Below are 144179 nucleotides of genomic sequence, written 5' to 3' on the forward strand. Positions count from 1 at the left end.
GGCACACAATGAGAGGGCAAATGGTTATAAACATGTCTGGAAGCCCTCGTATCTTCAAAATGAATGTTCACCCAAAACTCCGAGCACACAATTTCAGCTGTCTGGCTTCAAAAGGAATATTTATGAGAGCTAAATTCAGCTGACATAGCAAAGGGTGTTTAAAATAATACTATTTGTGTTTATTCTCTGGATTGTACGATGCTGTGGAATGTTTGATGCACCATAAACCTTGGCCCAGTGTCAATAAAGCTAACAAACACACACATCGATATTGGGTAACATTATACTATAATCAGTAAGAACTTGTTTGCGATATCTACTATTTTCAGGTTTTATTTTATCTATCGTTTGAGTCAATTGACAAGCATTCATCCGAGAAAAAATAAAACCATGATTTTTAAACACACTGCCAAACTGTCTCAAAGCTTCACGATTTTTTGTCCGAAAGCTATTTATGGAACCAACGCTTAAGCTACACACACACACAGACGACATTGCCTGGGACTTGACACCTGTCAAGCACGCCGATTATTCACCGGCGTTTTATATCTTTAACCCGTCGATGCCATGCGTTTCAATAAACTCTACTTCCCTGGTGTCTACTTCCTGAACTCGGATAACCCTGTAGGGCAGTGGCTCTTCACAACCTGAGGGTGCGAGATTCCCTTTCTGGGGGGGTGCGAGACACGGCCAGATTTGTTTTCTTTAGAAGGTGAAAAAACAAAACGCAAATTTAGCGCGGATACGTTAGTACAACTACTTTGTTTCATCAACCCCTGTGTATTTATTGTGGCCTTACGTCCCACAGCGGGTGCAGAGGAGTTGCTGTGTACAGTAAAACCTTGGATTGCGAGTAACTTGGCCTGCGAGTGTTTGGCGAGACGGGCTACATTTGTAAATAAATATTAACTTGATAAACGAGCGAGGTTCTCGCAATACGCGCAGCGCACGTGTAGACACGCTTTGTACTGCCGGGCGTCACGTGATCACAACTGATGTACCGAGTGCTCTGATTATACGCGAGTGCTTTGGATTACAAAACACGTTTCCGGAACGAATCGTGCTCGCGATCCCACGGTTTCTACCGTATCGACGTCGTACGACGTTGTTAACGGCTGAGAGCCACAGGGGGTGGCAGGCTGCGGTCAAGGTGAAGAGACACCGCTCTCGGGGGAAGGACGGCCGGGGGTCGAAACGATAAAAGGGAGAGAGGGCGAAGGGGGAGGAGGAGGGGAACGCCTAAATGCGCCCGAATGAGCGAGCTGAAAAATAACGCTCCAACATTTACCTCTCCTGAGACAGCTCTGATTCCAGGACGTTCGCCGCGTTCAAGGCGTCTCTGAGGTCATTCTCCAAGACGCGCTCTTTTGCTTTCGCTCCGTTGAGCTCGCTCTGGAAGTTAAACGACGCCCCAAGATGCGGCGCCGGGCGACGCGAATTGCCACATTTGTGCGCGCAAAAAAGAGCATCCGCAGCGACGACAATTGACGCAAATCTACACGCGTTTGCAAACGATAACGCTCACAGGGAAGTGTTGCGCGGGTTATTATTTTACCCGTAGATTTAAGAAACGTTCGAAATACCTTGCTTTCGTTTTTCAGCGTTTCCATGGCGGCTATCCGCTGTTCCATTTGACAGACGGCTTCTTGGAGTGAAGCTCTCTCTCGTTTGAACGCGTCTAAGGATTCCTTCACGCAAGACACGACACGAGACCAACACCTCCTACGATACCCCAAGATGTGTTTATTGCACCACGGTGGGCGTAAGCTCTCGGATGCCGTAGCAATAGGTTTTACCCTTTTAACTGGCACCAAAAACTGACACCTTTATTCAAGGCATCATGTCTGCAATAACCGCAACACAAGCAGTCAAAATGCAAACAAAAAGACAACTCTGATAATGATATTGGCACTGTCCTTGAATTTGATTGGTCCACACCCGAGACGGCTTTTCTTAGAGCCTAGTCTCCACTGGTGTTGGACCAGAAGACGCCAAAAGGCGTACAACTCAAAAACAACGCACTATCAGAGTATTGAAGGCTCGGGGTGAGCATTTACATTATGAGACCTCCTTTGCCAGTAACAAGATATAGTAATAGGTTTTTACCCTTTTAACTGGCACAAAAAACTCAAATTCAAGGACAGTGCCAATATTATTATCAGAGTTGTCTCTTTTGTTTGCATTTTGACTGCTTGTGTTGTGGTTATTGCAGACATGATGCCTTGAATAAAGGTGTCAGTTTTTCGTGCCAGTTTGAAAGGGTAGAACCTATTACTATATCTTGTTACTGGCAAAGGAGGTCTCATAATGTAAATGCTCTCGGATGCCGTCTGAACGTTCCCTTTTCCCCCCCCCTCCCCCCCCCACGTGCTCCCCGAGCCTCTCGGGAGCCCAACGTGAAACGCCTTGCCAAGCAAAACAAAAAATATTGGGACGCGACCCAAAGGCCGTTGTGAGCACAGCGACGGAGACCGACGCAGTGGCCGGCGTTCCGTGTTTGATAAAATCGAAAAGCATCGTTAGACCTCCTTTGCCAGTGCCAAAATATAATAATATAATAGGGGTTTTCCCCCTTTTTTCTGGCAACGAAACTGAAACCTTTTTTTACAAGGATTCATGTCGCTGCATCGACCACAATACCTGCAGTCAAAACGCAAACAAAAAAACCTACTATGATAATATATATGTGGCATTGTCCTTGAAACTGATTGGTCCACACCTAGGGATGGCTTTCTTTTGAGCCTCGACCCAATTGGTGCTAGACCACATGACACCAAAAGGCGTCACACAGCTCAAAGACAATGCACTATCAAGGTAATGAGGGCTCGGGGTGAGCATCTACATCATTGGACCTCCTTTGCCAGTGCCAAAATATAATAATATAGGGGTTTTCCCCCTTTTTTCTGGCAACAAAACTGAAACCTTTTTTTACGAGGAGTCACGTCGCTGCATTGACCACAATATACCTGCAGTCAAAATTCAAACAAAAAACCTACTATGATAATATATGTGGCATTGTCCTTGAAACTGATTGGTCCACGCCAAAAGGCGTCACACAGCTCAAAAACAATGTACGCCTTTTGGCGTCATCTTGTCGAGCACCAATTGGGTCGAGGCTCAAAAGAAAGCCGTCCCTTGGTGTGGACCAATCAGTTTCAAGGACAATGCCACATATATATTATCATAGTAGGTTTTTTGTTTGCATTTTGACTGCAGGTGTTGTGGTTAATGCAGTGACGTGAATCCTCGTAAAAAGATTTCAGTTTTATTGCCAGAAAAAAGGGAAAAAACCCTATTATTATTATAAATCGAAAAGCGATTGTGTTTTTTTTTGGGTAACAAAGTGCGAGCCCCAATACGGCAACGCTGCATAGCTTGCTCAAGCAGGTGACTTCGCTGGCGGAAAACAATCCCAACGAAATTGAACCATTTCAGAGAAGTGGGGCGGGTGGGAAGATAAATCTAAATCATTTAATGTAGCTGCTACAAAGCTTTGGAACCATCTAGCATCGTCTCTTAGCACCTTCACTCTGTCATCTCTGTCCTCACCTAAACCGACTGTTAAGATCACAAAAGTTTCAAATGTGAATGTAAATAGTACAATCTAATTGATTTATTTTAAAAATGTAAACCTGTGTAATTGTTCAAATAGAATGATTTGCTGAGCCACCATTGACAAAGGAGCTTTTTTGGCTCATTGGGCTTTACTTGGCTAATGAACTTGTGAACTACAATCGCGACGTTGAACGTCGTCCGCTCTTCTGGCTGATATTGCGATAGACGACATTGAAATGTGCTCACCAGCGTTTCGCGATGTTTCACGTCGTTATTGTCGCTTGCAATCTTCAAATTATCTAAAAATAATAATCGAGTGATAATATTAATTAAGGATTACCAATAAACGTTGGACAACGATGAAAATATATTAAACAGACGTTAACAATGTACACTCCTGATAGAGGTCAAATGTCGCACGTGCGATAAATAATTAACACTCGCAATGGTCACTGACACTCTCAAAACGTTGCCTACCTATTTCTGTATTTTTTTCACGAATATTTCTTTCAAGCCTGCTACGAATCTTAGCTTCTTCGCTGCGCCTGATAAAAAAAAACATAACAAGACATCTGCCTCATTTAATTGTTTAAAAAAATGTCATACGCAACGCAGCACACAATCAATGCAAGACGAAAATCGTCCCCGTGTAGCCTTAACAGACTGTTGGGTCAAGTGCTGCTCGCGAGCATCATTGAAGGCCGGCACGGTACACGAGGGGGTGGGTGGCCAGCACCACGCCCGGCCGCCTTTGTCTCCCCAGTGGCGATGTTCACACACCGCACCAGGGTACTCATTTGAGGCCGAGTTGAGTGGAGGCCCGGGACCGGTTCGGATAATCGTCACGCGGACGTTGTGTTCGTGATGTGCGGCAGAAGCCAGATTAAACGATGCAGAAAACTGCATCGGTGAACAAACTGTACTCTATTATTGGTTCTTTTGGTAAAGTCACCACGTAGAAGGGAAACAATAAAATAATAAAAATATAAAACGATAAAATTCTCACGTGTGAAAACCACATATCAAGAAAATTTTCTTGCAGTGGTTTTCACACCTGAAGACGACCGTTTGAGTAATGGTCGAAACGTCGTGAGAATTTTTAATTGTTTTATATATATTTTATTATTTTGTTGTTTCCCTTCAACGTGACTTTACCGAAAAAACTAAGAATATGTACTGTATTTGTTTTGCTTTACAGATACAACAACAGTCAGAGATGTTCTACGCAATGCAGCGCCTTCCCCTTAGTAGCTCCCAACGTCTGAAATTCACAAACTTGAAAACTCGCTAATAACTTAATTGGGAGAAACACGAAGCAACTGTCGCCCCCTACTGCAAAATAATTGCAGACCCAGCGCATCGTGGCTGCTTCTCCCTCTCCCCCCTCCTCCGTTCCGAACAATGATGGACTCGTCCGTCTGAACAAAGCTCGTCGCTTTCCGTGGTGCTAACGTTGAAACAAGGAAAAAATAAACCGGCATGCTAATCCCTCACACTAACATTCTGCCTTTAACATCCTGCTAATCCAACACATTAACACAGCTATTTCAATGCTAAATTGTTCTGTTGATATGTAAACTCGGACTTTAACACCCTGCTAATCCAACACATTAACACAGCTACTTCAATGCTAAATCCTTCTGTTGATATGTAAACTCTGATTTTAACATAGCTACTTCCGTGACCAGTCACATGCTGATCCCTCACACTAACATCATGCTAATCTCCCAGTTACATGCTAATTTCTGACTTTAACATCTTGCTAATCCAACACATTAACACAGCTACATCAATGCTAAATCCTTCTGTTGATATGTAAACTCGGACTTTAACATAGCTACTACCGTGACCAGTTACATGTTAATTCCTCACATTAACATCCTGCTAATCTCCCAGTTACATGCTAATTCCTCACATCAACATCATGCTAATCTCCCAGTTACATGCTAATTCCTCACATTAACATCCTGCTAATCTCCCAGTTACATGCTAATTCCTCACATTAACATCATGCTAATCCAACACATTAACTTAGCTACTTCAATGCTAAATCCTTCTGTTGATATGTAAACTCCTTCGTCAAGGGGCTCTGCTCCTCCCACCCAGCTTAAAAGACACTGCCAAGCTTAGCAGTGTTCACTCGAGCGCCGTCTTCCCGACAGTTCTGTTCCTTCACCTAAGGAAGGCTACTTGTGTTGTGGCCGAAACGTCATGAGAATTTTATTTTATGTTTTATTTTTATTATTTTATTTCCATTCTACATGGTGGTGACTTTACCGAAAGAACCAAGAAAATGAATCCCTGCAGTCACGAAAGCTTTAAATGGAAATTTAAACTGTACTGTATTTGTTTTGCTTTACAGATACCACAACAGTCAGAGATGTTCTACGCAATGCAGCGCCTTCTCCTTAGTAGCTCCCAACGTCTGCAATTCACAAACTTGAAAACTCGCTAATAACTTAATTGGGGGAAACACGAAGCAATTGTCGCCCCCTACTGCAAAACAATTGCAGACCCCCTTCTAAACGTGAACACTGCGGGGCAGTGGCCTCTTGTGCGGCCCCTGACAATACCCAGATCTGAAATCACCTCCCCATCGTCGTCGTCGTCGTCGTCCTCGTGTGCTGCTGTCAAACCCAGCGGTGTTAAAACGTGTGGCGGCCCTCACGCTGTACCGTGTCTTATCGGCGGACGTGCCCCACCCCCCCCGACCCGCCCTCGCCCTCCGCCACCTCTGAAAATGAGTGAAGAACACTGCCGTGGGGCTTTCCTGCATCAACCAGCGTAGTACGTGACAATAGCGACGCAACGATAATTAATGTCTTCTTTGGTTCTTTCGGTAAAGTCACCACCACGTAGAATGATAATAAAATAATAAATTGATAAAATGACACGATAAAATTCTCACGACGTTTCGGGCCACGACACAAGCGGCCTTCATCAGGTGAAGGGACGAGAATGTCTGGAGGACAGCGCTGAGGCAGTCTCGTCCCTTCACCTGATGAAGGCCGCTTGTGTTGTGGCCGAAACGTCGTGAGAATTTTATCGTGTTATTTTATTTTATTATTTAATACAATTAATCCTTGCAGTCACGAACGCTTTAAATCGATGAATAACGTCTCGGCACGCGACACGTGCCGTGTTGTAAAAGTTCACCACTTGCCTCTGGCTGGCTGCTGCTGTCAACTCTTCGTTTGCCTTCTCCAGGTTTTGCACAATCACGTTCAGGTCCCGACGTTCGTGCTGCAGCTTGTCGCACGACAGCCGCAGCTCCGCGGTGCTTGCGGTGAACTCTCGCTCCTTCTCCGCAAAACTTCTCTCCGCGTTTTGCATCCCAGCCTGCATTCAGACCGTACGATGATGAAATCGATGAGGCGGGTGACCCGCTGCATTTGTTCAGATACAGTGAAAAAAGCTTGAGACTTTTCCAAAAAGGCTAAGAGAAAACCATTCCTTATTCGTGGTTCTTTCGGTAAAGTCGCCACGTAGAAGGGAAACTATAAAATGATTAAAATATTAAACAATTAAATTCTCACGACGTTTCGACGGCAACACAAGCAATCATCATCAGGTGTGAAAACCACAGCAAGAACATTTGGAATAAGTGGCGGTGAAAATTTTTTCTTGCTGTGGTGTTCACACCTGATGATGATTGCTTGAGTTGCCGTCGAAACGTCGTGAGAATTTTATTGTTGCATATTTTTATTATTTTATTGTTTCCCTTCTACGTGGCGACTTTACCCGAAAGAACCAAGAATATGAATCCCTGCAGTGACCAAAGCTTTAAATCAAAAAGAAAACCATTCCGTTAAAAATATCCAGTTAAGGAATGCAGACAATATTAGCGATGTAATAAATATGAACGGATACATATTCTTAGCTTTTTCGGTAAAGTCACGTTGAAAGGAAACAATAAAAATAATAAAATATATAAAACAATAAAAATTCTCACGACGTTTCGACCATAACACAAACGGTCATCATCAGGTGTGTCGGTTTGCATTAATGTATTTATTTTTAAAACACCGTTTAAACACCGTTTAAAAATAAATTAATTAATGCAAACCGACACACCTGATAACGACCGTTTGTGTTATGGTTGAAACGTCGTGAGAATTTTTATTGTTTTAAATATATTTTATTATTTTGTTTCCCTTCAACGTGGTGACTTTACCGAAAGAGCTAAGAATATGAATCGCTGCAGTCACGAAAGCTTTAAATAAAAAAAATGAACGGATAGGTCACCTGCAGCGTGCTTTCAACTTCCCGACGGCGATTTACTTCGAGTTTCAGGGTACCACTTTCTTTCTGCGTTTGCTCAAGCCGTGCTTGAAAGTTGCCTGTTAATTCACGCAAAACAAACGAAATCGGGATCGACTTTCACGGTCGGGACGTGCAGACATTTGCCCACCGCGCACACGCACAAACACATCCGGGCTCGTTGGCAATAAAAAGCGGGCAACTTGAAGTGTGCTCTCACGCTCTGTTTCTTCGAGTCGAGCGCAGCTTTCAATGGAATCTTGCAGCTTTTGCGAGGCCGTTTTGAGCTCTTCATTTTTTAACTCCAACAGCTCGGACATTTCTTTGGCCTAAGAGCGATGAGACGGAACTCTCTGTTTGCTAACTACTGAACGACAATGATAATAATACGACTTTACGCACGGATCTATGAAATTACCTACTGCTGGGCAAGGCGAGTTTTCTGGTTTGCAAGTCATCATTGAAGTCAGATAAGTTGTGTTTACCAGACTGAAATGAACTTGAGAAATCAAGACAAAGAGGTAGAAATGTGCACATCCCATATATTTCGTTGAACAAATGCGTTTAGGGCACTGAATACGTTCTAAAGTGGAAATAATTCACATTTTAAGCATTATATTGTTATACAGACGTTTGTAAATTGTAAAAGCAATGTATGAACACTGTACACAATGGCAATAGTAGGCATTAAAGGCAATAGTTTGGGATAGGAACATTAATATATCAGTTTTTATTTGAAGGTGATCTTGATCTTCCAAGGATATTTTATGATTGAGACAGGCATGCCTTTAGGAGCTACATTTCTTACATTTGAAATCAACAAAAATGTATGAGCCTGAATTATAACAGACCCTTGGGGTTTGAGCTATATATACACACTGGTTTGTAAAAGGTAATGCGTGGTCGTTTAATCCAATATTTTTTTTATCCCAACGTGCATTTAAAATGTGAGCAAAAGCGATCAGCTCATGAATTCACACGAACCTGGCTTTCTTTAATCGTCAACTTGTTTACAAAGTCCCACCGCGCTCTTCCCATCGCGTCCACAGCTGCTTCCACTGCGTACGACACACGCGTCGTACGTTCAACAAAGTGGCTGAGCGCGTCAATATTCATCCAGTAAAAACCACAACGGTCATCGATCATCATCGACGGTGCTCTGCGTATCACTGAGCAGCCGTGCATTGCGTCACCCGGCACGAGACTCACCTTTGCCCAACGCAATATTCTTGTCATTTTGAGACTTTAAATTCAATTCGCTGAAAGTCACCGCAAACGTCTTTAAGAGAGGATGACAGCGGGGATCCAGCATCAATGTTAAATGTGCACGTGCGTACGTTTATACCGTTACACGTTTCTCAAGAAATACAATTAAATGAAAACAAAATTTAAAAAGCATCACACATTTTACCTTCAGTTCTGCTTTCAGCGACGAATGAACAGCTTCCACTTGTTCCTGTTCTGTTTCAGCTGCCATTATCACCGTGCGGACGTGACCCACGTGAGTCAACGACAAGCAAGTTTAATCACTAAACGTGTTACACCGTCAACGTCCATTATCACCGTACGCACGTGACCCACGTGAGTCAACGACAAGCAAGTTTAATCACTAAACGTGTTACACCGTCAATGTCATTATCACCGTACGCACGTGACCCACGTGAGTCAACGACAAGCAGGTTTAATCGCTAAACGTGTTACACCGTCAATGTCCATTATCACCGTACGCACGTGACCCACGTGAGTCAACAATAAGCAAGTTTAATCGCTAAACATGTCACACCGTTAATGTCATTATCACCGTGCGGACGTGACCCACGTGAGTCAACGACAATCAAGTTTAATCACTAAACGTGTTACACCGTCAATGTCATTATCACCGTACGCACGTGACCCACGTGAGTCAACGACAAGCAAGTTTAATCACTAAACGTGTAACACCGGCAACGTCCAATGGTCGGCGAATGTTGAGAATGTACCTCTGGTTAATGTTTGTTGCACTGAAGAGGACTGGCCCTTCAGATCGTCACACATCTGCCTGGTGGCACGGATCCTTACGGACACGGGCACATTGCAAGGACGGCGGGTCAGAAAACCTTCGTAGGAACGTATCCGCCATTTTAAGGCAAAGCGCATTGCAGATGAAGATATTCTTGGTTCTTTCGGTGAAGTCACGTAGAAGGGAAACAACAAAATAAAAACTCACCGTGATTTTGTTGTTTTCTGTGACTTTACCGAAAGAACCAAAGAACGTGAATTCCTGCAGTCGCGAAAGTTTTTAAAATGAAAATGCAGAGAGGATGTTGGTGTCATCAACAAGTCGCTCGTTTGTTCTGCCGGCGTGACCTCTGACCTCCACCCAGTAGTCCACTCAGGGGCGGAGCAACAGGGGGGAATGGGGGGGGGGGTCAGCCCCCCCCCTGAAAATTTGGGGAAGTCGGTAAATCGGGATAACCGGATATCCGGCTGCTGCAAAATGCCGCAGGCTGCCACCTTGTGATGCCACCTTGTGTGCTGCCCTGCAGGCTGTCACCTTGTGCTGCCCTGCAGGCTGTCACCTTGTGCTGCCCTGCAGGCTGCCACCTCGTGTGCTGCCCTGCAGGCTACCACCTTGTGTGCTGCCCTGCAGGCTACCACCTCGTGTGCTGCCCTGCAGGCTACCACCTTATGATGTCACCTTGTGCTGCCCTGCAGACTGCCACCTTGTGCTGCTGCCCTGCAGGCTGCCACCTTGTGATGTCACCTTGTGTGCTGCCACCTCGTGCTGCCCTACAGGCTGCCACCTTGTGCTGCCCTGCAGGCTGCCACCTTGTGTGCTGCCCTGCAGGCTGTCACCTTGTGCTGCCCTGCAGGCTACCACCTTGTGCTGCCACCTTGTGATGTCACCTTGTGATGTCACCTCGTGCTGCCCTGCAGGCTGCCACCTTGTGCTGCCCTGCAGGCTGCCACCTTGTGCTGCTGCCCTGCAGGCTGCCACCTTGTGTGCTGCCCTGCAGGCTGCCACCTTGTGTGCTGCCCTGCAGGCTGCTTGAGCGGCAGCCTTGCGAACTTATCGAACTTACTGGCCACGTCGGCGGCTCCGACCTATTAATAAACTCCGCAGCTCAAATCTAATAATAAGTTTTATACATTTGTGGTGCCCATTGGAAAACACAAACACACTGAGATATCTCAGAATGTTGAAGTCAGCAACCCCCCCAAAGTCAAAATCCTGGCTCCTCGCCCCTGAGTCCACCGGACATCTCTGAAATCTACCGGACATTTGTTACAAAAAAAAGAGCTTCATTGCTCTTCGGGTTTCTCCAGTAAGTTGAGGAACCTAAACAGAGGACAGAGATGAAATTCGAGGGAAATGAATAACTTCTTACTTCTCCATTAAATCTCCTTTGATGTCAATCACGTCTTGAAGTTGCGCGCTGAGGTGTACATTTTCAAGCTGAAAGGAAACACGACACACACACTTCGCTGAGGTGACGCATACCGCTTCAACACAGTTGTCTGATAATTGTTATCTGACACACAGCACTGATAATGATGTTCGGGTTTCATAAAGCATCGTCAATCATGCAGACAAAGCGATCGCTGAGGAACCACAGACACGAATCTTATTGCTGTCCAGTTGAAGCTACAAACAGATCAGAAGCACCTTTAAATCATTGTCTTGGCAAACCAAGTGTTTCTCTATTTTAGTTAACAATGACGAATGATGAGTGGACACAATTACCAATCATAATGATGACTATGGGGAATCCACAAAAACAACCTAATCGTGATTATAACCAGACGAAATTAATGAGTTTGAAACAATATGCAGACTAAGATAATGTAGCAACGTTATTTGAGATGCCACTGCATCTCCCATTGAGCACGGTTGGCTACGTACGGTGTGAAAGAAGTTCAACATACACACACGCAGCACGGTTGGCTACGTACGGTGTGAAAGAAGTTCAACAAACACACACGTAGCACGGTTGGCTACGTACGGTGTGAAAGAAGTTCAACATACACACACGTAGCACGGTTGGCTACGTACGGTGTGAAAGAAGTTCAACATACACACACGTAGCACGGTTGGCTACGTACGGTGTGAAAGAAGTTCAACATACACACACGTAGCACGGTTGGCTACGTACGGTGTGAAAGAAGTTCAACATACACACACGTAGCACGGTTGGCTACGTACGGTATGAAAGAAGTTCAACATACACACACGTAGCACGGTTGGCTACGTACGGTGTGAAAGAAGTTCAACATACACACACACATAGCACGGTTGGCTACGTACGGTGTGAAAGATGTTCAACAAACACACACATAGCACGGTTGGCTACGTACGGTGTGAAAGAAGTTCAACATACACACACGTAGCACGGTTGGCTACGTACGGTGTGAAAGATGTTAAACATACACACACGTAGCATGGTTGGCTACGTACGGTGTGAAAGAAGTTCAACATACACACACACATAGCACGGTTGGCTACGTACGGTGTGAAAGAAGTTCAACATACACACACATAGCACGGTTGGCTACGTACGGTGTGAAAGAAGTTCAACATACACACAGTGCACTGAGGAAAACCAAACCTGATCATTGGCTACGTGTCTACGTCAAAATATTGATGAAGTTTACCGATTAGCTGACAATAAATGTTTGGGTTTGGAGAAACGAGGATCCACTCACACCAACATTGAATGAAAGCGTTCCACTGCTTTAGTCGACAAGACTAAGAGATATATTTTTGGTTCTTTCGGTAAAGTCACCACGTAGAAGGGAAACAATAAAGTAATAAAAATATAAACAATAAAATTATCACGACGTTTCGACGGCAACACAAGCAATCATCGTCAGGTGTGAAAACCACAGCAAGAAAATTTTTAAAAAGTGGCGGTGACATTTTTTTCTTGCGGTGGTTTTCACACCTGATGATGATCGCTTGCGTTGCAGTCGAAACGTCGTGAGAATTTTATTGTTTTAAATTTTTATTATTTTATTTTTTCCCTTCTACGTGGCGACTTTACCGAAAGAATCAAGAAGAAGACGAAGAAGAGATTTGAAGTTTACGTCACTGCAGGAATCCATAATCGTTGGTTCATTCGGTAAAGTCACCACCACGTAGAAGGGAAACAATAAAATAATAAAAAATATAAAACAATAAAAGTCTCACGACGTTTCAACTGCAACACAAGCAATCATCATCAGGTGTGAAAACCACAGCAAGAATTTTTTTTTAAAGAGCGGCGGTGAAAATTGTTTTCTTGCTGTGGTTTTCACACCTGACGATGATCGCTTGCGTTGCAGTCGAAACGTCGTGATAATTTGATCGTTTTACATTTTTATTATTTTATTGTTTCCCTTCTACGTGGCGGTGACTTTACCGAAAGAACCAAGAATATGAATCCCTGCAGTCACGAAATATTTAAATAAAAATTTAATAAGACTAAGAGATTTGAAGTTTTTCGTCACCGCAGGAATCCACAGTCTTTGCTTTCATTCAAGTAAAGTCGCGTAGCGCGTATAAAAATACAACACAAAATAATGAATCAAATCACGACGTTTCCATCGCGACACCACAGGCGGCGGTCGTCCTCAGGCGAAAATAAAAAATAAAAATTAAACCTCTTGCTGCTGCTGCTGCTGTTGTTGTTGTTGTGACAGGACTCTCTCGCTGGTTCAGCAGTTCCACTGCAGGGATTACTTTTTTTACCGCCCGAGGACAAAGCGCTTGAGGTGTTGCGATCGAAACGTCGTGGACATTTTATCATCTTTATACCTACCACGTGACTTTACCGAAGTAACCAAAGATTAAAGGCCAAGAGAATGACCGCGCGCAATGCACAAATACTCCGCGGAAACTCGACAAGTCGTCGGCCCGCAAACCAACTCAGCCACCCCTAGCGACAAAATGCATTTGCTTGTTTCTCTAAATAGCAGTAACACTAAATCACTCATATTACGGGAATACAAACGCTTTATTTTTTTAAACGCAGCTACGAGGTTTTTTTTTAGGGGGGGCGCATTTAGACCCGAGGGTTAAGGTCGTTTTTCCTCACCTAATTTTTGAATATCACGAGTTTAATTTAATAATTATAATGACGTACATTGTAATTACTCTCCGGATCAGCCTGCATCACAACCCCGCGAACCACCCGGAGGAGCGTGGAGGACCACCGGTGGTACGGGGGAGGGAGGGAAGGTGACCACACTGTGAGAAGCACTGCTTTAGAGAAATGAGACCACTTACTGCTGCTGCTGTTGCCCACCTGTGTTACTCACAGCCCTGAGGACCACCCGGAGGAGCGTGGTGGACCACCGGCGATACCGGGGGTGAGTGACCACACTGAGAAGCACTGCTTTAGAGAAATGAGACCACTTACTGCTGCTGCTACCCACCTGTGTTTGTCGAGTTGATTTCTGCAGAGCGTCGGCCGTCTCCTGGGCCATTCTGACAGCTTCCTCCTTTTTGCTGAGCTCAGAGTGAACTCTGACCTTCCACATGTTCAACTTGTTCATTTCACAGCGCAAATAATTGTACGTCCTTGACACGTGATCTTTATTCTGCGAAGAAAAAAAACCAACCAAACACAACACACGGCATGAGGAGCGTGTGTCAGCAGCTTCCCAAGCCGTAGTGTCGTGAACACATCAAGATTTTCCGCTGCCCGATGACCGATTATTCGCGATAAACGTTCTTGGGTTGGCTCGCGTAAGTGTGTGTCGTTACCCTCCACCACCCGACCCAGCCAGTGAGGTTTGTCACGTAAACAAAACGCGCCAGTGAATTACTACTCCGGCCCACCGGTGTGTCGGAGAGTAAATCCACAACATTTACACATTCATACTTTACGCGATATAACCAAAAAAACATTTATTATACGAATATAATTGGTCACGAAAGCCTACGTGTTGAACTGATTATTATTACTCCATTTCAACCGAAAACTCGATCAAGTCATGTACAAGCACAAATACACGGTTTTTTATTTTTTAAATATACTTTCCCTCAAAACGTCTTTGCCAAGTGCTGTGAACGTAAAAAGGTTTAAGGCACAGATCTGAAATTGTTTGATCGTAATCACTGCTGGCAAAAGGGCCTCCACTAGAGGGCGCTCAGTAGAGGCTGAACTCTTCCACGCTGTTCAAGACGTCTTGGAAGAGAAACCCTCACTAGGGGCTGAACTCTTCCACGCTGGGGAGACGTCTTGGTAGAGAAACCCTCACTAGGGGCTGAACTCTTCCACGCTGTTCAAGACGTTTTGGAAGTGAAACCCTCACTAGGGGCTGAACTCTTCCACGCTGGGGAGACGTCTTGGTAGAGAAACCCTCACTAGGGGCTGAACTCTTCCACGCTGTTCAAGACGTCTTGGTAGAGGAACCCTCATTAGGGGCTGAACTCTTCCACGCTGTTCAAGACGTCTTGGTAGAGGAACCCTAACTAGGGGCTGAACTCTTCCACGCTGTTCAAGACGTCTTGGAAGTGAAACCCTCACTAGGGGCTGAACTCTTCCACGCTGTTCAAGACGTCTTGGAAGTGAAACCCTTACTAGGAGCTGAACTCTTCCACGCTGTTCAAGACGTCTTGGTAGAGAAACCCTCACTAGGGGCTGAACTCTTCCACGCTGTTCAAGACGTCTTGGAAGAGAAACCCTCACTAGGGGCTGAACTCTTCCACGCTGTTCAAGGCGCCTTGGTAGAGAAACCCTCACTAGGGGCTGAACTCTTCCACGCTGTTCAAGACGTCTTGGTAGAGGAACCCTCACTAGGGGCTGAACTCTTCCACGCTGTTCAAGACGTCTTGGTAGAGAAACCCTCACTAGGGGCTGAACTCTTCCACGCTGTTCAAGACGTCTTGGTAGAGAAACCCTCACTAGGGGCTGAACTCTTCCACGCTGTTCAAGACGTCTTGGAAGAGAAACCCTCACTAGGGGCTGAACTCTTCCACGCTGTTCAAGACGTCTTGGTAGAGAAACCCTCACTAGGGGCTGAACTCTTCCACGCTGGGGAGACGTCTTGGAAGAGAAACCCTCGCTAGGGGCTGAACTCTTCCACGCTGTTCAAGACGTCTTGGAAGAGAAACCCTCACTAGGGGCTGAACTCTTCAACGCTGTTCAAGACGTTTTGGTAGAGAAACCCTCACTAGGGGCTGAACTCTTCCACGCTGTTCAAGACGTCTTGGAAGTGAAACCCTCACTAGGGGCTGAACTCTTCCATGCTGTTCAAGACGCTTTGGTAGAGAAACCCTCACTATGGGCTGAACTCTTCCACGCTGGGGAGACGTCTTGGTAGAGAAACCCTCACTAGGGGCTGAACTCTTCCACGCTGTTCAAGACGTCTTGGTAGAGAAACCCTCACTAGGGGCTGAACTCTTCCACGCTGTTCAAGACGTCTTGGTAGAGGAACCCTCACTAGGGGCTGAACTCTTCCACGCTGTTCAAGACGTCTTGGTAGAGAAACCCTCACTAGGGGCTGAACTCTTCCACGCTGTTCAAGACGTCTTGGTAGAGAAACCCTCACTAGGGGCTGAACTCTTCCACGCTGTTCAAGACGTCTTGGAAGAGAAACCCTCCCTAGGGGCTGAACTCTTCCACGCTGGGGAGAAGTCTTGGTAGAGAAACCCTCACTAGGGGCTGAACTCTTCCACGCTGTTCAAGACGTCTTGGAAGTGAAACCCTCACTAGGGGCTGAACTCTTCCACGCTGGGGATACGTTTTGGTAGAGAAACCCTCACTAGGGGCTGAACTCTTCCACGCTGTTCAAGACGTCTTGGAAGAGAAACCCTCACTAGGGGCTGAACTCTTCCACGCTGTTCAAGACGTCTTGGAAGTGAAACCCTCACTAGGGGCTGAACTCTTCCACGCTGTTCAAGACGTCTTGGAAGTGAAACCCTCACTAGGGGCTGAACTCTTCCACGCTGTTCAAGACGTCTTGGAAGTGAAACCCTCACTAGGGGCTGAACTCTTCCACGCTGTTCAAGACGTCTTGGTAGAGAAACCCTCACTAGGGGCTGAACTCTTCCACGCTGTTCAAGACGTCTTGGTAGAGAAACCCTCACTAGGGGCTGAACTCTTCCACGCTGTTCAAGACGTCTTGGAAGAGAAACCCTCACTAGGGGCTGAACTCTTCCACGCTGTTCAAGACGTCTTGGTAGAGAAACCCTCACTAGGGGCTGAACTCTTCCACGCTGGGGAGACGTCTTGGAAGAGAAACCCTCACTAGGGGCTGAACTCTTCCACGCTGTTCAAGACGTCTTGGAAGAGAAACCCTCACTAGGGGCTGAACTCTTCCACGCTGTTCAAGACGTCTTGGTAGAGAAACCCTCACTAGGGGCTGAACTCTTCCACGCTGTTCAAGACGTCTTGGTAGAGAAACCCTCACTAGGGGCTGAACTCTTCCACGCTGTTCAAGACGTCTTGGAAGAGAAACCCTCCCTAGGGGCTGAACTCTTCCACGCTGGGGAGAAGTCTTGGTAGAGAAACCCTCACTAGGGGCTGAACTCTTCCACGCTGTTCAAGACGTCTTGGAAGTGAAACCCTCACTAGGGGCTGAACTCTTCCACGCTGGGGATACGTTTTGGTAGAGAAACCCTCACTAGGGGCTGAACTCTTCCACGCTGTTCAAGACGTCTTGGAAGAGAAACCCTCACTAGGGGCTGAACTCTTCCACGCTGTTCAAGACGTCTTGGAAGTGAAACCCTCACTAGGGGCTGAACTCTTCCACGCTGTTCAAGACGTCTTGGAAGTGAAACCCTCACTAGGGGCTGAACTCTTCCACGCTGTTCAAGACGTCTTGGAAGTGAAACCCTCACTAGGGGCTGAACTCTTCCACGCTGTTCAAGACGTCTTGGTAGAGAAACCCTCACTAGGGGCTGAACTCTTCCACGCTGTTCAAGACGTCTTGGAAGAGAAACCCTCACTAGGGGCTGAACTCTTCCACGCTGTTCAAGACGTCTTGGTAGAGAAACCCTCACTAGGGGCTGAACTCTTCCACGCTGGGGAGACGTCTTGGAAGAGAAACCCTCACTAGGGGCTGAACTCTTCCACGCTGTTCAAGACGTCTTGGAAGAGAAACCCTCACTAGGGGCTGAACTCTTCAACGCTGTTCAAGACGTTTTGGTAGAGAAACCCTCACTAGGGGCTGAACTCTTCCACGCTGTTCAAGACGTCTTGGAAGTGAAACCCTCACTAGGGGCTGAACTCTTCCATGCTGTTCAAGACGCTTTGGTAGAGAAACCCTCACTATGGGCTGAACTCTTCCACGCTGGGGAGACGTCTTGGTAGAGAAACCCTCACTAGGGGCTGAACTCTTCCACGCTGTTCAAGACGTCTTGGTAGAGAAACCCTCACTAGGGGCTGAACTCTTCCACGCTGTTCAAGACGTCTTGGTAGAGGAACCCTCACTAGGGGCTGAACTCTTCCACGCTGTTCAAGACGTCTTGGTAGAGAAACCCTCACTAGGGGCTGAACTCTTCCACGCTGTTCAAGACGTCTTGGTAGAGAAACCCTCACTAGGGGCTGAACTCTTCCACGCTGTTCAAGACGTCTTGGAAGAGAAACCCTCCCTAGGGGCTGAACTCTTCCACGCTGGGGAGAAGTCTTGGTAGAGAAACCCTCACTAGGGGCTGAACTCTTCCACGCTGTTCAAGACGTCTTGGAAGTGAAACCCTCACTAGGGGCTGAACTCTTCCACGCTGGGGATACGTTTTGGTAGAGAAACCCTCACTAGGGGCTGAACTCTTCCACGCTGTTCAAGACGTCTTGGAAGAGAAACCCTCACTAGGGGCTGAACTCTTCCACGCTGTTCAAGACGTCTTGGAAGTGAAACCCTCACTAGGGGCTGAACTCTTCCACGCTGTTCAAGACGTCTTGGAAGTGAAACCCTCACTAGGGGCTGAACTCTTCCACGCTGTTCAAGACGTCTTGGAAGTGAAACCCTCACTAGGGGCTGAACTCTTCCACGCTGTTCAAGACGTCTTGGTAGAGAAACCCTCACTAGGGGCTGAACTCTTCCACGCTGTTCAAGACGTCTTGGAAGAGAAACCCTCACTAGGGGCTGAACTCTTCCACGCTGTTCAAGACGTCTTGGTAGAGAAACCCTCACTAGGGGCTGAACTCTTCCACGCTGTTCAAGACGTCTTGGTAGAGAAACCCTCACTAGGGGCTGAACTGTTCCACGCTGTTCAAGACGTCTTGGAAGTGAAACCCTCACTAGGGGCTGAACTCTTCCACGCTGTTCAAGACGTCTTGGTAGAGGAACCCTCACTAGGGGCTGAACTCTTCCACGCTGTTCAAGACGTCTTGGAAGAGAAACCCTCACTAGGGGCTGAACTCTTCCACGCTGTTCAAGACGTCTTGGTAGAGAAACCCTCACTAGAGACTGAACTCTTTCACGCTGTTCAAGATGTCTTGGTAGAGAAGCCCTCACTAGGGGCTGAACTCTTCCACGCTGTTCAAGACGTCTTGGTAAAGACACCCTCACTAGGGGCTGAACTCTTCCACGCTGTTCAAGACGTCTTGGTAGAGAAACCCTCACTAGGGGCTGAACTCCTCCATGCTGGGGAGACGTCTTGGAAGTGATGGTAGTACCCACACTTTACCCCACCACATGCGGCCTGCCATTCAACTGCGGTGTACCAATATATACTGCAGAGTGGACAGAGGTGGGACATTGTAGACACGTGCCTATTAAACCTGGCACGCCTGGACATCACGACCGTGTGGACCGCAAGTCCAACGTGCTGAACCATTGCGCACCGTGGCAGCAGCCCCAAGCTTCGTGAAACTAAATAAATTTTCACTTGAAGCTTTCGTGACTGCAGTGATTCACATTCTCGGTTCTTTCGGTAAAGTCACCGCCACGTAGAAAGGGAAACAATAAAATAATAAAAATATAAAACAATTGAATTATCACGACGTTTCGACTGCAACACAAGCAGCGATCATCGTCAGGTGTGAAAACCACAGCAAGAAAATTTGAAAAAAGTTTTTTTTAAACGTCAGTACCACGGAGAGCGATTTGGCAGCTTGTTCAGATGTCTGAAACGTCGCGAGAATTTTATTGTTTTATATTTTTATTATTGTATTGTTTCCCTTCTACGTGGTGACTTTACCGAAAGAACCGAGAATATGAAACTAGATGAATCGGTATTTTCTTAGAATGACCGTATTATTAATGTGAAATAACGATGCACATCTGTGGGCACGTTTCAATGTGATCAGCGAGTCATCTTGCCTCTTGCCAATCAAGCGGCACCGGCGGCAGCGGCGGCGGCGGCGTGCTCTGCTGAGGTTGATGCTGCTCAGTGATGTTTGCTTGAGCTGCGAACAAAAATTGCGCACAATTAAGTTAAAGTACATCCTAGATTTAAAGTTTTCGTGACTGCTAGGATCCATACTCTTTGGTTCTATTGGTTCTATTGGGTTTATTTTCACCTACGTGACTTTACCCAATAGAACCAAAGAGTATTAAAGTACATCGTTCATAATAGCACCGCACGAGATGTACATTGGTACACGTTGACACACGTATCGCTTTTTAGAACTTTCCAACTGAGGTTTAGTGCTCAGCTCAGTCGGGGTGTCTGTCGGCAATGAGAGGTTATGATGAGCATCATAAATATGAATAAATCTTCAGTAAAATTGCGTTCTGATATAAAGTGCTTGCCCTGTAGAAAAATCGGCGAACTGACCAAAAGTTTTTTTCCAATGTATATCAGCCGTTTTTTTCCAAAAAAACTTTGGAGACAAAAGCCAGCGTTAAAGGAACCCATCAACTAAACGAAACTAAACTTGTTATTTTACCACGTAAGAGCCCGCTCGGATACGTAGCTCTTGTTCAGAAGCGACCTGGCCACAGTTGATAAGCTCAACAAAGTGGTTCCTCACCACGTGTCAATGTATATCAGCCGCATTACTCTTAAACGTCACGTTTTTCTAAATGCGCGGGGAAACAATGCAGGGCATGGAGCAACATCAACACCGCCGTGGGGAGAACGCGCAAACTTTCAAACGCACGGGCGTCAGGGGTCGGGATCGAACCCACGACCCTCCTGCGTACCAGGCGAGGTAGTTAACATCTCCTAGCCACCGTGATGATGATGATGATGAGAGAGAGACACGCAAACTCCAAATACACAGCAACAGGCGTCAGGGGTCGGGATCGAACCCACGACCCTCCTGCGTACCGGGCGAGGTAGTTAACATCTCCTAGCCACCGTGATGATGATGATGATGAGAGAGAGACACGCAAACTCCAAATACACAGCAACAGGCGTCAGGGTTGGGATCGAACCCACGACCTCCTGCGTACCGGGCGAGGTAGCTAACGTCTCCTAGCCACCGTGATGATGATGATGATGAGAGAGAGACACACAAACTCCAAATACACAGCAACAGGCGTCAGGGGTCGGGATCGAACCCCCGACCCTCCTGTGTACTAGGCGAGGTAGTTAACGTCTCCTAGCCAACGCGGTCCACCTGCCCTAGGCACGCACACCTAGGACGAGCCGCTTTTCATCGCGACGTGACGGACGTACCGCCTCTTGCGTTCCTGGGGCAAGCGCTGCCTAACCATCGTTATCGTCAATGACTAAGCAGAGCGCCGCACCGTACTTCTGACGTCAAACGCCGGTTGAAAAGCGCAAGCGGAATTCGTGCTCGGCGATCAATGTGGACATCGGAGGATTGAGATCGTTTTAAGTAAAATAAGCGGCGCGATTGGTTTACAGATCGGAGCCAGGCGATACACGGGGCCATGATCCACAGCTGAAACGAATACCTTGACCTTGGCGGTGTCACTTGACCATGACCAAGTTGACTGACCTTGCAATAGCATCCTCTGTGCTTGACCTTGTTGAACCTGTCCAGTTTCACCACGACCCACTTGACCTTGTCCAAGTTGACCCCAAGCGTGACCCAATGGCTCCTGGACTTGGCCCAGTGGACAGAGAGATTGCCTTGGCTGACTCAGGCCCTGATTAGGTTGACCTCGGCCTTGCCCCAGCAGACCATGGGCGTGCCCTGACAGTCCCTGGCCCTGCTCGGGTTGATGCTGACCCTGTTTTGGCTGAGTCTGACCTCGGCCCAATTGGGGTTTTTTTTTCCCGTCGTGATATTGGCTCTGCCCTGGCTGATTGTGGCCTTGAATTGCCACTCCGTCACCTTCCCCCGGCTGACCCTGCCCTTTATTACCCCAACCTTGAGTCGATGGCCCCTGCCCTGGCTGATTGTGGCCTTGAATTGCCACTCCGTCGCCTTCCCCCGGCTGACCCTGCCCTTTATTACCCCAACCTTGAACCGATGGCCCCTGGATTTGCCCCCCAGATTGACCTTCACCTTGTCCCATCTGACACCACCCGTGACCCAACATCACCTGGAATGGCCCCGTTTGACCGCGACCTTGCCCTGGCTGACTCTGGCCACGGCTCGATGGCTCCCGGACCTGCCTAGATTGACGGTGACCTCGTTCATTCTCTGAAACACTGCCCAAGATGCACCGTATTTTGAAGTCGGGGAGCGTGGAAAAACTGCTGCCCAAATTTCGGCCGAAGGTTTCATTGTCGTTCCCCTCCATGTTGTATTCTTTGCACACTCCTCAGATAGCCGTCTTCCTGCATGACGCACAGACACCGTGTACGTGCACGCAAGAAAAAAAACAAATGTGGAATTTATTAAGACAGCGCCACTGCTGCAGAGCAATCCAGATGGCACCAGCGAGATCTCTCGGCAAAGCAACTTACAAGTTTAAATGGGAATCATTTTTTTTTTAATTGCCACCGCCCGTCTGTTTACGCTGTAGCGTTAATGGAGGTGGGGGCAAACAGCGTTGTTGCTGCAATTTTTACATTTTTTAAAAATACGAATGCAACAAGTTTCCCAATACGTCAATCGGTAATTGTATTTTCATGGTGTTACTGTATTGATTTTGTGCTTTGCTGCACTGACAATGAGAATCTAGATTCATTTGTCGATTTAAAGCTTTCGTGACTGCAAGGATTCATCTTCTTTGGTTCTTTCGGTAAAGTCACCATCACGTAGAATGAGAAAATAATAAATTGATCAAATAAAATAACACAATAAAATTCTCACGACGTTTCGGCCACAACACAAGTGGCCTTCATCAGGTGAAGGGACGAGACTGTCTGGAGGACAGCGCTGCAGCGAGCGCTGTCCCTTCACCTGATGAAGGCCACTTGTGTTGTGGCCGAAACGTCGTGAGAATTTTATCGTGTTATTTTATTTTATTAATTTATTATTTTATTCTCATTCTACGTGGTGGTGACTTTACCGAAAGAACCAAAGAAGATGAATCTAGCTTAACATCAAAGTTCTTCAACTGGAGTTCCCTCAACGTAAGGCCTACCCCGTGCTCCTGATCATTGTGACCACACAATGCTATAATTAGCTGACACGTGCCTATTGATCCAAGAGCCACATCGAGTGAATTTTTTTTTTCTTAAGTGTCCTGCATTTAGTTTTTATTTTATTTTAAGATGTAATAACAGTTGTGCTTATTATTGTTATCATACACGTGTGGGAGGAAATCGCAGCACCGGGAGAAAACTCCACGTGGCGTGCGAGGGGGAAACACTCAATCCCCCCCCAAAGAGATGGAAAGTGATGGCGATTTGAATACTTGCTGCCACTGCCTTCACCTGGCGTGCCCAGGGTATGGCCATCCCCTCGACGCCCACGGGAATAGAATTTCACAACATGTTGACATGTTTACACCAAACAATAACACAAAGATCCCACACCGTGTAGCCTGTAACAGGCTGTAGGGGCAAGTGCTGTTAGCGAGCAGCAGCTATGAAGGCTACCGGCACTGTGGCACACGAGGGGGGTGGGTGGCCAGCACCACGCCCGGTCGCCTTTGTCTCCCCAGTGCTAGCGATGTTTTACTACTACACACCGCTACACCAGCTACTCGTTTGAGGCTGAGTCGACCTAGGGGAGTCCCAGAATCGGTTTAGATAATCGTCGCCGGCGGTGTTGGAAGGCCCGAAGTGAATCACTCAACAACAACAACACGGTGTGGTGATTAGACCACTAAGCTAGACACATTGTCAAGGCCCCAAGGGAATCACTCAACAACAACAACAAGGTGTGGTGATTAGACCACTAAGCTAGACGCATTGTCAAGGCCCCAAGTGAATCACTCAACAACAAGGTGTGGTGATTAGACCACTAAGCTAGACACATTGTCAAGGCCCCAAGTGAATCACTCAACAACAACAACACAGTGTGGTGATTAGACCACTAAGTTAGACACATTGTCAAGGCCCCAAGTGAATCACTCAACAACAACACGGAGTGGTGATTAGACCACTAAGCTAGACACATTGTCAAGGCCCCAAGTGAATCACTCAACAACAACAACACAGTGTGGTGATTAGACCACTAAGCTAGACACATTGTCAAGGCCCCAAGTGAATCACTCAACAACACGGAGTGGTGATTAGACCACTAAGCTAGACACATTGTCAAGGCCCCAAGTGAATCACTCAACAACACGGTGTGGTGATTAGACCACTAAGCTAGACACATTGTCAAGGCCCCAAGTGAATCACTCAACAACAACAACACCACGGTGTGGTGATTAGACCACTAAGCTAGACACATTGTCAAGGCCCCAAGTGAATCACTCAACAATCTCTCTCTGTAATGATGATGATGATGATCGTGAACAATGTCTCTCTGTAATGATGATGATGATTGTGAACAATCTCTCTCTGTAATGATGATGATCGTGAACAATGTCTCTCTGTAATGATGATGATGATCGTGAACAATCTCTCTCTGTAATGATGATGATCGTGAACAATGTCTCTCTGTAATGATGATCGTGAACAATCTCTCTCTGTAATAATGATGATCGTGAACAATCTCTCTCTGTAATGATGATCGTGAACAATCTCTCTCTGTAATGATGATCGTGAACAATCTCTCTCTGTAATGATGATGATCGTGAACAATCTCTCTCTGTAATGATGATGATCGTGAACAATGTCTCTCTGTAATGATGATGATCGTGAACAATCTCTCTCTGTAATGATGATGATCGTGAACAATGTCTCTCTGTAATGATGATGATCGTGAACAATCTCTCTCTGTAATGATGATCGTGAACAATCTCTCTCTGTAATGATGATGATCGTGAACAATCTCTCTCTGTAATGATGATGATCGTAAACAATCTCTCTCTCTAATGATGATGATCGTGAACAATCTCTCTCTGTAATGATGATCGTGAACAATCTCTCTCTCTGTAATGATGATGATGATCGTGACGTCTGGCACAGATGATGATAGAGTTAGGCCCAAATCAACCTTCGGCGATGCTTTGATCCGCCGGCGATTGTAAGCGCAGGAGTCGCCTCGATTGTTGCGGCCTGTACGCCTTGCGGTATACTTCGTACAACTACAGACTCCTAAAGCAACTTAACGAGACGTGAAAGTTAAAACTTTTAAAAATAAAACCAAGCCGCGCTGCGTGAGTAGAATAGTGACGCTCGCGCGCCAAGAATCGACTCTTTAAATCGAGAGCAAATGAATCGAAGGTTGTAGATTCCTTTAGAATCGGCCTATTCACGTTTAATCGATGCCACAGGCGCTCACCGGATATCGATTCTCGCCGGTCGTGCACCGTGCGATAAAGGTCCGTTACCCGAAACGTCGCCTATTAAATATTATTCCCCCCCTTTTTAAAGCCGGAGTTAACGACGACTGACGCCGTTGAGTTCGGGTTTGGCTAATTGTGTTGTGTGCCCGTTGCCCCACTGCCAAACGCAGCGCCACCAAATCACGTGGTTAAGTAATCGATTTCAAATGGATAATCGCAAATCGAAACGACGATTTTCCAGCAGCGGCTTGGGGGCCATCGACTGAGGCGAACGTCACCGGTGGCGTTCACGTTCGGTGTGTGTGTGTCTGTGTGTATGTATGTGTGTGTCTGTATGTGTGTGCGTATGTGTGTGTGTATGTGTGTGTCTGTGTGTCTGTGTGTGTGTCTCTGTGTGTGTCTGTCTCTGTGTGTGTCTGTGTGTGTGTCTCTGTGTGTGTGTGTCTCTGTGTGTGTGTCTCTGTGTTGTGTCTGTCTGTGTGTGTGTCTGTGTGTGTCTGTGTGTGTCTCTGTGTGTCTCTGTAAGCCTCACGCAGCCCGTCAGGGAGACTACACGGGGGAGACATTTGTGTTGTGTTTGTGTCTCTGTGTGTGTCTGTGTATCTGTGTGTGTGTCTGTGTGTATCTATGTGTGTCTCTGTGTGTTGTGTGTGTGTCTCTGTGTGTGTGTCTCTGTGTGTGTGTCTCTGTGTGTGTGTGTCTCTGTGTGTGATGTGTGTGTCTCTGTGTGTGTGTCTCTGTGTGTGTCTCTGTGTGTGTGTCTCTGTGTGTCTCTGTAAGCCTCATGCAGCCCGTCAGGGAGACTACACGGGGAGACATTTGTGTTGTGTCTGTGTGTCTGTGTGTGTCTGTGTGTGTGTCTCTGTGTGTGTCTGTCTCTGTGTGTGTGTCTGTGTGTGTGTCTGTGTGTGTGTCTGTGTGTGTCTCTGTGTGTCTCTGTAAGCCTCACGCAGCCCGTCAGGGAGACTACACGGGGGAGACATTTGTGTTGTGTTTGTGTCTCTGTGTGTGTCTCTGTCTGTGTATCTGTGTGTGTGTCTGTGTGTATCTGTGTGTGTCTCTGTGTGTTGTGTGTGTGTCTCTGTGTGTGTGTCTCTGTGTGTGATGTGTGTGTGTCTCTGTGTGTGTGTCTCTGTGTGTGTCTCTGTGTGTGTGTCTCTGTGTGTGTGTCTTTGTGTGTCTCTGTAAGCCTCATGCAGCCCGTCAGGGAGACTACACGGGGAGACATTTGTGTTGTGTCTGTGTGTCTGTGTGTGTCTGTGTGTGTGTCTTTGTGTGTGTCTGTCTCTGTGTGTGTGTCTGTGTGTGTGTCTGTGTGTGTGTCTGTGTGTGTCTGTGTGTGTCTCTGTGTGTCTCTGTAAGCCTCACGCAGCCCGTCAGGGAGACTACACGGGGGAGACATTTGTGTTGTGTTTGTGTCTCTGTGTGTGTCTCTGTCTGTGTATCTGTGTGTGTGTCTGTGTGTATCTGTGTGTGTCTCTGTGTGTTGTGTGTGTGTCTCTGTGTGTGTGTCTCTGTGTGTGTGTCTCTGTGTGTGATGTGTGTGTCTGTGTGTGTGTGTCTCTGTGTGTGTGTCTCTGTGTGTGTGTGGTCCCCCTTTTTAAGAAGGGGGACCGCACAGACTGTAACAACTACAGGGGCATCTCACTCCTCAGTGTGCCGGGAAAGGTCCTGGCAAGGATTATTCAGCATCGCCTTGCCAGGCACGCTAAGGAGAGGCTTGCGGAGCCCCAATGCGGTTTCAGGAAAGGGCGGTCCTGCACAGATGCCATATTTTCTCTCCGTCTGCTACAGCAGAGGTGTAGGGAATTCCAACAAGACCTACATCTCTGCTTTATTGACCTGGTCAAGGCCTATGATACCATCAGTAGGCCTGGGCTCTGGGTCGTTCTTCGTGCTTTTGGAGTACCTGACCCTCTGCTCACGATCATTAAGGACCTTCATGATGGTGAGCGGGCCCGGGTAAAACAACGTGGCCGGGAGTCAGAGCCATTCCCTGTACACCTTGGGGTGCGACAGGGATGTCCTCTGGCTCCCACATTATTTAACATCTATTTTGACCACGTAGTTCGTGAAGCCTTCAATAGCTGTACCGGGGGAATCTCCTGGAGCGTGCCACTAAGAGGTGGGGCCTTACCATCAGCCCCACCAAAACTAAGCACCTGCCTGGGTATTTTGTACCATCGGACACTCCACCCCCACAACTCCCAATCGGTGATGGGGCAGTTGTGGAGAGAGTGGAGAGTTTCCCATACCTGGGCAGTGTGCTTATGACTGGCTCCAGTTTAACAGCAGAGGTCTCACTCCGAATCAGTCGAGCGGCAATATCTTTTCATCGGTTGCGTAACGCTGTGTGGAAGCTACCTGGTCTGTCGCTCCACACTAAGCTTCAGGTCTTCTCGGCCACGGTCATTCCCTCCCTTCTCTACGCTTGCGAAATGTGGACCCCCCTAATGGAACATCTTCGCCGGTTAGAAACATTTAGGCTGGCCTGCCTACGATCCATCCTGGGTTTAACCAGACTGGATTGTGTGAGGAGCTCACAAATCCTTGAAAGATCTGGGCAGGGTCCCATCGGTGAGCTCCTCCGGCAGGCAAGGCTGCGATGGCTGGGTCATGTAGCCCGCATGCCCAGCCACCGCATGCCGAAACAGCTTTTGTTTGGCCGAATTGAGGGGGCTAAGCGGGCGCGGCACGGGCTAGAGAAGAGATGGAGTGATGTGATACAGGAGGACGTGGAGCTGAGTGGACTTGCCGATGACTGATACCAGCGGTGTCAAGATCGGCCTCTGTGGAGGAGGCTCGTGAAGGATGCTACTGGGCAGTTGGAGGCAGTCGCCCTCCAACAACAACGGAGGGCGGAGGAGCGACGCTCAGAACGAGCGGAGCGCCGGGTGGCTAAAGCACAGCAGGTTGGCACAGTAGGGGGCACAGGTGGTGCATCAGCCAGTCATCTCAGTCAGTCGACCCGTGGCACCTGGGTCTGCCCAGTGACCTCCTGCCAGCGGGCGTTCGACACTTCACGTGGCCTCAGGGTGCACATAGCCTGGCACAAGCGTCGTGGTGACGTCACCGCCACTTAGTGGCGAATGGCGGTTGTTGTTATTGTTGTGTCTGTGTGTCTGTGTGTGTGTCTGTGTGTTTGTGTCTGTGTGTCTGTGTGTGTGTCTGTGTGTGTGTCTGTGTGTGTGTGTCTGTGTGTCTGTGTGTGTGTGTGTCTGTGTGCTGGGAAAGGTCCTGGCAAGGATTATTCAGCATCGCCTTGCCAGGCACGCTGAGGAGAGGCTTGCGGAGCCCCAATGCGGTTTCAGGAAAGGGTGGTCCTGCATAGATGCCATATTTTCTGTCCGTCTGCTACAGCAGAGGTGTCGGGAACTCCAACAAGACCTACATCTCTGCTTTATTGACCTGGTCAAGGCCTATGATACCATCAGTAGGCCTGGGCTCTGGGTCATTCTTCGTGTTTTTGGCGTACCTGACCCTCTGCTCACGATCATTAAGGACCTTCATGATGGTGAGCGGGCGCGGGTAAAACTACGTGGCCGGGAGTCAGAGCCATTCTCTGTACACCTTGGGGTGCAACAGGGATGTCCTCTGGCTCCCACATTATTTAACATCTATTTTGACCACGTAGTTCGTGAAGCCTTCAATAGCTGTACCGGGGGAATCTCCATATGGTCCAGATATAATGGGAGGCTGATCGATGCCCGGGTGCGGTCAAGGGATGGCTCCCTATTGCTCAACCACGTTATGTATGCTGATGATTTGGTAATAGCTGCTCAGTCAGAGGAGGAGTTGGAGACGCTGCTGCTGGGACTGGAGCGTGACACTAAGAGGTGGGGCCTTAACATCAGCCCCACCAAAACTAAGCACCTGCCTGGGTATTTTGTACCATCGGACACTCCACCCTCACAACTCCCAATCGGTGATGGGGCAGTTGTGGAGAAAGTGGAGAGTTTCCCATACCTGGGCAGTGTGCTTATGACTGGCTCCAGTTTAACAGCAGAGGTCTCACTCTGAATCAGTCGAGCGGCAATATCTTTTCATCGGTTGCGTAACGCTGTGTGGAAGCTACCCTGTCTGTCGCTCCGCACTAAGCTTCAGGTCTTCTCGGCCACGGTCATTCCCTCCCTTCTCTATGCTTGCGAAACGTAGACCCCCCTAATGGAACATCTTCGCCGGTTAGAAACATTTAGGCTGGCCTGCCTACGATCCATCCTGGGTTTAACCAGACTGGATTGTGTGAGGAGCTCACACATCCTTGAAAGATCTGGGCAAGGTCCCATCGGTGAGCTCCTCCGGCGGGCAAGGCTGCGATGGCTGGGTCATGTAGCCCGCATGCCCAGCCACCGCATGCCGAAACAGCTTCTGTTCGGCCGGATTGAGGGGGCTAAGCGGGCGCGGCACGGGCTAGAGAAGAGATGGAGTGATGTGGTACAGGGGGACGTGGAGCTGAGTGGACTTGCCGATGACCGGTACCAGCGGTGTCAAGATCGGCCTCTGTTGTAGAGGCTCGTGAAGGAAGCTACTGGGCAGTTGGAGGTAGTCGCCCTCCAACAACAACGGAGGGTGGAGGAGCGACGCTCACAACAACGAGCGGAGCGCCGGGTGGCTAAAGCACAGCAGGTTGGCACAGTAGGGGGCACAGGTGGTGCATCAGCCAGTCATCTCAGTCAGTCGACCCGTGGCACCTGGGTCTGCCCCGTGACCTCCTGCCAGCGGGCGTTCGACACTTCACGTGGCCTCAGGGTGCACATAGCCTGGCACAAGCGTCGTGGTGACGTCACCGCCACTTAGTGGCGAATGGCGGTTGTTGTGTGCGTGCGTGTGTACTGTGCGTGTGTGTGTACTGTGTGTGCACTGTGCGTGTGTGTGTGTACTGTGCGTGTGTGTGTGTAACGTGTGTGGCGGTAGTCTAGCGGTTAGTGCGCTGCTCTACGAACATAACGACCCGAGTTTGATTCCCGCCCACAGCCAACACCCAGTGACGATTATTTGAACCGGTTCTGGGCCTCCCCTAGGTCGACTCAGCCTCAAGTGAGTACCCGGTGCGGTGTGCAAGCATCGCTACTGGGGAGACAAAGGCGGTCGGGCACGGTGCTGGCCACCCATTCCCTTCGCGTGCCGCGCCGGCCTTCATAGGTGGAGCTGATACTTGCTAACAGCACTTGCCCCAACAGTCTGTTAAGGCTACACGGGGGATCTTTGTCTTTGTATCACCACCCAGGAGTCACGGAGCTTTTGAGGCTCCGAGCCACGTGGGGATCCACAACAGCGTGAGGCGGTGCCACTCACAGGTGAGACTCGGGGATATGTGATTTCTAATCGATAGCCATCCGTCGGTTAACCCATCGCAACTGCTGAGTCTGTCACGCGACTTCCTCCTTCCAGCGAGCCTTTGATGCTTCACGTGGCCTCAAAGTGTACACAGTGTGTACGTATACACAATAATGTCCACGTTGTTGTTGCTGAGTTCACGCACTCATGGGAGGGGGCAATGGAAAATGAATCTGAATCAACTTAAACTCCATCCCCATGAGCTCATGAAGTGCCAGCGGGAGGTGTACCTCGCTAGTGACGTCATGTCACCAAGGTATTCACACTCCCCCAACCCCCGTCCACTGCGTCCTTGAGCGTGACGTCACCTCCGCTTGGGTCACTGCCGATATCAATCCAGTGCCAATCCTTATTTGGGCAAAGCTACACCCAGTGACTGGCGGTACATTAACATAATGTATTCGTTTAAACCGTCGAGAGTTTATTGCGACGGGTTCAGCAGCCACGCCCCATCCCTCGACATATGGGCCGGACTCATTAACATAATTTATTCAGTTACAGCCGCTCATTGTGGGAGGGGCGTGTTTCTTAACCCGGAAGTGACGTCATGTCACCAGCTTACCCACGTGACGTCGCGAGGTAACAGGAGGCTGCTGATCCGCGCTTGCACTGAAATCCGAGGTGAGAAATTCTCATGGTTGTGGTGGTGGTGGTTGTTGTTGTTGTTTACCAAGGTAGAGCCTCTCTCTTGTAGGGATGTCAGTTGAGTAGCAGCGAGCATGGGAATCGATGTCCAGGTTGGAACTTTACAACGTTGGGCCTAGCCACACGGGGCCTTGCCTCCTGCCCTCGCCTGATTGCATTCACTTTAATTATCTCGCTTAAGTTTAATTTGTCTTCACCCGGCTCGCCACTTTGTAACTTTGTTTTATTGTAAATATTCACGCAGTTTTTATTTTCATTTTTTTCACCAGGCCAAGCCCGCTTGAGCTGCTATACCGCTCTTGTTATCAGAAGCGACCTGCCCACAACAACACAAGGTGAGGCTTTGTCAACGTGTGTGAATGTTTTGACTTAAAACTTTGGTGACTGCAGGAATTAATATTCTTGGTTCTTTCGGTAAAGTCACGTAGATAGAAAATAAAATTAAAATAACAATAAAATAAAAAATTGAAAATAAAGCAAAAAACCCACGACGTTTCGATCGCAACACAAGTGGTCTTTATCTTATTGAATTTAATCTGTTATTTTTATTTTCTATCTATGTGACTTGACTGAAAGAACCAACAATACGTGTGTCAATGTATCTATCGGTCAAAGACGCTAAGCGCGTGCCGCTGTTTACTCTGAATGTGTGGAGGGGAACACCTTCACCACGGGGAGAGAGAGACAGAGACACGGATAGCCTCGGCTATGTTGATTATCCTCGATTCATTACTTGGTGGAGTGAGGAAGAATTAATGCTGAGCAGATGAAGGTGACCAGGCATGGTTCTGGTCACACCGCTACCTGTTTACCTATGGCAGTGTGTGACAGTGTCAAGTTTGTGTTTGAAGTAAAGTCTATTAACTCTGTTGAACACGGAGGTTATATCAAAACAATAGTTTATTTTTGTTTTCCTCTGGAACTCTTACTAAGAATGGAAACAGGAGGTGAACACAGCACACACATGCAGCTGAATTCGGAACTGTTCATCCCAGCATTCAAGGACATCTGAGCCTGGATTCACACCTCTAAGTTGCGATTGAACATTAATTCATGCATTTATGCAAACCACAAATAGTATTGTTTTCAACACCTTTTGCTATGTCAGCTGAATTTAGCTTTCATAAATATTCCTTTTGTAGTCAGACAGCCAAATTTGTGTGCTTAGAGTTTTGGGTTAACATTCATCTTGGAAGATATGAAGGCTTCCAGGCATATTAATGACATTTTCCCTCTCATTGTGTGCCATAACAGCCCGTGGAGAGAAACCCTTCAGGTGCACTCTGTGCGGGAAGGCGTTTGCACGTTCATCAAATCTGATGAATTTGTGAAACTTTTTCACTACATCATGAATATATTAATAAGTATAGACGTGTAAGTCACGTGTGCATTCCTCTGTGCCTGACGTGTAGATGGTGTGGATATTATTTTTTTCTGTCTGCAGCTGACGCTTCCTCTGCAGAATTGGTCTGATGGAGCAAAGGCACTCAGCGCAGCTCGGTACGACAAGTCAACAATGCGACCAGCGTGCATACAGCACGGACCGGACTGGAAATCTGACACGGCACCAGAGAAGTCACACAGGAGAGAAACCCTTCAAATGTACTGTGTGTAACAAGGCATTTGCATGGCCATCAGTTTTTCAGAACCACCAGAGAACACACAAGGGAGAGAAACCCTTCAGGTGCACGATGTGCGGGATGGCGTTTGCACAGTCATATAATCTTGTAACACACCAGAGAACACACACGGGAGAGAAACCCTTCAAGTGCAGTGTGTGTGGGAAGGCATTTTCACATTTATCTACTCTTAAAACACACCAGAGAACACACACGGGAGAGAAACCCTTCAGGTGCACGATGTGCGGGATGGCGTTTGCACAGTCATGTAATCTAGTAACACACCAGAGAACACACACAGGAGAGAAACCCTTCAATTGCAGTGTGTGTGGGAAGACATTTTCAGATTCATTTGCTCTTAAAACACACCACAGAACACACATGGGAGAGAAACCCTTCAAGTGCAGTGTGTGTGGAAAGGCATTTTCAGATTCATCTACTCTTAAAAAACACCAGAGAACACACACGGGAGAGAAACCCTTCAGGTGCAGTGTGTGTCGGAAGACATTTTCAGGTTCATCTGCTCTTAAAACACACCAGAGAACACACACGGGAGAGAAACCCTTCAAGTGCAGTGTGTGTGGGAAGGCATTTGCACAGTCATCTGCTCTTAAAAAACACCAGAGAACACACACGGGAGAGAAACCCTTCAAGTGCACTGTGTGTGGGAAGACATTTTCAGATTCATCTGCTCTTAAAACACACCAGAGAACACACACGGGAGAGAAACCCTTCAAGTGCACTGTATGTGGGAAGGCATTTGTACAGTCATTTGCTCTTAAAACACACCAGAGAACACACACGGGAGAGAAACCCTTCAGGTGCAGTGTGTGTGGGAAGACATTTTCACAGTCATCTGCTCTTAAAACACACCAGAGTACACACACGGGAGAGAAACCCTTCAAGTGCAGTGTGTGTGGGAAGGCATTTTCAGATGCATCTACTCTTAAAAAACACCAGAGAACACACACGGGAGAGAAACCCTTCAGGTGCAGTTTGTGTCGGAAGACATTTTCAGGTTCATCTGCTCTTAAAACACACCAGAGAACACACACGGGAGAGAAACCCTTCAAGTGCAGTGTGTGTGGGAAGGCATTTGCACAGTCATCTGCTCTTAAAAAACACCAGAGAACACACACGGGAGAGAAACCCTTCAAGTGCACTGTGTGTGGGAAGACATTTTCAGATTCATCTGCTCTTAAAACACACCAGAGAACACACACGGGAGAGAAACCCTTCAGGTGCAGTGTGTGTGGGAAGACATTTTCACAGTCATCTGCTCTTAAAACACACCAGAGTACACACACGGGAGAGAAACCCTTCAAGTGCAGTGTGTGTGGGAAGGCATTTTCACAGTCATCTGCTCTTAAAACACACCAGAGAACACAGAAGCATCAGAAGATCCACAAGGAGTGCAGTCTGAAATCAGCTTGTGAAAGTCAAAGTGCCGCAATTAGCCCACCCCTCATGAACCACGAACCGGAAGAAAATCCCAGCTTGGACACTTTTAAAGGTATTGAGGTGAAATGTGAAGATGTGATGGTGAAATGTGAAGAGGTAATGGTGAAATGTGAAGAGGTGATGGTGAAGAGGGAAGAGGTGATGGTGAAGAGGGAAGAAGTGATGGTGAAGAGCGAAGAAGTGAAGGTAAAATGTGAAGATGAAGATTCAACTCCAAAATGGGACCTTCACATCGATGGAGGCAACGTAAAGCAGGAGGAGAATTCTGACTGTGAGGCAGATCGAGGCAACTCCCAGAAGTTTGTGGAAGTGGAGGTGTGGGTGGACTTCCTCCGAGACAATACAAAGTCAAGTGGTGACCCGGTAGATGTGTAAGCCAGAGAAGATGTCGCTCCAATAGATGCACCTTTGTCATAGGCCTTTAATGACAAGACCGTGAAGTTGGACACTCAGTTCCTAGGTGCAACCTGCAGAGTAAGGGCGGCCAATCTTTGTGGACCTGTGGGTTGGGTAGATCTCTAGCCAGGAACAAGAGACAATAAGCTCCCAAGCATTCACTATGTTATCATAATTGCATTTACACGGTGCTTGCTTTATCGCCTCGGCAACTCGGAGTTTTGTGTCGTACCTCGTCTGAAGCACTCAAAGAGCATCCCCAAGTAGCAGCTGCCCCTGTGTGGCACAAGGTGGTGGCCCTGCACCGGCCTGCATGTGGACAAGAGCCTGTCAGTAGGGGGCGATGATTGATGCGTTATCTCAGTTGTGTAGTTTGTAGGTAATCTTGATTCGAAGCTTTCGTGACTGCAGGAATCCACACTCTTGAGTTCTTTCGGTAAAGTCACCACGTGGGTAGAAACATAACAGACCACGGCGTTTAGATCACAACACAAGCAATCGTCATCAGGTGGGACAACCACAGCAAGATAAACTGCTGAAGTAGTAGGCGCCTACTACTTCAGCAGTTTCTTCTTATTGCTGCTGTGCTTGTCCCACCTGATGACGATTGCTTGTGTTGCCATCGAAGTGCCGTGATCTATTATTTGTAGCGTAATGTTTAGAATTTGATACATTTTGACCCAGACGCCAGCATGCAACGGCCTACTCGTTTTGAATGACGCAACAATAGTACGTTGTACATACACTGTTAAGCAGACGGTGCGTATTTGTAAAATAACTTCTTGTTAATACGATGTAACGTGATGCAGTCAATTTCGCTGCAGTAATTCAATTTTGTTAATATGCCCGTCAATGATTTAGAATGAATGCTTGTCTGATTGTGCGCGTGCATGTAACATTTTGTCTGAGGGTCAAACATTGAATAAGTGATGTTAGGACAAAGTGTGTGTGTGTGTGTGTTTGGAAGTAACCTGTATAGAGAACTCGGGTGAGACCCGTTGTTCTTGTGATACAGGTCAAAGTGTACTTTTGTGTTTCACGAAGTGTCTGCCTCTGGAGCAACTCATTGTCTTTGAAATAGGGAGCACGCTCGGATCATTCATCAGTTACAAGGCATACCACTTGAAAGTTACACGTTTATGAGGAGGTACATTCTCTACAACACGAATTGTAGTTTTGTCTTATGTGTTGACGTAGATTTTGTCTAACTGGGACTAGAAATGCTCCTTGCTGATTCACGTCTGGATGTTAGTTACCTATCGGTTGAAGCAAACCCCACTGCTGTTGTTGAGACGCTGTGCACCAATAAGGGTCCAACACATTGACGGCCTTCAGGCCAGGAAAGTCACAACATTTGCACACGAAGGACGCATTCACGCAAGTACCCCATGCTCCGTTTTGAAGTTTTAAAATGAAACATCTTTGAATTGTGTTGTGTTTTGAATTAGATGATTTTATTTCTTCATTAAAAGCTTGTATCAATTTACATCTGGAAGACTTCATTGAAAAGGACATTTTTTGTGAATTTTCTCTCAACGTTAAGTAGATGGCCTTGCCGGGGGTTCGGTTCGATGCGGACTTTCACCTGTTTGGGATTGCGGGATCGAGATAAGGCGACACGGAGCTGCTGGCCGTGCGAGAAGACCGCCGTCTGCAGATCGATTCCAACGTAATCGAACGTCTGTCCCTGCGCCTCCGTCGTCCATGCAGGGAGTGCGTAGGTTTGCAGCGCCCCCTGCATGAAAACAACGGAAAGTGCAGCGCTCATCACAGATAGATAAAGTTGTGCTCTTATATTTAAAATGTTATTTTATAAAGTGATGTTGAAATCGAAAAGTGTTTGGCCAGTTCATGATTGCAATCAGATTGATTCATTTATTATGAACCACATATTTGGCTTTTGTGGTCCTGTTGAGCTAAAGTTGGAAAAAGTCCGTGACTATAACTTCGCTCAATATTGTAAACGTGTTTCTATTATTTAGTTATTGTTTAATACAAACTACTTCAGATAATGGGTTTCAAGATGTACTTGAATGGCACGTTCGTTGTTCCGGTGTTTAATGGCTTGGACGTCATGGCAAATGGTGTATGACGTCACAAAGCAGTCCTTAAAAGGGCCTCAATGCACGTTGGTGTGTGACGTCTCAAAGCAGTCCTTACAAGGGCCTCAATGCACGTTGGTGTATGACGTCACAAAGCAGTCCTTATAAGGGCCTCAATGCACGTTGGTGTATGACGTCACAAAGCAGTCCTTACAAGGGCCTCAATGCACGTTGGTGTATGATGTCGCAAAGCAGTCCTCATAAGGGCCTCAATGCACGTTAGTGTATGACGTCACAAAGCAGTCCTTATAAGGGCCTCAATGCACGTTGGTGTAGGACGTCACAAAGCAGTCCTTACAAGGGCCTCAATGCACGTTGGTGTATGACGTCACAAAGCAGTCCTTATAAGGGCCTCAATGCACGTTGATGTATGACGTCACAAAGCAGTCACGAGGCCGTCCCACAGCGCGACAAACGTGGTTTCCTCCTCCACCCCCCCTCCCCACCGAAATCTTTGGCCTTTCCGCGGTGAGAGCGTGGAGCGGTTTTGCAATTTTTGCAAAATTTGGGCACAAAGCGGCGGTAATACGACAAAGCTGCAAACGTCACCCACCGACGTGGGGGTTGGCCATGTTGCGCACGCACGCAGTTTTGTTGGGGTCCGTGGCTATCCCGGACTCGCTGACGATGTGCCCCAAGTAGCGAGATGACACTCCTGTGCTTTAAACGTAAGATTGGCCGCCAGAACGTTTAACAAACACCGATCGCGACCGCTGCAGCTGCTCCTGGAACATGCATCCGAAGACGATCACGTGGTCCAAATAAATAAGGCACGAGTCCCATTGGAGGCCTGCTAGGACCAGCTGCGTGAGTCGCTGGAACGTGACCGGAGCCGAGTGGAGTCCCATCGGGAGACAATTAAACTGGAACAGAGCCCGAGGTGTTCAGAACGCAGGATTTGGTTTAGAGCTCTCATCAAGAGGCAACTGCCAACACCCCGACGACAAGTCAAGTGTGGTAGAAAACCCACACGGCCGACAGGGCATCCAAAGAATCGTCCATCCGTGGGAGCGGGTGTGCATCTGCCACGGAGACCCTGTTCAATTTGTGGAAATCCACGCGAAGCCGCAGACTCCCATCGTGTTTCTTAACGGGAACAACGAGAGCTCCCCTCGTCGACCGCAGTGGCGAACGTGGTCCTCCTCCTGACGACTGAGCCCGTGTGAATTCTGGCGTACTGAAGCGGCGTTGCCTGTGTCAATGCGGTGCTGCCATCAGGGACGTGCGGCCAAAGTGTCATATTTACCCTGACTGAAAATGTTTTGAAAATTCGCCCCGCCGCTCGCCGGATAAAATCGGAATTCTTGCAGCGCAGCGCGTCCATCCATGATTCGCCCGGCTCGCTCCTCCGCTTCACCGTGGCCACGAGACATCTGTGGTCGCCTTGCCGGCCTCCCCACGACACGCGGCCACTGCGTGGGCCAGAACGGTGCCCGCCTGGACGACCGCAGCACCCAGGCCGACGTTGAACACTCTGAACGGCTACGTATGCATAGTCACACCGTTAGTGTCAGTAGCATAACTCTCAACCACTTATCAGTGCCCTACCTTATCACAGACCAACTCAGACCTTACTGATCACCCCGTGGCCCTTATAAATCTCAACGTTCATCCTATACATTATACTACACTATACACTACACAGCTGTCAACCCCTTATCGGCGCTCTGCCTTATTACAGACCAATTCAGACCTTGTCGATCACCCCGTGCCCCTTATAAATCTCAACGTTCATCCTATACATTATACTACACTATACACTACACAGCTGTCAACCCCTTATCAGTGCCCTACCTTATTACAGACCAATTCAGACCTTACTGATCACCCTGTGCCCCTTATAAATCTCAACGTTCATCCTATACATTATACTACACTATACACTACACAGCTGTCAACCCCTTATCAGTGCCCTACCTTATTACAGACCAATTCAGACCTTACTGATCACCCCGTGCCCCTTATAAATCTCAACGTTCATCCTATACATTATACTACACTATACACTACACAGCTGTCAACCCCTTATCAGTGCCCTACCTTATTACAGACCAATTCAGACCTTACTGATCACCCCGTGCCCCTTATAAATCTCAACGTTCATCCTATACATTATACTACACTATACACTACACAGCTGTCAACCCCTTATCAGTGCCCTACCTTATTACAGACCAATTCAGACCTTACTGATCACCCCGTGCCCCTTATAAATCTCAACGTTCATCCTATACATTATACTACACTATACACTACACAGCTGTCAACCCCTTATCAGTGCCCTACCTTATTACAGACCAATTCAGACCTTACTGATCACCCCGTGCCCCTTATAAATCTCAACGTTAATCCTACAAAGTCCCATCACAAAGAAGAAACACAAACAAATCGACACGGATTTGTATTGTTGTTTGCCCGTATTGAAACGGCTGTACGCCCCTACGGGCCTGAGAACTCACTTTGCCTGCGCAAAGACCACGACGGGGTAAAAGCGTGATGGGCTTCTACAGCTCCGCAATAGTCGAGTGTGAATAGTCGCCTAATAGTCGTTATTGGCTATCAGAGGTTCTCCCCAACAACCAGTCAAACAACGTGTGGGCGGTCACCTTGGGTAGGGGGGTGTGTGGTGGCTTCTCCCTTACCAAGATGGCAACCCCCCTCCCACCACGAGTCACGTAGTGTTGACATTTTGTGGGTGTTTTTTAATTGGTCAACTCCATTGTACGTGATATTGAACTTTATTTCATAGCCCGGATTAAGGCCCATGGTAAATAGCATAGACTAGATAAGGCGCTGCTGCGTTTCGGACTATACCAAACATAGCCCGGAAGAGGGGGAGGGGTATGAAAAGCATCAAAACTCAAGACGCGCTGAATAAATGTAGCGAATTTGTTTGATGTTTAATTATTTCATCCATAGCGACAAGAAGCAAGAGGGGCTCGCTAGCGTTAGTGAACGGTGGGGTTTGCTGTGTACCCCCCTAAATTAAAACAATTTAAGTTCGCCAGTTACATTCACCCCTTCCTCGCCCGCTGCTCGCGTTGGTTTCGCCCACGACCCTCTCCCTCCACCACCAAAGTGTCGCGTTTTGGCGGGAGAAGGCGGCTGTGTGTTCTGAGGAGACTAACAACCACCACCATCACAACATCTATAATCATAAGTATAACTACTACTATAATAACAACAACATCTACAATCATAACTATAACACTAATAATAACATCAACAACTTACAACAGCAATAATATAAACAATAATAACATCAACAACTTACAACAGCAATAATATAAACAATTACAATAGTAATAAAAACATGAACTGCTTTAATAACTAATACTGTAACATCAACAACTACTACGACTATAATAAAACAAAAACGTGAACGAGAGCGAGCGACACAACAACGAGGGCGGTGAGTGAGAGAGTGGAGCCGACCTCTCGCCCTCACAGCCTGAGGCCCACAAAGACGCGCGGGCTCTGTCAGCCTCACGCAGCCCGTCAGGGAGACTACACGGGGAGACATTTGTGTTGTGTCTCTGTGTGTGTTGTGTGTGTGTGTCTCTGTGTGTGTGTCTCTGTGTGTGTGTGTCTGTGTGTGTCTCTGTGTGTGTCTGTGTGTGTGTCTCTGTGTGTGTGTGTGTGTCTGTGTGTGTCTGTCAGCCTCACGCAGCCCGTCAGGGAGACTACACGGGGAGACATTTGTGTTGTGTCTGTGTGTGTATGTGTGTGTGTCTGTGTGTGTCTCTGTGTGTGTGTGTCTCTGTGTGTGTCTGTGTGTGTGTCTGTGTGTGTGTCTGTGTCTCTGTGTGTCTCTGTGTGTGTCTCTGTGTGTGTCTCTGTGTGTGCGTGTGTCTCTGTGTGTGCGTGTCTCTGTGTGTCTCTGTGCGAGTCTCTGTGCGAGTGTCTGTGTGCGTGTTTCTGTGCGTGTGTCTGTGTGTGTGTCTCTGTGTGTGTGTGTCTCTGTGTGCGTGTGTCTGTGTGTGTGTGTGTCTCTGTGTGCGCCTCTGTGTGTGTCTGCCTGTGTGTGCGTGTGTCTCTGTGTGTGCGTGTCTCTGTGTGCGTGTCTGCCTGTGTGTGTCTCTGTGTGCGTCTTTGTTGCCTGTGTGTGTCTGCCTCTGTGTGTGTCTCTGTGTGCGTGTCTGTGTGTGCGACTTTGTTGCCTTGTGGGGAGCGATAGTGTAGCGGTTAGCGCGCTGCGCTATGAACCTGGCGACCCGGGTTCGATTCCCGCTCACGGCCAACACCAGTGACGATTATCTGAACCGGTCCCGGGCCTCCCCTAGGTCGACTCAGCCTCAAATGAGTACCTGGTGCGGTGTGTAAACATTGCCACTAGGGAGACAAAGGCGGTCGGGCGTGGTGCTGGCCACCCACCCCCTCGTGTACCGTTCCGGCCTTCATAGTTGCTCGCTAACAGCACTTGCCCCTACAGTCTGTTAAGGCTACACAGGGGATCTTTGTCTTTGTTGCCTGTGTGTGTGTCTGTGCGAATGTCTCTGTTTGCGAGTGTCTCTGTGTGCGTGTCTCTGTGTGTGTGTCTCTGTTGCCTGTGTTGGTGTCTCTGTGTGCGTCTTTGTTGCCTGTGTGTGTCTCTGTGCGCGTGTCTCTGTGTGTGTTTCTGTGTGTGTTTCTGTGTGTGTGTCTGTGTGTGTGTGTCTCTGTGCGTGTCTCTGTGTGCGTGTCTCTGTGTGTGTGTCTCTGTGTGTGTGTGTGTCTGTGTGCGTGTCTCTGTGTGCGTGTCTCTGTGTGTGTGTCTCTGTTGCCTGTGTGCGTGTCTCTGTGTGTGTCTTTGTTGCCTGTGTGTGTGTCTCTGTGCGCGTGTCTCTGTGTGTGTCTCTGTGTGTGTGTTTCTGTGTGTGTGTTTCTGTGTGCGTGTCTCTGTGTGTGTGTTTCTGCGCGCCTGATGTCTGCGTGTGTGTCTCTGTGTGTGTCTCTGTGTATGTGTCTCTGTGTGCGTGTCTCTGTGTGTGTGTCTCTGTGTGTGTGTCTCTGTGTGTGTGTCTCTGTGTGCGCGCCTCTGTGCGAGTGTCTCTGTGTGCGTGTTTTTGCGCGCCTGATGTCTGCGTGTGTGTCTCTGTGTGTGTCTCTGTGTGTGTCTGTGTGTGTGTGTCTCTGTGTGTGTGTCTCTGTGTGTGTCTCTGTGTGCGTCTCTATGTGCGCGTCTCTGTGCGAGTGTCTCTCTGTGCGTGTTTCTGCGCGCCTGATGTCTGCTTGTGTGCAGTCTCGGCCCGAGTCATGATTCCCATCGGAGCCCTGACCTCCTCCTTCTCATTGGAGGGTCACCAGGACCTCAAGATCCTTCAGCCCTGGTGGGACGTGTTGTGCGACATGCTCTCCGTGCCCATGTTCATGATCGGCATCTTTGCCGGGATGCTGCAGGTGCGTCGTTCCAACAACGCTCCAGAGAGCCCCCCCACGCACATTCATCAATGTCGCCGCCTTGCTCATGGATATTGTATAACATCGCGCCACGGTGGCCGGGAGATATTGACGACCTCGCCTGGTATGTAGGAGGTCATAGGTTCCATCCCCGACCCCTGCTGCATATTCGGACTCTGCGTATGTCTCATCAGCACGGTGGCCGCGAGATGTTAACTACCTCGCCTGGCACGCAGGAGGTCGTGGGTTCCAACTCTGCGTGCGAGCTAACTCAAAGCGCTGGCTAGAGAGCGAATCTTGGGTCGATATGGGTTGCCCCCCCCCCCCGTACACACCGGGAATCGCGCAAAGTGAACCACCTGCGTGGAGCGGCGTCCTCCAGGAGACCACACAGCGTCACGTGACCATGACGACCGCTCCTCACGGTCACGCGGTACCCACTTCCCCCGCCTCCGCCCAGAACATGAACGAGCGCATCCTGTGTGTGCCGGTGCCGAGCGGCTTCGACGTGGATCTGAAGGAGTGGAACGAGACTGTGCTGAGGGACCTCGTGGCCAACCCCAGGGCCCACAGGGTGAGTGAGGGTCCCCCTCGGGCCGGCTCGGCACCACCGTGCAGGGGGGGAACCGCTGGTTGCCAGCGGAAAGGCCGGCTGCGCCACCGACAGTTGCCCGAGGAATAGTGTCATGTATAGTGTAGTGTATAGTGTAGTGTATAGTGTAATGTATAGTGTCTATAGTAGTGTAGTGTATAGTGTAGTGTATAGTGTAATGTATAGTTCATAATAAAGGTTTTTGGGTTAGATCGCGTTTATTTATAAATGTGTCGTAACCCTCCACCACCCGACACGGCCAATCAGCAAAAAAAAAAGTGTCACGTTGACAAAAGACAAATAATTCACTACTTTAGCCCACCGGTGTGTTGAAGAGTGAATCCACATTTACAGTTTGAGTACTGTGACGTTTCGCTGGTAGAGCTAATATTTACTTTTGGAACTTTGCTATTCCCAATTATTTTAGCAACCTCATGTCTAGTTATCTCTGCCTCATTATGTGGAAGGAGTCTAACTGCTGATTCTACCTCAGCAATTATCTCATCCACTGGAATTGTGCGTGGGGTAACGGCAAAAGCCTTAAGAGAGCTGCGTGTAAATAAGGATATCCAAATCCTAGCAGCTGATAAAGGCCGCACTACTGTAGTGATGTCACGAGCCGATTATGATAATAAAATTAGAAATTTACTAGAGGAAAGTACTTACATTAAAATTAAACGAGATCCAACTAATACTTTAGAACGTAAGACCACTGCAATAATTGCAAATTCATTAATCCCTAAAAATGAGCAATACCTAATTAAGCCAAGGGCCTCAAAACCACCTAGACTCTATGGGCTACCAAAGATTCATAAAATCGGCATCCCATTACGACCCATAGTCAGTACAATTGGCTCTGCCACATATCAATTAGCAAAATATATAACCAAACAAATACAGCCCTACATCGGTAAGACATCTTCATTCATAAAAAATTCAGAACATCTTGTGAATGTGATTAAAGATATTAAACTTACTCCTGATGATATTCTGGTAAGTTTTGATGTGATTTCTCTATTCACTAAGGTTCCAGTGGACGAATCGCTTAAATTACTTGATACACTAGTAAAGAAAACCGGTTTACCAAAAGATATTCCGAAACTTGCTGGCCATTGTTTAAATAACACTTACTTCTTATGGAGAGGGGATTTCTTTAAACAAAAAGAAGGAGCAGTAATGGGTTCTCCTTTATCTCCTGCTATAGCAAATTTGTACATGGAAAACTTTGAAATAAGAGCACTTGCCTCGAGCACATTAAAACCATCCTTTTGGTTTAGATATGTGGATGACACTTTGGTTGTCTGGCCACATGGTAAAGATACACTTAATGATTTTCTAAATCATCTCAATGCACAAAACCCGGCCATCCAGTTCACCATGGAAATGGAGGTGAATAACACACTCCCATTCCTAGATATTTTGCTTGGACATGGCCTAAACGGTAAAATAACACACAGCGTTTACAGAAAGCAAACGCACACTGATGCCTATCTGAATGCAGAATCACATCATCATCCAGCTCAGAAATCCTCTCTTATCAAGACGCTCATACATCGGGCTAAAACAGTGTCAGATGGTGAGAGTCTAGTGAGAGAGATTAAACACGTTAAAGACGCACTACGACAGAATGGCTACAATAATGCTCAAATTAACAGAGCATTGAATGCCAAATCACGATCGCAAAGCAATACTGCTGAAAGCGACCAGATTGTTAAAACAATAAAAATTCCATATATCTCAGGAGTAACTGACAAATTAGCCCGTGTTTTGCAAAAGCAAAACATTACAGTAAGATTTGGTACAGTACACAATATTCAAAAACTAGTATCTTGCACTAAAGACGCATTACCTAAACTATCAACAGAAGGTGTATATCGGATTAATTGTTCATGTGGCAGCTGCTACATTGGGCAGACGGGACGTAACATCAGCGTAAGACTAAAAGAACATCAGAGAAATATTAAATTATCTCAAACACAACTGTCGGCAGTGGCAGAACATGCTTGTCAACAAGGACACTCAATTGATTTTGACAATGTTGCAGTGGTGTGTAAAACTAATTATTACTGGCAAAGACTAATTAGAGAATCCATTGAAATTGAGAGGAACAAGAATAACTTTAATCGCTCTGACAGCTACCGGCTTAGTGCGGCCTGGAAGCGTATTATTAAATAATACACATTACATTTTGATTTAAAGAATTACTAATCTACAACTCATTACTAATCATAACCAATGACTGATTACTAATCGATTATATAATTACAATACCCCCCCCCTCCGCCTCTAATCACTGCACCTGATATGAGTTAAGTGATGACGTCATCCTGCTGCTCTATATAAAACCGGGAGCAAGCGAGGGCTTTACCATTCTGGCGAATTGCCCGATGATGCTGGATGTATTTACCAGCGAAACGTCGTACTCAATCTGTAAATGTGGATTCACTCTTCAACACACCGGTGGGCTAAAGTAGTGAATTATTTGTCTTTTGTCAACGTGACACTTTTTTTTGCTGATTGGCCGTGTCGGGTGGTGGAGGGTTACGACACATTAAAATAAACGCGATCTAACCCAAAAACCTTTATTAAGAATAATATTGGTCGCGAAAGCCTACGTGTTAAACTGTAATGTATAGTGTCTATAGTAGTGTAGTGTATAGTGTAATGTATAGTGCAGTGTATATTGTAATGTACATTATAGTGTAATGTATAGTGTAGTGTAATGTATAACGTGTGGTGTAATGTATAGTGTAGTGTAATGTATAGTGTAGTGTAATGTATAGTGTAATGTATAGTGTAGTGAATACTATAATGTGGTGTGTAGTGTATAGTGTAATGTATAGTGTATTGTAATATATAGTGTAGTGTATAGTGTAATGTATAGTGTAGTGTATAGTATAACGTGTGGTGTGTAGTGTATAGTGTAATGTATAGTGTAGTGTATAGTAGTGTAGTGTATAGTGTAATTTATAGTGTAGTGTATATTGTAATGTACGTGATAGTGTAATGTATAGTGTAATATATAGTGTAGTGTATAGTGTAATATCCTAGTACAGCACACCAGTGTGTTGGAGAGCAAAGCCACAACATTGACGATCTTGAGTACGGTGACGTTTTGCCAGTAATTACAACCGGCATCATCAGGCGAAAGCCAGATTTGAGCCAGCTCTGTCACCCTGCAAGGGAGGGGCATGCGATATCACCGCCACGCCAGTTCACTTTGCCCTTCTGCGTGCGTTCCCACACTCGCCCAGACCGGCTTCGACCAGTACCAGTACCGGTTGATCAACCAGTTCTGCTACGACAACGCGGTGCTGTGGATCAGCAAGTACTTCCCGCACCTCGTGGTGCTGCACACGCTCGTCCTGACGGCCACCAGAAACTTCTGGTTCAGGTTCCCGGAGACGAGCTCCAAGATTGAGCACTTTGTGTCCGTGCTGGGCAAGTGCATGGATTCGCAGTGGACCACGCACGCCGTCCACGAGGCCGCGCTTGATGGGGTGGCAACAACGGCGGCGGCGTTGCGGCCGTCGCTGCCCGCCACGGCGGGGAGCTGCAGGTCAGAAGGGGGCTGACGGAGAGACGGCCCACGGCTCCTTCCTGGTTATTATTATCCCCTCTCTTGCCTTTGTCATTCCTTCCCCCCTTAAGTAAAAAAAACCTAAAAAGTTCCCCTTTCTCCCTGCAGGGGGACCCCGCGTGGGTTTGGGGCAGCGAGCCCGTTCACACATATCTCTATCCCCCTGCGTTTCATAACCGGTTTGGCTTACGGTTGGCGGTGTGCGTGTGTGTGTACGTGTGTGTGACGTGTGTGTGGGGAGCGGTAGTATAGCGGTTAGCGCGCTGCTGTGGTATGAACCTGGCGACCCGGGTTCGATTCCCGCTCACGGCTAACACCAGTGACGATTATCTGAACCGGTCCTGGGCCTCCCCTAGGTCGACTCAGCCTCAAATGAGTACCTGGTGTGGTGAATAAAAACATTGCCACTGCGGAGACAAAGGCGGTCGGGCGTCGTGCTGGCTGCCCACCCCCTCGTATACCGTTCCAGCCTTCATAGGTGCTCGCTAACAGCACTTGCCCCTACAGTCTGTTAAGGCTATACGGGGGATCTTTGTTTTGTTTTTGTGGGGAGCGGTAGTGAAGCGGTTAGCGACCTGCGCTATGAACCCGGCGACCCAGGTTCGATTCCCGCTCACGGCCAAGACCAGCGACGATTATCTGAACCAGTTCTGGGCCTCCCCTAGGTCGACTCGGTCTCAAATGAGTACCTGGTAAACATCGCCACTGGGGAGACAAAGGCGACCAGGCGTGGTGCTGGCCACCCACCCCCTCTTGTACAATTCCAGCCTTCATAAGTGCTCGCTAACAGCACTTGCCCCTACCGTCTGTTAAGGCTATACAGGGGATCTTTGTGTGCGTGTGTGATGTGGGTGTCTGTGAGTCTGTATGGGTCTTTGTGGGTCTCTACGGGTCTCTGTGAGTCTCGATGGGTCTCTGCGGGTATCTGTGAGTCTCTATGGGTCTCTGTGGGTCTCTATGGGTCTCTGTGGGTCTCTGTGGGTCTCTGTGAGTCTCTATGGGTCTCTGAGTCTCTAAGGATCTCTGTGAGTCTCCATGGGTCTCTGTGAGTCTCTATGGGTCTCATTGAGTCTCTATGGGTCGCTGAGTCTCTATGGGTCTCTGTGAGTCTCTATGGGTCTCTGTGGGTCTCTGCGGGTCTCTGTGAGTCTCTATGGGTCTCTGAGTCTCTAAGGGTCTCTGTGAGTCTCTATGGGTCTCTGTGCTTCTCTGCGTCATGACGCGTTGCCCGATGTCCACGCAATCCCACGTACGCAGCGACCCGAGATCCGGCGAAATCCCCATGGAGAAGCTGCCTCCTGAGTCTCCGCCGGGACCGCCCCGGCCCTCCGTCCAGTTTGTCGACCCCGGCGAGGCCGCACCACCCGACCGGTCCCCCCCGGGGCAGAGCGAGGACCGGCGGACGCCATCGGATGATCGCATCCTGGACAAGAAGGAGGGCGAGCAGGCCAAGGCTCTCTTCGAGAAGGTGAAGAAACTCCGCGCTCACACGGAGGCGGGCGGCGGGCTCCACAGGATATACGTGTTGCAGACGGCGGCCCGCTTGCTGCAGGCGCTGGTGGTGCTCGCGTACACCGGCTACGCCTGCCCCAATATGCGCTACCACATCCACTGCGTGGAAGGCGAGTACATCACGGGCTACGGGAACTTCTACTGCGTCCACGGGCTGTGGCGCATCTTCCGCATGATGTGGATGGCCTACGCGACCACGATGTGTGTTTACGCGCTCACCTGTGCCTACGTCGTCTACTGGGTGGTGACCTGCAGGTGAGAGGGGGGGGGGCGGCGGTGCTGCCGCAGAGCGGTTGTGTGGCACCGGATCGCCGTCTGGCAGCCTTCTGGCTTTGGCCTACGGGCTTTTCGGCGATCGTGGAGACGCGGTTAGCGCGGACGGCGACACTGCAACAAAGATCTAAATGTAACGTTTTACTATTGGCTTCGTGGGAGATCTTCCGCGTCGGGACAAGGGTCGACGGGCACTGAGTTCTCTGTGCTGGGGGGTGGGGGGGGCGCTGACACTGCAGGCTCAAGGAGTACAGCTTCGCGGAGACGCGCCAGGAGACGGGGGTGGACGACATTCCGGATGTGCGCAACGACTTCGCCTTCCTCCTGCACCTAGTGGACAAGTACGACCCCTGCTACGCATCCAAGTTCTCCGTCTTCCTGTCCGAGGTGAGGAGAAGCCGCTCGCAGAGCACGCTGTGCGCTGCACGCACGCCGTACACTGGACGGAGCCGACCGCGCTGATCTGAGATGCGGGGTTAGGACAACAAACTGTGGGTCTCTGTGTGGTGAGCGTGGTGCTGGCCACCCACCCCCTCGTGTGCCGTTCTGGCCTGGCCTGCATCGGTGCTCGCTAACAGCACTTGCCCCAACAGTCCATCGAGGCTATACGGGGGGATGTTGAGTCTTTGGGTCTCTGTCTGAGTCTATGGGCCGTGTTAGTCTATGTGTAATGACAGGGTGCCACCTGTCGGCCTGGAGGGGTAATTATAGTTATGGGCAAGTTATGTAATGACTAATTATAAGGGGGGGGGCGTATCGGTAGTAAAGGTCAAAGGCTGAGTCAGACCGCAAGCTCCGGGAACCTGCTTGAAGATTCTGGAAGGGGACGTGGCCGGAGGCGGGGCTTGGCCGCACCGGGGTGTACATGAGGGGGTCCTGAGTCCTGGCTGCGCTAAGTCAAGTAACTGTGTAGTTGGACGCCGACGATGGGGTTGTGTAGCTACGTAGAGATGTTTACATATACGTATCGTCCAGTGTGAGAATAAATAAGAAGGCCTCTACGCGATGTGTCTCGGAAGCTGCTCACTACATATGTATAACATGGGGCGGTACGGCTCATTGGGCCCTCGCTGCTGAAACAAATAAAATCCATCCACGCTTGGCTGCTGGTGCTGTTGCTGCTGCTGCAGGTGAGCGAAAATAAGCTGAGGCAGGTCAACGTGGATCAAGCGTGGACCCTGTCGCATCTGACGGGGCTACTGGAGATCAACGCGCAGGGCGAGAGCGAGCTACGCCTCTGCAAGCTGGCAGCGGTGCCAGTGGACACATACCGCCTCACTCAGATACAGGTGCCCGTGGACACACCCATGCACCCACCCACCCACCCACCTGCTCACTCACCCACCAATTCACTCACCTAGACACCCACTTACCCACCAACTCGCCCACACACCCACCCAACCACTCTCGCACACACCCACCCACTTGCTCACTCACCCACTCGCTTGCCAACACACCCACTCATGCACACACCCACCCACACACCCACTCACTCACTCACCAACCCACTCACCCACACACCCACCCACTCACCCATACACCCACCAACTCACACACCCACTGACCCACTAACTCACCCACACACCCACCCACTCATCCAGACACCCACTTACCCACCAACTCACCCACACACCCACCCAACCACTCGCGCACACACCCACCCACTTGCTCACTCACCCACTCACTCGCCAACACACCCACCCACGCACACACCCACCCACACACCCACTCACTCACTAACCCACTCACCCACACACCCATCCACTCACCCATACACCCACCAACTCACACACCCACTCACCCACCAACTCACTCACCCACACATCCACTCGTCTACCAACTCACCCACTCGCCCAACCAACTCACCCACATACCCACTGACCCACACACCCACTCACCCACCAACTCACTCACCCTCATACCCAATCCCCCACCGAAGGTGCTGACGCTGGACTCGATGCACGGGGTGGCGCTGGGGGCGGCGGTGGTGCAGTTGGTGAACCTGCACCAACTCCGGCTGCTGAACTGCACCGTGAGCGTTGACAATCGCGCACTCGCCTTCCTCAGCGAGGAGCTGCACCAGTTGGAGGTGCGTGGGTGGGTGGATGGGCGGGCGGGCGCGAGGGTGGGTCGGTCGGAGCGGTCCATTCGGCTCCACTGACCCGGCCATGACATCACCAAAAAGTCACCTCCCCCACCAAATGTATTTAAGTCGCAGTGTCGGGGACCGATATTCACCGTTGCCGTTCGCGGCGTCCGCCCCCCCCGCGCCCTCTTGCAGGTGAAGTTTGCGGTCAAGGCGGAGGTCCCGGGCTGGCTGCGTGAAATGCGCCACCTGGAGGAGCTGTCCCTGGAGGGGCCCCTGACGCCCGCGCTCCTTAAGCCGCTGGGCGGCCTCAGGCGCCTGCGGGGCCTGCGCCTGACGACAAGCGTCGCCCGCCTCCCGCCCGGCCTGGCCGCCGTCGCTGGCGGCGGCCTGCGCTCGTTCGCCCTCGACAACGGCGGCGTGCGCCTCGAGTCGCCGGCGCCCCTGAGCAAGCTGCGCGGCTTGGAGACGCTGCGGCTGACGCGCTGCGGCCTGGAGCCCGCCGAGCTTCCGCGGCCCCTGCTGGCGCTGGGACGCTTGAGCGACCTCGACCTGTCCCGCAACGGCCTCCGCTCGCTGGGCGACGGCGATGACGCGTCGCTGCCGGCGGCCGCCTGGGAGCGCCTCGCCGTCCTGCGCCTTTCGGACAACGCCCTCGTGAGCGTCCCACGGTTCGCGGCGGGGGCGGGGTCGCCGGCCCTGCGCTCGCTCTTCCTCGACGGGAATCTCATCGAGGGCGAGCTGCCCGCGGGGCTGCTCCGCCTGCACGACCTGCGCGTCCTCGACCTGAGCCGCAACGCCATCGCTGCCCTGCCGCCCGACGTGTGGCTGCTGACTCAGCTGAGCACCCTCCTTCTGTCGGGCAACGCCCTGCGGCGTCTGCCCGATGAGTTGTTCCGGTGCGAGGGATTGCGGACGCTGGCGCTCGCCAACAACGAGCTGTGCGAACTCAGCGGCCTGGTGGGGAGGCTGAGGAGGCTGCGCAGGTTGGAGCTGGTGGGGAACCGGCTGACGGAGCTGCCGGCCGAGCTGGGGGAGTGCGCGGAGCTGAGGCGCGGGGGGCTGGTGGTGGAGGAAGAGCTCTTCGAGTCGCTGCCCGCGCGGGTGAAGGAGGCGATGCGGGGCGAGCCCAGCAGAACGACGCAGAGCCCCTCTGGAAGCCGGGAGAGAAACGCAAGAAACTGGGAGGGAACCCCAAGACACTGAGATGCTTTTACCAGTAATTACAACCACGACCTCCTGTATATCAGATAAGGTAGTTAACGTCTCAATTACCAAGGCGTAGACACCAATGAAGGTCCAGACGACCAGCGGACTGAGTTTGGGCCGAGTGGGTCGCACACGTCCAGTAAGTCTAGGGTGGGCCTAATAATACACGGTCTTGTGTCTGTGTTTTATTGATCGAACAGTTGGTTCATGTAGCCGCAAACTACAGTTATGCGCATTGAATAATCCGTGGCTGAAAGTCACGTGAAGTAGCTTGTCTGATAATTTGTATAATCTCCCCCTGTTCTATCTCCCCCTATTCTACAGTGAGAGTGAGTGGAGTTTGTATGATTAGGGGTTGACAGGTCTGGGTGTAGGCACTGAATAGGGATTGACAGGTCTGGGTGTAGGCACTGATAAGGGGTTGACAGGTCAGGGTTTAGGCATTGATTAGAGATTGACAGATCTGGGTGTAGGCATTGATTAGAGATTGACAGTCTGGGTGTAGGCATTGATTATAGATTGACAGGTCTGGGTGTAGGCACTGATAAGGGGTTGACAGGTCTGGGTGTAGGCATTGATTAGAGATTGACAGGTCTGGGTGTAGGCATTGATTAGAGATTTACAGGTCTGGGTGTAGGCACTGATAAGGGGTTGACAGGTCTGGGTGTAGGCATTGATTAGAGATTGACAGGTCTGGGTGTAGGCATTGATTAGAGATTGACAGGTCTGGGTGTAGGCACTGATAAGGGGTTGACAGGTCTGGGTGTAGCCATTGATTAGAGATTGTTAGGTCTGGGTGTAGGCATTGATAGGGGGTTGACAGGTCTGAGTGTAGTCACTGATAAGGGGTTGACAGGTCTGAGTGTAGTCACTGATAAGGGATCTAACACCAAAATAAATACAAAACCTGTATTAGGGGAAGCCACCGTTGACCAATTTGGACCCCCGGTTTTTTGTTTTTCTCCGTTGGCTCCAAGCGCTTGATCATAACCCCCAGCTTTTAAGGGCGGTCCGTGAATCGCTTCTTCTCGCCGCTTCCGCCGGGATGCTCGAGAGCGTGAATGCAAACATTAAAACGCTTCCCCATCTTGACCAGGCTGTCTTTGTTTGCTGCGTCCTGTTGATTTCGTTGCCTTGGGTGTTCTGATTGTCTCTGCGAGGCCATGCCGCCAGGACCCTCCTTGAAGAGACGCGCGGCCAAAGGAGATGCTGATACACATGGACCCAGAGCTGGAAACCCAGCATCTCGATGTCTCCGTCTTAACCATTGCAAATCCCCAGAGAGACACAGCCATTATGAATCCATTGAGAAAGAGAGAGAGCGCTATTATGAATCCCCTGAGAGAGAGAGAGACAACCATTATAAATCCTCTGTGTGTGTCAGTGTGTGTCAGTTTGTGTGTGTGATTTAATCCCATCTGTAAAGGATGTGATTCCTGACATGCAATAGCCTGTTGTCTAGAAACGGAGTTATGGTTGCGGCAGCAGTTACATTGGGGAAACGAAATGACATGTCTCGGACCGTGTTCGTGAACACAAGGCAGATCTGAAACACGGTAGGACCAATACCTCTGCCATTGCCGATCATTGTTTTAACGCTGTGGGCTCACACGAAATATATTTTTCCAATACGGAGTTACTCTGCAAACCTACCGGCTACCTTCAGAGATTTGCTCATGAAGCCATCCAGATATATAAACACAAACAACTTCAACCGAGAAGATGGGTACAAACTGAGCAATCATTGGAAGGACTTTATTAACCAAGTAAATTCTTAACTGACTGTGATCTTTCCCTCCTACCAGCCTATGTCAGCTGTTATTCCGACTCTCTGTGTGTCTCTCATCATGTGTACCTCTTGCTCTTAGGGGTTTTTGTTCCTGTTGCCCGGCTCTCTGACATTGGGCCATCTCACGTTGACATGCTAATCTCCCACATTTACATTTAGGTACAAATTCCTTCTCTAGCTCCACCCACTTATCAGTGGGTTGGGCCCACCAATATCCTATATAACCTCTTGTTGCAGCGGCTCTTTCTCCTACGTCAGCAGTCCGCCTGTGTTTGTTTCACACCTGAAGATGGTCGCTTGTGTTGCGATCGAAACGTCGTGATCTATTATATTTTTTCTACCTACGTGACTTTACCGAAAGAACCAAAGAATATGAATTCCTGCAGTCACGAAAGCTATAATACATGGACATGGCCGATATATAAACATAATATATAGATGATGGTTCTGTTGTTGGCGGCGTTTTAGACAATATAATACATGGACGTGGCCGATATATAGTAATAATAGATATATGATGGTTTTATTGTTGGCGGCGTTTTAGACAATATAATACATGGAAGTAGCCGATATATAGTAATAATAGATAGATGATCGTTCTGTTGTTAGCGGCGTTTTAGACAGATTTAATACATGGACATGGCCGATATATAGTAATATATATGATGGTTCCGTTGTTGGCGGCGTTTTAGACAATTTAATACATGGACATGGCCGATATATAGTAATAATGGATATATGATGGTTCTGTTGTTGGCGGCGTTTTAGACAGACAATACATGACATGGCCAATATATAGTAATAATAGATATATGATGGATCTGTTGTTGGCGGCGTTTTAGACAGATAATGGTTCTGTTGTTGGCGGCGTTTTAGACATATAATACATGGAGGATGCTGAAATATAGTAATAATAGACAGATGATGGGCGGCGTTTTAGACAGATATGATACATGGACATGGCCGATATATAGTAATAATAGAAAGATGATGGTTCTGTTGTTGGCGGCGTTTTAGACAGATATAATACATGGATATGGCCGATATATAGTAATATTAGATATATGATGGTTCTGTTGTTGGCGGCGTTTTAGACAATATAATACATGAAAGTGGCCGAAATATAGTAATAATAGATAGATGATGGTTATGTTGTTGGCGGCGTTTTAGACAGATATATTACATGGATATGGCCGATATATAGTAATATTAGATATATGATGGTTCTGTTGTTGGCGGCGTTTTAGACAATATAATACATGAAAGTGGCCGAAATATAGTAATAATAGATAGATGATGGTTATGTTGTTGGCGGCGTTTTAGACAATATAATACATGGACGTGGCCGATATATAGTACTAATAGATAGATGATGGTTCTGTTGTTGGCGGCGTTTTAGACAGATATAATACTTGTACATGGCCGATATATAGACATAATATATAGATGATGGTTCCGTTGTTGGCGGCGTTTTAGACAGCTATAATACATGGAAGTGGCCGATATATAGTAATAATAGATAGGTGATGGTTCTGTTGTTGGCGGCGTTTTTGACAGATATAATGTATGAACATGGCCGATATATAGTAATAATAGATATATGATGGTTCTGTTGTTGGGGGCGTTTTGAACAGATATAATGCATGGACGTGGCCGATATATAGTAATAATAGATATATAATGGTTCTGTTGTTGGCGGCGTTTTAGACAGATATAATACATGGACATGGCCGATATATAGTAATAATAGATAGATGATGGTTGTGTTGTTAGTGGCGTTTTAGACAGATATAATACTTGTACATGGCCGATATATAGACATAATATATAGATGATGGTTCTGTTGTTGGCGGCGTTTTAGACAGACATAATACATGGACATGGCCGATATATAGTAAAAATAGATATATGATGGATCTGTTGTTGGCGGCGTTTTAGACAGATGTAATACATGGACATGGTCGATATATAGTTATAATATATAGATGATGGTTCCGTTGTTGGCGGCGTTTTAGACAGCTATAATACATGGACATGGCCGATGTATAGACGTAATATTTAGATTATGGTTCTGTTGTTTGCGGCGGTTTAGACAGATATAATACATGGACGATGCCGATATATAGTAATATATAGATGATGGTTCTGTTGTTGGCGGCGTTTTAGACAATATAATACATGAAAGTGGCCGAAATATAGTAATAATAGATAGATGATGGTTATGTTGTTGGCGGCGTTTTAGACAGATATATTACATGGATATGGCCGATATATAGTAATATTAGATATATGATGGTTCTGTTGTTGGCGGCGTTTTAGACAATATAATACATGAAAGTGGCCGAAATATAGTAATAATAGATAGATGATGGTTATGTTGTTGGCGGCGTTTTAGACAATATAATACATGGACGTGGCCGATATATAGTACTAATAGATAGATGATGGTTCTGTTGTTGGCGGCGTTTTAGACAGATATAATACTTGTACATGGCCGATATATAGACATAATATATAGATGATGGTTCCGTTGTTGGCGGCGTTTTAGACAGCTATAATACATGGAAGTGGCCGATATATAGTAATAATAGATAGGTGATGGTTCTGTTGTTGGCGGCGTTTTTGACAGATATAATGTATGAACATGGCCGATATATAGTAATAATAGATATATGATGGTTCTGTTGTTGGGGGCGTTTTGAACAGATATAATGCATGGACGTGGCCGATATATAGTAATAATAGATATATAATGGTTCTGTTGTTGGCGGCGTTTTAGACAGATATAATACATGGACATGGCCGATATATAGTAATAATAGATAGATGATGGTTGTGTTGTTAGTGGCGTTTTAGACAGATATAATACTTGTACATGGCCGATATATAGACATAATATATAGATGATGGTTCTGTTGTTGGCGGCGTTTTAGACAGACATAATACATGGACATGGCCGATATATAGTAAAAATAGATATATGATGGATCTGTTGTTGGCGGCGTTTTAGACAGATGTAATACATGGACATGGTCGATATATAGTTATAATATATAGATGATGGTTCCGTTGTTGGCGGCGTTTTAGACAGCTATAATACATGGACATGGCCGATGTATAGACGTAATATTTAGATTATGGTTCTGTTGTTTGCGGCGGTTTAGACAGATATAATACATGGACGATGCCGATATATAGTAATATATAGATGATGGTTCTGTTGTTGGCGGCGTTTTAGACAATATAATACATGGACGTGGCCGAAATAAAGTAACAATAGATAGATGATGGTTCTGTTGTTGGCAGCGTTTTAGACAATATAATACATGGACGTGGCCGATATATGGTAATAATAGTTATATGATGGTTCTGTTGTTGGCGGCGTTTTAGACAATATAAGACATGGAACTGGCCGATTATATAGTAATAATAGATAGATGATGGTTCTGTTGTTGGCGGCATTTTAGACATATAATATATGGACATGGCTGATATATAGTAATAATAGATATATGATGGTTCTGTTGTTGGGGGAGTTTTAGACAGATATAATGCATGGACGTGGCCGATATACAGTAATATTAGATATATAATGGTTCTGTTGTTGGCAGCGTTTTAGACAGATATAATACATGGACATGGCCGATATATAGTAATAATAGATATATGATGGTTCTGTTGTTGGCGGCGTTTTAGAAAATATAATACGTGGACGTGGCCGATATATAGTACTAATAGATAGATGATGGTTCTGTTGTTGGCGGCGTTTTAGACAGATATAATACTTGTACATGGCCGATATATAGACATAATATATAGATGATGGTTCCGTTGTTGGCGGCGTTTTAGACAGCTATAATACATGGAAGTGGCCGATATATAGTAATAATAGATAGGTGATGGTTCTGTTGTTGGCGGCGTTTTTGACAGATATAATGTATGAACATGGCCGATATATAGTAATAATAGATATATGATGGTTCTGTTGTTGGGGGCGTTTTGAACAGATATAATGCATGGACGTGGCCGATATATAGTAATAATAGATAAATGATGGTTCTGTTGTTGGCGGCGTTTTAGACAGATATAATATATGGACATGGCCGATATATAGTAATAATAGATAGATGATGGTTGTGTTGTTGGCGGCGTTTTAGACATAATACTTGTACATGGCTGATATATAGACATAATATATAGATGATGGTTCTGTTGTTGGCGGCGTTTTAGACAGATATAATACATGGACATGGTCGATATATAGTTATAATATATAGATGATGGTCCCGTTTCGGCGGCGTTTTAGACAGATATAATACATGGACATGGCCGATATATAGTAAAAATAGATATATGATGGATCTGTTGTTGGCGGCGTTTTAGACAGATATAATACATGGACATGGCCGATATATAGTAAAAATAGATATATGATGGATCTGTTGTTGGCGGCGTTTTAGACAGATGAAATACATGGACATGGTCGATATATAGTTATAATATATAGATGATGGTTCCGTTGTTGGCGGCGTTTTAGACAGATATAATACATGGACATGGCCGTTATATAGTAAAAATAGATATATGATGGATCTGTTGTTGGCGGCGTTTTAGACAGATGTAATACATGGACATGGCCGATATATAGTAAAAATAGATATATGATGGATCTGTTGTTGGCGGCGTTTTAGACAGATGAAATACATGGACATGGGCGATATATAGTTATAATATATAGATGATGGTTCCGTTGTTGGCGGCGTTTTAGACAGCTATAATACATGGACATGGCCGATGTATAGACATAATATTTAGATTATGGTTCTGTTGTTTGCGGCGGTTTAGACAGATATAATACATGGACGATGCCGATATATAGTAATAATAGATAGATGATGGTTCTGTTGTTGGCGGCGTTTTAGACAATATAATACATGGACGTGGCCGAAATAAAGTAATAATAGATAGATGATGGTTCAGTTGTTGGCAGCGTTTTAGACAATATAATACATGGACGTGGCCGATATATGGTAATAATAGTTATATGATGGTTCTGTTGTTGGCGGCGTTTTAGACAATATAAGACATGGAACTGGCCGATTATATAGTAATAATAGATAGATGATGGTTCTGTTGTTGGCGGCATTTTAGACATATAATATATGGACATGGCTGATATATAGTAATAATAGATATATGATGGTTCTGTTGTTGGGGGAGTTTTAGACAGATATAATGCATGGACGTGGCCGATATATAGTAATATTAGATATGTAATGGTTCTGTTGTTGGCAGCGTTTTAGACAGATATAATACATGGACATGGCCGATATATAGTAATAATAGATAGATGATGGTTCTGTTGTTGGTGGCGTTTTAGACAGAATACTATACTATATATCGGCCATGTCCATGAATTATATCTGTCTAAAACGCCGCCAACAACAGAACCATCATATATCTATTATAATTATTATATATCGGCCATGTCCTTGTATTATATCTGTCTAAAACGCCACCAACAACAGAACAATCATCTCTCTATTATTACTATATATCGGCCAAGTCCATGTATTATATCTGGTGTTTGCTGCGTCTTAGACAGATATAATACATGGGCATGGCCAAAATATAGTAATAATAGAGAGATGAAGGTTCTGTTGTTTGCGGCGTTTAAGACAGATATAATACATGGACATGGACGATATATAGTAATAATAGATATATGATGGTTCTGTTATTGACGGCGTTTTAGACAGATATAATGCTATATTTCTAGATATCGGCCATGTCCATGTATTATATCTGTCTAAAACGCCGCCAACAATAGAACCATCATCCATCTATTATACTATATATCGGCCATGTCCATATATTATGTCTGTCTAAAACGCCGCCACCAACAGAACCATCATCTCTCTATTATTACTATATATCGGCCAAGTCCATGTATTATATCTGTTGTTTACGGCGTTTTAGACAGATATAATCCATGGATATTGCCGATATATAGTAATAATAGAGAGATGATGGTTATGTTGTTGGCAGCGTGTTAGACAGATATAATACTATATTACTATATATCGGCCATGTCCATGTATTATATCTGTCTAAAACGCAGCCAACAATAGAACCATCATCTCTCCATTATTACGATATATCGGCCATGTCCTTGTATTATATGTCTAAAACGCCACCAACAACAGAACCATATATCTATTATTACTATATATCGGCCATGTCCATATATTATATCTGTCTAAAACGCCGCCAACAACAGAACCATCATTTATCTATTATTACTATATATCGGCCATGTCCAAATATTATATCTGTCTAAAACGCCACCAACAACAGAACCATCATATATCTATTATTACTATATATCGGCCATGTCCATGTATTAAGTCTCATAGTTGTGATATTCCACCTTACTTTGAAAGCTAATCACACAGTGAGCAAAGCTTAATGAACTGAGAGATGTAATGCAATAAAGTCTTGTCAACTGATGATAATGACGATAATGATGATGGCAGCATTCCTCCCCCCCAAAACAAGCTCATATTATGTTGGAAGCTCTGAAATAGTGGTCACACATTCCACATTCTTATGGATGGAGCAAGCATTTTTATTACATAACCACTGCTGATTTCCCATGAAATCAAACTCATTTTACCGATGAAGGATGGTTAATGGGCTGAGTTGAACCTCAGCTTAGGCTCGAACTCGCAACATTCCCATGCTTAGCTCAACGCTCCAACCTTCAGCACCACCCAGCTGGATAGGCAGTTGCTTTCACCCCAATGAATTAGGATGTACATCGCCCTGCATGATTCAGTGCTTCGTGTTAATTTGCTAATATTCACCCGGCAATGTCCTAGAAACTGCTGCAAGTTTAGAGGATTTAACAGCGACATACAGTCGGAAGTATAAAAATTGGTGATCTTGAGTTTGATTTGGACTAAAAGGTGCAAGTTTCGACTGTACTGACTTTGTTTTATTTAACCTATAAAACTCATTTTTTTGTCTGTCTGTGTACGCTCGCTTGCGAGGGATTTGGCTCTCGGACCGCGGGGTTCGCGTGGAAATTTTTTTGCCAGGCGGCACGCCCTGGGCCCCCCGCTTGGTATAGGCTATTTCGTTTTCCCGTCCGTCGCCTTTAAAGTGTTTTAATTAACGTTTTGGTGCGATTTATCTTTATTTATTTACTTTTGCCGACCGGCTCACTGCTGCGCATGCGCGAAACGCCGTTGCCCCTGGCAATGCACAGACGCCGTCGCCGCAGGGGGGACGCCATTTCTCATTCAAAATGCAAAAAATTTACACGTGACGCTGAGGTAAATTCATCAAAGTGTCACGTCCTCTTCTGTCCCCCTCCACCCCAATGTGTGCACTTACTATTATAGGGTCGTAGATACTAAAAATATAGCGATTAAATAGGATTATTGTGGGGTGGGGGGGGGGTAGCGGCCCAGCCCACAGCCACGGCCGGCCGGGCAATCTAGGCGAGGCCGGAGGCTTTGCACGGGACTAGGCCTCGTCACGGCAATCTGTCAGGTGAGTACTTTGTGCTATAGAGTCGATATATACTGCTACTAGCGGGGAAACATTTTAAAACGTCTGAAAACTTAAAAACTTAACATACAAATGAAAAGATAACTCATTAATTTAAAATAAAATCCGTTTAAAATAAAATCCGAGCGCGCCAAGAATCGATTATTTCAATCGCGCAAAGGAATCAAAGGTTGTAGATTCCTTTAGAATCGTCTTGAAGCGACGACGCTCGCTTGCGAGGGATTTGGCTTTCTAACCGCGGGGTTCGCGTAGAAAAATAACATTGCTGGGCGGCAAGCCCTAAGCCCCCTGCTTGGCATAGGCTATTCCGTTTTCCCATCCCTAAACTTTAAGGTAGTTTAATTCACGATTTAGTGAGATTTTTACTTATTATTTTACCGCTCAGCGTGCGACAGCACACATTTGCACATGCGCAAAACGCTTATATATTCACAGCTCCATTAAAACATAAATTTAATGTTTACTAATTTGATTACTCTTAATTATTAGGTCAGATGATAGAGGTTGAGCAATGTTTTTTGTTTGTTGTGGTTGCACCCGATTCAAGAGCCGAATGGCTCACAGGGCTATACCAAAATAAAAAAAAAACTGAAATAAATAAACCACGACAAGGCAAATGTCCATGGGCCCAAAAAGGGACCAACGACAAAACCCAGCAAACGGATCCTGGGACACATTGCCCGGGGCCCCGGGAGGGGGGAACCGGGGGATGACGTAACCTTCCAGAATGTTCCAGAAGGAAGGCGTGGCTAGGGCGGAGCAAGCCACGAACCAGTATATAAGCCGGACCTCTCAGAGGTCTGGCTCAGTCATCTGCAAGCTGAAGAACGAAGACCTGGGCTGAAGAGAGGACCCTGGACCCCAAGCTCTGATGTCCTTCTAAGGGCCGGAGCTCAGTGAGGCCAGTGGTCAGAACCCACGGACCGGGACGGTGGGGTCAGATAGCCTCCCCTAGGTCCCAGCCGGAGGACGATAGGGAGCGAGTTGCCCAGTGTTAGAGAGCGAGTTGCCCAGTGATAGAGAGCGAGTTGCCCAGTGATAAGGAGCGAGTTGCCCAGTGATAGGGAGCGAGTTGCCCAGTGATAGAGAGCGAGTTGCCCAGTGATAGAGAGCGAGTTGCCCAGTGATAGAGAGCGAGTTGCCCAGTGATAAGGAGCGAGTTGCCCAGTGATAGAGAGCGAGTTGCCCAGTGATAGGGAGCGGGTTGCCCAGTGATAGAGAGCGAGTTGCCCAGTGATAGGGAGCGAGTTGCTCAGTGATAGGGTGCGAGTTGCTCAGTGATAGGGAGCGAGTTGCCCAGTGATAGAGAGCGAGTTGCCCAGTGATAGAGAGCGAGTTGCCCAGTGATAAGGAGCGAGTTGCCCAGTGATAGAGAGCGAGTTGCCCAGTGATAGGGAGCGGGTTGCCCAGTGATAGAGAGCGAGTTGCCCAGTGATAGGGAGCGAGTTGCCCAGTGATAGGGAGCGAGTTGCCCAGTGATAGGGAGCGGGTTGCCCAGTGATAGGGAGCGAGTTGCCCAGTGATAGGGAGCGAGTTGCCCAGTGATAGAGAGCGAGTTGCCCACTGATAGAGAGCTAGTTGCCCAGTGATAGGGAGCGAGTTGCCCAGTGATAGGGAGCGAGTTGCCCTGTGATAGGGAGCGAGTTGCTCAGTGATAGGGAGCAAGTTGCCCAGTGATAGAGAGCGAGTTGCCCAGTGACAGGGCTCATAGAGGCCATACCTCCCCAGGCATCGGGTTAAGGGACTGATACACACACTCAACACCGATAAACCCTTTGTGTTAGGGACCTTGTATAAAAGATGATACATGTGTTGCCTGATCAGAAGTTTTATTCGTAAATTTATAACCACCACAAATGTAACGGGATAATTTACCAACGTGCTGTATTGAAGTGTCATGTTTTTTTGCGTGTTTTACATATTTTTGGCATCACTTCGTTTGTTTTTTTTTATTAACTTTTAATACACCGCTAGTAGTTTATTTTTTTGCAGCAACTTTTGGGTGCAAATGCCACCCATCGGGTAAAAGGGGGTGCATTGCTTTGCCAAATGCGGCACGTCAATATATAGGCACCGAGATGCTGTCGCTTAAAGTCTAAAAACGCAACCTTGGGGGGGGGAGGGGGGGGGGTGACTCAAGGCGCGTGCGTGCGACGATGGATTTGATTGGCTGACGCCATTCGTCGTCACAATGGACCACGTCACAACGGGCCACGTCACAACGGACACGGGCGCGCTTGAGGTCGGGGTGCGGCACGCGCATGTTGGGAGAGGGCGCGCGTCGCTGGCCCAACAAACAACCAACAAACAACCAACAAACAAACAACAACCGCTGCTCGTTGTCGAGGTGGCGGCGACGTCCGCCACGGCGTTGTGCGCCAGACGAGGTGGCGGCCCTCCTGAGGCCGTGACGAAGGGGACAGACCCAGGTGCCGCGTGCGTGGGTCGACTCACCCAGAGCACCCAGGACGGCCATAGAGAGAGTTACCTTCGCCAACCTCCACATTAAAACCCAGACATCGATATGGGCGTTGGGGGGGGGCTAAAGTCTCTTGCAAAAAAGGATACCTGGGGGTAAGAATACAATCAAAGGCCATTTTCTCCCCGCAGCGAGAGCATTTGAACAAAATGCGTGCGTCTGGAAATCGTCACGTGTTGTTATCCTGTCTTTGACGGTTGAGCATCGTCGTCATCCTCATTAATATTCCAAACGCAAGTGTGGTTATAAAATCGTTTGGGGGTCATTTTAAAGTTATCACCATTTAACGTGGGCATACAAACAGTAGCTCCCTAGGGTCGCTAAATCTACTGTACACTTTTATAAAATCTGCTAAGAATGCCGATACAACTTTCCCTCTCCCTTCTACGAGAATCGAACACTTGAAGAAACTCTTTGTGAGCGGAGAAGGGGCACCGCCCACACCACCTGCACCGCCCGCACCGCCACTTCTTCATCCGGTAACGACGCCGCTCGTCATTGGGGCTCTGTAACGATCGTCGGGATGACGACGGCGACAGACGCACGGCCGTTCGCGGCGGCGTCCTGCATTCTCCCCCCGCCCCCTCCTCCCCGTGCGGCCGCGTTCTCGCGGACACCTCTTCTTGTTCCCTTAATCGTCGTCGTCCTCTTCCTTCACCTCTTCCGCCAGGTGTATGACACCTGGGGGTGGGGGGGGGGGGGTAGGGGATTTCAAGAGCAACGGTGAAACTGAGGGTACCACCGGCAACACGAGTACTCATGCCGAGATGTCAACCACAGCGGTGGCCGTGAGCCCGAGATTGTTCCGAGTGGGTGAGCGAGTGAGTGAGCGAGTGCCTGAGCAAGCGAGCGAGTGGGTGAGAAAGTCCATGAGCGAGCAGGTTGAGCGATTGGGTGAGCGTGCAAGCGGGTTATCGAGTGGGTGAGTGAGCAAGCGAACGAGCGGGTGAGCGAGCAGATGAGCCAGTGGGTGAGCGAGCGGATGAGCCAGTGGGTGAGCGAGTGAGTCTCTCACCGCTGAGCTGAGCGGAAACCTTGGCGTTTTAAACAAGCGTAGAATGGCTGCCGTCGCCGGGCGCCGATGCATCCTGGGAAGGGGACGCCTCCTTCGTCGGGGAAGCGACTTTGTCTGTCGGGCGGGCGGCAGGAAACAAAACCAGAGAGCGGAGCGACGGGCGTGAGGAACGCGGAGACTCGCTTCGGCCGGGTTGGTCACCCGGAAAATATATCCCCGCTCCGGCACACCGCGTCCGGTATACCACGGAGTCGAGCGCCACCTACCGCAGTTTACCGGCGACCCGGTGAACAAATGGCGAGGCGCCAAACCCCGTGAGGGGGACCCCTGGAATACCGCGTGCCAGGTGCCGCCGACGCGCGGCCGAGCCGCCCACGGCGGTGGCGCCGTACCGGCCTTGCTGCGCTGGCACGCCTCCTCGGCGAGGGCGCACGACATGCTGACGATGCGCTCCAGCTCCTGCACGTGCACCTCCGCCTTGCCCCGCGTCGCCTCGCAGCTCGCCGGCGACGGCGGCGGCGCCGCGTTCTGCACGCTGGCAACGCGGAGGGGGCGGGGAAATGTGACGGCGGGCGGTCGCGGCGGTGCGAAACCGGAAGGCGGCCCCGGTTAATACCGCGACGCACCGTGACGCGTGCGTGACGACGCGAGCGTGACGACGCTGTACCTGGACTTGGCGAGCATCGCCTTGATCCACTCCGTGTTCTTCTGCCACGCCTCCATTCCCAGGGGGATCGGCGGCTCCTCGGGGTCCTCGTCCACGTGGAGCTCGGGCACCGTCACGTGGCGACGAGGGGGGGGCACCTGCGGGCCGGGGGGAGGGGGCATAACCGTGACCGGCTCGTCATCAACATCATCGCTCCCGTTATCATCGGTAAACATCGTCGTCATCGCTCGCTGTCATCGTCACCATCAAATGCCGTTGCAAACATCGTAACCATGGTCATGAATACTGACATCGTCATGGCTCTCTTTACCACTGTCATCGTCATGACAATCGTCGTCGTAACTACGGTTATCATTGCTGCCTTTGCCATCATCATATACATAATTAGCATTGCTATCATCAAAATCATTTTCTACATCACAACGCTACCATTGCCTTTATGGCTGTGATCACCAGCACCTAACAACAGACACAGAACAATGCTCAGATTTGGATCTCTCTCTCCGTGACCTCCTGCCCGGGTCCAGCTGTTTTCGCTCCTGACCTCCGACTCCTGATTGGAACCCAGGCCTCGTAAGCCCAAAATCCCAGAACTCTCAGCAGCATTTGAAACATCACCGCCAAGCGCCACATCTCTCACCATCCCAACACCCCCCCCACCTCTCACTCATCAACCGGATATAGCTCTCAATCCAGACCCGGATCTCTACCCACTGATCTCTAACCCTGGATCACCTCTGACCTTGGCTGTGTCTCACCTCTGACCTTGGCCGTCTCTCACCCCTGGCCCTAGTGTGTCTCACTCCTGACCCCGGCTGTGTCTCAACTCTGACCCAGGCTGTGTCCCACCCCTATGACCCTGCCATCTCACCTCCCACTTTCACCCAGGATTTGGCTGTCTCTCACCTCTGACCCTCACCGTCTCTCACCCCGAACCCCCGGCTGCATCTCACCTCTGACCCCGGATCGTAGCTGCCGTCGAGCTCCGTGAATGCGGTGCGGAGCCGCGCGATCTCCTGCGCCGGCGTCTCGGGCGCCGGCGCGTCCTGCACAGCGCGCTCCATCTCGGCGATGTCCAGGTCGTCTTGGCGCTGCCTCAACTTCGTGAGCTGCAATGACGCGGCGGCGGTGTTGGATAAGGCAGGCGGACACCACACCACCACGGCCTCATGGCCCATGGCCTCGTGGCCCAAAACCTCATGGCCCAAGGCATCGCCCACAGTCTCGCCACGGTGTCTCCCCCGCGATAAAATGCGCCACATCGGTTGACGCCAGGCCCACCGAGTGGTAATGACGCGGAAATGGCGGCACCTCAACGTAGCAACGGCGCGAAAAGCCACGGCTCGTGGAACGTGTCGACTGACTGGGATGGCCGTCCTCTCTGTGCTACTTTGTACGTGCCATGGGTTGACTGACTGAGATAGACTGGCAAATGCACCACCTGTGCCCCCCTACTGGTGCCAACAAACAAACCGTCGGGGCAAACGCTGCTAGCGAGTAGCAGCACCTATGAAGGCCGGCACGGCACACGAGGGGGTGGGCTGGCCAGCACCATGGTCGTGCCAACACACACACAGGGCACGTGCCATCTTCAACCCACACATACAGGGCACGTGCCAACCCCAACACACTCACACACCCGCGAGACGTCCACGGACGCGGGCCGTGTGGGCGACCGCGCCGCCAGGACGGTCCGGCGATCGAGCGTCATCGCGTGGCCGCATCGGCCCGATCCCCCCGGGGTCACCGTCGTCGCCGCGTCCCCCCCGACGCCGCTCCCGGCCGCCGCCGCCGCCTTTTGATTAAGCTTGAGCCGCTCCAGTTGCTCCTCCGCGGTCATCTTGCCCCGGGCGGCACCGCCCGCGGGACCGCCCGCCGGGTACAGCGCGTCCATCGCGCTCTTGGGCCGCTCCTAGCAATGACAAAAACGATGGCCACGATGACGATGGCGGCGACGATGGTGACGATGATGACGACGGCGGTGACAAACAATGGGCGACGCTCGCAACAACGAGCAAACGGTCACAACAACGAGTGACGGTCACAACATTTGTGGCCAGGTCGCCTCTGATTGGGTGGGGGATGAGAGGGATGGGGGGGGGGGTGATCGGGTGGGGGATGGGTGGGTGGGAGGATGGGAGGTTGAGGGGATGGGAGGGTGAGGGGATGGGGCATGGGGGTCCCTCTCACCCGGCTGAGCCGGGCGCCGTCTGCACGGAGGTGCACGAGGTCGGCCTGCAGCAGCAGCCGTTGCTGCTGCTGCTGCTCGTGCGAGCGTCGCTGAGCGATCTGCAGGTGCAGCACCTCCAGGGACGACTCGATGCACGCCTGCGCCGCCACGCACACACGCACGTACCCACACATGTACGCAACCACGTACCCACACATGCACCCACACACGTACCCACACACGCACGCACCCACATACACACGCACGCACCCACGCACCCACGCACGAACCCACGTACCCATGCACACACACACACACGCACGCACGCACGCACACACGCACGCACACACACACGCACAAAGATAAAGATGCCTTCCATCCACCCGGGTAGCCTTTGCAAGCTGTCGGGGCAAGTGCCGTCACGGCGAGTAGCGTCGCCACGTCCCCCCACTGCCGATGATTCCACTTCGCACAGAGCACTCATTTAAGTCCGAGTCGACCTCGGTGAGGACCAGGACTGGTTCAGATAATTGCCGTCACCGATGCAGGCCTTGAGCGGGAATTGAACTCGGGTAGATGGGGTTTCAGCGCAAGCGTGGCCCTAATCACTGCACCATCGCTCTCCAAAATCAAATAAAAGTGCCTTGACAGACTGTTGGGGCAAGTGCTGTCAGTGAGTAGCAGCAGCAGTGCCTATGAATGAGACAAAGATCCCCCATATAGCCTTAACAGACTGTTGGGGCAAGTGCTGTCAGCGAGTAGCAGCATCAGTGCGTATGAATGAGACAAAGACCCCCCGTATAGCCTTCACAGACTGATGGGGCAAGTGCTGTTAGCGAGTAGCAGCAGCAGTGTCTTTCCTGGTCTCAGACTCCGGATCGCCTTCTGTACTTCCTCAACAGATGGCACCTCAGCCAGCCACTCACAGGGGGTGACTTCTTCCAATATTTCGTGCCACGATGTTTTCATGGCTGAGGGATTTCCCATCCCCCAGGGGATTGGTGGGGGAGGTTTCATTTGTCGCCGAATATTTTTCCGCGCTTGCCGATAACACCGCGATTTCGGCGGCACGCAGCCTCAACGAGGGCGCTGGGGCGAGCGCCGCTGCAGCTGCCCGCTGCAGCGGCGCCTGCGAAGGCCGGCACTGTGGCGCACGAGCCGGGTGGGTGGGTGGCCGGCACTACCACCGCCACCATGCCCGGCCGCCTTTGTCTCTCCCCCTACCCCTCCAGTGAAATTATTTTCCAACCCAGCCAGACCCGGCGGGGGGCGGCGGCGCAATCGAGCTTGCGCGACCCCGCCGTTCGTGACCCTCTCGTGACGTAGGGCGGGGGGGTAACTAAACGACGGGGTAAAGGGATAACGCGGCCTCAGCAACGCGACGTCAGGCATGCGATGGGCCCCCGAGTGGCGTAGCGGCGCAGGTGGCGTGGACCCCCCTCCACCAACCCCTTCACTTCCTCCCTTCGTCAGCCTGGCACCTGGGCCTCACCAACGGTACGACTGCACCGCCTGCAGCACTCGCGACGTTTGCTCCCGCTGTGTGACCACTTGGGGCTCCCCCCCCCCCCCCCCGCGGTCGGCCCGCCCCGCACATGCCACCGGCAGCTACGCCGCTGGGCTACTGGGTAGCTAACGGGCAGGGGGAACGGGGGGGGGGGGGCGGAGGGGGGTTGGTGTGACGGCACTTGAAGAGGTACGTGACGAGGTCCGTGACGAGGCACGGGACGAGGGGGCACCGTGCGGGTAACGAGGTGACGATGGGGCTGGGGGGCGATGGATGGGGGGCTGGGGGTGTACTGGCTGCAACCATGGGGACGGTGGGGGCCATGCAGGTGAGAGATGATGATGGTGGTGGTGGTGAGGATGATGGTCGTGGTGAGGATGGTGGTGAGGATGATGCTGGTGGTGGTGGTGAGGATGATGCTGGTGGTGGTGATGATGGTGGTGGTGAGGATGGTGGTGAGGTTGATGCTGGTGGTGGTGGTGAGGATGGTGGTGGTGGTGGTGGTGAGGATGCTGGTGAGGATGCTGGTGAGGATGATGCCATACTGCCTCACCTGGCTCTCAATCAAGCGCAGGTTCCTTTGCAGGTGCAGTGGTGGTGCCAACGACTGAGCAGGCAGCGGGGCACGGGGGAGTCGTGGGTGGCACAGCAAAGACACGGGATGGCGAGCGCGGTGAGCGTGGCCAGGGAGTGTGGTGAGAGTGGTGGGTGGTGGTGTGTGGGAGGATGGCAGGGTGGTGTGTGTGTGTGTTTTGGGTAGTGTGTGTGTGTGTGAAATACGATATAAGGGGTAGAGCATGTGTTGTGAGTGGGGCATGTATTATGTGTAGGTAGCGTGTGTCTTGAGTATATAGTGCTAAGCATGTGTCTAGAGTACAGAGAATCGGGCACGTGTCTATAATATATAAAGTACTAAGCGTGTGTCTAGAGTACAGAGAATCGGGCACGTGTCTATAATATATAAAGTATTAAGCATGTGTCTTAGAGTACAGAGAATTGGGCACGTGTCTATAATATATAAAGTATTAAGCGTGTGTCTAGAGTACAGGGAATCGGGCACGTGTCTATAATATATAAAGTATTAAGCATGTGTCTTAGAGTACAGAGAATCGAGCACATGTCTATAATATATAAAGTACTAAGCATGTGTCTAGCGCAGAGGCAGTGAATCGATCTTGCACCTCGTGTGCGTGTCGAGCACGTGGCTAGCGTGCCGCTACCGTGTCAGCCGTCCTCGTTCCGATGTGGCGCCCCATCCCCACGCCCCCCGTGACCTCCGATCCCCCAAGACCCCCGTGTGACCCTGTGACCCCATCGTGTGACCTGGAGACCCGCCTGTGACCCTCCGTGACTGTGTGTGACCCCCGTGTGACCCCCCCCGGTGGCCCCGTGACCTCCCGCGTGACCTCGTGACCCCTCCCCCCCCGTGCCGGACCTGTGACTGGTTTCTCTGCAGCTGGATGAGCAGCAGGGTCAGCTCCTCTGGCTGTGCGTAACCACCGCCATCACCGTCGTCGCTGCTATCATCATCATCATCATCGTCGTCGTCGCGTCAGCATTATCAACACCGCCATCGCCGCACAAACGGAGCAACATCGGCCGCCACCCCGTTACCATTGCACCGGCGTTGTCCACCCCGATAGCGGGATTGCCGTGGACGCACCGACCAGACGGCCACCGGGTGGCGCAGCCGTCGGGCGGGGCGAGAGCGGTTTGACTCGCCGTCGGAAGGAAAGGTCAAGAGGTCAAGAGGTCAATGTTCGTTGAACTTCTTTTGCGAAGGGTGGGGGGGCGTGGGGGTGAGCGGGAAGGGTGAGCGGCGAGGGTGAGCATGGGGGTGAGCGCGGGGGTGAGCGTGGGGTGAGCGGCGAGGGTGAGCATGGGGGTAAGCGCGGGGGTGAGCGGCGAGGGTGAGCGGCGAGGGTGAGCGTGGGGGTGAGCGCGGGGGTGAGCAGGGAGGGTGAGTGGGGAGGGTGAGTGTGGGGGTGAGCGGGGAGGGTGAGTGGGGAGGGTGAGTGTGGGGGTGAGCAGGGAGGGTGAGTGGGGAGGGTGAGTGTGGGGGTGAGCGGCGAGGGTGAGCGGCGAGGGTGAGCGCGGGAGTGAGCGTGGGGGTGAGCGGGGAGGGTGAGCGGCGAGGGTGAGCGTGGAGGTGAGCGCGGGGGTGAGCAGGGAGGGTGAGTGGGGAGGGTGAGCATGGGGGTGAGCGGCGAGGGTGAGCGTGGGGGTGAGCGGCGTGTGTCTCACCGTGCGGCCCTGCAGGCTGGGCGGGGTGGACTGCGGGGTGGACTGCGGGGTGGACGTGTGCACCATGGACGGTGTGGGCCTCCTATCCAGCGTCTGCGTGCACTGCGAGACCATAGGGAAAGACAGCCAGACAGTCAAACAGCCCGATAGACAGACAGCCCGATAAACAGACAGCCCGATAGACAGACAGCCCGACAGACAGACAGCCTGACAGCCAGACAGTTAGACAGCCCGATAGACAGACAGCCCGATAGACAGACTGCCTGACAGACAGCCTGATAGACAGACAGCCCGATAGACAGACAGCCCGATAGACATACAGCCCGGCAGACAGACAGCCTGACAAATAGCCAGACAGTTAGACAGCCCGATAGACAGACAGCCCAATAGACAGACAGCCCGATAGACAGACAGCCCAACAGACAGACAGCCTGACAGACAGCCAGACAGTTAGACAGCCCGATAGACAGACAGCCCGATAGACAGACAGCCTGACAGACAGCCCGATAGACAGACAGCCCGACAGACAGACAGCCTGACAGACAGCCAGACAGTTAGACAACCCGATAGACAGACAGCCCGATAGACAGACAGCCCGACAGACAGACAGCCTGACAGACAGCCAGACAGTTAGACAGCCCGATAGACAGACAGCCCAATAGACAGACAGCCCGATAGACAGAAAGCCCGACAGACAGCGCCATACGTGTGTGGGGGGGGGGGGCAGCCGTACCCGCGCTCCGTGGCCGTGGCTGAACTCGGCAGCGCGTTGCCGGCGCGCCCCCGGGGCGGCCGCCGCCACGTCCACCCCCCCGGGAGCGCCCACCACCACCAGCGACTGGCGGTAGCTGGGCATGGACCTGGGCAGCGTCTGGGTGGACGCGATGCTACGGGGGGGAGGAGGGAGAGGGGAGAGGAGAGGGGAGGAGGAGGATGGAGGGGGTCAGGGCCCATTCCTTGCTCGAGGTTTCACAGCGACGCCTCACCGCTGCGACCCGCAGGGTTCACAGCCACGCGTGGCCATCCCCCCCATCTCGTCTCTAACCATTCTCCACCTCCTCCCCTCCACCTCCTTCCCTCCACCTCCCATCTTCACCCCCCCCCCTCCTCCTTCACTCCCTGTCACCAATCTTTGAGCTGCTCCCCCCCCACCCCTCCTCTACCCCCCCCCCCAACCGCACCCCGGCGTCTCCCTCACCTCAAGCGGTCTCTCTCGTTCTTCTCCTTCAGCGACCGCATCATCCACTGCTCCAGCTGCACCGTGGAGTCACGCGTCTGCCTCTCCAGTGCCGCCGCCGCCCGGTGGCCCTCGCCGGCGCCGTCAGCCGCCCCGTAGCCAAACTCGTCCTGGTTGAACGCCGACAGGCTGCTGCTGCTGCTGCCGGCAAGCCCCATCCTGTCCGTGCTGTGCCGCTGCAGGCGCAGCTGCAGCTGCAGCGGCTGCTGCGGCTGCTGTGGCTGCTGCTGGTTCGGGTGACATAGAACCACGCCGGACTTCGCCGCCGCTTCCGGCCGTAAGATCGCGGCGCCGGCGGTGGGGCGATCGGCGGCCTCCGCGGTCGTTCGGCCTGGGCCCGCCGACGGGTCGAACCTCTCGTCGCCGTCCCGCCGCTCCGCGGCCGCCCCCCTCTCGCCATCGCCGTCGCGCAGCTGCCGCCGGAGCTCCTCCGCGGCCACGGCTGCCGCCGCAGCGTCGTCGTCGTCGTCCGTGCCGGCCCGCGAGCGAGCCGGCCCCTCCTCTGTCACGATCTCCACATCGCCACGAGGGCCGCCCCCCCGTTCGTCGTCGTCGTCGGAGCGCGGCGGCCTCCACCGGGCCGGCGCCGCGACATCTCCCGGCGCCCCACGGAGCCCGTCGACGAGCACCTGCCCCCCCGCCTCCTCCTCCGCCGCCGCTCGCCCGCGTGAGCGGTTGCCCCCGCCGCCGCCACCGCCGTTGCTGGACGTTGGGATCAGATCGCGTGAGACGCCGCGGTGGCTGGGAGATGTTGACTACCTCGCCTGGTACGCGGGAGGTCGTGGGTTCAATCCCGACTCTCTCTTCCGTGGGTTACGTGGATTCTTCTCCACATTTAGAATTGATATCCCAGGTTTTTTTCTTGGGTTAGATCGCGTAAATGTGTAAATGTTGTGTCGTTAAAACCCGCCACCACCCGACACAGCCAACTAGTAAGGGTTGTCATGTAAACAGAACGTGGCCAATTCGTCACTAGTACAGCACTAGTGTGTAGTGTATAATGTAGTGTATAGTGTAGTGTATAGTCGTGTAGTGTATAATGTAGTGTATAGTAGTGTAGTGTATAATGTAGTGTATAGTGTAGTGTACTAGTACAGCACACCGGTTGTGTGTTGGAGAGCCAAGCCACAACATTTAAATTCTGAATATCGTGACGCTTCGCCAGTAAATACAACCAGATTCATCAGGCGACAGCCAGATTTGTGGAGAAGTCCTCCACCTGCTACGTTCCTTATATAGAGGCGTAGATGTGGTGACCACACTTCTGCGCTCTTGCGCAAAGTGGGGGGGGGATTACTGAGTCAACCTAAGAGCCTACGCGTTAAACTGATATAAATATGGCGTTGAACCCACCAGCCAACCGACATTGAGCAAGGTTTGTCACCTAAATCGACGGTTTAGAGTGTATGGCTTGCGAGAAATGTCCACTTCGTTGAACTATCGTTTGTGGCCACGTCGCTGTGAACTCCCAGGCGGTGTACGTGCCGGGCGGTGTACACCCTGCGCCACCCTGCGCCACCCTGCGCCACCCTGTGCCACGCTACCATCCGATATTGGGAAGCCGCTGGAGCCGCTGGAGCTACGCAATTTTAAATCATCATCATCTAGATTGACAAACTAAATTCTTGAGAACTCCTCTTTGTGTATAGGTTGCTGTCCTTCCCCCGCACCTCCGATTAGCACGGCTGGCTACGTACGTTGCGTTCAACGCACACGCACGCGCGCGCAAACGCACGAGGGGGGGTTGGAGGGGAGGAGGTGTCTCACCCCTGCGGGATCTCCATCTGCAGCTGCGACGCCTGCGCCATCGCCTTCATCCACACGCGCATTTCCTCCAGCGAGTCGGCGGCGAAGTAGTAGGTGCACATGCCAGCGTGCCGCGCCTGCCACGGCACACGAGTCAAGTGGCGCCCCCCCCCACCCCCCGCCGGCTTCTCGTGCCTCTGGCTCGGAGGCCCAGCCTGTGGAGGGAGGGGGGGGGGAGAACAGAGGAGGTGGGCACGCACGCACGCAGGCAGGCAGGCACGCAGGCACGCACGCAGGTCAGCTGCATTACAACCCAGTCAGCTGCATTATAACCCAGTCAGCTGCATTATAACCCGACCAGCTGCATTATAACCCAGTCAGCTGCGTTATAACCCAGTCAGCTGCGTTATAACCCAGTCAGCTGCATTATAACCCAGTCAGCTGGATTATAACCCAGTCAGCTGCATTATAACCCAGTCAGCTACGTTATAACCCAGTCAGCTGCATTATAATCCGGTCAGCTGCATTATAACCCGGCCGGACTTTACGTCGTGAACTCCGTCGCGATTGTATTTCCCGTTTTTGCCTGCATTGCTTTGATGCATTCGAAGTAACGGCGAAGTGTAACTTCACTGTTGCAGTTGTATTCGTCTGGCATTTAACTTATGAGATTAAAAAAAATACATACTTTGCGTGAATGCGTGTGCGTGCGCGAACACAGACATCGCACGCGTGTACACAAGTGCGTATTTGTTCGCATACAAGTGAGGCTTTCCAGAGCACCAAAATTACATCGTAAATAAATATTCATTAATGTCATCGATTCATCAATGAAAGCCCATTAAAATAGCCATTGTCATCTACTCCTCGTTTTGCCAATCCACTGCCGGATGAAGCCCTCCTCATGCCGTGTCAGCCACGGGGGTTGTTTGGCCATACTTCACCGCTCTGGAAAGCCTTGGGCCCAGCGAGTCTCCGAAACTCCATTCCTCAGGAGGGTCCCTGCCCCCCGACCTGATTGGCCAACAGCTTCCTCTCGAGTAGCTTTGCATTTTTTATTGTTTTAGCCCCGTGCGACGACGTGCAGGTCAGCTCGTCTTATAAAAAGAAAATTCGACGCGAGTATTTTCTCCCGTAGGCTTTCCCCCACGTCTTATAAGGGTTTCATTTATTTTTTAATCGACGTACGGCAACGTCAATAATTTCCGCTTTTGAAAAAAAATCGTCGCCGGTTTTTGAACTCCTTTGGAGACGAGAGAGAGCGGCATCTGCCAGCAGGAGCCCACCGCGGAAAGCGCCTAGGCGTGTCCGGAGAACGCCACGAGGAAGGAGGCGTCCCAGAACCACTCCCGAGATCCAACGCCCCATGGCGACCGCACGTAAATTTTTATCTGAAAAGCCGAGGAGCTGTTTTGGGCTAAAAACAAAACGCGGCAAGAACCCCCCCCCCCCCCGTCCATCCCCAAATCCTCGCGACCCCGAGCCCAGCCATGCGGGCGCGTACCTTTGTCCGGCGAGCGAAGCCGCCTTGCGAGCGAGCGGCTCGCGAGGTCGGAGTGAAAGGAGCGACGGTCCAACCGAGAAGACACCCAGAGAGGCACGGAGAGGAGGAAGAGGCGTTCCCAGAGTTCCCAGGGGGTCACGCGGCACGGGGGGGGGGGGAACACATTGACGACGGCGACGCACGCACAAGCAGCCACGCGCATCACACCCAGTCCCCGCATCGCACCCAGTCCCCGCATCGCACCCAGACCCCCCCGCACCGTCTCACCGCACAGCGGCGGTTTCTCAAACTCGCGCGCTGTACGGGGCGTAGCAGCTGCAGCAGCCGGCTGCGGCACGGAGACCGTGCAGGAAAGGTAATTTCTGAAAGTGCACGGAGGGGGGGGGCAAACCGACGTCGCCTCGGTGGCCGTGCCGTTACTACCACGTGCGTCGAGACGCAGCGTCGCTTTGAGAGCAAGCCGCAACGCCGATCGTTAGAACAGTCTAGACGTGTGGCGTGGGGTGGGGGTGATGGAGCTATCCAGAATTTCCCAACGTCCACTTTGAACGAAGCAGATGGTGCGTGGTGATTACTGCGGTTAATACCACACACACACGCACACGTTAATACCACACACGCGCGCACACACGCTAGTATGTCACACATCACGCCTTCTACGTGAGCGAGGGGACAGCGTGAGCGGCGTAGCGGGCAAGCGGTCGCACCCCCCGCACCCTCCACCCGAGGCCCCCACCCCTGCCCACCTGAGCAGGGCATTAGTGAGCGCGCGGCAGGGAAATCCGTTAGTGGGCGGGCAGTCGAAAAGTTAGCGAGCCGAAAAAAATTAATAAAAACAACCCCCCCCCCCCCCCCCGTGCAACGACGAGCACGCTGCACATTCACGTCATGTCGCATCCGAGAACACAAAGCACACGTGACCAGCGGCCACTTAAAACGATGGTGAATATTATTGTTGTGATGACAATCACAAAAACGAGAGTGTGCGGGCGTTCGTCAATCCGCCGCGGGATGAAAGGCTCCCCCCCCCACTGCCACCTCCCACGTGCTGCGGTCGTTGTCTCGGTGACCGTACTTCACCGCGACGGTCGGTGACGCGAGTGAGCGGCGGTGACCCGGCGCCGTGGGCCCCCCGCGTGCGAGCGGAAGGGGGCATCCCGGCACACGACGAGGGTGTGGGTGGCTGGCACCACGCCCGGCCGTCTTCGTCTCCCCAGTGGCGATGTTTACACGCCGCACCGCCAGGCCCGCCCGCTAGGCCCCGCCCGCCAGGCGCGCCTGCTAGGCCCACTCGCTTGCCCACCGTACCTTGAAGGCGAACTTGCGGTTGATTTTATCGTCGGCTTCCACCGGATTCACCTGGAAGCTGGGCAGGGAGATGCTGCCCAAGACACCCTCCTCCTTGTTGTCTGCACTCCCCCACGGCAGGGGGCCACAGGGCGGGTGGGGGCAGAGTCATCATGGTTGGGAGGGCAGGGGGGGGACAGCGAGCCCGTTGCCAGGGAGCTCCCGTGGTGCGGGGCGGAATGTCGGACATCGAGGCCCCAGCGACGGCACGACGGCGGAGCGACCGGGCCCGCCCACTCGTGGCGACTCGGCTCCCGGCACGTCACAAGTAACCGGGGTAACGAGATGGTGAGGGCTCGGGTTGAGAAGTCAGGGGTCAGAGTGCACCACTCACCTTTGTAGTATAACAGGCAGAAGTCGGACAGCACGAACCAACGCTGCTTCCACAGCTTCATCCCCGTACTGTCCTGTGGTGCCGACAGCCACACAGCCACTGCGTTAGGACGAGACTCCTCTATGTGAGTCTATGCGTCTCTGTGTGATGAGTCTGTGGGTCTCTGTGAGTCTGTGGGTCTCTGTGTGAGTCTGTGGGTGTCTTTGAGTCTGTGGGTCTTTATGCAAGTCTGTGGGTCTCTGTGTGATGAGTCTGTGGGTCTCTGTGTGATGAGTCTGTGGGTCTGTGTGAGTCTGTGGGTCTCTGAGTGAGTCTATGCGTCTCTGTGTGATGAGTCTGTGGGTCTCTGTGAGTCTGTGCATCTCTGTGTGAGTCTGTGGGTCTCTGTGTGAGTCTGTGGGTGTCTTTGAGTCTGTGGGTCTTTATGCAAGTCTGTGGGTCTCTGTGTGATGAGTCTGTGGGTCTGTGTGAGTCTGTGGGTCTCTGAGTGAGTCTGTGGGTCTCTGTGTGATGAGTCTGTGGGTCTCTGTGAGTCTGTGGGTCTCTGTGAGTCTGTGGGTCTTTATGCAAGTCTGTGGGTCTCTGTGTGATGAGTCTGTGGGTCTCTGTGTGATGAGTCTGTGGGTCTGTGTGAGTCTGTGGGTCTCTGAGTGAGTCTATGCGTCTCTGTGTGATGAGTTTGTGGGTCTCTGTGAGTCTGTGGGTCTCTGTGTGAGTCTGTGGGTCTCAGTGAGTCTGTGGGTCTTTATGCAAGTCTGTGGGTCTCTGTGTGATGAGTCTGTGGGTCTGTGTGAGTCTGTGGGTCTCTGTGTGAGTGTATGCGTCTCTGTGTGATGCGTCTGTGGGTCTCTGTGAGTCTGTGGGTCTCTGTGTGAGTCTGTGGGTCTCTGTGTGAGTCTGTGGGTCTCTGTGTGATGAGTCTGTGGGTCTCTGTGAGTCTGTGGGTCTCTGTGTGAGTCTGTGGGTCTCTGTGAGTCTGTGGGTCTTTATGCAAGTCTGTGGGTCTTTGTGTGATGAGTTTGTGGGTCTGTGTGAGTCTGTGGGTCTCTGTGTGAGTGTATGCGTCTCTGTGTGATGAGTCTGTGGGTCTCAGTGAGTCTGTGGGTCTCTGTGTGAGTCTGTGGGTCTCTGTGTGATGAGTCTGTGGGTCTGTGTGAGTCTGTGGGTCTCTGTGTGAGTGTATGCGTCTCTGTGTGATGCGTCTGTGGGTCTCTGTGAGTCTGTGGGTCTCTGTGTGAGTCTGTGGGTCTCTGTGTGAGTCTGTGGGTCTCTGTGTGATGAGTCTGTGGGTCTCTGTGAGTCTGTGGGTCTCTGTGTGAGTCTGTGGGTCTTTATGCAAGTCTGTGGGTCTCTGTGTGATGAGTCTGTGGGTCTGTGTGAGTCTGTGGGTCTCTGTGTGAGTGTATGCGTCTCTGTGTGATGAGTCTGTGGGTCTCAGTGAGTCTGTGGGTCTCTGTGTGAGTCTGTGGGTCTTTATGCAAGTCTGTGGGTCTCTGTGTGATGAATCTGTGGGTCTCTGTGAGTCTGTGGGTCTCTGTGTGAGTCTGTGGGTCTCTGTGAGTCTGTGGATCTTTATGCAAGTCTGTGGGTCTCTGTGTGATGAGTCTGTGGGTCTTTATGCAGTCTGTGGGTCTCTGTGTGATGAGTCTGTGGGTCTCTGTGTGAGTCTGTGGGTCTCTGTGTGATGAGTCTATGCGTCTCTGTGTGATGAGTCTGTGGGTCTCTATGAGTCTGTGGGTCTCTGTGTGAGTCTGTGCGTCTCTGTGTGATGAATCTGTGGGTCTCTGTGAGTCTGTGGGTCTCTATGTGAGTCTATCGGTGAATCCACCCCACCTGTTTGTGAAGCCAACCCCGGATCATGACGGGCGCGTTGGGGTTCCGCCGGATGGAATGCGAGCGTTTGCCGAAGTTCTGGAGCTTCCTGGAGCCCTTGGCGTTCTGCGTCACACGCGTAACGTTCCGTCACCACCACCACACGATCGCACAAGCACGTGCAGTCCTCTTGCCGATCCACTGCCGGATGAGGGCTTCCCCAACGAGCCCCCCCCCCCTCGCTGTGTTCTAGCCGCCCGGCGCTGCGCTCGTCGTTGCGAGAGTCACTCCTCTGCCCTCCGCTGTTGCTGTCGGGCTGCTGCCTCCAACTGCCCAGTAGTCTCAGAGCGCACCTAGCCCGGCACCGCCCGGTAGCGTCCTTAACGAGCCTCCTCCGCAGACGCCAATCTTCACGCCGCTGGCAACACAAGGGCCCGTCCCTTCTCACGCGCGTCCCTTGCGTCCGTTCAGCCCCCCCTCTCTATCCAACAAATCGTAAGATGCCTGGGCGGGTTTGCGGTGGCCGGACACGCGGGCTACGTGACTCCAGCCAGCTTGCTCCTCGCACAATCCTGCCTGATTAAACCGTGACGGATCGTAGGTGGGGGGGGGGGGTGGGGAGCCGGCCTGAATGTTTGCGCAACCGGCGCAACCGGCGCAACCGGCGCTCGGGGACAAAGAGGGTCCCCGTTGTCACAAGCGTAGAGAAGAGGAGGGGGGCGCGACCGTGGCGCGACAAGCCCCAAAGCGTCGTGCGGAGACGGGCACGGCAGGTCCCGCGCGCGCGGCGTCACGCGACCTGGTGAAAAGATAACGCCGCTCTAACGGCCTAGAGAACCGCCGGGGAGCTTCTGCTGCCAAAGCAGAGGCGGTGTGCGAGAGGCACGCCGCCCAGGTGTGGCAACTCGTCAGCCCTCTACGCGAGCGCAGCCTCGACTCGCGCAGAGCGCAGTGGGGGTCGGAGTGTCTGATGGGGCGCAGCGTAGAGGCAAACGGTGGGGGGGGGGTTGTTCGTTTCACACGCAATAAACTTTCGCAACCAATATTATTGTTGATAATCAAGGTTTTTGGGTCCGATCGCGTAAGTATAAATGTGTCGTAACCCTCCACCACCCGACAGCCAATTAGTAAGGGATCTATCACGTAAACAAACGCTAATTAGTTACTTATATAGTGTGGTGTATAGTGTAGTGTATAGTGTAGTGTATACTACTTCAGCCCACCGGTGTGTTGGAGAGTAAATCCACAACATTTACAATTTGAGTATGACGCTTCGCTGGTAATTACATCAACCATCAGCATTGGGTAATTTGACAGAATAGTGAAGCAATCCACCTGCTTCCGGTCTCAAATAGAACAGCAGCAGGACGACGTCATCACCCCCCCCCCACCGCCTCCGAGTGGCATGCTCCAGGTTCGGCAGATGAGTTAAACGACTCTCAGAGTGAGCGTCAATTACCAGATTATCAGCACACACAGAGTGGTCGACCGCGAGGGAGCCATCCCTCAACCTCACCCAGGGATCAATCGCCTGATACACACACACAGCTGTACCTACAACAGATTCCCCGTAAAGCCTTCACTGACTCTACGGGGAATCTGTCTAGTCAGCGAGTAGCACCTAAGAAGGCCGGCACTGTGGCACACGAGGGGGGTGGGTGGTCAGCGCCATGCCCGACCGCCTTTGTCTTCCCAGTGACGATGTTTACACACCGCACCAGGTACTTATTTGAGGCTGAGTCGACCTAGGGGAGGCCCAGGACCGGTTCTGATAATCGTCAGTGGTGTTGGCCGTGAGCGGGAATCTAACCCGGGTTGCCAAGTTCGTAGCGCAGCGCGCTAACCGCTACACTACCGCTCCCCACACACACGCACACACACACGTGCACACATACGCACACGTACGTACAAACACGCACACGTACACACACGCGCATGCAGACGTACACACACACGCACGCACGCACCTTAGGCACGGGGCTGGGGGGGGCGCCCCCCCCGTCGTGCTCTCCCCCTGCCGAGTGGCCGGACATTGCGCGGTGGCGGCGGCGGTGGCGGCGGTGGTAGCGGTGGCAGAGCTCCCGCTGGAAACGCTGACCGGGCGCGCCGGCGCCGCGTCACACACCACCAGCAGCTCCTCCTCCCCTCCTCCGTTGCCTCCGCCCAGCTGATGCTGCTGCTGATGATGGTGTTGGTGCTGCTGCTGATGTTGCTGATGATGTTGTTGCTGTTGCGGCGGCTGCTGTTGTTGTTGCGGTGGTTGCGACGATTCGGAAATCCTGGGGGAGACGTTGGTTCTGCCACTGCCGACAGTTGTGTTTGAGATAATTTAATATTTCTCTGATGTTCTTTTAGTCTTACGCTGATGTTACGTCCCGTCTGCCCAATGTAGCAGCTGCCACATGAACAATTAATCTGATATACACCTTCTGTTGATAGTTTAGGTAATGCATCTTTAGTGCAAGATACTAGTTTTTGAATTTTGCGAACTGTACCAAATCTTACTGTAATGTTTTGCTTTTGCAAAACACGGGCTAATTTGTCAGTTACTCCTGAGATATATGGAATTTTTATTGTTTTAACAATCTGGTCGCTTTCAGCAGTATTGCTTTGCGATCGTGATTTGGCATTCAGTGCTCTGTTAATTTGAGCATTATTGTAGCCATTCTGTCGTAGTGCGTCTTTAACATGTTTAATCTCTCTCACTAGACTCTCACCATCTGACACTGTTTTAGCCCGATGTATGAGCGTCTTGATAAGAGAGGATTTCTGAGCTGGATGATGATGTGATTCTGCATTCAGATAGGCATCAGTGTGCGTTTGCTTTCTGTAAACGCTGTGTGTTATTTTACCATTTAGGCCATGTCCAAGCAAAATATATAGGAATGGGAGTGTGTTATTCACCTCAATTTCCATGGTGAACTGGATGGCCGGGTTTTGTGCATTGAGATGATTTAGAAAATCATTAAGTGTATCTTTACCATGTGGCCAGACAACCAAAGTGTCATCCAAATACCTAAACCAAAAGGATGGTTTTAATGTGCTCGAGGCAAGTGCTCTTATTTCAAAGTTTTCCATGTACAAATTTGCTATAGCAGGGGATAAAGGAGAACCCATTGCTGCTCCTTCCTTTTGTTTAAAGAAATCTCCTCTCCATAAGAAGTAAGTGTTATTTAAACAATGGCCAGCAAGTTTCGGAATATCTTTTGGTAAACCGGTATTCTTTACTAGTGTATCAAGTAATTTAAGCGATTCGTCCACTGGAACCTTAGTGATTAGAGAAATCACATCAAAACTTGCCAGAATATCATCAGGAGTAAGTTTAATATCTTTAATCACATTCACAAGATGTTCTGAATTTTTTATAAATGAAGATGTCTTACATCAGCGTAAGACTAAAAGAACATCAGAGAAATATTAAATTATCTCAAACACAACTCTCGGCAGTGGCAGAACATGCTTGTCAACAAGGACACTCAATTGATTTTGACAATGTTGCAGTGGTGTGTAAAACTAATTATTACTGGCAAAGACTAATTAGAGAATCCATTGAAATTGAGAGGAACAAGAATAACTTTAATCGCTCTGACAGCTACCGGCTTAGTGCGGCCTGGAAGCGTATTATTAAATAATACACATTACATTTTGATTTAAAGAATTACTAATCTACAACTCATTACTAATCATAACCAATGACTGATTACTAATCGATTATATAATTACAATACCCCCCCCCCTCCGCCTCTAATCACTGCACCTGATATGAGTTAAGTGATGATGTCACCCTGCTGCTCTATATAAAACTGGGAGCAAGCGAGGGCTTTACCATTCTGGCGAATTGCCCGATGACGCTGGATGTATTTACCAGCGAAACGTCGTACTCAAACTGTAAATGTGGATTAACTCTTCAACACACCGGTGGGCTGAAGTAGTGAATTATTTGTCTTTTATCAACGTGACACTTTTTTTGCTGATTGGCCGTGTCGGGTGGTGGAGGGTTACGACACATTTTTAAATAAACGCGATCTAACCCAAAAACCTTTATTATGAATAATATTGGTCGCGAAAGCCTACGTGTTAAACTGACTAACCTCTATGGGGAGGATACTTTTCTTAAAACCAGAAAATTGGAGAAGCTTCGCATTAAGCGGATGAAATTGATATCTTCACTGGCGTTCCTCAAAAGGTGCAGAGATTCAAAGGTAATACCAAACGCAGTTAAAATAACACATCAGATAAAGTCTTCTAAAGCTAACCAAATACTACACAAAGCTAGCGAATTATTATTAATAGAGAGAATACAGCACAATAGGAGTGAATTATCTTACATTTCGGAATCGCTAAAGCAGTTACACTTAGATATAAGCAATAGTGTATCTATGCATTATTGGAATATAATCGATAACATAACACAACAATCGGCTGATAATGTGTTTAAACTAACAAAAACTAACCAAATTAATACATTTTCTAGACTACATAATAAACAAATCCCTACTGAAAACCAAAAATTTAAAAACAAAACTGTACTGAACTTGACCAACACTGTATTAACCGGTGACATGGTCTCTATCCTTTCTAAAGGCCTTAACTTTGCCGTTACCCCACGCACAATTCCAGTGGATGAGATAATTGCTGAGGTAGAATCAGCAGTTAGACTCCTTCCACATAATGAGGCAGAGATGACTAGACATGAGGTTGCTAAAATAATTGAGAATAGCAAAGTTTCAAAAGTAAATATTAGCTCTAACGAGGCAAAAGCCTTAAGAGAGCTGCGTGTAAATAAGGATATCCAAATCCTAGCAGCTGATAAAGGCCGCACTACTGTACTGATGTCACGAGCCGATTATGATAATAAAATTAGAAATTTACTAGAGGAAAGTACCTACATTAAAATTAAACGAGATCCAACTAATACTTTAGAACGTAAGACCACTGCAATAATTGCAAATTCATTAATCCCTAAAAAGGAGCAATACCTAATTAAGCCAAGGGCCTCAAAACCACCTAGACTCTATGGGCTACCAAAGATTCATAAAATCGGCATCCCATTACGACCCATAGTCAGTACAATTGGCTCTGCCACATATCAATTAGCAAAATATATAACCAAACAAATACAGCCCTACATCGGTAAGACATCTTCATTCATAAAAAATTCAGAACATCTTGTGAATGTGATTAAAGATATTAAACTTACTCCTGATGATATTCTGGTAAGTTTTGATGTGATTTCTCTATTCACTAAGGTTCCAGTGGACGAATCGCTTAAATTACTTGATACACTAGTAAAGAATACCGGTTTACCAAAAGATATTCCGAAACTTGCTGGCCATTGTTTAAATAACACTTACTTCTTATGGAGAGGAGATTTCTTTAAACAAAAGGAAGGAGCAGCAATGGGTTCTCCTTTATCCCCTGCTATAGCAAATTTGTACATGGAAAACTTTGAAATAAGAGCACTTGCCTCGAGCACATTAAAACCATCCTTTTGGTTTAGGTATGTGGATGACACTTTGGTTGTCTGGCCACATGGTAAAGATACACTGAATGATTTTCTAAATCATCTCAATGCACAAAACCCGGCCATCCAGTTCACCATGGAAATGGAGGTGAATAACACACTCCCATTCCTAGATATTTTGCTTGGACATGGCCTAAACGGTAAAATAACACACAGCGTTTACAGAAAGCAAACGCACACTGATGCCTATCTGAATGCAGAATCACATCATCATCCAGCTCAGAAATCCTCTCTTATCAAGACGCTCATACATCGGGCTAAAACAGTGTCAGATGGTGAGAGTCTAGTGAGAGAGATTAAACACGTTAAAGACGCACTACGACAGAATGGCTACAATAATGCTCAAATTAACAGAGCACTGAATGCCAAATCACGATCGCAAAGCAATACTGCTGAAAGCGACCAGATTGTTAAAACAATAAAAATTCCATATATCTCAGGAGTAACTGACAAATTAGCCCGTGTTTTGCAAAAGCAAAACATTACAGTAAGATTTGGTACAGTACACAAAATTAAAAAAACTAGTATCTTGCACTAAAGACGCATTACCTAAACTATCAACAGAAGGTGTATATCAGATTAATTGTTCATGTGGCAGCTGCTACATTGGGCAGACGGGACGTAACATCAGCGTAAGACTAAAAGAACATCAGAGAAATATTAAATTATCTCAAACACAACTGTCGGCAGTGGCAGAACATGCTTGTCAACAAGGACACTCAATTGATTTTGACAATGTTGCAGTGGTGTGTAAAACTAATTATTACTGGCAAAGACTAATTAGAGAATCCATTGAAATTGAGAGGAACAAGAATAACTTTAATCGCTCTGACAGCTACCGGCTTAGTGCGGCCTGGAAGCGTATTATTGAATAATACACATTACATTTTTATTTAAAGAATTACTAATCTACAACTCATTACTAATCATAACCAATGACTGATTACTATTCGATTATATAATTACAATACCCCCCCCTCCGCCTTTAATCACTGCACCTGATATGAGTTAAGTGATGATGTCACCCTGCTGCTCTATATAAAACCGGGAGCAAGCGAGGGCTTTACCATTCTGGCGAATTGCCCGATGACGCTGGATGTATTTACCAGCGAAACGTCGTGCTCAAACTGTGAATGTGGATTAACTCAACACACCGGTGGGCTGAAGTAGTGAATTATTTGTCTTTTGTCAACGTGACACTTTTTTGCTGATTGGCCGTGTCGGGTGGTGGAGGGTTACGACACATTTATAAATAAACGCGATCTAACCCAAAAACCTTTATTATGGTTAATCACACTGTGTGTGTGTACACCATGTTAACCATACTCTGTGTACACTATGTTAATCACACTGTGTGTGTGTACACCATGTTAATCACACTGTGTGTGTACACCATGTTAATCACACTGTGTGTGTACACCATGTTAATCACACTGTGTGTGTACATCTTTTTTAATCACACAGTGTGTGTACACCTATATTAATCACACTGTGTGTACACTATGTTAATCACACTGTGTGTGTACACCATGTTAATCACACTGTGTGTGTACACCATGTTAATCACACTGTGTGTGTATGTACACCATGTTAATCACGCTGTGTGTGAACACTATGTTAATCACACTCTGTGTACACCATGTTAATCACACTGTGTGTGTACACCCATGTTAACCACACTGTGTGTGTGTACACCATGTTAATCACACTGTGTGTGTACACCATGTTAATCACACTGTGTGTGTGTATGTACACTTATGTTAATCACACTGTGTGTGTACATTTATGTTAACCAAATGCCAACGTTGGCTCAACGTTGCATGTTTACTGGGTTTGAATTGAAATGTTGTGTTCTCGATGGAGTAATTTCTGCCCCTCTAAATTTTTCAACGCTTTTACCGAACTTAATTCCCCTGTTTGTCGTGGTCAAATTCTTGTAATAAAAATGTAGTCTACTACATTTAATACAGGCTATGACAATGCATAGCCTGTATTAAAATCGGCGTCAATTAATCAATTCATTGCCTCCTTTCCAGCTTATAAAAATAAGATTTATGGACGGCATCTTTAAAAAAATTTGTGCGGGTGGGAAAAACGCCGCGGTCCCTAAACTGCGGAATCGTCTTGCGCGGCGAGCAGGCGCCGCGTGTCTTAGGCGCGCCTGCCCCGTGCGCGTGTTAACGAGTTACGGACAGCATCTCACACACACACAAAAAAATAAGTAGCACGTTGAAGATTAATTTATAAAGTAATCGATCAATTAAGAGGCTCTTTTAAAGCAATTTACAATTTTTTTGTATGGACGAATGATTTAATTTAATGTTTTTTTGGCTAGGTCAATGAAACGCCGCGGTCTCTAAAGTGTGGAATCGCCTCGCCGGGGAAGCAGGCGCCACGTCCTTCTCTCACGGCGGTGAGTTATAAACTATTTCATTATTGTTGTTATTATTATTGTTATTATTGTTAATCTTTAAAGCTTGTGATCAAAACGTCGTCCACTTCCCGTTGCCCACTCGACTTCTTCTTCTTTACCTTTTCGCTCACTTTAAAATAAGAAAGCATTGTTTAAGAATAAAACGTTGTTGTTGTTATTGTGTGTAAGGCGTTTCCAGGGTAGTCCTCGACTTACGACAGAGTTGCGTTACAGCGACCAACACCGTAACTCGGAAATATCGTCCTTAGCCTAGCCGGGAGTCTTACAGAATGGTGATAATTTAGCAAAAACAGAGATAATTTACAGTAGTGCAGTATAAACTATATACCGCATGTATTTATTACAATACTGTATTGCACAGTGAAATGTTAGCCCCAACAGTCTGTTAAGGCTAAACGGAGGGTTTTTGTCTTTGTTTGTGTGTATGCAGACCACGTATTCCTGAGTTTCCGTCCATCCGTGGTGGCGGCTGCAAGCATAGCATTGGCCCGTATAGAAGTAAAGCTGCCCTCTGCGTGGACTCTGTACATGCAACACTTCACTGGCCTTGCCTGGGAGATGATCCTGCCATGCGCGGAGCAGCTGATTTGGTGATTTGCACGACAAACAACACAAAGCTCTCCTAAGTGACCGTTTAAGAGACCTATTAAGGCTGAGTTGTGGCTCACGAGGCAGCAACGTGCTCTTTTCTCTCCACAATTTTTGTTTACAAACCAATACCAGTTACCCGTTAAAGCCGAATTTACCCAAGGGAAATTGAATACAGGTTATGCATCGCTGCCCAAACCATCACTGCTGCCCAAACCATCACTGCTTTAAGATTAACTGTTAGTCACAGGAAGGTGAAAGTGTCTCCCAGATCAAATGAGCAATGTCGGTGGGACCAAGGTATTCGTGTCGATTCAACATTCACACGGTGGAGGCCAGTATCTCCAGAGGACAAATACTGTTGTCAAGTTGGCATGACGAGAGACTACTAAAAAAACCAACGAGTATGCCATTGTGCAACAGATGGCAAATATTTTAAACAATATCCATGACGACTAAATGAAGCTGATATGTGGATTCCTGTGCGTGCGAATTTCACGTCCTAGTCCATCACGGATGCCCTGAGACTCGGTGAGGGGCCCCAGCATTACCCATGGTGCCTTGTGACTCATTGGTAGATGGGCCCTTATGGTTGAGGTTTCTCATCACCTTGCTGAATTAAATAAGCAGATGAAGACATTCTTATGGTGCTGTTGCTGGCTTCTTAGCATTTTGGGCCTGTGCTTAGCGACCGTTATTTAAACTTAACAACATTAAGTTGTACACTCTTAATTTTTAGAGATTGGGAAGTATGCTTTTCAGATTTTGCCCCAGGGTTGTTTCCACTTATGCTATATTGAGGACAAACTACTACAAACGACAGTACTATGCAGTGGTGTTAATTACTGCAGTACATCCCATGTGTTTTTATTGATGTCAAATTCTTATATTGCTGTCAAGGGCACGGTGTGATATTGGGTTCAAGGATTACAAGATGGCTTGAACCTAACATGATTAGACACACAGGCATGGACCTGTGTGTGTCAAGATGGGCTTGAACCTAATATGATTAGACGCACAGGCATGGACCTGTGTGTGTCAAGATGGGCTTGAACCTAACATGATTAGACCCACAGGCATGGACCTGTGTGCGTCAAGATGGGCTTGAACCTAACATGATTAGACCCACAGGCATGGACCTGTGTGTGTCAAGATGGGCTTGTACCTAACATGATGAGACCCACAGGCATGGACCTGTGTGTCTGTACTAACTCTACGTCCTCCCCCTGTGTTCGAACTCTTCAGTAAATACAACTTCAACAGGAAGCAGGTCATGGAGCTTCAGGAAAATCCTGCTGTCCACTCTGAGCAGCCCTCCCACTCAGCCTCAGCCATACCACGTGTGCCTCGTCACCAGTCAACTCAACAGCAGCAGCAGCAGCCACAGCCACTACAGCAGCCACAGCAACAGCAGCAGCAGCAACAGCAGCAGCCACAGCAGCAGCAACAGCAGCAACAGCAGCAACAGCAGCAGCAGCAACAGTAGCAACAACAGCAACAACAGCAGCAGCAACAACAGCAACAACAGCAGCAGTAACAGCAGCAGCAACAGCAACAGCAGCAACAGCAGCAGCAGCCACAGCAACAACAGCAGCAACAGCAACAACAGCAGCAGCAGCCACAGCAGCAGCAGCAGCCACAGCAGCAGCAACAGCAGCAACAAATGATGCAGCAGCAGCAGCAGCCACAGCAGCAGCAGGAGGAGCAGAAGCACTGAGTGCCCACGCCGTGCCCCCCACGCCGTGCCCCCCACGCCGTGCCCCCCACGCCGTGCCCCCCACGCCGTGCCCCCCCCCACGCTGCCTCGTGCCGGCCAAGCATCTGGTGCCCAAGTCGGTGCAGACGCCACCTGTGGAGGTGGGTCAGGAGATGGAGTCGTCGTCGCCGCCGCTGCTGCTGCCGTTCAGCAAAGAGACACTTGGCAACATTTGGGATGACCACGATTTGGCCGCGCAAGCCGCGTGTCAGCAGGAACCTGGCCATCGAGCCGCACAACAGATAGATCAGCAGGCTGTGCGGTGATTGCTGTTGCGTTTTCGGCAGGGCACCGATTTCAGGAATGCAGAACACGGAGCGAGTTGTCGGTCAAAGCTGCTCAGCTCGTCAGAGCTTTGGTCGGCAAGCTGTGGGGGGGTGGGGGGTGTTCAAGGAGGCTGTAGATTCATACTCTTTGGTTCTATTGGGTAAAGTCACGTAGGTAAAAAATAAAATAATAAAATTCTCACGACGTTTCGGCCACAACACAAGCGGCCTTCATCAGGTGAAGGGACGAGACTGTCTGGAGGACAGCGCTGGAGTGAGCTGTAGATTACCGGCAACGAAAGCGTCGCAGAATCTTCGCGACGGTTGCAAATTTCAATTAATGAGGCGTCGTGCCGCACGCAATCCCGTGAATATCGCAAACCGACTTCCGCTGGTCAAGAGGCCAGCCGAACGCCGACAAATAGTGGGTCGGCCTGCAGTTAAAAGCCACGCTGTTCAGGCCCAGCTCCACTCTGGCCATTTTATGTTTGGCCATGAATTCAAATGGCCAAAGAGACATAGTAAGAAAATGTCTTCAAGCCTAAGTGAGCATTGGTTGATGCTTATTTTCACGGGAGTTTCTCAGCCAATTTAGGTATTTTTTAAGGACACGTCTGTGAAGCGATCGTTGCCGTTCCACAAAGCGGCACTTACTGCGTCAATCCCGGAGGAATAATTGGTCGCGAAAGCCTACGTGTTAAACTGGAATAATTGTAGAATCTACCTCTTGTGTGGGAATTGAACTGGCGACTATCTGGTTATAGGTTGGACACTTTTATCACTGCGCTACACTGAACAACATTACCAAATACACTGAACATAATGTGCCACCTGTTTAGCCGTTAAAATAATTGAGAAACAAAAATAACCATGCGTGGAATTTGTACCAATCTCATGTCTCTGTTTTGGGGCATAGTGTTAGCCCAAAGCCACCCAGACACTTCCATTAAACAGTGAGAACTGTCTGCTACTTGTTTTTATATATTGCGTCCTTATCACTTATGCACCTCTCAGAAAGAACGTGTATTAATGAAATTACGTGTAATTGTAGGGATGGCAAAGTCAGTTTCGAAGTTTTCTGCATCGACATGTGAAAGATGCTGCTACGGACAGGTGTAATGCTGTAATTTCATTGTGGATAATTATGTACACTTTAAATGGGCACATTTAATTCTGTGTGTGACTGGGTGACAGCATTTAGATTCAGAATTATCTCTTGCATGTGAGACAAGGGAATCATTCATTGTTTTAGACTATTAATTTAGAAGAAATTATGTTACTGATAAAACTGTCTTCCTGCTCAAACGATCATGGCATGATATTCGTATTTGTGGTCCTGATCCAGTGTTGGTAATTCCTTTAATATCACCAACAAAGAGTATTTAAACCTGTAATTGACGAAAAAATCCAATCATAACAGCGCAGGTTGTAAAATCATGTTTTACTTGCAAATAAACATGAACGGTTTCTTTATAAGCAGTGCATTGTGGTTCTCTTACCTTTGGTCACTGTCAAAATAAATCTGAGCAAATCTGACCGACTGTCAGGTAGCACCAATACAGAGATGGGTAACTCTAGGCCCATGTAGTCATTGATCAGACTCATCATGTGTGGTATCATCACCAATACAGAGATGGGTAACTCTAGGCCCATGTAGTCATTGATCAGACTCATCAGTGGTATCATCACCAATACAGAGATGGGTAACTCTAGGCCCATTTAGTCATTGATCAGACTCATCAGTGTGGTATCATCACCAATACAGAGATGGGTAACTCTAGGCCCATTTAGTCATTGATCAGACTCATCAGTGTGGTATCATCACCAATACAAAGATGGGTAACTCTAGGCCCAGTCCTTGATGGCAATGATGACAATAGAATTTTAAAAAATGTATATATGGATAACTTCAAACAAAAATGAAAGCTTTATAAGAAATATAACCTTAGCTCCGTGTAGTTGACGTTGGCCGTGTTATATGTAAATATACTGTATAGGGAAGAAGAAAACAACGTACATTTTCTGAACAATTCGTCTTCAAAGTGGCAACACTTTTGGACGGCCGGGAGTGGGAAGCGGAGACGAGGTGGTGGTGGTGGAAGTCGTTATTGAGGATCTGGAGGTCATCCAGGTGGATTGTGGAGCAAACCACAGCCTGGTAGTCGCACGTAAGTATGGGGTACGTGTTTTATATTCTTTGGGTTTTTCAGCAAAGTAACGTAGATAGGTTCAAAGAAAAGAAAAATAGAAAAATAATGATTTTAATGTTTTCTATTGATTTATTTATTATTTAATTTTTGCCTACGTGACTTTACCGAAAGAACCAAAGAGTATGGATCCTTGCAGTCACGAAACTTCAAATCTAGAAAGAAAAAAAAAGCTACGACGTTTCGATCGCAACACAAGCGGTCCTCTTTTTGTTGGCTTCCTCCTGATGACGATTGCGTTGCGTTGCCATCGAAACGTTTTTGATTAGTTTCTCTTGAACCTATCTACGTGACTTTACCGAAAGATCAAAATAATATGAATTCCTGCAGTCGCACAAGCTTTAAGTCAAGGTTTAAGGTGCATGGTTCTTTCTGAAAATAAATGTGTGATATTTTATGACAATAATTTGATCGTTTCCATGAAACTTTTGGCTGGGTAGAGCTGTGGCAAAGTGCCTCTATGTGCTCTTGAAAGAATTGTGATTTCAAATCCCTGTCTGGACTTCTCATTGTGGAAATAACCTGATCACACGAGCCCAAACCAACATGATCCCCCCACAGCTTGACTTAGTTGAGTTCATCCCTGTTAGTCTTTACTCGACATGATATAAAGATTACATTGGTTTGTTGCAACTCAACATGATTGTCCAACAAGACAAAGTCATGGCCTTCAGCTATGCCAAGTCACCATGAATGTGGTCATTTGTGCCCAACCTAGTTGGAGCTCAGAAACTAAAGAGGGTCAAACCAGAGGATATCAAGTTTGGGGCCGCATGGGGCTGCAGGTTGTGAAGTCACCATGAAATTTAAGTACGGGAATAGACTCAATCTGCATATTTATTGAATTTATGTGTTTGTGAATTGAAACTATCAGTGCGGAACCTCAGTTGTTATCCCATCACGTGCGCGGGTTTTCTCTGAGTACAGTTCAGCTGATCGGCTTTATTATTAAGTGTCAAACACTCTTTAGTGCTATTGGTCAAACATCCAATTGCAGGACCGACCTAAAAAATGGTTTTGAGACTCGGTGAGACTTCGCCATCACCGCCCGGCGACGAGGTGGGGCCCGAGCCTTCCCTCGGCGGCGGCGACGGCGGCGGCTGGGCTGTTCCCACTGCAGGCACGTGTCACCATCTCCTCTCACACTCCACACCCCAGGGGTAGGGTACTGGGGAGGTCCCTAGCACACCCACAGGCTACCCTAGCCTGGTGCCAATTTCCCCCTACCCTGGGTCCCAACTTCCAACTTCACACGTCCCTGGCTCCTCGCGACGACCTCGCTTATGTCACGGGTCCCAACCCAGGGGGACATGACGTCACCGTCCCGCCCGCCGTGCATGACGTCACTCTCTGACGTCACTGCACGTGACGTAACGTCATTAGTGACTGCAAAGGGATGAACACGTGTTCAGGTAATTCCAATAGTGGGATAAACAGCAAGCGTTCTCGCAGGTGCAAACACCCCTTGATGAACATTACTTGGTCATGAAATAGACTCCATGAGTCATAATGACATAATAATAGGGTTTTTCCCCTTTTTTCTGGCAACAAAACTGAAGCCTTTTTACAAGGATTCATGTCTGCATTAACCACAATACCTGCAGTCAAAATGCAAAAATAAAAACATACTATGATAATATATATGTGGCATTGTCCTTGAAATTGATTGGTCCACACCAAGGGACGGCTTTCTTTTGAGCCTCGACCCAATTGGTGCCTTTTGGCGTCATGTGGTCGAGCACCAATTGGGTCGAGGCTCAATCAGTTTCAAGGACAATGCATCATATATATTATCATAGTATTTGTTTTTTGTTTGCATTTTGACTGCAGGTATTGTGGTTAATGCAGTAACATGAATCCTTGTAAAAAGGTTTCAGTTTTGTTGCCAGAAAAAAGAGGAAAAACCCCTATTATTACATTTTGGTACTGGCAAAGGAGGTTTAATGATCATAATAACACGCCAGAACCCCGTTGTTTAAAGGAGTCCTCAATGCTCTCCTTCTAACCGCCCTCGTAATCAATGGCACGGGATTCATCTAAAAATATATCTCTACGTGGCAGTGAGTTCTGCTCCTCGAACATCTTCGTGAGCCAGACAGCAGCACCAAGTGCTGCTGGCCACATGCTGCAATGCAATACCCATACTGCTCTGTGCTGTATGCCTTTTAAATATGTGTAGGACACACACAATTTATCGTGTGCAAGTCTTCTTATTAGTATGGTTACTACTCACAGAAGTTTAGAACCACGAAGAATGTCACGTGCTGCATGGGAACACGTGCAGCTGTTGCTCATTGTGAGCCATGATCTATCCGCTGCGGGGTAGAGGCCTCCACAAGCCGTTCCCATCGCGCTGTCTGGCGATGCGACGACCCGTCTAGAATGTGGGGGGGGGGGGGGGGGGTCAAGCCCGAGAGAAGGGGTCAGCGGACTTTGTTGTCTCTCAAAGTAATCCGTTTATTTTACAACTTTATTTCTGTTCTAGATTTGAAGCTTTCGTGACTGCAAGGATCCATACTCTTTGGTTCTATTCGGTAAAGTCACGTAGCTAAAAAATAAAACAAAAATCACGACGTTTCGGCCACAAACACAAGCAGCCTTCATCAGGTGAAGGGACCGGACTGTCTCGAAGACTTTCACTCCAGCGCAGTCTTCGAGACAGCCTGGTCCCTTCACCTGATGAAGGCCGCTTGTGTTGTGGCCGAAACGTCGTGATTTTTGTTGTTCTATTTTTTACCTACGTGACTTTACCGAATAGAACCAAAGAGTAACTTTATTTCTGGCCACGTGGGGGAGTGAGTCACTGACTCTCAACGAGCGAGGAGCGACATCGTAACGAAGCCGGCACTCCCGCACGAATGTTTGGTTTTTCCCTTGCAAGCACGAGGAAATCCGCAACAATAATATTGTCAGATTCTTCTTAATCGGTTCAATAGGAACACCGTAACCTGTTCACGGGCAAGACATTCTTAGCCTCGGATGGTGTTAATAAAAAAAACGAATAACTTAACCCTTGATTAAATTATTTAATGTGGATAGACTTAAGTCATCATATAAATACATTATTTGGAACATTTCACTCCTGAAAGAAAGTGGGCAGCCTTCGTGTACAATATTTAATTTAATTTGGGATATTGACAATTCATCCAATTCAGTTTTTATTATTTATATTATTAATATTTCTGGACACTGGTGTAATAACCTTATCAAAAACAATCTCTTGCCCTGTAACCTGGCCACCTGTTCATGATTTCTTAATAGGTGAAAGCAGAAAATCAGAATCAGAAAGGGTTTTATTCGCCATGAAAGTTCACACAGACACGGAATTTACTTTGGCAGGATGGTGCATACATTCAACATGTAGGAATCTAAAATCTTAAATAAGTGGTAAACAAGTCTTACTATACTAAGGGTTCAAAGTGTAACTAACACCAAGGGGCTAAAGTATATAAAATTGAATAAATATAAAATAGCTATAAGATACAATCTAAAAATAAAAAAATACAAATAGGGTAACATGGTTAATATTGGCAAGGTGTCATTTTGTAGATAAAATGATAAAGTCAGTGTTAGCCCTTGGCCTTGTTTAAGAGGCCCGCAGCGGATGGGAAGAAACTGTTTTTGATGGTGTACGTTAGCCTCTGCCTGGCTAAATGGCGAATTACGTGACGGCTGAGTGAGCTGTGAGAGCACCGTTCTGTCACGACAGCTTCTCTCTGTTGTACATTGCGGTGGAGAAATGTGCGTGCGGTGGGGCTGCGTGTAACTACCACCAGAGGCTGGGCCTGTTGACGGCTCGGGATGATTTCTGACGGGTCCATTACACGGAGCAAACCAGGACAACGTAGCGGACCTCATTCTCCGCCGCCGCCGCACCGATGGCTCTGAGGTGTCTATTGGACGATTGCTCCAGCAGCCATTGGACTGTGGAGACTGATATTTTTAGCCGGGTGGGTAGGATGTGGAGAGTCTTAACTGTGGTGGTGGATGGGTGTGTGTATGTGTGCGTGTGTGAGCCGTCAGGATGGGGAGCCGTGTGGTGCAGCGGTTAACTGGCTGCGCTAAGAATCCAGCGTCCCCGAGTTCGAACCGGCTCTGGGCCTCCCCTTGGTCGACTCAGCCTCAAATGAGTGCCAAGTGCGGTGTGTAAACATCGCCACTAGGGGAGACAAAGGTGGCCAGGCGTGAGCTCCGTGGAGGATGTCCTCACTCAGGCCCTCTTTGTATTTTTGCCAGAGTCCCATGGGGTTAGATGGGCTGCAAACTTGAAGATTTATGCAGAAGAGCAAAGTCAGTTGGAAAGGGGACTGACCAACAGAAGCTTCTGTCATAGCTTCCTGAAGACGATGATCACGCGCAAGAATTGCACGAAGACTGAAAGCTTCCCTGTATGTTTCACAGACAACTCCTTCCACTGTTTAGAGGTCTTGGAAAGATGTGTGCCCTTTGGCAGCATGGAGAAGCATTGGGAGGGAAGCAGCACTGCCGATTGTTGGGATGAACCGTGTAGACTCGTCCCAAGGCATCAGATTCACCGTCAGCAGCACGTAGCTTCCATTTATTTTTTTAGCAGTCCATGTGTTGAGAAGTTCCCGACGATGACTCGGAGACGGCTTGAAGGTAAGGGCTTTCGCCAAAGGTTTATTAAGTGTATTACATTAGCACAAAGGGTGTGACAACTTCCCAGGGGTTAGGGGTCCTACACTAAGTCCTGGTCCAGCCCGGCTAGCTCCGGTCTCTCTCCCTCGAGTCTGATGGGGGCACTAGCCAACCCCACCGACCGGGAAGAGCAGCACCTCCTACGGCTACCACCGGCTTCACTCTTGGAGGCGAAGTGCCAAATGGACGACTGTGCGGGGAACGGTCATGGATGGGGAAGCCAAGAATTCTGCAAATGGCCTCATTGTTGCTGATGAATGCTCCTTGGAAGTAAACTCCTTTACAAAAAGTTTTCTAAAAAAACAACAACGGTTTTATTAACAACTTCGTTTAACTCATGGTCGACAAGTACGTCAATGGCCCCTGAGACACGTGGCGCCGGCTTTTTGTGCGAGCCGATTTCACAGTTTAGGGACCGCAGCGTTTTTCACGTACACAAATATATATAAAAAGGCGTCCATGCAAAATGTAAATTTCTTTAAAGTAGCGAATGAATTGATTGATGCCGATTTTGATACAGGCATGCATTGTCACCGCATCTGAGTACCGTGTGCAAAATGTGGAATTGATTGGACGGCGGGAAGTGGATGAAATTTTCATCACAAGATTTGGCCACGACAAACAGAGGAATCAAGTTAAGTAAAACCATTTTGAACGCAAATGAGAAATCCCCCCCCCACCCTCCACCGATGACGCGCGAGCATTGCTAGGGGCAACCCCCGGGCAGCTTTACCGGCGCAAGGAAATACTTAAATGCGAAATAGCACTAAATTGTTAATTTAACAACTTTTAAAGTTTACGGATGGGAAAACGGAATGCCGCTGGCTCACCACGGGGCTTACGGCGTGGTACCCGGCTACTTTTTTTAAAAGTAAACTCCACGGTTCGCGAGCAAGTGTGCGTCCACACAGAGACAGACGGACAGACACACAGAAAAAAATGCCTTTTATAGGTAAGAAAAGAAAAACGATGACAAGACTCAGTGTGTGAAGAACACAGGATTTATTCGGTTCACAAGTCAACGGATATAACTTCAAAACACTTTTATCGGTCATCTTTTTATCGAGACACATTTATTTTACTCATCCTGGCAGACACACACACAGACACACGCCTCTGTCTGTGTGTGTGTCTGTGTCTCTGTGTGTGTGACTGTGTCTGTATGTCTGTGTGTGTCTGTGTGTGTGTCTATGTGTGTGTGTGTTTCTATGTGTGTGTATGTATCTGTGTGTGTCTATGTGTCTGTCTGTGTCTGTGTGTCTATGTGGCTCTGCGTGTGTGTGTCTATGTGTCTGTGTGTCTATGTGTCTGTGTGTGTGTCTATGTGTGTCTGCGTGTCGATGTGTCTCTACGTGTGTGTCCATGTGTCTGTCTATGTGTCTGTCTGTGTCTGTGTGTCTGTGTGTCTATGTGTCTGTGTGTGTGTCTATGTGTGTGTGTCTATGTGTGTGTGTCTGCGTGTGTGTCTATGTCTCTGTGTGTGTCCATGTCTTTGTGTGTGTCTATGTGTCTTTGCGTGTGTGTCTGTGTCTTTTCGTGTCTATGTGTCTCTGCGTGTGTGTCTATTTGTCTGTGTGTCTATGTGTCTGTGTGTCTATGTGTCTCTGTGTGTGTGTCTATGCGTCTCTGTGTGTCTATGCGTGTGTCTATGTGTGTCTATGTGTCTCTGTGTGTGTGTCTATGTGTCTCTACGTGTGTGTTCATGTGTCTATGTGTCTGTATCTATGTGTCTGCGTGTGTGTCCATGTGTCTATGTGTCTGTGTGTGTATCTATGTGTCTGCGTGTGTGTGTCTATGTGTCTGCGTGTCTGTGTCTATGTGTCTGTGTGTGTATCTATGTGTCTGCGTGTGTGTCTATGTTTCTCTGTGTGTGTCTGTGTCTCTGCGTTTGTGTCTATGTGTCTGTGTGTGTGTCTATGTGTCTCTGTGTGTGTGTCTCTGTGTGTGTGTCTATGTGTCTGTGTGTGTCTCTGTGTGTGTGTCTATGTGTCTCTGTGTGTGTCTATGTGTCTCTGTGTGTGTCTATGTGTCTGTGTGTCCATGAGTGTCTGTGTGTGTATCTATGGGTCTGCGTGTGTGTGTCTATGTGTCTGTGTGTGTATCTATGTGTCTGCATGTGTGTCTATGTTTCTCTGTGTGTGTCTGTGTCTCTGCGTTTGTGTCTATCAGTCTCTGTGTGTGTCTATGTGTCTCTGTGTGTGTGTGTCTGTGTCTCTGTGTGTGTGTCTATGTGTCTGTGTGTGTCTCTGTGTGTGTGTCTATGTGTCTCTGTGTGTGTCTGTGTCTCTGTGTGTGTCTGTGTCTCTGCGTTTGTGTGTCACTGAGTCTGTGTGCTTGGAAAGTCGTCATCGGTTTCGTTGTCTTCGTAGACCGTTTTCCAGACGTACGATTCCAGAGACAACATCTGCACACACACACACACACACACGTACACACACACATACAAACGTACACACACGTACACACGTACACACACGTACACACACGTACACACACACATGGTCATACAAAGATTCCCTATTATAGCCTTAATAGAATGTAGGGGCAAGTGCTGTTAGCGAGCACCTATGAAGGCCGGAACGGTACACGAGGGGGTGGGTGGCCAGCACCACGCCCGACCGCCTTTGTATCCCGAGTGGCGATGTTTACTACACTGCACCAGGTACTCATTTGAGGCTGAGTATACCTAGGCGAGGCCCAGGACCGGTTCAGATAATCGAATCCAGTTCGCCGGGTTCATAGTGCAGTGTGGCACTAAACGCTACACTACTGCTCCCTACACACGTACACACACGTACACACACACACGTACACACACACACGTACACACACACGTACACACACACGTACACACACACGTACACACACATACAGACCTTAGAGCCGGACAGTAGCCCCCAAGTGCGTCTTTGTTTCTTCAACCACATTCCTCGGCCGAAGACGGGGCTGTGGGTAACCACATTGACAACACTCACCCACAGTGACACTCACCACACAGAGACCCATAGACATCACCACACAGAGACATATGTATGTTTATGTGTGTATGTGTGTATGTATATGTGTATGTGTGTGTAATGACAGGGTGACGCCTGGTCTCAGCGAGCTGATGAAAGTTGCAAGCGAGAATTTCATCATCACTTGCAGCTGGGGTTGGCATCGACCCCCACTCCTCCTGATGTCGAGGGTAAATGGGCGAGGTTTAGGACTGTGGGTCATGCAGCTGCAATGGCTGCTTTGGGTACGCGGTTTAGACCTCCCCAGAGACCCTGGCTGACAGAGGAGGTGTTCAGGCTGGCTGAGAAAAAGCGACAGGCCCACTCTCATCGGCTACAGCATCCCACGTCGGAGAATGAGGAGGCTTACCGCAGCCTTCACTCGGAGGTTCGGAGAGCCTTGAGGCAATGATGGGTGGTGGTCGCGCATTGCTGAGGAAATGGAGTCTGCCTAAGTGGCCCGCGATCACAAATTGCTCTTTAATTCCATCATTAGGGGAAAGAACGGTGATCCAATCTCTGACCCCCAGGAACAGATTTGCAGATTTGCTGAGCATTTCTGTGACGTCCTGGGGGAGGGGAAATCCCTCAGCCAGGAAAACAACGTGGCACAAAATGGGGATGACCCTGCTGAGTATGCGGTGCCTCAAATATTGGAGGAAGTCACCCCCTGGGAGTGGCTGGCTGAAGTGACATTTGTTGAGGAAGTACTGAAGGCGATCCAGAGTCTGAGACCAGGAAAGGCAGCAGGCAGAGATGATCTTCCAAGCGAAATGCTGAGGGAGGGTGGCGTTTGTGCACAGACTGCCCTATATGACATCATAACAACAGTCTGGACCACTGGACGGGTTCCGCAGGATTGGAAGGATGCCCTGGTGGTCCCCCTCTTTAAGAAGGGGGACTGCACAGACTGTAACAACTACAGAGGCATCTAACTCCCCAGTGTGCCGGGAAAGGTCCTGGCAAGGATTATTCAACATCAACTTGCTAGGCACGCTGAGGAGAGGCTTGCGGAACCCCAATGCAGTTTCAGCAGAAGGCGGTCCTGCACAGATGCCATATTTTGTCCGTCTGCTAGAGCAGAGGTATAAGGAAATCCTACAAGACTTACATCTCTGCTTTATTGACCTCGTCAAGGCCTATGATGCCATCAGAAGGCCTGGGCTCTGGGTTGTTCTTCGTGCTTTTGGAGTCCCTGACCCTCTGCTCACAATCATTAAGGACCTTCATGATGGTGGGCAGGCCCGGGTAAAATTACGTGGCCCGGAGTCAGAGCCATTCCCTGTCCACCTTGGGGTGCGACAGGGATGTCCTCTGGCTCCCACATTATTTAACATCTATTTTGACCACGTAGTTCTTGAAGCCCTTCAATAGCTGTACCGGAGGAATTTCCACTTGGTACAGATACAATAGGAGGCTGATTGATGCCCGGGTGCGGTCAAGGGATTGCTCCCTATTGCTCAACCACGTTATGTATGTCGATGATCTGGTAATTGCTCCTCACTCAGAGGAGGAGTTGGAGGCGCTGCTGCTGAACCTGGAGTATGCCACTAAGAGGTGGGGCCTTACCATCAGCCCCACCAAAAACTAAGCATCTGCCTGGGTATTTTGTACCATCGGACACTCCACCCCCATAACTCCCAATTAGGGATAGGGCAGTTGTGGAGAGAGTGGAGAGTTTCCCATACTTTGGCAGTGTGCTCATGACCGGTTCTGGTTTAACAGCAGAGGTCTCACTCCGAATCAGTCGAACGGCAATATCTTTTCATCGGTTGCGTAACGCTGTGTGGAAGCTACATGGTCTGTCGCTCCGCACTAAGCTTCAGGTCTTCTCGGCCACGGTCATTCCCTCCCTTCTCTACGCTTGCGAAACGTGGACCCCCCTAATGGAACATCTTCGCCGGTTAGAAACATTTAGGCTGGCCTGCCTACGATCCATCCTGGGTTTAACCAGACTGGATTGTGTGAGGAGCTCACAAATCCTTGAAAGATCTGGGCAAGGTCCCATCGGTGAGCTCCTCCGGCGGGCAAGGCTGTGATGGCTGGGCCATGTAGCCCGCATGCCCAGCCAACGCATGCCGAAACAGCTTTTGTTCGGCCGGATTGAGGGGGCTAAGCGGGCGCGGCACAGGCTAGAGAAGAGATGGAGTGATGCAGTACAGGAGGACGTGGAGCTGAGCGGACTTGCCGATGACTGGTACCAGCGGTGTCAAGATCGGCCTCTGTGGAAGAGGTTCGTGAAGGATGCTACTGGGCAGTTGGAGGCAGTCGCCCTCCAACAACAACGGAGGGCGGAGGAGCGATGCTCATAACAACGAGCGGAGCGCCGGGTGGCTAAAGCACAGCAGGTTGGCACAGTAGGGGGCACAGGTGGTGCCTCAGCCAGTCATCTCAGTCAGTCGACCCGTGGCACCTCGGTCTGCCCCGTGACCTCCTGCCAGCGGGCGTTCGACACTTCATGTGGCCTCAGGGTGCACATAGCCTGGCACAAGCGTCGTGGTGACGTCACCGCCACTTAGTGGCGAATGGCGGTTGTTGTTATGTATATATGTATGTGTGTATGTATGTGTGTATGTATGTACCTTTTTCTCTGCAGCTCCAAGTGTGGGAAGGAAACATGGCTGCCCCTCCCCGTGTAGCTCCGCTGACGCTTGATGACGGTGTGGGAGGAGGAGGCCACCACCTCCTCACTCTTCTCCTCCACCTCCTCACCCTTCTCATCCACCTCCTCACTCTTCTCCTCCATCACCACCTCCTCACTCTTCTCTTCCACCTCCTCGCCCTTCTCCTCCATCACCACCACCAACCCCTCGCCCTTCCTGGTGCCGCCAGCGGCCACGGCACCGCCCTGCCGGTCACCGGACGGCAGCGGCCGTGGGGCGACGACGACGACGCCGCCGCGACCGGTGCCGCCAGTGCCGACGACGCCACCGACGCTGTCGCCGACGCCGCCCAACGTTGCCCGGTCGCCGATGATGACAGGCGAGGTAGTTAACACCTCCTAGTCACCGTGATGATAACAGGCGAGGTAGTTAACATCTCCTAGTCACCGTGATGACAACAGGCGAGGTAGTTAACATCTAATAGTCACCGTGATGACGACAGGCGAGGAAGTTAACATCTCCTAGTCACCGTGATGATAACAGGCGAGGTAGTTAACATCTCCTAGTCACCGTGATGACGACAGGCGAGGTAGTTAACATCTCCTAATCACCGTGATGATAACAGGCGAGGTAGTTAACACCTCCTAGTCACCGTGATGATAACAGGCGAGGTAGTTAACATCTCCTAGTCACCGTGATGACGACAGGCGAGGTAGTTAACATCTCCTAGTCACCGTGATGATAACAGGCGAGGTAGTTAACATCTCCTAGTCACCGTGATGACGACTGGCGAGGTAGTTAACATCTCCTAGTCACCGTGATGACGACAGGCGAGGTAGTTAACATCTCCTAGTCACCGTGATGACAACAGGCGAGGTAGTTAACATCTCCTAGTCACCGTGATGACGACAGGCGAGGTAGTTAACATCTCCTAGTCACCGTGATGACAACAGGCGAGGTAGTTAACGTCTCCTAGTCACCGTGATGATAACAGGCGAGGTAGTTAACATCTCCTAGTCACCGTGATGATAACAGGCGAGGTAGTTAACACCTCCTAGTCACCGTGATGATAACAGGCGAGGTAATTAACATCTCCTAATCACCGTGATGATAACAGGCGAGGTAGTTAACATCTCCTAGTCACCGTGATGACGACAGGCGAGGTAGTTAACATCTCCTAGTCACCGTGATGATAACAGGCGAGGTAGTTAACACCTCCTAGTCACCGTGATGATAACAGGCGAGGTAGTTAACATCTCCTAGTCACCGTGATGATGACAGGCGAGGTAGTTAACATCTCCTAGTCACCGTGATGATAACAGGCGCGGTAGTTAACATCTCCTAGTCACCGTGATGATGACAGGCGAGGTAGTTAACATCTCCTAGTCACCGTGATGATAACAGGTGAGGTAGTTAACATCTCCTAGTCACCGTGATGATGACAGGCGAGATAGTTAACATCTCCTAGTCACCGTGATGATAACAGGCGAGGTAGTTAACATCTCCTAGTCACCGTGATGATAACAGGCGAGGTAGTTAACATCTCCTAGTCACCATGATGATAACAGGCGAGGTAGTTAACATCTCCTAGTCACCGTGATGACAACAGGCGAGGTAGTTAACATCTCCTAGTCACCGTGATGATGACAGGCGAGGTAGTTAACATCTCCTAGCACATTCCAAACACTGCACAGCAATCGAATCGCTGGGGATGGGAAGGGGTGGTGTAAAACGTCGTATTTCCAAGCAAAGTAAAATGTTGTGGACCCCATGAGGCTGATGAAAGTTTCACCCTCACGAAAGCGACGCTGGGTCGTGGCTCACAGCGTGATACCAAATAAAAAATAAAATAAATGAAATAAATCCATCACCTCACAACTTTTTACAGTTTCCCGCTCTTTTTTTCTATGAGGCGACTTTTAACCCGCCCCCCCCCCCCCAGCGTGTAATATTGTTTTTGTTATTTATAAACACTCGGATTCCCGCACTTTTTATCGCTTGTTTCGTGACCTTCAAGGGGTGAGAAAAAAATTAAGAACAAAAAACCCCCCTCAGACGTAGCAACTCCGAAGTCTTAAAAAAAAAGACGTGTAAAATTGTATTTATAAATAAACTACTCGGCAACGTAAAATAACAGCCGCCCCACGTCCTCTACTTGATATAAACCCCGAAATGTTTAATATGATTTATAGAAAAATATATAGTTTTGTATTGTTTTTACCTCAGCCAGCCACACGCTCGGTGACGTCACCCTGCAGCTGCGCTCGTGACGTCACGATGCGGGGTTGGTTGCAGGCGTTCGTGACGTCACGATACGGGAGAGTGGTTGCGGGCGACCGTGTGACGTCACGGACCCCACCCCCCCCCCGCGTGACGTCACCCCTCGCGCTCGTAACCTTAATAAGACAGTTGTTTTAGGCGTTACTGGTTGCTATTTTGATTTATTAAATTGTTTTAGTTTAATATGTGAGACGAGCTTTTTTGCCCGTCCAAGGACGGGTGTATATTGCAGTAAGTCTTAAATATTTAATAGAAAAATTGTTCAGCTCGTGATTATTAATCGTGGGGGGGTGGGGGTTGCCCCATGTGGAGTGACGTCTCCGGCTCATGGTTGTGGAGGGGTGCGGCATGTAGAGTGACGTCACCCGCTCATGAATATTCATGAAGGGAAAGGGGTGCGGCATGTGGAGTGCGCGACCTTCTTGTGCGTCAGTGTAAATTTCCATGCGTGCGTGAATATTAATGAAGGGAGAGGGGTTCATGTGGAGTGACGTCACGCGGGGGGTAGGCCTCCTGTGTAGTGACGTCACGCACGGGACGGACAGACATTTCTGGGTGATTATAGCAGGTAATTAATGTATTATATTAAGCTCCTAAAGTAGGCTACTGCTGATTAAACTATATATTTTACTAGGTAAAGCCAGAAACTACCCGGTTATCACAAATGATAGCTGAACGAAGGGGCTTATATGAAATGTGGAAATCTATAGCAGCTAAATACTCCCTAATACTGCGTATAGTGAACATGTTTAATGATGCTTTAAGACGAAGGTTTTCACGAGGGATTGGGGTCAACAGAAGTTCAGGCTGCTCCTATTTAGCCCCCTCTACCCAACACACACAATCCACGTGTAATGACTCGCAGACACACTGACTGGTGAGGGTTCTCTTGACAGCGACGACTTGCGACACAGCAACGACCCCTGACTCCCACGGCAGCCCAGAACCTCGCTCCTCGCCCCCTTTTTACCCCCAGCGTGGCCATCCACCCACCCCTGGCCACGCCCCTACTTCTCGAACTCTCTCGAAGGTTCTTGAACCTTCCTGAAGATCCAATATCGCTCCCTCTCTGCTACCTAGCCTGTTATTACCACTCGTGACCGCTAGCCTTATATACTGTCTTCTATACTGCAACACTTGTGCAACGAATCTTCACCAGTGGTTGAACAGGAAATCTATGCCTTTTGCAGTGCCAATGATTTGGAGAGAGCCAACAGATCATATCGGCAATTGTTACTTCTGCATGGCGCCTCCAGTTAGGAAAGGTTTGTCAAAGAATTAAAAGTGGACTGGGCATTATCCAAACATTCCATCAGCTACACGCCCAGGACCCCACGGAGAAGGACTGCCGATTCCTGATGCACCAGAATCATTCTCACTAGACGAGGAAGAGGATGAAACTTCTGGTCCTCAACCATCAAGGTCACGTGACCCAGATTTTCTCCCATCCTCATCCTCTGAACCACACCTCATAACACAAGGTAAACTGAAAGATAATAAGTCGTGATAAACTTTATGCATAACCGCAAATAATAATATACATACATATTAAACAAGAATATCAATCACAATGATACACACAACACACACGTTTGTAATGACACTTTAACACATCGTTCATTACATTACACAATTAACATTTCAGAAAAATTTAGAATTTTCACAATGCAATTATTTTATTACAATGGGTCTCTGTGTGATCAGTCGACTGTCTCTGTGGTGAGTCTGGGTATCTGTGTGATGAGTCTATGGGTCTCTGTGTGATGAGTCTATGGATCTCTGTGTGATGAGTCTATGGGTCTCTGCGTGGTGAGTCTATGGGTCTCTGTATGATGAGTCAATGGGTCTCTGTGTGATGAGTCTATGGGTCTCTGTGTGATGAGTCTATGGGTCTCTGTGTGATGAGTCTATGGGTATGTGTGATTAGTCTATGGGTATCTGTGTGATGAGTCTATGGGTCTCTGTGTGAGTATATGGGTCTCTGTATGATGAGTCTATGGCTCTGTGTGAGTCTATGGGTCTCTAAATAGTCTATGGGTATGTGTGATTAGTCTATGGGTATCTGTGTGATGAGTCTCTGGGTCTCTTTGTGAGTCTATGTTACATTATACACTAGCGAGCAACACATCTGAAGCCCCGAATGGCACTGAAGGGGGTTGGTAGCCAGCACCACGGCTGACCACCTTTGTCTCCCTAGGGGGCGATGTTTACAACCCGCACCGGGTATATATTTACGCAATCTATAACATCCCCCCCCCAAACAGAAAAAACGTAGCACAAATGTGGCCAAAGTCCTTTTCCAGTTTAATAGACAAAGAAATCACTAAAGCTTCAAATCAAGATTAGACAAATGGTTATTTTTCCCAGTAATGCCGACTGAGCTACACGACGCCTTTTACTGGTAGGAACTTCCTGGTTACACCACTATCCCACAGGGGATTATTGTGTCTGTCTGTCCGTCGTGCATCCAAAAATGAGAGGGGTGGGGCTGGGTGGAGAGGGGAGGGGCTGGGTGGGGCTGGGTGGTGAGGGGCTGGTCACCCCGTGGTGCCCTTATAAAACTCAACGTTTAACCTACTCACGCCGGCTTGTGCCAGCCCTCACAGTCGGGCATATTTGCAGAATACACCACGTGGTGGCGCCGCCGTTGACCCTGGCCATTGACGGGGCAACCCAACGTTCCTACTAGCTCCCTCCGCAGGAGAATGTGTTCAGAAGCGACCGGGCAATCACAAGCGACAGTCTCAGTTCTCCTCTTCCCGCTTGACGCTGACTCCATCCACCAGGAGGTCACCACCTCGAGTCGAACCCTGACCTTCACGCTTCACCGTTATCTCTTCTTCACACTCCACCATCACTCCTGGCCACGTAGCAAAGTTGTCATTTTCTTCCGGTTCTTGTTTTATGAGAGATGGACTCATGGCAGCGGCACTTTGGCCTTCACAAGTAGATTTCACCCTCTCGTGGATCTTTTCATGCATCGTTCGTTGTCCTGACGCGATAAACCCTTTCCCACACACGGTGCACTTGTAGGGCTTGTCGCCTGTGTGTGTTCTCTGGTGAATCCGAAGATAGTTTGAATAGGAAAATGCTTTCCCACACACACTGCACTTGTAGGGCTTCTCGCCCGTGTGTGTTCTCTGGTGAATCCGAAGAGAGTTTGAATAGGGAAATGCCTTCTCACACACGGTGCACTTGTACAGCTTCTCGCCTGTATGTGTACTCTGATGATGTTGAAGAATTTCTAAACGAGTAAATGCCTTCATGCACAGAGTGCACTTGTAGGGCTTCTCACCCGTGTGCATTCTCTGGTGAATTCGAATATATGATGAATGCACAAATGCCTTCTCACACACGGTGCACTTGAATGGCTTTTCGCCCGTGTGTGTTCTCTGGTGAATTTTTAGATTTGTTAAACAAGCAAATGCCTTCTCACACACGGTGCACCTGAATGGCTTTTCGCCCGTGTGTGTTCTCTGGTGAATTTTTAGATTTGTTAAACAAGCAAATGCCTTCTCACACACGGTGCACCGGAATGGCTTTTCGCCCGTGTGTGTTCTCTGATGATGCTTCATGTGTTCAGCGTGATCCGTGCTGTAGGTACACCGGTCGCATTGGTGCCTTTTAGCACCGGGCTCTGTCGAGGACTTCTCCATGCGATCGACTCTGCAGATAAACCTTACACGTTACACACAAAATCACACGCACACTACAGAGACAAGCATCGACCGTGTGCAGGGCCGGATTGAGGCGTGGGGGCTTTAGGAACTGCAGCCCAGAGGCCTCCGCCAGCTGGAGGGCCTCCAGAGATTAAGAGAAAAAGTTTTTTTCAGTTGTGAATGCTGAATTTATTTTCTCGTTAGCCTTGTAAAAATAAATTGTATTGTTCTTTAACTTTGTTTTCCTTTTGGGAATATTACTGGGGGCCTCAAAGTACCTGTAGTAACAACAACAACAACAAATGCCATTCGCCACTACGTGGTGGTGACGTCACCACGACGCTTGTGCCAGGCCATGTGCACCTTGAGGCCACGTGAAGGCCACGTGAAGTGTAGCACAGGGCCATACACAATCTTAATCCGGCCCTGCTCGTGTGCAGCCTTAATTGTGTTGGGGCAGGGTGTGAGTGTGAGATTGTAAGTCTGTGTTTGAGTGAGAGATTGTCAGTGTGTGTGAGTGTGAGATTGTCAGTGTGTGAGTGTGAGGTTGTCAGTGTGTGTGTGAGTGTGAGATTGTCAGTGTGTGTGTGTGAGATTGTCAGCCTGTGTGAGTGTGAGATTGTCAGTGTGTGTGTGAGATTGTCAGCCTGTGTGAGTGTGAGATTGTCAGTGTGTGTGTGAGATTGTCAGCCTGTGTGAGTGTGAGATTGTCAGTGTGTGTGTGTGAGATTGTCAGTCTGTGTGTGAGATTGTCAGTCTGTGTGTGAGTGTGAGATTGCCAGTGTGTGTGTGAGTGTGAGATTGTCAGCCTGTGTGTGTGTGAGATTGTCAGAATGTGTGAGTGTGAGATTGTCAGTGTGTGTGTAAGATTGTCAGTCTGTGTGAGTGTGAGGTTGTCAGCCTGTGTGTGTGTGAGGTTGTCAGTGTGTGTGAGTGTGAGGTTGTCAGTGAGTGTGTGTGAGTGTGAGGTTGTCAGTGTGTGAGTGTGAGGTTGTCAGTGTGTGTGTGTGAGGTTGTCAGTGTGTGTGAGGTTGTCAGTGTGTGTGTGTGAGGTTGTCAGTGTGTGTGTGTGTGAGGTTGTCAGTGTGTGTGTGAGTGTGAGGTTGTCAGTGTGTGTGTGTGAGGTTGTCAGTGTGTGTGTGTGAGGTTGTCAGTGTGTGTGAGTGTGAGGTTGTCAGTGTGTGTGTGAGTGTGAGGTTGTCAGTGTGTGTGTGAGTGTGAGGTTGTCACAGTGTGTGTGAGTGTGAGGTTGTCAGTGTGTGTGTGTGAGGTTGTCAGTGTGTGTGTGAGTGTGAGGTTGTCACAGTGTGTGTGTGAGTGTGAGGTTGTCAGTGTGTGTGTGAGTGTGAGGTTGTCAGTGTGTGTGTGTGAGTGTGATGTTGTCAGTGTGTGAGTGTGAGGTTGTCAGTGTGTGTGTGTGAGGTTGTCACAGTGTGTGTGAGTGTGAGGTTGTCACAGTGTGTGTGTGAGTGTGAGGTTGTCACAGTGTGTGTGTGAGTGTGAGGTTGTCACAGTGTGTGTGTGAGTGTGAGGTTGTCAGTGTGTGTGTGAGTGTGAGGTTGTCAGTGTGTGTGTGTGAGTGTGATGTTGTCAGTGTGTGAGTGTGAGGTTGTCAGTGTGTGTGTGTGAGGTTGTCACAGTGTGTGTGAGTGTGAGGTTGTCAGTGTGAGTGTGAGGTTGTCAGTGTGTGTGTGTGAGGTTGTCACAGTGTGTGTGAGTGTGAGGTTGTCACAGTGTGTGTGTGAGTGTGAGGTTGTCACAGTGTGTGTGAGTGTGAGGTTGTCAGTGTGTGAGTGTGAGATTGTCAGTGTGTGTGTGTGAGGTTGTCAGTGTGTGTGAGTGTGAGGTTGTCAGTGTGTGTGAGGTTGTCAGTGTGTGTGAGTGTGAGGTTGTCACAGTGTGTGTGTGTGTGAGGTTGTCAATGTGTGAGTGTGAGGTTGTCAGTGTGTGTGAGTGTGAGGTTGTCAATGTGTGAGGTTGTCAGTGTGTGTGAGTGTGAGGTTGTCAGTGTGTGTGAGTGTGAGGTTGTCAGTGTGTGAGTGTGAGGTTGTCAGTGTGTGTGAGTGTGAGGTTATCAGTGTGTGAGTGTGAGGTTGTCAGTGTGTGAGTGTGAGGTTGTCAGTGTGTGTGAGTGTGAGGTTGTCAGTGTGTGTGAGTGTGAGGTTGTCAGTGTGTGTGTGTGAGGTTGTCACAGTGTGTGTGAGGTTGTCAGTGTGTGTGTGTGAGTGTGAGGTTGTCACAGTGTGTGTGAGTGTGAGGTTGTCACAGTGTGTGTGAGTGTGAGGTTGTCACAGGGTGTGAGTGTGAGGTTGTCAGTGTGTGTGTGAGGTTGTCACAGTGTGTGTGTGAGTGTGAGGTTGTCACAGTGTGTGAGTGTGAGGTTGTCACTGACCCTGGTGAATCTTCGTCGTTGTCAAGGCCGCAGGCTTCACCTCCCTCACGACTCTCAAAATGGCGGCGAGCAAGGAGGGGGAGGAGCCAGAAAACTCCGCGTCACGTGGGAGGGGAGAAACTGAAACTTGATTGGCTCCAAGGCGGAGAGATTTTTATTTTTTTTCGGGGAAAACTTTATTCTTTTTACCGTACGACGGATTTACAAAACTCACCATCAACAATAAACACTCGCGTTGGCATTGGCGCGGTCTGAATAAAAAAAAACACAAATTTTTATTGGTTATGTAAATATTTAAAAAAACGCAGTAATATCAGAAATCTCATCTTGAGTAACAAAAAAAAATGACCCAAATGATATTCCGTAATCTTAGCTCTTTCGGTAAAGTCACGTTGAAGGGAAACAATAAAATAATAAAATATATATAAAACAATAAAAATTCTCATGACGTTTTGACCATAACACAAACGGTCGTCATCAGGTGTGTCGGTTTGCATAAATGTATTTATTTTTTAACGGTGTATTTATTTATTTTTAAAACGTTAGCGCCACGCGCAGCGATTTGGCAGTTTATTTAGAAGGACTAGTCCATCTATGTTCTGAAAAGAGAAGGGGGGAGACGAAAAATTAATGTATGCTGTCTGAAAGCCACTGTAAGCGTGAATAATCAATTAAGACCTGAAATGGTTTATCAAATCGTTCCAATGATTGCTAAGCCAGAATCCATCTTCTCGGTTGAAATTGTCTCTGTGCTTGTATATGTGGATAGCCTCATGAACGAATCTCTCATGGTAGCCAGATGGCTTACAAAGAACCTCTGTCTTGGAAAAGTCAATTTCATGTGAGCCTCGCTAGTGATTTCACGTCACCAAGGTATTCACCCCACCCCCGTCCACCGCGCTCTTGAGCGTGACGTCACCTCCGCCTGGGTCACTGCCGATATCGTTCCAGTTGCAATCCTTATTTGGGCAAAGCTACGCCCAGTGACTGGTAGCTCATTAACATAATGTGTCCGTTAAAGCCGTCGCGAGTTTATTGCGACGGGTTCAGCGCCCACGCCCCCATCCCTCGACATTTGGGCCGGCCTCATTAACATAATTTAACCAAATTTTGATTTAAAGCTTGCGTGACTGCAGTAATTCATATTCTTATAATATAAATATAAAATATATATTATTATTTTGTTGTTTCTCTTCAACGTGACTTTACCGAAAAAACTAAGCATATAATTTATTCAGTTAGAGAGCCGCTCGTGGGGGGGAAGTGACGTCATACTACTTCCTGCTGTCGCGAGGTAACAGGAAGCTGCCGTGTGCGCGCTTGCACTGAAATCCGAGGTGAGAAATTCTCATCGTTGTGGTGGTGGTCGTTGTGGTGGTGGTGGTTGTTGTTGTTGTTGTTTACCAAGGTAGAGCCTCTCTCTCTCGTAGGGATGTCAGTTGAGTAGCAGCGAGCATGGGAATCGATGTCCAGGTTGGAACTTTACAACGCGGGGCCTAGCCACCCGGGGCCTTGCCTCCTGCCCTCGCCTGATTTGCGTTCACTTTAATTATCTCGCTTAAGTTTAATTTGTCTTCACTCGGCTCGCCACTTTGTAACTTTGTTTTATTGTAAATATTCACGCAGTTTTTATTTTCTTTTGTTAGCAGGCCAAGCCCGCTTGAGCTGCTATACCGCTCTTGTTATCAGAAGCGACCTGCCCACACCAACACAAGGTGAGGCTTTGTCAACGTGTGTGAATGTTTTGACTTAAAACTTTGGTGACTGCAGGAATGAATATTCTTGGTTCTTTCGGTAAAGTCACGTAGATAGAAAATTAAATGAAAATAACAAGAAAAATAAATAACTGTAAATAAAGCAAAAAAACTCACGTCGTTTTGATCGCAACACAAGTGGTCTTTATTTAATGTAATTGTATTATCAATTATTGTTATTTTCTATCTACGTAACTTTACTGAAAGAAACAAGAATACGTGTGTCAATGTCTATCGGCCTGGTATACTTCCTGTATACCAGGTGAGGTAGTTAACATCTCACCACGGAGAGAGACACGCAAACTCCAGTTAGCCTCGGCTATGTTCGTTGATCCTCAATTATTTGGTGGAGTGAGGAAGCATTCATGCCAAGCAGATGAAGGTGGCCAGGCATGATTCTAGACACGCCACTGCCTGTTTACCCAGTGACAGTGTACAGTTTGTGTTTGCAGTAACGTCTATTAACTCTGTTGAACGCGGAGGTTATATCATAACAATAGTTATTTTTTGTTTTCCTCTGGAACTCTTTATAAGAATGGAACAGAGAGTTAACACAGCACGCACATGCAGCTGAAGTCGGAAACTGTTCATCCCAGCATTTAAGGACATCTGAGCCTGGATTCACACCTCTAAGTTGCGATTGAACATTACTTTATGCATTTCTACCTAACACAAATGCTATTGTTTTCAACACCCTTTGCTATGTCAGCTGAATTTAGCTCTCATAAATATTCCTTTTGTAGCCAGACAGCTGAAATTGTGTGCTCGGAGTTTTGGGTGAACATTCATTTTGAAGATACGAGGGCTTCCAGGCATGTTTATAACCATTTGCCCTCTCATTGTGTGCCATAACAGCCCGTGTGATGAATTTGGGACACTTTTCCACTGTATCATGAATATATGAATAAGTATAGACGTGTAAGTCACGTGTTACTGTGTATATATGCTTTCCTCTGTGCATCGATACTGACGTGTAGATGGTGTGGATATTATTTTTTTCTGTCTGCAGCTGACGCTTCCTCTGACGCTTCCTCTGCAGAATTGGTCTGATGGAGCAAAGGCACTCAGCACAGCTCGGTAGGACAAGGCTCCAATGCGACCGGTGTGCATACAGCACAGATCGTACTGGAGATTTCACACAGCACGAGAGAACTCACACAGGAGAGAAACCCTTCAAGTGCAGTGTGTGTGGGAAGGCGTTTGCACGTTCATCTCATCTTGTAGAACACCAGAGAACACACACGGGAGAGAAACCTTTTAGGTGCACTCTGTGCGGGATGGCGTTTGCACAGTCACCACATCTTAAACTACACCAGAGAACACACACGGGAGAGAAACCCTTCAGGTGCACGATGTGCGGGATGGCGTTTACACAGTCATGTAATCTTGTAAAACACCAGAGAACACACACGGGAGAGAAACCCTACAAGTGCAGTGTGTGCGTGAAGGCATTTGCACAGTCATCTGATCTTGTAAAACACCAGAGAACACACACGGGAGAGAAACCCTTCAAATGCAGTGTTTGTGGGAAAGCATTTTCACAGTCACCTGCTCTTGTAATACACCAGAGAACACACACAGGAGAGAAACCCTTCAAGTGCACTCTGTGCAGGAAGGCGTTTGCACAGTCACCACATCTTAAAGTACACCAGAGAACACAGAAGCATCAGAAGATCCACAAGGAGTGGAGTCTGAAATCAGCTTGTGAAAGTCAAAGTGCCGCAATGAGCCCATCCTTCATGAAACACGAACCGGAAAAAAATCCCAGCTTTGAAACTTTTAAAGTTATCGAGGTGAAATATGAAGAGGTGATGGTGAAGAGGGAAGAAGTGATGGTGAAGAGTGAAGAAGTGATGGTGAAGAGGGAAGAAGTGAAGGTGAAGAGGGAAGAAGTGATGGTGAAGAGGGAAGAAGTGAAGGTAAAATGTGAAGATGAAGATTCAACTCCAAAATGGGACCTTTACATCGTGAAGCAGGAGGAGAATTCTGACTGTGAGGCAGAGCGAGGCAACTCCCAGCAGTTTGTGCAAGTGGAGGTGTGGGTGGACTTCCTCCGAGACAATCCAAAGTCAAGTGGAGACCCGGTAGATGTGTAAGCTTGAGACGATGTCGCTCCAATAGATGCACCTTTGTCACAGGCCTTTAATGACAAGAACGTGAAGTTGAACACTCTGTTCCTAGGTTCAACCTGCAGAGTAAGGGCGGCCAGTCTTTGTGGATCTGTGGGTTGGGTAGATCTCTAACCAGGAGCGAGGTACAATAAGCCCCCAAGCATTCACTATGTTATCATGATAATTGTATTTACACGTTGCTTGCTTAACCGCCTCAGCAACTCGGATTTTTGTGTTGTACCTCGTCTGAAACACTCGGAAGAGCATCCCCAAGTAGCAGCTGCCCCTGTGTGGCACAAGGTGGTGGCCCTGCACCGGCCTGCATGTGGACAAGAGCCTGTCAGTAGCGGGCGATGATTGATGCGTCATCTCAGTTGTGTAGTTTGTAGGCAATCTTGATTCGAAGCTTTCGTGACTACAGGAATCCACACTCTTGAGTTCTTTCGGTAAAGTCACCACGTGGGTAGAAACATAATAGATCACGGCGTTTCGATCGCAACACAAGCAATCGTCATCAGGTGGGACAACCACAGCAAGAGAAACTGCTGAAGTAGTAGGCGCCTACTCCAGCAGTTTCTTCTTATTGCTGCTGTGCTTGTCCCACCTGATGACGATTGCTTGTGTTGCCATCGAAACGCCCTCATCTATTATTTGTAGCGTAATGTTTAGAATTTGCTACATTTTGACCCAGACGCCAGCATGCAACGGCCTACTCGTTTTGAATGACGCAACAATAGTACGTTGTACATACACTGTTAAGCAGACGGTGCGTATTTGTAAAATAACTGCTTGTTAATACGATGTAACGTGATGCAGTCAATTTTGCTGCAGTAATTCAATGTTGTTAATATGCCCGTCAATGATTTAGAATGAATACTTGTCTGATTGTGCGCGTGCATGTAACATTTTGTCTGAGGGTCACACATTGAATAAGTGATGTTAGGACAAAGTGTGTGTGTTTTGGAAGTAACCTGTACACATAACTCGGGTGAGACCCGTTGTTCTTGTGATACAGGTCAAAGGGTACTTTTGTGTTTCACGAAGCGTCTGCCTCTGAAGCAACTCATTGTCTTTGAAATAGGGAGCACGCTCGGATCATTCATCAGTTACAAGGCATACCACTTGAAATTTACACGTATAGGAGGAGGTACATTCTCTACAACACGAATTGTAGTTTTGTCTTACGTGTTGACATAGATTTTGTCTAGCTAGGACTAGAAATGCTCCTTGCTGATTGACGTCTGGATGTTCGTAACCTTCGGTTGAAGTAAACCCCACTGCTGTTGTTGAGACGCTGTGCACCAATAAGGGTCCAACACATTGACGGCCTTCAGGCCAGGAAAGTCACAACATTTGCACACGAAGGACGCATTCACGCAAGTACCCCATGCTCCGTTTTGAAGCTTTAAAATGCAACATCTTTGAATTGTGTTGTGTTTTGAATTAGATAATTTTATTTCCTCATTAAAAGCTTGTATCAATTTACATCTGGAACACTTCATTGAAAAAGACATTTCGTGTGAATTTTCTCTCGTCATTAAGTGGATGGCCTTGCCAGGGGTGCGGTTCAATGCGGACACACAGTGTACACACACACACAGTGTACACACAGTGTAGACACACACACAGTGTACACACAGTGTAGACACAGTGTACACACAGTGTACACACACACAGTGTACACACAGTGTACACACACACACAGTGTACACACAGTGTAGACACACACAGTGTACACACAGTGTAGACACAGTGTACACACAGTGTACACACACACACAGTGTACACACAGTGTACACACACAATGTACACACACAATGTACACACACACAGTGTACACACACACAGTGTACACACACACAGTGTGCACACACAGTGTACACACACACAGTGTACACACACACAGTGTATACACAGTGTACACACACTGTACACACTGTACACACACAGGGTACACACACAGTGTACACACAGTGACACAGTGACACACACAATGACAGTGACACAACAACAACCGCCATTCGCCGCTAAGTGGCGGTGACGTCACGACGCTTGTGCCAGGCACAGTGACACACACAGTGACACACACAGTGACACACACAGTGTACACACACAGTGTACACACACACACAGTGTATACACAATAATGTCCACGTTGTTGCTGAGCTCACACACCCAAGGGAGGGGGCAATGGAAAATTAATCTAAATCAACTTAAACTCCAACTCTGTGACGTCACCACTCTGCATTACCTCATCGGTGTGAAACGCCAGGGTGAGGTGTACCTCGCTAGTGACGTCAGGTCACCAAGGTATTCACCCCTCGCCCGTCCACCGCGCGCTTGAGCGTGACGTCACCTCCGCCTGGGTCACTGCCGATATCGTTCCAGTGGCAATCCTTATTTGGGCAAAGCTAGGCCCAGTGACTGGCGGCTCATTAACATAATGTATCCGTTGAAGCCGTCGCGAGTTTATTGCGACGGGTTCGGACCTCACGCTCCCATCCCTCGCAGTTTGGGCCGGCCTCATTAACATAATTTATTCAGTTAGAGAGCCGCTTGTGGGAGGGAAGTGACGTCATACTACTTCCTGGTGTCGCGAGGTAACAGGAAGCTGCCGTGTGCGCGCTTGCACTGAAATCCGAGGTGAGAAATTCTCATCGTTGTGGTGGTGGTGGTTGTGGTGGTGGTTGTTGTTGTTGTTTACCAAGGTAGAGCCTCGCTCTCTCTCGTAGGGATGTCAGTTGAGTAGCAGCGAGCATGGGAATCGATGTCCAGGTTGGAACTTTACAGCGCGGGGCCTAGCCACGCGGGGCCTTGCCTCCTGCCCTCGCCTGATTGCGTTTCCTTTAATTATCTCGCTTAAGTTTAATTTGTCTTCACCCGGCTCGCCACTTTGTAACTTTGTTTTATTGTAAATATTCACGCAGTTTTTATTTTTTTCACCAGGCCAAGCCCGCTTGAGCTGCTATACCGCTCTTGTTATCAGAAGCGACCTGCCCACAACAACACAAGGTGAGGCTTTGTCAACGTGTGTGAATGTTTTGACTTAAAACTTTGGTGACTGTAGGAATTAATATTCTTGGTTCTTTCGGTAAAGTCACGTAAATAGAAAATAAAATAAAAATAACAGGTAATAATTGATCTTTTTTTAAATGAAGCAAAAAACCCCACAACGTTTCTACGGCAACATTAATGTTGAAGATGCGAGGGCTTACAGGAATATTTATGACATTTGCCCTCTCATTGCGTGCCATGACAGTGCTGTTTGCACAGTCACACACAGTCACTGTAAGATTATTTTCTTGGTCGTGTTTTTGTTTTGTTGCTTGTCGTGGTTGCACCCGATTCAAGAGCCGAACGGCTCACGGGACTATAACCAAAATAAATCAAACTGAAAATCAAAAAACTGAAACCGCGTGATGAATTTGGGAAATCTTCTTCTTTGGTTCTTTCGGTAAAGTCACGTAGAATGAGAATAAAATAATAAATTGATAAAATAAAATAACACAATAATATTCTCACGACGTTTCGGCCACAACACAAGCGGCCTTCATCAGGTGAAGGGAGCGAGACTGTCTGGTAGGACAGCGCTGGAGTGAGAGAGCCACGTTCAGATCACGGCTTTTAAGCTGTGTGAGGGGAACAAAGAGCCTTAGAGTCGCGGCATCTCTTCAGAAAGGCTCTTTGTTCCTCTCACACAGCTTAAAAGCCGTGATCTGAACGTGGCTCTCTCACTCCAGCGCTGTCCTACCAGACAGTCTCGCTCCCTTCACCTGATGAAGGCCGCTTGTGTTGTGGCCGAAACGTCGTGAGAATATTATTGTGTTATTTTATTTTATCAATTTATTATTTTATTCTCATTCTACGTGACTTTACCGAAAGAACCAAAGAAGATGAATCATTGCAGTCACGAAAGCTTTAAATCGGAATTTGGGAAAGTTTTTCACTGCATCTCCAAATATATATAAAAGGCAAAGTTGTGATTGCGTGTGTTGTCTGTTCAAAATGTTTAGCGTACTTCCCGACATGCAACAAACTGGAAATTTGCCATGTGGGTACTTTCCAGACTGTACACCGTGCAAACATTATACAAATACACTTTTGTGTTTTTTTTGGGGGGGGAGCTCAATAATGTATAGATTTTTTGCACGGCAAGTGAGCTGTGACGTCAAATCTGTCACGTGACCCGCGCACGTGGAAGCGTCACGCATTGTAGTGTAGCGGTTAGCGTTGTCTGTGTCTGTGTGTGTGTCTGTGTGTGTGTGTGTCTGTGTGTGTGTCTGTGTGTGTGTGTGTCTGTGTATCTGTGTGTGTCTGTGTGTGTATCTGTGTGAGTCTGTGGAGCCAGGAGATTGAATACCTACCCTCGGGGCTAATCCAGAAACAACGAAAAGCCACTACGGGTGGCCACGTGGAATGTTCGAACGCTCACTGCAGAGGAGAGGCTGCCACTCCTCTGTCGGGAGCTGGACCGGTACCGCCTGGATCTATGCGGCATTCAGGAGGTCCGGTGGACTGGCTCTGGCTCCTGCCACCATGAGGGGTGGACAGTCCTCTACTCGGGGCAGCAGACTGCCAAACAACAGGGTGTGGGTCTTCTTTTGAACAAAAGAATGAAGGGGGCGTGGGAGCGTGGCGGTGAGGTGTGGGAAGCTGTAAGCCCCAGGCTACTTTGGGCTCGCCTTCCCATCAACCGGAGGCGAGGAATGGTGGTCGTGGTTACTTATGCCCCCACCGAAGATGAACATCCGTGGAGGGATGCAGGCAAAGCCGATGAGTCAGATGCCTTCTATGACCTCCTGTCACAGGTGCTGGCTTAAGTGGCCCCTCGGGATAGAGTCATCATGTTGGGTGACTTCAATGCCCGAGTTGGTCATGATACTGGCACCTGGTCTGGAGTGATTGGAGGGCATGGGCCAGATCAGCTCAATAACAACGGTAGGAGGCTGCTAGATTTTTGTGCAGCCCATGGGCTTGTAATTACCAACACGCTGTTCCGGCATCGGCGCATCCACACAACATCATGGATGCATGCCGGGTCCAAGCAAGAACATCTGCTGGACTACATAGTGACGGACCAGCGAATGCGAGCCCATGTCCTTGACACCAGGACCTACCGTGGAGCTGATCTGCCCTCTGACCATCGACTAGTCATCTGTAAGATGCGCCTGCCATTCTTCCACTCCGGTGGTGGGTGTACACCCAGGACCCCATTCCAACATAAAGTGGCCTGGTCTCAGTTATCTGATGAAAGTTGCATGCGAGAATTTCATCATCGCTTGCGGCTGGGATTGGCATCGTCCCTGACTCCTCCTGATGTCGAGGGTAAATGGGCGAGGTTTAGGACTGTGACTCATGCAGCTGCAATGGCTGCTTTGGGTACACGGTCCAGACCTCCCCAGAGACCCTGGCTGACAGAGGAGGTGTTCAGGATGGTTGAGAAAAAGCGACAGGCCCACTGTCATCGGCTACAGAATCCCACGTCAGAGAATGAGGAGGCTTACCGCAGCCTTCGCTCGGAGGTTCGGAGAGCCGTGAGGCGCTGCAAGGATGGGTGGTGGTCGCGGGTTGCTGAGGAGATGGAGTCTGCCTCAGTGGCCCGTGATCACAAATCTCTATTTAACTCCATCAAAATAGTAACCTGCAGCGCCACACCTATTACCATCATTAGGGGAAAAAACGGTGATCCAATCTCCGACCCCCAGGAACAGGTTCGCAGATTTGCTGAGCATTTCTGTGAGGTCCTGGGGGAGGGAAAATCCCTCAGCCAGGAAAACATCGTGGCACAAACTGAGGATGACCCTGCTGAGGCTGCGGTGCCTCAAATATTGGAAGAAGTCACCCCCTGTGAGTGGCTGGCTGAGGTGCCATCTGCTGAGGAAGTATTGAAGGCGATCCGGAGTCTGAGACCAGGAAAGGCAGCGGGCAGAGATGATCTCCCAAGCGAAATGCTGAGGGAGGGTGGCGTTTGTGCACAGACTGCCCTATATGACATAACAACAGTCTGGACCACTGGACGGGTTCCGCAGGATTGGAAGGATGCCCTGGTGGTCCCCCTTTTTAAGAAGGGGGACCGCACAGACTGTAACAACTACAGGGGCATCTCACTCCTCAGTGTGCCGGGAAAGGTCCTGGCAAGGATTATTCAGCATCGCCTTGCCAGGCACGCTGAGGAGAGGCTTGCGGAGCCACAATGCGGTTTCAGGAAAGGGCGGTCCTGCACAGATGCCATATTTTCTGTCCGTCTGCTACAGCAGAGGTGTAGGGAATTCCAACAAGACCTACATCTCTGCTTTATTGACCTGTTCAAGGCGTATGATACCATCAGTAGGCCTGGGCTCTGGGTCGTTCTTCGTGCTTTTGGAGTACCTGACCCTCTGCTCACGATCATTAAGGACCTTCATGATGGTGAGCGGGCCCGGGTAAAACTACGTGGCCGGGAGTCAGAGCCATTCCCTGTACACCTTGGGGTGCGACAGGGATGTCCTCTGGCTCACACATTATTTAACATCTATTTTGACCACTTAGTTCGTGAAGCCTTCAATAGCTGTACCGGGGGAATCTCCATATGGTACAGATATAATGGGAGGCTAATCGATGCCCGGGTGCGGTCAAGGGATGGCCCCCTATTGCTCAACCACGTTACGTATGCTGATGATTTGGTAATGGCTGGTCAGTCAGAGGAGGAGTTGGAGACGCTGCTGCTGGGACTGGAGCGTGCCACTAAGAGGTGGGGCCTTACCATCAGCCCCACCAAAACTAAGCACCTGCCTGGGTATTTTGTACCATCGGACACTCCACCCCCACAACTCCCAATCGGTGATGGGGCAGTTGTGGAGAGAGTGGAGAGTTTCCCATACCTGGGCAGTATGCTTATGACTGGCTCCAGTTTAACAGCAGAGGTCTCACTCCGAATCAGTCGAGCGGCAATATATTTTCATCGGTTGCGTAACGCTGTGTGGAAGCTACCTGGTCTGTCGCTCCGCACTAAGCTTCAGGTCTTCTCGGTCATGGTCATTCCCTCCCTTCTCTAGGCTTGCGAAACGTGGACCCCCCTAATGGAACATCTTCGCCGGTTAGAAACATTTAGGCTGGCCTGCCTACGATCCATCCTGGGTTTAACCAGACTGGATTGTGTGAGGAGCTCACAAATCCTTGAAAGATCTGGGCAGGGTCCCATCGGTGAGCTCCTCCGGCAGGCAAGGCTGCGATGGCTGGGTCATGTAGCCCGCATGCCCAGCCACCGCATGCCGAATCAGCTTTTGTTTGGCCGGATTGAGGGGGCTAAGCGGGCGCGGCACGGGCTAGAGAAGAGATGGAGTGATGTGGTACAGGAAGACGTGGAGCTGAGTGGACTTGCCGATGACTAGTACCAGCGGTGTCAAGATCGGCCTCTGTGGAGGAGGCTCGTGAAGGATGCTACTGGGCAGTTGGAGGCAGTCGCCCTCCAACAACAACGGAGGGCGGAGGAGCGACGCTCAGAACAACGAGTGGAGCGCCGGGTGGCTAAAGCACAGCACGTTGGCACAGTAGGGGGCACAGGTGGTGCATCAGCCAGTCATCTCAGTCAGTCGACCCGTGGCACCTGGGTCTGCCCCGTGACCTCCTGCCAGCGGGCGTTCGACACTTCACGTGGCCTCAGGGTGCACATAGCCTGGCACAAGCGTCGTGGTGACGTCACCGCCACTTAGTGGCGAATGGCGGTTGTTGTTGTTGTGTCTGTGTGTCTGTGTGTGTCAGTGTGTGTGTCTGTGTGTGTGTGTGTATGTCTGTGTGTGGAAGCGTAACGCATTGCAGTGTAGCGGTTAGCGCTACGCCGCGCTACGAACCCGGCGACCCGAGTTCGATTCCCGCTCACGGCCACCACCGGCGACGATTATTTGAACCGCTTCTGGGCCTCCCCTAGGTCGACTCAGCCTCAAACGAGTAACTGCTGTGGTGTGTGAACATCGCCACTGGGGAGACAAAGGCGGCCGGACGTGGTTAATCCAAGTCCCGGGCGAAGCCGGGTAGCACAGCTAGTCATGAATACATGAATGAATATAGACGTGTAAGTCACGTGTGACTGTATATATTAATTCCTCCATGGCTCGATACTGACGTGTAGATGGTGTGGATATTCTTATTTTCTGTCTGCAGCTGACGCTGGTCTGATGGAGCAAAGGCCCTCAGCGCAGCAGCTCGGTACGACAAGTCAACAATGTGACCAGCGTGCATACAGCATGGATTGGACTGGAAATTTGACGCAGCACCAGAGAACTCGCGCAGGAGAGAAACTCTTAAAGTGCACTGTGTGTGACAAGGCATTTGCATGGCCATCAGTTCTTGAGACCCACCAGAGAACACACACAGGAGAGAAACCCTTCAAGTGCAGTGTGTGTGGGAAGGCATTTTCACGGTCATCTACTCTTAAAATACACCAGAGAACACACACGGGAGAGAAACCCTTCAAGTGCACTCTGGGTGGGAAGGAATTTTCAGATTCATTTGCTCTGAAAACACACCAGAGAACACACACGGGAGAGAAACTCTTCAGGTGCAGTGTGTGTGCAAAAACATTTTCAGGTTCATTTGCTCTTAAAACACACCAGAGAACACACACGAGAGAGAAACCCTTCAAGTGCAGTGTGTGTGGGAAGACATTTTCAGATTCATCTACTCTTAAAAAACACCAGAGAACACACACAGGAGAGAAACCCTTCAAGTGCAGTGTTTGTGGGAAGGCATTTTCATGGTCATGTGCTCTTAAAACACACCAGAGAACACACACGGGAGAGAAACCCTTCAGGTGCAGTGTGTGTGGGAAGACATTTTCATGGTCATCTGCTCTTCAAACACACCAGAGAACACACACGGGAGAGAAACCCTTCAAGTGCAGTGTGTGTGGGAAGACATTTTCAGATTTATCTACTCTTAAAACACACCAGAGAACACACACGGGAGAGAAACCCTTCAAGTACAGTGTGTGTGGGATGGCATTTCCATATTCATCTAATCTTCAAAGACACCAGAGAACACACACGGGAGAGAAACCCTTCAAGTGCAGTGTGTGTGGGAATGCATTTTCATGGTCATCTCGTCTTAAAACACACCAGAGAACACACACGGGAGAGAAACCCTTCAAGTGCAGTGTGTGTGGGAAGGCATTTTCACAGTCATCTGCTCTTAAAACACACCAGAGAACACACACGGGAGAGAAACCCTTCAAGTGCAGTGTTTGTAGGAAGGCATTTTCACAGTCATCTGCTCTTAAAACACACCAGAGAACACACACTGGAGAGAAATCCTTCAAGTGCACTGTGTGTGGGAAGGCATTTTCACAGTCATCTGCTCTTAAAAAACACCAGAAAACACACATGGGAGAGAAACCCTTCAAGTGCAGTGTGTGCAGGAAGGCATTTGCAAATTCATCAAATCTTCAAGTACACCAGAGAACACAGACGCATCAGAAGATCCACAAGGAGTGGAGTCTGAAATCAGCTTGTGAAAGTCAAAGTGCCGTAATGAGCCCATCCCTCATGAAATAAGAACCGGAAGAAAATCCCAGCTTGTACACCTTTAAAGGTATCAATGTGAAATATAAAGAGGTGATGGTGAAGAGGGAAGAAGTGATGGTGAAATGTGAAGATGAAGATTCAACTCCAAAATGGGACCTTCACAATGTGAAGCAGGAGGAGAATTCTGACTGAGGCAGAGTGAGGCAACTCCCAGCAGTTTGTGGAAGTGGAGGTGTGGGTGGACTTCCTCCGAGACAATACAAAGTCAAGTGGAGATCCGGTAGATGTGTAAGCTTGAGATGATGTCGCTCCAATAGATGCACCTTTGTCACAGGCCTTTAATGACAAGAACGTGAAGTTGGACACTCAATTCCTAGCTAGTTTCAACCTGCAGAGTAAATGCGGCCAGTCTTTGTGGACCTGTGGGTTGGGTAGATCTCTAACCAGGAGCGAGAGACAATAAGCTCCCAAGCATTCACTATGTTATAATATTTGCATTTACACGGTGCTTGCTTAACCGCCTCAGCAACTCGGAGTTTGTGTCTCGTCTGAAGCACTCGAAGAGCATCCCCAAGTAGCAGCTGCCCCTGTGTGGCACAAGGTGGTGGCCCTGCACCACCCTGCATGTGGACAAGAGCCTGTCAGTAGGGGGCGACGATTGATGCGTCATCTCAGTTGTGTAGTTTGTAGGCAATCTTGATTCGAAGCTGTCGTGACTGCAGGAATCCACACTCTTGAATTGTTTCAGTAAAGTCACCACGTGGGTAGAAACATAACAGACCACGGCGTTTAGATCACAACACAAGCAATCGTCATCAGGTGGGACAACCACAGCAAGAAGAAGACGCTGAAGTAGTAGGCGTCTACTCTAGCAGTTTCTTCTTATTGCTGCTGTGCTTGTCCCACCTGGTGACGATTGCTTGTGTTGCCATAGAAGTGCCGTGATCTATTATTTGTAGCGTAATGTTTAGAATTTGCTACATTTTGACCCAGACGCCAGCATGCAACGGCCTACTCGTTTTGAATGACGCAACAATAGTATGTTGTACATACACGGTTAAGCAGCCGTTGCGTATTTGTAAAATAACTTCTTGTTAATACGATGTAACGTGATGCAGTCAATTTCGCTGCAGTAATTCAATGTTGCTAATATGCCCGTCAATGATTTAGAATGAATACTTGTCTGATTGTGCATGTAACATTTTATCTGAGGGTCACACATTGAATATGTGATGTTAGGACAAAGTGTGTGTGTGTTTTGGAAGTAACCTATACAGAGAACTCAGGTGAGACCCGTTGTTCTTGTGATACAGGTCAAAGGGTACTTTTGTGTTTCACGAAGCGTCTGCCTCTGGAACAGCTCATCGTCTTTGAAATAGGGAGCACGCTCGGATCATTCATCAGTTACAAGGCATACCACTTGAAAGTTAAACATATAGGAGGAGGTACATTCTCTACAACACGAATTGTAGTTTTGTCTTACGTGTTGACGTAAATTTTGTCTAATTGGGACTAGAAGTGCTCCTTGCTGATTCACGTCTGGATGTTCGTAACCATCGGTTGAAGCAAACCCCACTGCTGTTGTTGAGACGCTGTGCACCAATAAGGGTCCAACACGTTGACGGCCTTCAGGCCAGGAAAGTCACAACATTTGCACACGAAGGACGCATTCACGCAAGTACCCCATGCTCCGTTTTGAAGTTTTAAAATGAAACATCTTTGAATTGTGTTGTGTTTTGAATTAGATGATTTTATTTCTTCATTAAAAGCTTGTATCAATTTACATCTGGAAGACTTCATTGAAAAGGAGATTTCGTGTGAATTTTCTCTCATCATTAAGTAGATGGCCTTGCCGGGGGTTTGGTTCAATGCGGACACACACACAGTGTACACACACAAACAGTGTACACACAGTGTATACACACACTGTGTATACAAACACAGTGACACACACAGTGACACAGTGACACACACACACACAGTGTACACACACATAGTGACCACACAGCGACACGCAGTGACACACAGTGACACACACGCAGTGACACACAGTGACACACACAGTGACACAGTGACACAGTGTACACACACACAGTGTATACACATAGTGTACACACAGTCTACACACACAATGTACACACACATTGTACACACACACAGTCTACACACACACACAGTGTACACACACAGTGTACACACATACAGTGTACACACATACAGTGTCCACACACAGTGTACACACATACAGTGTACACACATACAGTGTACACATACAGTTTATACACAGTGTACACACAGGGTACAAACACACAGTGTACACAGTGTACACACAGTGTACAAACACACAGTGTACACACAGTGCACACACACAGTGTACACTCATACAGTGTACACACACACCGTGACACAGTGACACACAGTGTGCACACACAGTGACACACAGTGTATACACAGTTTACACACACACACACAGTGTACACACACAGTGTACACACAGTGAACACACACGGTGTACACACACAGGGTACACACACAGTGTATATACACACAGTGTACACACACACAGTGACACACACAGTAACACAGTGACACAGTGTGCACACACACAGTGTACACACAGTGACACAACAACAACCTCCATTCGCCACTAAGTGGCGGTGATGTCACCACGACGCTTGTGCCAGGCACAGTGACACACACACAGTGACACAGTGACACACACACAGTGACACAGTGTATACACACAGTGTACATACATACACAGTGTACACACACAGTGTATACACAATAATGTCCACGTTGTTGCTGAGCTCACACACCCAAAGGAGGGAGCAATGGAAAATTAATCTAAATCAACTTAAACTCAAACTCTGTGACGTCACCACTCTGCATTACCTCATCGGCGTGAAACGCAAGGGGGAGGTGTACCTCGCTAGTGACGTCATGTCACCAAGGTATTCACCCGTCCACCGTGCTCCTGAGCGTGACGTCACCTCCGCTTGGGTCACTGCCGATATCGTTCCAGTGGCAATCCTTATTTGGGCAAAGCTACGCCCAGTGACTGGCCGCTCATTAACATAATGTGTTCGTTAAAGCCGTCGCGAGTTCATTGCGACGGGTTCAGCGCCCACGCCCTCATCCCTCGACATATGGGCCGGCCTCATTAACATAATTTATTCAGTTGGAGAGCCGCTCTTGGGAGAGAAGTGACGTCATACTACTTCCTGCTGTCGCGAAGCAACAGGAAGCTGCCGTGTGCGCGCTTGCACTGAAATCGTTGTGGTGGTGGTCGTTGTGGTGGTGGTGGTTGTTGTTGTTTACCAAGGTAGAGCCTCTCTCTCTCGTAGGGATGTCAGTTGAGTAGCAGCGAGCATGGGAATCGATGTCCAGGTTGGAACTTTACAACGCGGGGCCTAGCCACGCGGGGCCTTGCCTCCTGCCCTCGCCTGATTGCATTCACTTTAATTATCTCGCTTAAGTTTAATTTGTCTTCACCCGGCTCGCCACTTTGTAACTTTGTTTTATTGTAAATATTCACGCAGTTTTTATTTTCTTTTGTTAGCAGGCCAAGCCCGCTTGAGCTGCTATACCGCTCTTGTTATCAGAAGCGACCTGCCCACAACAACACAAGGTGAGGCTTTGTCAACGTGTGTGAATGTTTTGACTTAAAACTTTGGTGACTGCAGGAATTAATATTCTTGGTTCTTTCGGTAAAGTCACGTAGATAGAAAATAAAATTAAAATAACAGATAAGAATTTTTCTTTTTTACAATGAAGCAAAAACCCCACAACGTTTCTATGGCAACATTAATGTTGAAGATGCGAGGGCTTACAGGAATATTTATGACATTTGCCCTCTCATTGCGTGCCATGACAGTGCTGTTTGCACAGCCACACATAGTCACTGTAAGATGAATTTCTTGATCGTGTTTTTGTTTTGTTGCTTGTTGTGGTTGCACCCGATTCAAGAGCCGAATGGCTCATGGGACTATACCAAAATAAATAAAACTGAAAATCAAAAAACTGAAACCGTGTGATGAATTTTGGGAAAGTTTTTCACTGCATCTCCAAATATATATAAAAGGCAAAGTTGTGATTGTGTGTGTTGTCTGTTCAAAATGTTTAGCATACTTCCCAACACGCAACAAACTGGAAATTTGCCATGTGGGTACTTTCCAGACTGTACACCGTGCAAACATTATACAAATACATTTTTGTGTTGTTTTAGGGGGGGGGGGAGGGGGAGCTCAATAATGTATAGATTTTTTGCACGGCAAGTGAGCTGTGACGTCAAATCTGTCACGTGACCCTCGCACGTGGAAGCGTAACGCATTGTACTGTAGTGGTTAGCGCTGTCTGTGTATCTGTATGTGTGTGTGTCTGTGTGTTTGTGTCTGTGTGTGTATGTGTCTGTGTGTGTGTGTCTATCTGTGTGTGTCTGTGTGTGTGTCTGTGTGTGTGTGTGGAAGCGTAACGCATTGTAGTGTAGCGGTTAGCGCTACCCCGCGCTACGAACCCGGCGACCCGAGTTCGATTCCCGCTCACGGCCACCACCGGCGACGATTATTTGAACCGCTTCTGGGCCTCCCCTAGGTCGACTCAGCCTAAAACGAGTAACTGTTGTGGTGTGAACATCGCCACTGGGGAGACAAAGGCGGCCGGACGTGGTGGATCCAAGTCCCGGGCGAAGCCGGGTAGTACAGCTAGTCATGAATACATGAATGAATATAGACGTGTAAGTCACGTGTGACTGTATATATTTATTCCTCCATGGCTCGATACTGACGTGCAGATGGTGTGGATATTCTTATTTTCTGTCTGCAGCTGACGCTGGTCTGATGGAGCAAAGGCCCTCAGCACAGCAGCTCGGTACGACAAGTCAACAATGCGACCGGCGTGCATACAGCACGGATCGGACTGGAAATTTGACACAGCACCAGAGAACTCACACAGGAGAGAAACCCTTTAAGTGCACTGTGTGTGACAAAGCATTTGCATGGCCATCAGTTCTTGAGACCCACCAGAGAACACACACGGGAGAGAAACCCTTCAAGTGCACTGTGTGTGGGAAGGCATTTTCACAGTCATCTGCTCTTAAAATTCACCAGAGAACACACACGGGAGAGAAACCCTTCATGTGCATTGTGTGTGGGAAGACATTTTCAGATTCATCTGCTCTTAAAACACACCAGAGAACACACACGGGAGAGAAACCTTTCAAGTGCAGTGTGTGTGGGAAGACATTTTCAGATTAATTTGCTCTTAAAACACACCAGAGAACACACACGGGAGAGAAACCCTTCAAGTGCAGTGTGTGTGGGAAGGCATTTTCAGATTCATCTACTATTAAAACACACCAGAGAACACACACGGGAGAGAAACCCTTCAGGTGCAGTGTGTGTGGGAAGACATTTTCAGATTCATCTACTCTTAAAATACACCAGAGAACACACATGGGAGAGAAACCCTTCAAGTGCAGTGTGTGTGGAAAGGCATTTTCAGATTCATCTCATCTTCAAAGACACCAGAGAACACACACGGGAGAGAAACCCTTCAAGTGCAGTGTGTGTGGGAAGACATTTTCAGATTCATCTGCTCTTAAAACACACCAGAGAACACACACGGGAGAGAAACCCTTCAAGTGCAGTGTGTGTGGGAAGACATTTTCAGATTCATCTGCTCTTAAAACACACCAGAGAACACACACGGGAGAGAAACCCTTCAAGTGCACTGTGTGTGGGAAGGCATTTGCACAGTCATCTGCTCTTAAAAAACACCAGAGAACACACACGGGAGAGAAACCCTTCAAGTGCAGTGTGTGTGGGAAGACATTTTCAGATTCATCTGCTCTTAAAACACACCAGAGAACACACACGGGAGAGAAACCCTTCAAGTGCACTGTATGTGGGAAGGCATTTGTACAGTCATTTGCTCTTAAAACACACCAGAGAACACACACTGGAGAGAAACCCTTCAGGTGCAGTGTGTGTGGGAAGACATTTTCAGATTCATCTACTCTTAAAAAACACCAGAGAACACACACGGGAGAGAAACCCTTCAAGTGCAGTGTGTGTGGGAAGGCATTTTCACAGTCATCAAATCTTCAAGTACACCAGAGAACACAGAAGCATCAGAAGATCCACAAGGAGTGCAGTCTGAAATCAGCTTGTGAAAGTCAAAGTGCCGCAATGAGCCCATCCCTCATGAAACACGAACCGGAAGAAAATCCCAGCTTGGACACTTTTAAAGGTATCGAGGTAAAATGTGAAGAAGTGATGGTGAAGATTGAAGAAGTGATGGTGAAGAGTGAAGAAGTGATGGTGAAGAGCGAAGAAGTGATGGTGAAGAGTGAAGAAGTGATGGTGAAGAGTGAAGAAGTGATGGTGAAGAGCGAAGAAGTGATGGTGAAATGTGAAGAAGTGATGGTGAAGAGTGAAGAAGTGAAGGTGAAATGTGAAGAAGTGATGGTGAAGAGCGAAGAAGTGAAGGTAAAATGTGAAGATGAAGATTCAACTCCAAAATGGGACCTTCACATCGATGGAGGCAACGTGAAGCAGGAGGAGAATTCTGACTGTGAGGCAGAGCGAGGCAACTCCCAGCAGTTTGTGCAAGTGGAGGTGTTGGTGGACTTCCTAGACAATACAAAGTCAAGTGGAGACCCGGTAGATGTGTAAGCCAGAGACGATGTCGCTACAATAGATGCACCTTTGTCACAGGCCTTTAATGAAAAGTATGTGAAGTTGAACACTCAATTCCTAGGTTCAACCTGCAGAGTAAGAGCGAGCGGCCAGTCTTTGTGGACCTGTGGGTTGGGTAGATCTCTGACCAGGAGCGAGAGCCAATAAGCTCCCAAGCATTCACGATGTTCTAATGATAATTGCTTTTACATGGTGCTTGCTTAATCGCCTCGGCAACTCGGAGTTTCGTATCTCGTCTGAGACGCTCGAAGAGCATCCCCAAGTAGCAGCTGCCCCTGTGTGGCACAAGGTGGTGGCCCTGCACCGGCCTGCATGTGGACAAGAGCCTGTCAGTAGGGGGCGATGATTGGTGCATCATCTCAGTTGTGTAGTTTGTCGGCAATCTTGATTCGAAGCTTTTGTGACCGCGGGAATCCACACTCTCTAGTTATTTCGGTAAAGTCACCACGTGGGTAGAAACATAACAGATCACGGCGTTTAGATCACAACACAAGCAATCGTCATCAGGTGGGACAACCACAGCAAAAAGAAGACGCTGAAGTAGGCGCCTACTTCAGCAGTTTTGTCTTCTTGCTGCTGTGGTTGTCTCACCTGATGACGATTGCTTGTGTTGCGATCTAAACTCCGTGATCTATTATTTGTAGCTAATGTTTATAATTTGCTACATTTTGACCCAGACGCCAGCATGCAATGGCCTACTCGTTTTGAGTGACACTACAATAGTACGTTGTACATACACTGTTAAGCAGGCGGTGCGTATTTTAAAAAATGCTTCTTAATACGATGTAACCTGATGCAGTATATTTCACTGCAGTAATTAAATTTTGTTCATATGCCTGTCAATAATTACGAATACTTGTCTGTGCGTATTTTAAATGTTATTCTTTATAAGGTGATGTTAATATCGAAAACTGACACATAACTGGCATGCCATAAATAGGAAATTAACTCTGCTTATTTGAATCAATGTATTCGTATATGTTGATAAACTTTTCAAGCAGATTTTGTCTCTAACGGCGACTACAGGGACCACCTGATTGTTTAAAAATGTCTTTGATTATAACTATGATTGCCTACAATTCGTCATGTGTAGCTTATTTAGACTATAATTTATTCACTACCCAAAATGAATTTACTTGAAAACATAGAGCTGATATTTGTAAGCAATGTCTTTTTTATTTATACGTTTGAAAAAAAATATTTGCATAAATTGAACTTGTTCAGATACAAGGTGAATTCACAAGGCTTTGTTAAAAATCCAATATTTCAGAATTTTGCCTTAACGGAGAATATTTTTTTAAATGTTGGTAAAAATAAAGATTCAGAAATATATATTGTGCCGTGTCTACAATTTTACTGTAAAGTGGAATTGGTAAAAAAAAATGATGATTCAATGAGCCACTCCGTCTACGGGAAAGCTACCCATACGATGTTTACCTGAAACCGGATTCCAACCACCATCCATCCCAGAATTCCCTCATCAAGACTCTGCACCATAGAGCCCAATACATATCCGACCAGGAACACGTAGCCAGTGAACTCAAGCACGTACACCACGCTCTTAAGGCTAATGGTTACTCCGACTACAATCCGCAAAGCTATCACTCCAACCATGAAGAAGGACCCTCTTGAGGAGCCTTTCAAAACCATCACTTTGCCCTACATTGCGGGGATCACAAAAAAGATCTCCAAAATCTTGAGTAAACACAAGATCCAGGTCCGATTCAACACATTACATAAAATCCGTGATCTGGTTCCGTCTGTAAAAGATGTGATTCCGGACATACAGTACCCTGGCGTCTACAAACTAAGTTGCCTCTGTGGTAGTAGTTACATTGGAGAAACCAAACGACATGTCTCGGACCTCATTCGTGAACAGAATGCAGACCTAAAACACGGTAGGACCAACACCTCAGCCGTGGCAGATCACTGTTATAATTCAGTAGGCTCACATGACATTGACTTCTCCAAGACAGAGGTTCTTTGTAAGCCATCTGGCTACCATGAGAGATTCGTTCATGAGGCTATCCACATATACACAGAGACAATTGCAACCGGGAAGATGCATTCTGGCTTAGCAATCATTGGAAAGATTTGATAAACCATTTCGGGTCTTAATTGTTGTTCACGCTTACGGTGGCTTTCAGACCGCATTCCATTATTTTCGTCTCCCCCCTCCTCTATTCCGAACATAGATGGACTAGTCCTTCTAAATAAACTGTCAAATCGCTCTCTGTGGTGCTAACGTTAAAAAAAACCCGCCACTTTTTTTCAAAATTTCTTGCTGTGGTTTTCACACCTGATGATGATTGCTCGTGTTGCAGTCGAAACGTCGTGATAATTTTATTGTTTTATATTTTTATTATTTTATTGTTTCCCTTCTACGTGGTGGTGACTTTACCGAAAGAACCAAGAATATGAATTCCTCGCAGTCACGAAAGCTTTAAATCAAAATTTATTTTTACTTTGTTAACATCTTTCACTTTCGCACGCCGCTAATTTTTTGCAACAAGAGGTTTCATTATCACAGGTTACACGTGCAGTGGGCCCAAGATGAGGCGAGACGGTTCGCTGGAACCACAACACAGAGGGGTGACGACCCCTCACAGCCGATAACCTCAGGAGGCAGTCCCTCCACACTACGGTGCCCTTACTCTGGTTCTAGCGCTAACCCTACACTGGTTATGTCTGAACCCGACCCTAGCCAGGGTCACTGGGCTCTTCGCTTCAGGGTCTTCAGGGTCTTCAGGGTAGCGCTCAAGAGTCTTCTTCAGAGCTTCAGGTGGACGAGGACCGCCAAACCCGTTCAGGGGTCCGGCTTTTATCCCCGTTCCAGGGTCTCTCCGCCCCTGGCCAAGCCTTCTGGAACTCTCTAGGGGGCCCTGGAACATCCCCCAGCCCCCCCCCCCCCCTCTTGGGGTCTGGGGGCCCTGTTCGTCCCACCTGGTCTGTACACCACCCCCTGTTGACGCATGTCCGCTATTACAGGTCAGCTCCCGTGGTAATACGCATACAGCCCAACATGGCGCTACATCATCCCCCCCCCCCCCCCTTGTAGCATCCAGGTGTCTGCTACGTTCACAGGAAGCCCTAGACGCATTCACGAATATGCTCAAGGTGCCATGTCATACGTTCGAGCGTATGGATGTCCCCGACTTATTTATTACCTTTACATGTAATCCAACTTGGCCTCAGATAAAACAAAAAAAGTAATAACTTTCATTCGGCCAGACACCCAGCCGTCGATACGACTTCACAGCCAGGGTGTTCAGACAAAAGTCAAATTCATCGAGAGCATTCACTGAGAGTCGTGTTTTTTGGAGAAACAAGATGCTGGATGTACTCAATTGAGTGGCAGAAACGAGGACTTCCACATCATAGGGGTTTCCCCTTTTTTTCTGGCAACAAAACTGAAACCTTTTGGCGTCCTCTGGTCGAGCACCAATTGGGTCGAGGCTCTCAAGAAAGCCGTCCCTTGGTGTGGACCAATCGGTTTCAAGGACAATGCCACATATATTATCATAGTGCGTGTGTTTTGTTTGCATTTTGACTGCAGGTATTGTGGTTAATGCAGTAGACATGAATCTTTGTAAAAAGGTTTCAGTTTTGTTGTATTTATATTTTGGTACTGGCAAAGGAGGTCTAATGATGTAGATGACTTGCCCACGCTCATATTTTAATCCGGCTGAAAGAAAAAAATCATCCAATCCAAATCGATGTTATATCTGCCGAGTTTCCAAATCCAGAGGAAGACCCAAAATCTGTTTGCAGTAGTGACCGCAAATATGATTCATGGACCATGCGGAAACCTTAATGTCAATGCAGCAGCATGTATGAAGGGGACATAGAGAGCAGCAAGAAATATCCGAGACAATTTATTAAAGACACACAAACTGGAGATGATGGATATCCTCGCTATAGAAGGTGAGCTCCAGCAGACGGTGGATACACAGCAAGACTGAAGATTAGAGGCAACGCAGAAATCGAAATGGACAACAGGTGGGTTGTTCCGTATTCTCCACTTCTTTCTAAAATGTTTCAGGCGTAGATGTGTTGACCACACTCCACCTCCTCCAGTCAGTGTGTGTATCATGGTGTGTGTGTCAGTGTATGTGTCAGTGTGTGTGTGTGTCAGTGTGTGTCTGAGTGTGTGTGTCAGTGTGTGTGTCAGTGTGTGTTTAACTCTCTGCTTTATTGACCTGGTCAAGGCCTATGATACCATCAGTAGGCCTGGGCTCTGGGTTGTTCTTCGTGCTTTTGGAGTACCTGACCCTCTGCTCACGATCATTAAGGACCTTCATGATGGTGAGCGGGCCCGGGTAAAACTACGTGGCTGGGAGTCAGAGCCATTCCCTGTACACCTTGGGGTGCGACAGAGATGTACTCTGGCTCCCACATTATTTAACATCTATTTTGACCACGTAGTTCGTGAAGCCTTCAATAGCTGTACTGGGGGAATCTCCATATGGTACAGATATAATGGGAGGCTGATCGATGCCCAGGTGCGGTCAAGGGATGGCTCCCTATTGCTCAACCACGTTATGTATGCTGATGATTTGGTAATAGCTGCTCAGTCAGAGGAGGAGTTGGAGATGCTGCTGCTGAGACTGGAGCGTGCCACTAAGAGGTGGGGCCTTACCATCAGCCCCACCAAAACTAAGCACCTGCCTGGGTATGACTGGCTCCAGTTTAACAGCAGAGGTCTCACTCCGAATCAGTCGAGCGGCAATATCTTTTCATCGGTTGCGTAACGCTGTGTGGAAGCTACCTGGTCTGTCGCTCCGCACTAAGCTTCAGGTCTTCTTGGCCACGGTCATTCCCTCCCTTCTCTACGCTTGCGAAACGTGGACCCCCCTAATGGAACATCTTCGCCAGTTAGAAACATTTAGTCTGGCCTGCCTACGATCCATCCTGGGTTTAACCAGACTGGATTGTGTGAGTTCACAAATCCTTGAAAGATCTGGGCAAGGTCCCATCAGTGAGCTCCTCCGGCGGGCAAGGCTGCGATGGCTGGGTCATGTAGCCCGCATGCCCAGCCACCGCATGCCGAAACAGCTTTTATTCGGCCGAATTGAGGGGGCTAGGCGGGCGCGGCACGGGCTAGAGAAGAGATGGAGTGATGTGGTACAGGAGGACGTGGAGCTGAGTGGACTTGCCGATGACTGGTACCAGCGGTGTCAAGATCGGCCTCTGTGGAGGAGGCTCGTGAAGGATGCTACTGGGCAGTTGGAGGCAGTCGCCCTCCAACAACAACGGAGGGCGGAGGAGCGACGCTCAGAAAAACGAGTGGACCGCCGGGTGGCTAAAGCACAGCAGGTTGGCACAGTAGGGGGCACAGGTGGTGCATCAGCCAGTCATCTCAGTCAGTCGACCCGTGGCACCTGGGTCTGCCCCATGACCTCCTGCCAGCGGGCGTTCGACACTTCACGTGGCCTCAGGGTGCGCATAGCCTGGCACAAGCGTCGTGGTGACGTCACCGCCACTTAGTGGCGAATGGCGGTTGTTGTTGTCAGTGTGTGTGTCAGTGTGTGTGTGTCAGTGTGTGTCTGAGTGACTGAGTGTATGAGTGAGTGACTGAGTGACTGTCTGAGTGAGTGACTGAGTGTCTGAGTACGTGTCTGAGTGACTGAGTGTCTGAGTGACTGAGTGTCTGAGTGAGTGTCTGAGTGAGTGACTGAGTGAGTGACTGAGTGTCTGAGTGACTGAGCGAGTGACTGAGTGAGTGTCTGATTGAGTAACTGAGTGACTGAGTGTCCGAGCAAGCGAGTGAACCACTCCCAACGCCCTCACCCGCTGCCCTGGAGTCTCCTCACCCTCCTCCTCACCACCCTACACCTCACCACCCAGCCCCTCCTCACCACCCTACACCTCACCACCCAGCCCCTCCTCACCACCCTACACCTCACCACCCAGCCCCTCCTCACCACCCTACACCTCACCACCCAGCCCCTCCTCACCACCCTACACCTCACCACCCAGCCCCTCCTCACCACCCTACACCTCACCACCCAGCCCCTCCTCACCACACTACACCTCACCACCCAGCCCCTCCTCACCACCCTACACCTCATCTCCTCCTCCTCACCCTGCATCTCCCCTCCAGCTGGGGTATCTCAGCCATGATGTCGTCTATCTGCTTGAGAATCCAGCACTCCTCCACCCTCTTGAGACTCGCCACCCTCTTCTCCACCTCTTCCTCATCGCCCGACTTACAGTCGCCATCATCGGCTGCACTGCGTGATCTCCGTAGTCCCCTCCTCCTCCTCCTCGTCCTCTTCTTCCTCCTCCTCCTCCTCGTCTTCCTCTCCTCCTCCTCCTCCTCGTTCTCCTCCTCCTCGTTGTCCGCCGCCTCCTCCTCGTCTCGTGCTCTGTCGACGCTCGGCTGCAGGCGGCTGGCGCGAAACTTCAGCAGCAGCCTGCGGACGCCCCCTGTAGACTCCACCACCTCCTCCTCCTTGTCGTCCCTCCGCTCCTTCACCTCGTCACCCTCCACCACCACCTCCTTCTCCTCCTTGCCCCTCCGCTCCTTCACCTCGTCACCCTCCACCACCACCTCCCCCTCCTCCTCGTCGTCTCTCCGCTCCTTCACCTCGTCACCCTCCACCACCTCCCCCTCCTCCTCCTCGCCCCTCCGCTCCTTCGCCTCGTCACCCTCCACCACCTCCTCCGGCGATGAAGACGATGACGACGATGCGTCCGAGAACGACCAACAGCTGGACGACGATGACGACGCTCTCTGCTGCCGGTATTGTTGCTGAATTTGTCTCCGTCGCTGCCGCTGCTTCTCCAGGGCGCGACCCCGGCACCTCCCGGTGGGCGGCGGCGGCGGCTCAGCCAGCGGCCGCGGCATCAGCGAGCAGAAGTGGAACGTCACCCCACGCGGGGCCGAGCGCCGCTTGCCCGCGACCGCCGCCGGCGGCGATGGAGGAGACAGAGGAGACGGAGGAGGCGGAGGAGGAGGCGGAGGAGGAGCCGGTGGCGACGGAGGAGACGGAGGAGCGCGGCAGGTAGAGGAGCCCGGGCAGGGATCGGGATTCGGTCCCACCGGGCAATCCGCCTCCGCCGCCTCCCGCCGCTTGCTTAGCGGCGACCGCCCGGCCAAAAGCTCCTCCTCTTCCTCCTCCGCCTTCATCGCCGCCTCGGCCTCCTCTTCCCCTCCTCCTCCTCTCGCTCCGCCTCCTCCTCCGCCCCTCCTGCTGCTCCCCCTCCTGCCCACGCCCTGCCACCAAAAGTCGAAGTGTCTCTTCCGCGCCGCACGCGGTCCAACCGCGGCCTCCCTGCGAATCCATTGAAATTGAGAGGAACAAGAATAACTTTAATCGCTCTGACAGCTACAGGCTTAGTGCGGCCTGGAAGCGTATTATTAAATAATACACATTACATTTTGATTTAAAGAATTACTAATCTACAACTCATTACTAATCATAACCAATGACTGATTACTAATCGATTATATAATTACAATACCCCCCCCTCCGTCTCTAATCACTGCACCTGATATGAGTTAAGTGATGACGTCACCCTGCTGCTCTATATAAAACCGGGAGCAAGCGAGGGCTTTACCATTCTGGCGAATTGCCCGATGATGCTGGATGTATTTACCAGCGAAACGTCGTACTCAAACTGTAAATGTGGATTCACTCTTCAACACACCGGTGGGCTGAAGTAGTGAATTATTTGTCTTTTGTCAACGTGACACTTTTTTTGCTGATTGGCCATGTCGGGTGGTGGAGGGTTACGACACATTTATAAATAAACGCGATCTAACCCAAAAACCTTTATTATGAATATTGTTACGCTATAACCTCCATGTTCAACAGAGTTAATAGACGTTACTGCAAACACAAACTGTACACTGTCACTGGGTAAACAGGCGGTGGCGTGTCTAGAATCACGCCTGGCCACCTTCATCTGCTTGGCATGAATGCTTCCTCACTCCACCAAGTAATTAATTGAGGATCAACGAACATAGCTGAGGCTAACTGGAGTTTGCATGTCTCTCTCCGTGGTGAGATGTTAACTACCTCACCTGGTATACAGGAAGTCGTGGGTTCGATTCCGACCCTGACGCCTGCTGTATATTTGGAGTTTGCGCGTCTCTCCGTATTGCGTTTTTGACCGATAGACATTGACACACGTATTCTTGTTTCTTTCAGTAAAGTTATGTAGATAGAAAATAACAATAATTGATAATACAATTACATTAAATAAAGACCAATTGTGTTGCGATCAAAACGACGTGAGTTTTTTGCTTTATTTACATTTATTTTTATTGTTATTTTCATTAAATTTTCTATCTACGTGACTTTACCGAAAGAACCAAGAATATTAATTCCTGCAGTCACCAAAGTTTTAAGTCAAAACATTCACACACGTTGACAAAGCCTCACCTTGTGTTGGTGTGGGCAGGTTGCTTCTGATGACAAGAGCGGTATAGCAGCTCAAGCGGGCTTGGCCTGCTAACAAAAGAAAATAAAAACTGCGTGAATATTTACAATAAAACAAAGTTACAAAGTGGCGAGCCGGGTGAAGACAAATTAAACTTAAGCGAGATAATTAAAGTGAACGCAATCAGGCGAGGGCAGGAGGCAAGGCCCCGCGTGGCTAGGCCCCGCGTTGTAAAGTTCCAACCTGGACATCGATTCCCATGCTCGCTGCTACTCAACTGACATCCCTACGAGAGAGAGAGGCTCTACCTTGGTAAACAACAACCACCACAACCACCATGAGAATTTCTCACCTCGGATTTCAGTGCAAGCGTGGATCGGCAGCCTCCTATTACCTCGCGACGTCACGCGGGTAAGCAGGTAACGTGACGTCACTTCCGGGTAAGAAACACGCCCCTCCCATATTGAGCGGCTCTGGAACTGAATAAATTATGTTAATGTTAACTGGCCATATGTCGAGGGATAGGGCGTGGCTGCTTAACCCGACGGCTTCAACGGATACATTATGTTAATGAACCGCCGTCACTGGGCGTAGCTTTGCCCAAATAAGGATTGGCACTGGAACGATATCAACAGTGACCCCAGCGGAGGTGACGTCACGTTCAGGAGCGCGATGGACGGGTGAATAACTTGGTGACATGACGTCACTAGCGAGGTCCACCTCCCGCTGGCACTTCATGCCGATGAGGTCATGCTGAGTGGTGACGTCACAGAGCGGGGATGGAGTTTAAGTTTATTTAGATTCATTTTCCATTGCCCCCTCCCTTGGGTGCGTGAACTCAGCAACAACAACGTGGATATTATTGTGTGTACGTACACACTGTCTGTGTGTGTAGTGTACGTACACACACACACATTTGAGGCTGAGTCGACCTAGGGGAGGCCCAGAACCGGTTCAAATAATCGTCACTGGGTGTTGGCTGTGAGCGGGAATCAAACTCGGGTCGTTATGTTCGTAGTACAGTGCACTAACCGCTAGACTACCACCACACGTTACACACACACACGTTACACACACACACGTTACACACACACAGTACACACACAGTACACACACACACACTACACACACGCACGGTACACACACACACAGTACACACACGCACAGTACACACACACGGTACACAGACACACGGTACACACACACGCACAGTACACACACGGTACACACACACTCACGGTACACACACACAGTACACACACGTACGCACGGCACGCCCACACTCCTTCAGTCACGTGACTAAGGTTGACGCGCCGCCCCGTCTCCCGAGGTGACCTCTTGGCTCTCTCGTCTCTCCTCGACACGTAGATTCATTTCTTACTCTTACCTAGAAACGTCATTGTCTGTCTGTCTGTCTCTGTGGACGCAACTTGCGAGGAATTGTACCCACAAACTGTGGGGTTTACGTTTCAAATAAAGTGCCCAGATACCACGCGATAAGCCCCGTGGTGAGCCAGTGCTATTCCTATTTCCAATCCGTCAACATGAAAGTAGTTAAATTAACAATTTATTACTAATCTCCATATATCAAAGGCAAAGTTGTGAATGTATGTCTGTTCAAAATGTTTAGCGTACTTCCCGACACGCACCAAGCTTGAAATTTGCCATGTGAGTAATTTCCAGACTGTACACCATGCAAACATAAAAATACACTTTTGTATATTTTTTGGGGGGGGCGCGCAATAATGGATAAGCATGAAAACACCACGATACATAGGACTTACTTTGATTAGAATGTTGGAATTGATTGTGTACATGTTGCAATTGTTAAATGAGCATTTTGAGCACACTGCTGTTTTAATAAATGTTCATGATTCTGAGAATATAAGTGTAATTCTGAGCATCATAATGACCACATTGGAATTGTCATCATGAATGGGGGGTACAATTATTTTTATAACAATAGGAATGCGGTTTTGAGCATGACTATTGATATTTTGGACTCATTTATGACAATAGATTCACGATTAAATTGCGATTTTGTTTTGCTCATCAATCAGGACACTGTTAATGATGCGCATGCCCATAAATTGTTGAAATGACTAGAAATGCAAGTTGTGTATACTCTCCAACCCCATTCCTCTACCTACCCATTCCCTTGACGGGCTCCGTGCCCACTTAAACCCATGACGATGGCGGTGACGATTCCACCTCTCACCGTAACAATCAAAGCACCTCCAACTTCTGAATGCAAAGGTGCTGGTTGGTGCAACGCCAAAACACATCGTCAACGCCGCTCCCAAGCCCGCCCTACGTCAGTTACATCGTTAGAATCAACAAAATAAAAAGTTCCACAGAGGAAACTAAAATGACATTACGCAATCCCCAAAGTCGCACGGGGTAGGCTACACGACTCGGAGAACAACGTCAGACTTCAAGACTTGCATCGCCATCATCATCATTCTTCCTCTCCACAAGTCATCGCACGTCAATATTCAACAAGCTGCACACACGTGCAAGTCACCTCTCGACCCGCCACCTGCACAGTTAACGCGATCAGACCCGGGGGTCAAATTAAAATTGTGTCGTCTTTGGTGACGTATTACAATCGGTGTAATTTTAATGATGCACGTACAGCAACTGCTGTACAGCAACTGCTGTACGTACATGAAATTATATCATTGACAACGGGGTCTGCTTTTGCGGTATCTGCGTGCGGTCTTTTAATTATATAGATACGTAGTCAGTTCATTAGTATGGGGTTCCTCTATAAGGAATTGTAATTGTAAAATGTATTACTTAATAATACGCTTCCAGGCCGCACTTAGCTTGTAGCAGTCAGAGCAGTTAACAAGTTGTCGAGAGGCAACTTGTTAAAAATTTAATTTAACGTAGGTATAAAATAAAATAAATTTGATTTATTAAAACATTTAATTTAACTTAACGTAGGTATAAAATAAATGTAATTTAAATAAAATAAATGTAATTTATAAAAAAAATTAATTTAAATAAAATAATCTAATTTATAAAAATGTTTATTTAACGTAGGTATAATATAAAATGTATTTAAATAATGTAATTTATTTTAAAAATTAAATTAAACGTAGGTATTAAATAAATGTAATTTAAATAAAATAAATTTAATTTATTAAAAATTTCAACTTAATTTAACGTAGCTATGAAATAAAATAAAGAAATTTTGATTTATTACAAATTTCAATTAAATTTAACGTAGGTATAAAATAAATTTAAATTAAGAACTCATTCATTTATTTAAAAAATACGTAGATATAAAACAAGTTTAAATCAACTTAATTAAAATTTTAAATCAAATTTAACGTAGGTATAAAATAAAATGTAATTAAATTAAATAATAAATATATATAAAAAATTCTACCTCCGTGACTTTACCGAAAGCAAAGAGTGTGGACCCACGTGACATCAAGGCTGTCCTAGTCTAGGCAAGGCCTCAGGGTGTACCGGGCCTTTCACAACAACAGCCGCAGCAGCAACAACGGTTCTCTTGAGAAAATGCTTTTTAAAAAAAGTCAACTTAGCTTACCTTGACACTCGCGAACTTTAATGATTAAAGTAATTAAAACAAAACTAAACACTCACACGCACATGGGCGCGCGCTGCTCAGCGTGTAGGGCATTAAAAATGGTAGCGTCCTCCCGCGATCTGATTGGTCGCCGCGTGCAAAAGTGGGGAGGAAATATTTGCCATCTGTTGCACAATGTGTCTCAGTGTCTGTTTGTGTCAGTATGTAAGTGTCTGTATGTAAGTGTCTATGTAAGTGTCTGTATGTAAGTGCCTGTATGTAAGTGTCTGTATGTAAGTGTCTGTATGTAAGTGTGTGTATGTAAGTGTCTGTATGTAAGTGTCTGTATGTAAGTGTCTCAAAATCTGTATGTAAATGTCTTTATGTAAGTGTCTGTATGTAAGTGTCTATATGTAAGTGTCTGTATGTAAGTCTCAGTGTCTGTATGTCAGTGTGTGTTTGTAAGTGTCTGTATGTAAGTGTCTGTATTTAAGTGTCTCAGTGTCTGTAAGTAAGTGTCTAAGTAAGTGTCTGTATGTAAGTGTCTGTATGTAAGTGTCTGTATGTTAAGTGTTTGTATGTAAGTGTCTGTATGTGAATATCTCAGTGTCTGTATGTAAGTGTCTGTATGTAAGTGTCTGTATGTAAGTGTCTCAGTGTCTGTATGTAAGTGTCTGTATGTAAGTGTCTGTATGTAAGTGTCTCAGTGTCTGTATGTTAAGTGTCTGTATGTAAGTGTCTGTATGTAAGTGTCTGTATGTAAGTGTCTCAGTGTCTGTATGTAAGTGTCTGTATGTAAGTGTCTCAGTGTCTGCATGTAAGTGTCTGTATGTAAGTGTCTGTATGTAAGTATCTGTATGTAAATGGCTGTGTGTAAGTGTCTGTATGTAAGTGTCTTAGTGTCTGTATGTAAGTGTCTGTATGTAAGTGTCTGTATGTGTCTGTATGTAAGTGTCTGTATGTAAGTGTCTGTATGTAAGTGTCTGTATGTAAGTGGCTGTATGTAAGTGTCTGTAAGTGTCTATATGTAAGTATCTGTATGTAAGTGTCTGTATGTAAGTTTCTGTATGTAAGTGTATGTTTGTAAGTGTCTGTATGTAAGTGTCTGTATGTAAGTGCCTGTTTGTAAGTGCCTGTATGTAAGTGTCTGTATGTAAGTGCCTCAGTGTCTGTATGTAAGTGTCTGTATGTACGTGTCTCAGTGTCTGTATGTAAGTGTCTGTATGTAAGCTTCTGTATGTAAGTGTCTGTAAGTAGTGTCTCTATGTAAGTGTCTCAGTGTCTGTATGTAAGTGTCTATATGTAAGTGTCTCAGTGTCTGTATGTAAGTGCCTGTATGTAAGTGTCTGTATGTAAGTGTCTGTATGTAAGTGGCTGTATGTAAGTGTCTGTAAGTGTCTATATGTAAGTATCTGTATGTAAGTGTCTGTATGTAAGTTTCTGTATGTAAGTGTATGTTTGTAAGTGTCTGTATGTAAGTGTCTTTATGTAAGTGCCTGTTTGTAAGTGCCTGTATGTAAGTGTCTGTATGTAAGTGCCTCAGTGTCTGTATGTAAGTGTCTGTATGTAAGTGTCTCAGTGTCTGTATGTAAGTGTCTGTATGTAAGCTTCTGTATGTAAGTGTCTGTAAGTAGTGTCTCTATGTAAGTGTCTCAGTGTCTGTATGTAAGTGTCTGTATGTAAGTGTCTCAGTGTCTGTATGTAAGTGCCTGTATGTAAGTGTCTGTATGTAAGTGCCTCAGTGTCTGTATGTAAGTGTCTGTATGTAAGTGTCTTAG

At 48.6% G+C, this 144179-nt stretch overlaps 5 protein-coding genes, 2 long non-coding RNA genes and 1 pseudogene across 9 annotated transcripts; 4 read left to right on the forward strand and 4 right to left on the reverse strand.

The window, feature by feature from the left end:
- Positions 1-207: 207 nt before the first annotated feature.
- LOC142910086 (uncharacterized) lies at positions 208-4118 on the reverse strand. Its single transcript, XR_012932736.1, has 4 exons — positions 4033-4118; positions 3802-3854; positions 1584-1688; positions 208-1392 (listed from the first exon to the last, which is right to left on the reverse strand). It is a non-coding gene; the product is annotated as an uncharacterized LOC142910086 (long non-coding RNA).
- A 2499-nt stretch (positions 4119-6617) lies between these two features.
- On the reverse strand, positions 6618-25340 carry LOC142910081 (uncharacterized). 3 transcript variants are annotated; one of them, XM_076059843.1, is made up of 12 exons: positions 25140-25340; positions 22307-22420; positions 20044-20129; positions 14209-14373; positions 11184-11251; positions 9795-9868; positions 9227-9285; positions 9025-9094; positions 8800-8873; positions 8036-8144; positions 7801-7895; positions 6618-6894 (listed from the first exon to the last, which is right to left on the reverse strand). In XM_076059843.1, exons 2-12 carry the CDS (start codon positions 22365-22367, stop codon positions 6619-6621), a joined length of 1137 nt encoding a protein of 378 aa, XP_075915958.1. In that variant the 5' UTR covers positions 22368-22420; positions 25140-25340; the 3' UTR covers position 6618. The 3 variants fall into 3 exon arrangements, with proteins under 3 accessions (XP_075915958.1, XP_075915959.1, XP_075915957.1); XM_076059844.1 differs by lacking the exon at positions 22307-22420; XM_076059842.1 differs by lacking the exon at positions 25140-25340 and having other exon boundaries at positions 21633-22400.
- A 7636-nt stretch (positions 25341-32976) lies between these two features.
- Positions 32977-35375, forward strand: LOC142910087 (uncharacterized). The gene has a single exon (XM_076059848.1). The coding sequence runs from the start codon at positions 33105-33107 to the stop codon at positions 34866-34868; it is 1764 nt and encodes a 587-aa protein (XP_075915963.1). The 5' UTR covers positions 32977-33104; the 3' UTR covers positions 34869-35375.
- Positions 35376-40061: 4686 nt separating this feature from the next.
- LOC142910082 (volume-regulated anion channel subunit LRRC8E-like) lies at positions 40062-52714 on the forward strand. The gene is made up of 9 exons (XM_076059845.1): positions 40062-40403; positions 42213-42370; positions 42831-42944; positions 46217-46521; positions 47800-48309; positions 48567-48714; positions 49458-49616; positions 50267-50416; positions 50609-52714. The coding sequence occupies exons 2-9, from the start codon at positions 42227-42229 to the stop codon at positions 51617-51619; spliced, it is 2541 nt and encodes an 846-aa protein (XP_075915960.1). The 5' UTR covers positions 40062-40403; positions 42213-42226; the 3' UTR covers positions 51620-52714.
- Positions 52715-62936: 10222 nt separating this feature from the next.
- Positions 62937-77297, reverse strand: LOC142910077 (uncharacterized). Its single transcript, XM_076059839.1, has 16 exons — positions 77237-77297; positions 76864-76964; positions 75815-75883; positions 74073-74266; positions 72564-73007; positions 72267-72464; positions 71802-71955; positions 71018-71170; positions 69378-69431; positions 67338-67475; positions 66787-67059; positions 66101-66256; positions 65148-65284; positions 64873-65015; positions 64481-64594; positions 62937-64146 (listed from the first exon to the last, which is right to left on the reverse strand). The coding sequence occupies exons 1-15, from the start codon at positions 77295-77297 to the stop codon at positions 64509-64511; spliced, it is 2361 nt and encodes a 786-aa protein (XP_075915954.1). The 3' UTR covers positions 62937-64146; positions 64481-64508.
- Positions 77298-86746: 9449 nt separating this feature from the next.
- Positions 86747-91055, forward strand: LOC142910088 (uncharacterized). The gene is made up of 3 exons (XR_012932737.1): positions 86747-86985; positions 87437-87596; positions 88840-91055. It is a non-coding gene; the product is annotated as an uncharacterized LOC142910088 (long non-coding RNA).
- A 14803-nt stretch (positions 91056-105858) lies between these two features.
- LOC142910083 (uncharacterized) lies at positions 105859-110474 on the reverse strand. The gene is made up of 2 exons (XM_076059846.1): positions 110413-110474; positions 105859-108027 (listed from the first exon to the last, which is right to left on the reverse strand). Exon 2 carries the CDS (start codon positions 108015-108017, stop codon positions 107106-107108), a length of 912 nt encoding a protein of 303 aa, XP_075915961.1. The 5' UTR covers positions 108018-108027; positions 110413-110474; the 3' UTR covers positions 105859-107105.
- An 11946-nt stretch (positions 110475-122420) lies between these two features.
- On the forward strand, positions 122421-136242 carry LOC142910078 (uncharacterized; annotated as a pseudogene).
- The last annotated feature ends 7937 nt before the right edge of the window (positions 136243-144179 follow it).

This window comes from Petromyzon marinus, unplaced genomic scaffold (assembly GCF_048934315.1).
Source record: "Petromyzon marinus isolate PM22_M1 ecotype Great Lakes invasive population unplaced genomic scaffold, UKy_Petmar_22M1.pri1.0 PM_G_Scaffold_138, whole genome shotgun sequence".
Taxonomy (NCBI): Eukaryota; Metazoa; Chordata; class Hyperoartia; order Petromyzontiformes; family Petromyzontidae; genus Petromyzon; species Petromyzon marinus.

Bases quoted from the DNA above. Each gene is read 5' to 3' on its own strand.
- LOC142910083 (XM_076059846.1), bottom strand. From the start codon at position 108,017: ATGGAGAAGTCCTCGACAGAGCCCGGTGCTAAAAGGCACCAATGCGAC.
- LOC142910077 (XM_076059839.1), bottom strand. From the start codon at position 77,297: ATGAAGCTGTGGAAGCAGCGTTGGTTCGTGCTGTCCGACTTCTGCCTG. The intron at 67,476-69,377 runs GTGAGGCAGTAT...GTGGCGGCGCAG, and splicing joins TGCGCTTGATTGAGAGCCAG to GCGTGCATCGAGTCGTCCCT. The intron at 66,257-66,786 runs GTGTGTGAGTGT...GCGTCATTGCAG, and splicing joins CGTCCGTGGACGTCTCGCGG to CTCACGAAGTTGAGGCAGCG.
- LOC142910082 (XM_076059845.1), top strand. From the start codon at position 42,227: ATGATTCCCATCGGAGCCCTGACCTCCTCCTTCTCATTGGAGGGTCAC. The intron at 42,945-46,216 runs GTGAGTGAGGGT...ACACTCGCCCAG, and splicing joins CCAACCCCAGGGCCCACAGG to ACCGGCTTCGACCAGTACCA. The intron at 48,715-49,457 runs GTGAGGAGAAGC...CTGCTGCTGCAG, and splicing joins TCTCCGTCTTCCTGTCCGAG to GTGAGCGAAAATAAGCTGAG.
- LOC142910081 (XM_076059842.1), bottom strand. From the start codon at position 22,383: ATGGAGGGGAACGACAATGAAACCTTCGGCCGAAATTTGGGCAGCAGT. The intron at 20,130-21,632 runs GTCAGTCAACTT...TTTTGTTCGCAG, and splicing joins ACAGAGGATGCTATTGCAAG to CTCAAGCAAACATCACTGAG. The intron at 9,869-11,183 runs GTAAGAAGTTAT...CGTGTCCGTAAG, and splicing joins AAAGGAGATTTAATGGAGAA to GATCCGTGCCACCAGGCAGA.
- LOC142910087 (XM_076059848.1), top strand. From the start codon at position 33,105: ATGTGCGGGATGGCGTTTGCACAGTCATATAATCTTGTAACACACCAG.